A 144,179-nucleotide genomic window follows, 5' to 3' on the forward strand; every position below is an offset into this window, starting at 1 on the left:
TGTGAAAATCGGTTAAGATAAAGTCATATCTCCCATATATATATATATATTTCATTCGATTTGGTATTTAAGTCCCTCACATATGCACTCACAAGAATGATATTTGATAGCAGATATCAGATACAGCTCTGTTTTCTTTTCTGTGTGTCGAAGATATAAATTAATAACACAAAAAATTGATTGTTTGTGATTGAAAAATGTTATAATGGGTGAGTTTGAAAAGTATCAATTTTTACTACGTTTATTTTAGTAGATTCTAACTTATGGACCTGGCGTAATACAGGCGTACAAAACGTTTTATTATAATTTTAGGTAACGCTGTTATTTGTTCCTATTTTCAACAAAAAATTGTTCAATTGTCATGGTTGGAATTGTTCGTACGTCCGACGTATTTGGGTAACTTTCATAGAAATACATATGTTTTACTTGTCGAATTTTAGGTAACGTTGTCCATTTCCTTATGCAAGCCACACACGATACAACCGTTGGTACATCCATGTATTTGTGTAAACAAAATGCAGGTCGACCCCTATTGAAAATCGGTTCAAATTAAGATATAGCTATATCTTCATCCAAATGGATGACCTAATTCAGCCTACAAGCATGTGCTTCAAATTTGGGTGAAAATCGGTTGAGATATAGCTATAGCTCCCATATATATCTTCATCCGATTTTAGGTTTCTTCTGCACCAAATGGCTAATATCAGTCAACATAGTGTGAATTTTCCTTCCTTTCTGGTTTTAAATTATATTTTATAATATTATTTTATTCATGAAAATCACAAATTTGATCGGATTTCGTGTTGTTATGATGTGCGCAACAATGGTCGAAAATGAACAAAAAATTAAATTATATGTGAAACGCCCGCAAACGTCACAATCGGTTGGTAGAAGATACAAAATGTCAATAAAAATTTTGATTTTTTGTACAACCGAGACACAATTTCATATAACCGGCCCACAAACGATACAATCTTGAAAACAACCTCTCCGAGTTATACAACCAGTTGTATCGTGTGTGGCTTGCATTAGAAAAATTGGACATTACTGTTTTTTCTATATTTTTTTTTTTGTCTTTGACAGCAAATATAAATCAAAATTGTAATTTTAATAAAAATTTAAAACGTTTGAATAAATCAAGCAATGGACAGAAGCCTTGTGAGTCATAAAGGACCCTATACTCAGATTGGTTTGGGCGCGGCGGTTGGTTTGCTGGCTGGATTGGTTACCATGAAGTTGGGCAAACTTGCAGCAATTGTTGTTGGAAGTGGCATTATATTATTGGAAATCGCTCAGATAGAAGGACTCATACGCCTCGATTGGTCTACTCTTCCGAAAATGTTTGAAAAGAGCAAAGGTCAACTGACCGACACTTCATCATTAATTCTACAGGCCAGAGACTTTGCAATCACGAATATGACGTTCACAGTTGCTTTTGTAGGTGGAACATTCTTTGGCATTGGATTATCTTAAAGGATAAAATGTTTCGATCAACTAATACCCAAATAGTCCGGATGATACATCACACTTAGATAATAAAGAACTATTAAAACGAATGATGTTCAATATTGGATCCTTGCTAAAAAAGGAGATCAATCATGATGAGGTAATGGCGGTAAATTTGCAAATACATAACTTATAAGAGCATGGAACCTTGAGTGCGCTTCCACATACGGTGGTTGGTGAAAACGACAAGGAAGTATACGAGTTTTGTCATATATTTGAGGGGTGTTTGAACGGAATTCCAACCGATTGTCATTTAATAAACTTTCCCACATCTGTACTGTTGTGTTTTCCCATTTATCTCAAAAAGGCGTACGAAATCACTGGCTCCAATAGGTCGTCCATTTAAAATTGGTTTACATTAAGCTGAGTTACAAATAACAAGAATATTTACGATAGATTTTTATTCAGGTTAACTCTCATAGTTCACCAATCGCAATAATTTTGAATATAGAAAACATGGATCATATTTATTTGGATTTTTTCAATTTCACATTTAACCTGGGGAAAGACTTTGTAAACGCGGTATAGATAGCGGATTAATTTTTGGCAGGTGTTTTGCCACCTTTACAATCAGTAATTACATAAGCACAACAAATTCAGCTCTTGTTTTTCTTAGTCAAATGTCTAGTCAATTATCAGGATTAAACCGGAAAAAGATTTGTAAAAGGGTGCGTTTGTAGTTTATATCTTTTTGTCATATCTGTCTTAAACAGTTCAAGCACGTTTGTGTTTTGTTTCACTGTCAAACATTTTATATTGGTCTATATTTTAAGACAATGCTATGTCCCAGAACCTGCAAGAATGTATTAGTTTCGTATTTTATACCCTGCAACATACATAAGTATGGGAGGCATATAAGAATCGTCATTCTGTTTGTAATTCGTCGAAATAATGATTTTAGATCTAACAAAGCATAAATATTCTTGATCAGCGTAGAATTCTAAGAAGATTTAGTCCTGTCCGTCCGTCTGTTGTAATCACGCTAGAGTCCTTCTGCTTATTTTACCCCCTTGAAGAGAGTTGTCTACATAGGTGCACGATATCGTATAGCCCCCATACAACGGTAGCCCCGATATTCGATATTTTGATGTTTTAGCCAAATTTTTCAATGGAGTTGTCTGAAAATTAACACAAGGAGATCCTTCTGAGTACTTTACCCCTTTGGTAGAGAATTGTTTATATAGGTCCACGAAATCGTATAGCCCCCATACAACGACAAACATTGTCTTTATAGGTCCACAATATCGTACATCCCTCATATAACGGTACATCCCAATATTCGGTATTTTGAGGATTTTAGCCACCTTTTTTAATGCAATTGTCTGAAAATCCACACAAGGAGTTCCTTCTGAGTACATTATCCCCTGTATAGCCTCACGTTATCGTATGACCCCACACAAATGTACCCCTCACCCCCTCAATATTCGGCATTTTGAGGATTTATCCATATTTTCAAGTGGAATTGTCTGAAAATTAACACAAGAAGCCCCTTCTGAGTACTTTACCCCTTTGGTACAGAATTGTTTATATAGGTCCACGAAATCGTATAGCCCCCATACAACGATAAACATAGCAAATGGATAAGTATTGTGACTTAAAAATGTTATTCTACGAACAGAAAAATTTGTAAAATAAGAATACTAATTCAGACAAGTAAAATGCTATAAGTTCGGCCGGGCCGAACTTTGAATACCCTCCACCACTTTAAACGAATTTGGCAATTAAAAAAAAAATAAAATCCGTTAAATATTCTATTCAAACCTTAAAAATACCGAATGTAGCCTTTACATTAGAGTCTATACGACGACGTGCACCTACATCATCAAAATACCGAATATAGGAAGGTACTATAATATGGGTGCACCTACGACGACGTGCACCTACATCATCAAAATACCGAATATAGGGAGGTACTATAATATGGGGCTACACCAAAACGGGGACCTGCACAGACAATTTTCTGTCATAGGCTGTAGTATCCATTACGAACATAAAATACCAAATTTGAAGCAATTCCGGTGAATAATGTCGCTAAAATCATCAAAGTGCCGCTATATGGGGGCTAAAAAGAGGACGTGGACCTGCACAGACAATCTTCTGTCATAGGCTGTAGCATCCATTACAAACTTCAAATGCCAAATTTGGGGAAGTAGAGTGATTTCAACAGACGGGCGGCCATCGCTAAATCGACATAGAATTTTATGGTGATCAAGAACATATATATTTTATGGGGTCTAAAATGTATATTTCGAGGTGTTACAAACGAAATGACAATCTTAATATACCCTTAATTTTAATTGCGATTCAAATTTCATTTGTTTTTCAGTATTTCCATTTCCATGCAAACAACGTTGACTTAAATTCGGAATTTCCATTTGGAATTCCAAATACGTCAATTGGAGCTTAGAATTGTCACATTACTGCGTTACCTAAAATTCGACGAAGCGAACAAAAACATTCATTCCACAATGGTAAAATATTTTGTACATCCGTATTACTCTTGGTAGAATTAAGAAGGTAGGTAAAGTCCATTGTAGAATTAAGAATGAAAAGTCATGCAATCATATGTTTACAATTTTTTTCAAAATTATTCATTACAAATCATAAATGGGAACCTGCTTTCTATGCAGTGAAATTTGACAAGGTAAATTACAGAATATGCAAAGATGGGAATGCTTATTTCATCGGTTCACTCAGTCAAATACCTCCCCCCCAAAGGGTCAACATTTTAAAAAATTATATAAAATATATAAATTTATATAAGAGTTCGATCGTCTTCAAATTTCACACATCCCAATATTTTTATAAACCTAAAGCCAGGCGTTAATTGTCGATATTTTGAAAAAAATATATATTTTACTGCACAGAAAAAGGAAGGATAATCCGATTTTGCTCGAACTTTGCAAATCCTAATATTTACATCAGTGCTAGGTCAAGTGCGAAAATGGACATAATCTGTCCACTCCATCAAGTACCTCCCCCATTAAGGGTCAACATTTAAAATAATTCTAAATCTTCAAAAATGTGATGTAAGAGTTCCATTGCCTTAAAATTACACACATCAGAATATTTTTACTATTAGTGTGAAGATGGAATATATCGGTCCACTCCTTCTTGTACCTCCCCAACAAAGGTTCAAAATTTTGAATATCTATGAAGTTCATAAAACGCCATATTAATATCAGATTCTATTCAGGCTTGGCAAATCTCAATATTTCTATTAGCTCAAGATCTGTTATAAAGATGATAGAGATGGGACTTCTCCTTCTGGTACCTCCCCAACAAAGGGCCGAAGTTTTGAAAATCCAAAACGATTATAAAATGCGAAAAAAGCACCCGGTTCTCTTTATATTTCACACATCCCATTATTTTTACTAACACAATATCTGCTGTCCTTCTGGTACCTCCCCAACATTGGGTCACAATGGGTCACAATTTCCAATATATAAGTCATAAATAAGTCGGCGATTCTATGCAAGCATGCTTTATCTAATTATTTCTCTTAACCAGAAATTTGATATGAATATGTAATTAATCGGAATTTATGACTTCGCATAAATTTGGATATAAATGTTCGATATCCTTGAAATGTTTTTACATACCAATATTTTTATCTGTATTATATGAAGTGGAATATTTCCGTCCATCACGCATACTTTCACATTTTCCAAAAATTTATAGCTGATATAAAGTATTGGAAGTAATATCGTCCAAATACGATTCGTTGTAATATTTATATCAGACAGTAATAGCCAACTGCTTCGGAACCTCCCTGTAAGGGGTCAACAGTTTGAATAATCAAAACTCACGGCTGGGGTATACATCTGCCGGCAAAACCGACAGATACTATTTAACTTGTTTTTTTTTTATTTTAAAATTTTATTGAATGAAAACAAAAAATGTCGGAAAGAGCGAAGCGGTTGCTGGAAGCGATCGACACTTTGATATTTTTTAGTGCCAACCTTGCTTTCCAAAATACTCCAGACACAATAGTTCAACGGATTGGTATCCGTAGATTTTGGTGATCATTGAGCGCTGGAAATGAAGCGAGGAACCTCATTTTTAATACACCCTCCATAATATTTTCGCGATAATATTCGGCATTTATTTTGATGCAACGGTCGATTAATACGAGCGGAGAGCGACCATCGGCTGTTATGGCGGCCCACACTATCACCATGGCCGGCGGAACCGAAGGTGCACATTTTCAGCTGACCTCTTTGGCAAGTTAACACGATCATTTTGTTTGTTTACAAACTGCTGGACTGGAATGCTGGAATGTTTTCTCATCGGAGAAACCCAAACTCGACAGTTCACCACTTTCGGCCAAGCGAAGCAACTCTTTAGCTCTTTTGAGTCTATTTTATTTCTGTTGCGGGGTAAGTTCTTGCTCTTTTTGGAATTTCAATGGCTTTACCACCCCGTGCTCATTTTTTAATATTTGCCGAATGGAATATTGCGATATGTTCAGCTCACGAGCCATTTTTCGGTCACTGCGACGCCGGTTTAGATCATATCGCTTCTTTTTTTTCGATCCTTTTCGGCTGATGTTGTTGTTTTCTTCTGTCCATAGCCACTTGTTGTCTACCAGTCAAATATAAAGAAATCACACTATCACGCTTGAATTTCATCACGAATAACTTTTTTCTGGAAAATTCTCACCAAAATGGTTTTGTACGCTTGTAAACAATATAATGAGCTGTCACTGGAATAATCTTAACAACTGTCGGACGAGTGGCTTAGAAATGACAGCATTCTGAAGTTGTTTGCAGTTTTTTCATCTCACCCTGTACAGATCCCAGAGCCGGTGAATTGACAGAGAAGGTCATTCGGATGCTAGAGGAGCGTAAAAGAAAACGTGGCTAGGCCATTAGAAGTTTTGCTACCTTGGAAAAGGTATGAATAAAGAGTGGGTGACGATTAAAAGGCTCTCGAGGCCTGAAAAAGGATATAGGGCCTCGGTTATGTTTAACAACGTAACGTTGGTTGATCCGAAAAGTTTAGCTGGTTATTTTAACCACCAATTTGATAGAGAAATCGAAGCATACTAGTTCGTATTAAATGACATTCCGCCTAGGTGGAACCATCTTTGGGAAGGTCTTAGCGACTTCTCTAATTTCGTTCGACGAAAATTTGAGCATCTAATTATTCTGCCATTAACTAACTACTGACTACAATTATATTTTTAATATTTCCCCGACGTATTTAGGTTTTCCCCTCCAGATACGATTTAATTACAAGTCTGCGTAGATCGCTATGTTGCTGCCGATTAAAGATTTAAGCTACCCTAAAGCCGTAATTTGCTTTTGTCATATGCTGTAGTACATATTAAGATCTTTGAATACGAATTTTGAAATGATTCCGGTGAATAATGTTGCTGAAATCGTCAAAATACCGACTATCGAGAGGTACCGTTATATGGGGGCTATACGAAGACTTCGACTTGTATACAAAAATTTTTGTCATAGGCTTAAGTACCCATTACGAACTTTAAATACGAAAGTTTAAATAATTCCGGTAAATAATGTCGCTAAAATAATGAAATTACCGAATATCGGAGGGTAGCATTATATGGGGGCTATACGAAAACGTGGGCCATGTCTGCCCTGCCTACTGGTAAACTATGCATGTATGCAAAATTTTAGGCTTCTATCTCAATTCGTTCGAAAGATAGCGTGACTACAACAGACATACGGACATCGCTAGATCGTCTTAGAATTTTACGTTGATCCAGAATATAGATACTTTGTAGGGCCTATTATTAATATTTCGAGGAATTACAGACGGAACGACAAATTAATATACCCTCCATAGAATGGTGGAGGGTATAAAAGCAGCTAAATTCGGCTGGGCCGAACTTTTAATACCCTCCACCACCTGGAAGCAACTTGGAAAATGTCCAAAAATAAAATCCGAAAACTATAATTTAAATGAAACCCGTTGTATGGAGACTATACGAAGACGTGGACCTGCTTACGAAATTTTTTGTCATAGGCTGTAGAACCCATTGCGAACTTCAAATACGAAATTTGAAACAGTTCCAGTAAATAATGTTAAAATATCGAATATCGGGAGGTACCGTTATATGGGCGAAATACGAAAACGTGAACCTGCACACGAAAATTGTTGTTATAGGCTGTAGTACCCATTACCTATCCATTAAATACGAAATTTGAAATAATTCCGGTAAATAATATCGCTAATATCATACAAATTCCGAATATTGGAAGGTACCGTTATATGGGGGCTATACGAAGACTTGGGCCAGCATATTAATTTTTTCCTATAGGCTGTAGTACCCACTTAGATCATCCAATACGAAATTTGAAATGATTCCGGTGAATAATGTTGCTGAAATCATCAAAATTACGAACTTAACCTGCCTACTGATAAACTATGCGGGTATGCCATCTCAATTCGTTCGAAAGCGTGATTACAACTGAAATCGCTAGATCGTCTTAGAATTTTACGCTGATACAGAATATATGTACTTTGTAGGGTCTATTATAAATATTTGGAATGGTGGAGGTTATAAAAATGACAAAATCATACTGAGATGATTTAAGAACAATGTTGCTTTGTAAGTTATCACTAAATTGTTTATTGATTTGATGGAAATATATGAACTGTTGAATCCATTTTTCCAAATTTTTATATAACCAGAGGGTTGTGGGGTATCTAATAATCGACAACACCCATCTTTAATCTTTTCCTAACTAGTTATGCAATATGTGTGGGTTTCAATTTTGGGGAGATTCAATTACATTTTGGGGATTTTGGGGGCAAACTGATTTCATATTTGGCGACACAAAGACAGAAAAATACTGGCAACACTGATTTTCATGAATGATTCCTAAATCTCTGCCAATATTCGTTGTTTAAAATACTTCTCACTTTGGCGTTCTCAGCCAAACCGTGTGCGCCTCTTGCTGAGTACGGACGTGTCGCGAATGCTCTGACGACGTGAGTGTTTCCCCAACGAGACGACCGACCATTCCAAGTCAACCCGACAACGAAGAAAGAAAAAGTGTTTGAAAAATATTCTGTGTTGTAAACTTGTTGCTAATACAAAATTGCTAACTAATCGGTCCGTTTGTTATTAAACACAATTCGATACGTCAATAATCAATCCGAGTGAATAGAAAAATATTGAAAAAAATTCCTAATAGCTTTGCTATGATGGCAAACAAATGAAAGATGCCCACAGAAAAAATGTATAATTAATGCGATAATACAAAAAAGTTGTTTTTTTTTTGATACCATAAAAAGCAGCAGATGAAATAGAGAATGAGAGATGACTTTTTATAGTATCCAACAACGAGTCCAAAGGAGAGCAAAGAGAAACAGGTAAACCCAACAGCAGCAGCAACAACTGTCAACAAGAAAATACTCGACCCATGTTATGGGTGCGTGTATGTGTGTGTGTGTGAGGCCGAATGGCATTCTGCAGTTATTTGTTTATCACGAAGTGGGGGAGGAAGGAGTGGGTGTTGTTTCGAGAAATTTAGTTTCTCGATAAGAACGAAACAAACGAACGATGCTGCCATGTAACAGCAAACAAGAGCGTGTGAGCGAGCGTTAAATAGTTACCACTTACCGCTACTTTCATGTGTAACTTGCCGAACAAGCTCTTTGTAGCTCATCCATCCAGTTGTGATAAGAAGCGGAAATGGTGGTAGCTTTGCAAAGATGCATCCTCGTTTGTTCAAAACAAGTGAACCGAGTACCTACCTTCCTACCCCCACCTGGTTACCTATTGACTTTCTCTTCGTTATCAGTGTTGCTACTGGCAATGGTCACAGGCACTCGCTGAAGAATGTTGCTGTTGTCCAAGAAGCCCCTACATTAGCAACCATATATGTATGTTTGTATGCCGTGTGCTGTGCATGTTCATACATATGTATGTGTGTATGTATGTTTCTGTCTCTCTATGCAATGACAGTGCCTCGAATGTTTTTATAAACAAAAACAAATGAAAACAAATAAATGCAATGTTGTTGTGACCACATTTTTAATGCCATAAAGGAATGGTGGGAGGGGAGTTGGGCAAGTGGGACGTAGTAAATTGCAATGACTTCACAGACGGCCTTCTGTTTATAAGTCAGCGTGGATCCAATAACTTGTACCTACATGGTCGTATGTATGTACATACATGTACATATGTAAGGGATTTGGTGTTGGTAAGACGACAAACATAAATACGAGGAAAGTTTCGCATTTGCTGGCATTCGTTTTACTTCGATAATGTCTTCCCCAAAAAGATTCCTACGCTATGAAAATGATATTCTGGATGATAGTTTCTTAAGTTTTTTGATTTAAAATTAGCAAATATAAGTTCTCCGTTTTTTGAATTTTTGTTAGCTATTTTTTTTTTAACCCTCAGCCCTACGGTCCCATTGTGCTCATCTAAATAACGGTTTAAGACCTTGAGTATCTTTGGACGATATCCGTTTTAGTAGTTAATCTCGCAATACCCCCTCCAACTCCGATTGTTCAAACTTGGTACGATGTAATATTTATATACCCTCCACCTTGAAAAGGAGGGTATATTAAATTTGTCATTCTGTTTGTAACACCTCTAAATATTGTCATATACCAAATAAAGTATATATAGTCATGATCAGCATAAAATTCTAAGTCAATTTAACAGTCCGTCTGCTTGTCTGTCCGTCTGTCTGTTGAAATGACGATAAAGCTCACGTTGTAGCACGACGTAGAGCTTTAAAATTTGGCACTGTTGTTTGCTTTGTTTCCAGGGTGGTTGGTATTGAAAATGAGATATATCGGATCACTCTACCTCTCGATATTCGGTATTTTGATAGTTTTAACCACATATTTCCACCAATTTGTCTAGAAATTGGTATTTGTAGTACGTTATGGGTTTTAGCTCTAGTGGCGGAACATTTTATATATAGATTCACGTTTTCGGATAGCCCCCGTTTAACAGTACCTCCCGATATTCGGTATTTTGAAGATTTTTGCCACATTTTACCACGGGTTTATCTAAAACATGGTATTTTTTGTTTGTAATGGGTTCCCGCTTCGGTGACAGAACATTGGCTATATAGGTCCGCGTTATGGTATAGCCCCCATATAACGGTACATCTCGACATTCGATATTTTGATGGTTTTAGTCACATCTATCCACGGATTTGTTTTAGCTCAGGTGGCAGAATGTTGACTATCTAGGTCTTTTTCTATAGCACACATATAACGGATTCCATTGAATACTCGGCATTTTTACGATTTCACGATTTGTGTGAAATTTGATATTTGTGCTTCAAAATGGGTTCTATAACCAACGCACAACATTGTCCATATTGGTTCTAGTCATCCTAGTCACATTTATCCACGAAATTATGTACAATTTGGTATTTAAGACTCGCAATAGATTACAAACGCTCTAGTATAAAATTGTCTATATAGGCTCCCGTTTTAGTATGACCCCCATATAACTCCTTCCGATCTTACTGGTGTTTGTAGTTTAAAGTGGAACACGTTTGACTCCAGATACTATTGTATAAAAATGTTTCCTTTACCCAATGATGGAGGATATTAGAAGTTCGGCCCAACCGAACTTAATGTCTTTTTACTTAGTAACAATCTTTATTTGAGTTCGGAGATGGGCAATATTGGTTCACTCTTTTTTCATAAAAGAATTATAAATTTTGCACAGAAAAAATACAAATTTCATATTGAGCGATGGTAATATCCGACATCGTTCAGCTGACAATATTGGCCAACTCATTTCTGTACCTCACCCAAAAAAAAAAAAATTAATTAATTTCCTGTATTCTTCCAGTATTATTGGATATTGAATATAGACATTTTTAGCTTGTTTTTTAAAATACTCCAGAATTAATTTTATAATCAAAAAAAAGATAAATAAATAAGTAAAAATCTATATCTATAAAAGAGGAAAATGTTTGTATGTTTGTTTGTAATTTATGGACTCGAAAACCACTGAACAGATTTTCCAGAAAATTTCCATGGATACTGCAACATCGCCTGAAAGTAACATAAGCTATATATATTTTTGAAATTCCACTTGGAAGTGGAGATATAGCATCACAATCGGAGGTACCTCAAAAAAATTTATATTTTATATGCAAATATCTATTGATCGATTACAGATACAGTCTCCAAATTTGGAATGCGAAACGGAATTTGGAACAGAAATAAGTTTGCCAAATTATATTGTAATCGGTTCAGATTTGGATATAGCTCCCATATATATTTTCGATTGATTTCGTTCATTTGATGTCTCAAACACGATGTGAATGTTCGATTCAAATGAAATTTGGAATGTGTGACGGGATTTGATCCGAAAATAAATTTGTTAAATTATGTTGAAATCGGTTCAGATTTGGACATAGCTCCCATATATATTTTCCGCCGATTTCACATATTTGATGCACAAAACACGATACGTATTTCCGATTCCAATGAAATTCGGCATGAGTGACTTAATTTGAGTGACAGATTTGGTTATAGCTCTCATATATATTCTCGGCCGATTTCACATATTTGATGCACCCAAAGCGAGAGAGACGAAATCTGGCACCAGAAAAAATTGTCAAATTATATTGAAATCAGTTGGAGTTTGGGTATAGATAACATATATATTTCGGCCGATTTCATACATGTTATGCACCGAACACAATATATATGACCGATACCAATGAAATTCAGAATGTGTGGAATTTCACATATTTGACGCATCAATTTCAATGAAATATGGATAGTGTGGCGGAATTTGATGTAAAAGTAAATTTTTTAAAATTATATTTAAATCGGATCAGATTGGGATATGATTTTAATAAGAACCATTGACCCACAACGCCTTAGGCTAACACGAAAAAAAAAAAACATGTTGCTACCTCGAATTCACTAATTGCAATAGAAATGCCACTCAACTTCAAAAGATTGCAGTTTACTGCACGCTTGGTTTTTGCTATGAAATAAATAAATCCGAAGGACGAACCCTTCGTGTATGTATGCCATGTTACTGCTTTACTAATGGTTTTGGTTATTTACGCATTAAAGTAGTGCAATATTTTTTTTTTTAATTTTTAAATTTGTTTTTTTTTTTTTAACCAACATATATTCGTAAATAAAATTTTGAATGCATATAAAATCAAAAGGGGTAGCGAAGCGCACCGGGTTCAGCTAGTAATAATAATAAATATACATAATTGTTAGAATGAAATGGTTACACGACTAATATTTCCGGGTCCAAGAAATATTATAGCACATGTTGTAGCATTTAGAATGGTATAATTTGGCATATATTTTGTGAATCTCCATAATGATCTCGAAAAAACTTTGCTAGAAATCTCAAGCCGATTTGTATAACCCCATCAATGGACCATAAGCATTCATGTATACAATATAGTTATATTGTATACATGGGTTACTTTCCCGAAGTCGGCTTAAAAATATCTTCTTCTGGAAAACAACTCCGAGTTTTTGCTTTGCTAGAGTTGTTCAAAAAGTAAATTGTCTTTCCTAATAAGAAGTTTATCTTCCAAAAAAAGTTATGGGTTTTTATATCAATGTGTGAAATTGTGTGAAATCAATGAAATTTTCGTTTTTAATTTGTTTGTTTGTAGTTTACACACATACATATGTATCAGTCCTATTAAACTAATATCGAAATAAAGATTTGAAAAACGGTCTACACCAATTTATATTGTAGATTCCGTTTTCAATGGGCTATTTTAAATAAAAAATGTGGCTGAAACATTTGATACGGCAAAAATGTTCCATATCGAAATTGCGGTCCCATATCTTTTCGTCTCTGGCTGGCTGGTGTGCGCGATATCCCTCAAGAATTTTGGATAAATCTGGTCGTAGAAAAGAAATTTCAAACTACAGAGACATTATTTGAAAAACTGATAACAGATTCATTATCCTTTCAAAAAAATTCGATTAACAAAAATCAATCTTCTTGAATCTACTTCAACTGTAAATGAACCATTCAGATATCGCCTTCAAACGGGTTTGACATATACTGATTTTAGTAAGGAATTTGACACAGTCAATCATAGTTTATTGTTGAAATAGTTGCATTTCATCGGATTTTCTAATTAATTTATAAAATGGATAATGTCTTACCTTTTCAGTAGAGAGCAAATGGATAAATTTGGTCTTTTTGAAATAAAATTGATTTAAAATCTGGGGTTCCGCAAGTGTGTCATCTTTGTAATTTTATTTTTAATTGATTTACCAAGCGTAATAAGTCATTCACTTGTGGATAGACACAAGTCTAAATGACCCAGTATTTTATAATGTTGATTCCATTGATGAATTGGGAATTCATAAAGATCATAGACTCGATTTTAGAGAACACATCCCCCTTACAACGATCAAGACATATAAAACTTTAGAATTCACTAAGCAATGGTGCAAGGAATTTATAGACCCTTTAGTACTTTACCAAACAATTATATATATATATATATATATATATATATATATATATATATATATATATATATATATATATATATATATATATATATATATATATATATATTGTTCGCTCCATTGTATAATATGGTTCCATTGTATGGTACCCATTCTATATTATTCATTTGAATTCAATTTGCTTCACAAAAGTAAGCCATGTCATTCAAGACAAAATAATATCTAATTTTAAATTGAAGATAATTCTAATAAATACCACTTTCAAATAATCTCCAAACTATCAGATCCTACAAAGAAAATATTTTTCTTTAAACTAAGCGTCGGTTTTAAGTCGAATTTAATAAATTCTGTGTATTATCTCTTCGGTCTATCTGAAAATCGTAACATAGAAGAAAATTATATTACATTTGAAAATAATATTAGCTTCATTTCCAGCGCACAATGGCCACCAAAATCTCCGGATACCAATCCGTTGGACTATTGTGTCTGGAGTACAGGGTGAGATAAAACAAATGCAACAAAGTCAAACGCCATAATTTTTATTTTTTTTAAATGTTATTGAATTAAATCACAAAATTGCCGGAAATAGCATCAAATTTTAGAATAAGTTTAGATTTGTTCGAATTGGTCACTTTTGGCACAAATTATTGCCTTCAAACGGCCAATGAAACCGTCACACGCTGCTCGAATGTTGTTCTGCGGTGATCGACACTTTGGTACTTTTGTGCCAACCTTCCTTTCGAAAATACTGCAGACACAATAGTCCAACGGATTGGTATCCGGAGATTTTGGTGGCCATTGTGCGCTGGAAATGAAGCGAGGAACCTCATTTTGTAACCATTCCTGGGTGGCACTTGCTCCAAATTCCGCTAAGAGCTCCAAAAACTCCAAAGACTATATCTGTAATTGATCAATAGATATGTGCATACAAAAACTAAATTTGTGGAGGTACCTGCGATTCTGATGCTATATCCCAAGTGGAATTTAAAAAAATTATATAGCCAATGTTACTTTCAGGCTTTGCTGTAGTATATTTGGAAATTTTCGAAAAAAATCTGTTCAGCAGTTTTTGAGTCTATAACTTACAAACAAGCAATCAAACGTACAAACATTTTCCTCTTTTATAGATATGGAAGAAGAAGATAAAATAAATACATTATATATGTTTTTATACCCTCAAACATTCTGTTGTCTTGGTTTTATAAGTTTGATTGGGCCAAAAAATATTGGTCCAAGATCCGTCATGCCAAGCTGAGTCGTTATATATCCATGTTAATTTGTAATCACTTTACAGGTCGGAACTATGGACCGATCCTCATGAAATTTTGCATAGAGTTAGGTCAGAATAGAGACAAATTAACTTTGGAGATGTTCGCCAAATACATGATAAGGACATTTCTGGTCTACAGTATTTATTTGTAAAGTGAAAAAATAGTTTGTCGTCGATAAATCAGGCAAAATTATCGAGCATACCTCGTTATTAGTTATTTGTACTAATTGGAGTTTGTTACCTCTACGCACGTACATTGTACATAACTCATCCATGTGTGTATAGTGGAGATGTCAAAAACACCACTTGTTAACGGAGAGTGTGTGAGAGAGCGAGAGAGCAAAAGAAGCCGACAACAAATATTTCACTGGAGCATGATTTCTAATGCAAAACTTTGCTCCAAAGTAATGCTCTCTGGGTTATTTGAGAGGTCTCCATATCTTCTCTCTCTCTCTGTTACTAAATCTCCACAGAAAAAAAACCACTTGTTAAGATGAGCAAAATCCAACATCAAAGCATACCAATACAACAAAAATAAAAGTAACAGCAGTCACCAAACGTCAAGTGAATTAAACGCTGTTGTTGTTCTTGGTGGTGGAGTCGGTGATTTTGATAGCAGGGGCAGCAGCAGCAGAAGTAGTAGTAGTAGTAGTAGCAGTAACATTTTTATTTTTAAACAGAATTTCACGTTTGACAAATAGGTATTCCAAGAACGTCATGTTTCTGGTGTCTGTGTGATTTTTCTTTTTGATTTTCTGCAAAAAAAGTGGCCAACAATAACAACACATAAAAAGCAAATGTAAACAATAGGTACTGCTATCATCAGTTTGTAGCTACAAATCCTTTGGATGAACTAAAAAAATATAACTTTTTTTTTAATTTCCTTGCCAATAAAATGTCTATAAGATTGTGTATATACATGTGTATGGTATGTTTACGTCTTAATGGAGAAATAACACCCTAGGAGAGAAAAAAACTAAGCGTATTTTAAGAGCAACCAGACGACCAGCATTCAGACGTTGAGTATGAGAGGCTGCCTTCTTATCTCACGAAAATTAACAAATATGGGGAGAATAAAGTGGGGATGCCATAAACAGCAGTATCAACGACAACAACAACAAAGTCATTGCCGTCACTTGTTTTTAATTTTGTTTTGTTTTATTTTTTTATTAAAAAAAACACCAATAACAACAAAAAAGGAATAACCTCATCCCACAGCTAGTTGTAAAGAACGCAGATTTCTTATCACCATTTCCCCACTGGCTGTTTGTTTTCGCCAGAAACACGGGCTAAGCATGAGAAGCTGGATTTGCAAAGTAAACAAAAGTCGAGTCAGAATGCCCTCCCTGACCACCGTGGTGGTAGTGTTATCGGTTCGAACGCCGTTCTTTCCTGGGCACACATACCCAGCGAACCAAACTGTCCGAGTTGAGTGCGACTTCGAACCGAAGATCAGATGAAATTTCTGATTTCGTTCCGACTTCTGTCTGATTGTTCGTTCGCCGAAGTGTCCGATGAAAGGCTGAAGAGAAATTCGGAAGATAAATTAGAGTTATCCGACCGATTTTGGAACAAATTCAAAAGCGTTTTTCGCCCGAATCCGGAAGAAATTCTGAAATTCAGATGTAAACACTTACCGCAACTGTCAGGAAGTAATGACAAAAGTAAATAGAAGTAATTGTCGCCTATTTTTCAGCAATATCTATTTAATATGTATAAAAATGCAATATATCATACATATGGAATAATGTTCCTCTACAAACCTTTAAGAATATGCCTATACTACCAACATTTTCAGGAAATATTATTAAAATCGAGCACCAATAAAATGTAAGCATTCACTAGCGTCATAAAAGAAAACTACATTTTATGCAACCGTCAACTTTTAACTATCTTTGAGCACTAATCGCAACGCATTTTTCTATACTGTACGTACTATAAATAACCGACGGCACGATAACAATTAAAATTCCTTCAGATAAAAATTCCGACATACGTCGGTAAAACGCATCGGACAAATCTTCAGACATTTGGTTTGCTGGGTACATACATATCTATACAATTATGTAAGTACATATGTATGTACAAAAGTCTGTAAATATTTGCATTTGTTGCTGTTTTTTTAATTGTTCAGAAACAATTGTTTTCCGCTGAATTCGGGATCCATTGAGGGATGCCGGAGCATTGGCAAGTAATGCGCTCGTGTGTAAATTGACATTGCAACATGATATGGAACGCTTGATCTGAAGCGACACCTTTGCCGATTGGCGTCTGTCTGTCAACATCAGTAACTATCGCTGGTGCAGATGTTGCAAAACCAAAAAGAAAAAGGATACAAAAAAATGAACTATTTTTGTTTTTATTCTCCTTTGTATTTGCCTGTGAAGACGCAATCTGTTCGGTGTTACACATGATAGCAGGGATAAAGATTTTTAGAATATCGCCACAGAATGAGAACAAAGAGATCAATTCGCATACAATTTTATCAATGGCAACAATTTAGTCGAAGAGAAAGCCCTGTTGTAATGACTGTTGTAACACTGTACAACAAAATTAATTTTTTCACCAAAATTACCAGAAAAAAAAAAACACCGTAAAGTTTTCCTAATAGAGGTAAAAAGAGAAGACGGGTTTATCGGCGTTTTGAAAGTTTATATTTCAAGGCAATCTTAAAGGGACCCACCTCTTCCACATTTTTAACATTTTCTGGAATAAAAATCCGTGGAATCCTTTAATTTTAGATGTATAGTGTCTTCGGCAATATTATTGATTATAATATATGATTATTTTGGTGGAACATTTTATTTCTCAAAAGGTTGAACGAAGGGGTAATTTTGATCCTTTTATACCCCCCAACTTGGGTCGAAGACCCTGTAAAGTATATAAATTCATGTTCAGCATAAAATTTTAAGTCGATTTAACGATATATGTCTGAGCTGTAAAATCTGGCAAGATAGTTTATATTGTGTCTAATAAAAATAAGAAATATAGGTCCACGTCTTCGTATAGTCCCTATATAACGGTTACTCCCAATATTCGGTATTTTCATGATTTTAGTCAACATTTTCCAAATTTGGTATTGAGAGTTAGTAAAGGGTTCTACTTCCGGTGGCAGAACATTGTCTGTAAATGTTCACTTTTTCATGTGGCGCCCATATAAAAGTGCCTCCCGATATTTTAGCCATTTTAGCCTCATTTTCAACAGAATTGTTCTAAATTTGGTATTAAGAGTTTGTAACAAGTTATATATCTGGTGGCTGAATATAGTCTGCATATTATGACCGTACTTGTTTCAAAAAATATTAAAATCTGCTTTTGACCCAGTCAACATGTTCTGTAAAAGTCTTTGTCACAAGATTATACTATTGGTTTCATCATCTAATCTAACAAAACATCATTTTAGATGGATGCCGTCAAAAGCAAAAATATTCTTCATCAAATTTCACTTAAGGTCACCACCGTTTTTCGTTATTACAAGTTTCCTATAAGCAAGAGATCAGATCATCTTTCTTTTTTCTTTTAACGTAAAATTTTTTGCATTCATGTTGCAATGTTTTCTATTGTCAATCTGGAAATAACAGCAAAATTTATTCAAATAAAACCAATAAGGAATGGTCGGGCGAGGCTGACTATATGACCTACAACACTATGAGCAGTTAGTAGAGCTCCGGTAACAAAGAAGTTTAAATTGGGAATTTATGTGAAGTATATCATACCGAATCGATCACGGTAAAATTTGGTAGAGGTATTTTCGAGCAGTATCTTATGCCTGGTATCCGTTATGGTGTGAAAGTGAGGGACTTAAATTCCCAAATCGGATGAAATCAGATGGGAGCTATAGCTATATATGAATCGATTTTTACCAAATATGAATTACTTGTTTCTAGGATGAATTCAGTTGGAATTGCCAAAATTCAGTTCATTGGACTGATATTAGCCATTTGGTGCACATAAACCTGATATCGGATAGAAATATATGGGAGCCACATCTAAATCTCTTTTGATTTCTATTAAATTTTGATAGAGGTATTTCTGAGCTATATCTGATATCTGGTACCAAATATCATTCCACGAATAATATCTGGTTAAAGATATATATGGGAGCTATATCTAAATTTGAACCGATTCTTACCAATTTCAATAGGGTCCGACGTTGGGCCAAACAAATATTGCTTGGAAAATGTCATCTCAATCGGGTAATAAATGGGACCTACATTTTTTTTCACAAAAATACGGACAGACAGACTGAGATGCATATATCAACACAGAAAGTGATTGTATGAAGATCCTCAAAAGTAAAAAGTGTATATCTCGCTACCTTCTCCATGTTACAAATAAATGCACAAAAACAATACCGATTTATTATACAAAATTAATTACAAACAAAAAATGCAGTGACTACCAGTTACATTTTCAAAAAGATATACATTTATTGCCTGAAACAAGTAAAAAACATTAAGTCCGGCCGGGCCGAATTTTTAATTCCCTCCACCTTAGAGTAAAGGAATTTTTTTTTATATAGAATTATCTGAATTTTAGCGAGATTCACTTTAAATTTCATATACCAGTAAAACCGTTTGGATAATGCAGTTAAACTTCTCAAAAATACCATATGGGGGCCATACCAAAACGGGAACCTCTATAGACAATTTTATACTGCAATGATTGTCATCTATCAAATCTTCTAAGATGCCAAATTTGAAACAATTATGTGGGTAAATGTGACTAGGATTATAGAAATGTCGGTGGTATCGTTATATGTGCATTATAGGAAACCGTGGACCGAAATGTTAAATATTCTGCCACCGGAACTAGAACCCACTATGAATTATAAATACCAATTTTGGACAAATCCGTGGGAAAATGTGACAATAATCATCAAAATACCGAATATCGAGAGGTACAAAAATAAATTTGCCAAATTATATTAAAATCGGTACAGATTTATATATTTTCAGCCGATTTTATATATTTGATGCACCCAACGCGATATGTATATCCGATTCCAATGAAATACGTCACAAAGACGAAATTTGGTACAAAAATAAATTTGTCAAATTATATTGAAATCGGTTGAGGTTTGGGTATAGCTCCCATATATAGAGATATATTCTCGGCCGATTTCACATATATGATGCACCAAACACGGTATGTACCTCCAATTTCAATGAAATATTGAAGGCATAACGGAATTTGGTGTAAAAGTAAATTTTGTCAAATTATATTGAAATCGGTTCAGATTGGAATATTAGATAGATTGGGGTTTTACTAAGAAGCATTGACCCACAACGCCTTTGCAATGGTATTAGGCTAACAGTTAAAGACTACACAACAATTTAATTGAGGATACAATTATTACGGGGAAGTATGTTGCTACATCGAATTCTCTAATTGTAACAGAAATGCCACTCAACTTCTAAAGGTGGCAGTTTCCTTCACGCTTGGCATTTGCTATGAAATTAATAAATCAGAAGGACGAACCCTTAGTGTATGCGGACTAAATTTGGCATGTTCCTACTTTTCCCATGGCCGGCTGTTTCTGGCATGTGCACGCGTTGTAGATCGAGCTATTCGTTTGTTTACGCATTTCTACATTTTTGAATTTGTTTTATTTATTTTTTTTAAACCAACAAATATTTAATATAAAATTTTGAATGCATATAAATCAAAAGGGGTATCGAAGCGCACCGGCTAGTATGATATAAAATGGAGGTTTTGGACGGAACATCGAATTGTTTTTTTTTTTGCGTCGGAATTTCACAAAAGACGGATCTTAACATTTTATATGTATCAGCCTACGCCATAGGGTTATGCTCCAATATAATTTTTTTTTTTTTTTTAATTATTTCAAATATTCGTAAATCCCTAACAAGTTTAATACGATGTCTAATGTTCTCAAAAAATTATCGGAGGCAAATCTGGTCGAATAATTTATCATGCTTTACAATATTCTCACTAATTCGATAAAAGCTTTATAACGAAGAAAATCGGGTTGTTTTTGGCGTTGTCAAATATTGGCCTAAATTTGTCGAACTGGTTTTGTGAACACATCTCAAATGTAAACGATGATGAACATCATCATGAAATCTATTACAGTTGTTCAAAAGACAGAAACAACAGCAACAACAACAAAATTATACCTCAGGGAGAAACTCATTAATTTCAGATTTGATGGATGTATTTATGTTTGTTCCAACGTTTTTTTTTTATGGTCATGTGTATATACTGATGATGTTATAATAACCCAGCCAGCTTCTGCAATTATACGCTTTTCAATATTTAACTTGTTTTGTTGGGGAGGTTAATTGTAAAATTTGAAGAAAAGCAAAGGTGCGAAACATTAAAATGGCCATTATATTATTGTTATTAGACACAAATGCACACACGCACAGGTGGATCTGTTGGTTGGTTCCTAAATGATTATTGGTTGCTTATCGTCAAAATACAAATGATGGCGTTTCCAAGAAACGATGCTCATCGACGTTATTTTTAACATTGCGTTGGGTACTATGGGTTATTCTCTTATATTCCATTTCGGAAAACAAATCAATCATCATTATTACAAATTTAGTTCTATCTACTTTATTTATGTTGCTTACATATCTACATTGCGTTGTATTCACGCACGCTGAAGTGAAAAAGTTAAATTCAATTCTTGCCCTTATTTTTTCTTAAACAACATACTGAGGTTGCGAAGGCACCGTCGGCAAAACATTATTTTATTTCCATTACTTTAAGCAGACAAATTGAGGTATTTAGGACCCTATAAGGTGTAAATCGCTCATTTGCTTATAAATACACATATGTGTGATGCACCAAACACGATACGTATGTCCGATTCCAATGAAAATCGGCACGAGTGACTAAATTTGGTACTAAAAGAAATTTGCCAAATTATATTAAAATCGGCACAGATTTGGATAAAGCTCCCATATATATTTTCGACCGATTTCGTTTATTTGCTGCACCAAACATGATATTTATGTTCGATTCCAATGGAATTGGGAATGTGTGACGGAATTTGATCAGAAAATAAACTATGTCAAATTATATTGAAATCGGTACAGATTTGGATATAAGTTCATATTTGATACGATACGTATGTTCGATTCAAATGAAATTCGACATGAGTAACTTAATTTGGAACTAAAATAAATTTACCAAATTATATTGAAATCGACACAGATTTGGATATAGCTCCCATATATATTTCATTTACTTATAAAGCTTCAAATCTCAAAAAGTCGATGTTGCAGAAAACGAATACAATATTTTGCCAAATTGGCATATAGTCTCTCATTTTAAGGGTATCGAAACTGAAAAGTATGCTCAATGTGAAACATGATTATAAGTAAAATATCACCCAAGACAGAAGTTTTCGAAGAATCAATATAAAATGTTTCTAAGCCACTCGTCCGATAGCTGTTAAGATTGTTCCAGTGACAGCTCATTATATTGTTTACAAGCGTACAAAAGCATTTTGGTGAGAATTTTCCAGAAAAAAAATTATTCGTGATGGAATTCAAGCGTGATTGTGTGATTTCTTTATATTTGGCTGGAAAAGCACAAGTGGCTATCATTAGAGCGCTCCAGCATTTAAATGTGAATAAATCTTTTGTGTCTCGTACCATCACTTGTTACCGTGATACTAGTAGCGTAGCCCGACGTCAAGGAAGTGGCGGAAAGAAAACAGCAACACGAGCGGAAATAGTTCGAAAAATAAAGAAGCGACTTGATCGAAACTCGCGTCGCAGTGGGCGAAAAATGGCTCGTGAGCTGAACATATCGCAATATTCCATTCGGTAAATATTGAAAAATGAGCTCTGGGTAAAGCCATTGAAATTCCAAAAAGTACAAGAACTTACGCCGCAACAGAAAGAAAATAGACTCGAAAAAGCTTCGCTCGCTTCTCCGATGAGAAAACATTCGCTGTCCAGCAGTTTGCAAGCAAACAAAATGATCGTGTTTACTTGCCAAAGAGATCGTGTTTACTCGGTTGGCCATGCTGATGGTGTGGGCCGCCATAATAACCGATGGTCGCTTTCCGCTCGTATTCATCGACCGTGGCATCAGAATAAATGACGAATATTATAGCGAAAATATTCTGGTGGGTGTATTAAAGCCTTGGGTACGCAAACATTTTGGCAGCAGACCTTGGGCAATCCAACAGGACTAGCACCATCGCACTCAGCACCTCGCTTCATTTCCAGCGCATAATGGCCACCAAAATCTCCGGATACCAACCCGTTGAACTATTGTGTCTGGAATAATTTGGAAAGCAAGGTTTGCACTAAAAAATACCAAAGTGTCGATCACCTCAACTCACCGGGTTTCAAGGCCATAATTCGTGCCAATGGTGACCAATTCGAACAAATCTAAACTTATACAAAAATTTCGATCTCACCCTGTAGTAGAGTTCCTATACTTTTTAATGGTCAACCGATAGACAAAACATGTAAATAGAGCTAACTTCGTTCAAAGAAATCCTTCTAAAATAATACTACAATCATAACAAGAAACAAGTAAAAAAGCAGTAAGTTCGGCCGGAAAATGTTCAAAAAAAATAATATCCATTGAAAGTTCTTTTAAAATCATTAAAATATCTAATACAGGAAGGTGCCGATATGGGGGGATATACGATATTGTGGACCTATAAAGACAAATCTATGTCTGCGTGTAAAGTACTCACAAGGAACTCCTTGTGTGGATTTTCGGATAATTCCATTGGAAAAAGTGGCTAAAATCATCAAAATACCAAAATACCGTTATATGGGGGATATACGATATTATGAACCTATATAGACAATTCCGTTTCAGGGGCAAAGTGCTCACAAAGAACTCCGTGTGTGGATTTTCAGGCAATACGATTGGTAAATGTGGCTAAAATCATTAAAATACCGAATATCGCGGGGTATCGTTATATGGGAGCTATACGTTATCGTTAACCTATATAGAGAATTCTCTGTCGGGGGTAAAGTGCTCACAAAGAACCCAACAAAGAACCCCTTGTGTACAAGGAAACCCTTGTGACCATTCCGTTGAAAAATATGGCTAAAAACATCAAAATATCGAATATCGGGGGTACCGTTATATGAGGGCTATACGATATCGTGGACCTATATAGATAATTCTCTGCTGAGGTATAAAGTATCCACAAGGAACTCCTTGTGTGGATTTTCAGACAATTCCGATGAAAAATGTGGGTAAAATCATCAAAATACCGAATATAGGGGGGTTCCGTTATATGGGGGATATACGATATCGTGGACCTGTATAGACAATTCTCTCTCAGGGGGTAAAGTACACAAAGGAAACAACTTGTGTGGATTTTAAGACAATTCCATTGAAAAATGTGGCTAACATCATCAAAATACCGAATATCGGGGGGTACAGTTATATGGGGGATATACGATATCGTGGACCTATATAGACCATTCCTTTTTAGGGGTTAAAATGTTCACAAGGGACTCCTTTTGTGGAATTTCAGACAATTCCATTGAAAAATGTGGCTAAAATCATCAAAATACCGAATACCGTGGGGGGTACCGTTATATGGGGCTATACGATATTGTGGACCTATATAGATAATTCTCTGCCGAGGTATAAAGTACCCACAAGGAACTACTTGTGTGGATTTTCAGACAATTCCATTGAAAAATGTGGCTAAAATCATCAAAATACCGAATATCGGGGGTACAGTTATATGGGGGCTATACGATATCGTGGACCGATATAGCCCATCTTCGAACTTGACCTGCCTGCAGACAAAAGAGAGATCTGTGCGAAATTTTAGCTTACTATCTTAATTCGTTTAGACTGTAGCGTGATTACAACAGACGGACGGACAGGGCTAAATCGTCTTAGAATTTTACGCTGATCAAGAATATATATACTTTGTTGAGTCTAAAATGATTATTTCGATGAGTTACAAACGGAATGACGAACTTAATATACCCTCCATACTTTTTTTGGTGGAGGGTATAAAAAAAGCAGCTAATATACCCTCCATAGAATGATACCGAATTTTGGGAGGCTATGAAGGCTAAGATAAAACTTAAACCTATGTAGACCATTTTCTGCCAGGGGGATAAATACTCATTAGAAACTTCAAAGTAGGAATTCAAGACAATTCTATTAAAAAAAGTTGACAAAAATTATTCAAATAACGTGTACCGGGGATACCGTTACATAAGGTTAGGTTAGAGGATATGTGGTTACAATCGAAATTGTATCGTGAAAATGTAAAGGAAGAACGAGTAAAAGTTAAGAAAGGATGGAGAAAAACGTCGAATAGAGTTGCGTTTTAACTTCGGCGCCAGGGCAAGTAAAGCATTTTTGCGAAGTTGTAGATGACAAAGGGATCCGTGTCTGAATGCACACTGAGATCATGAGCGAATGTTCCTCCATAGCTTGCAGTCTTTCCCATGATAGAGCAGGACAGTTGCATAAAAGATGTTCGATCGTTTCATTCTCTTCCCCATCCTCACACAGCCTACAGTTTTCGACAGTAGAGTTAGCCCATTTAAACGTTCTTGATCAGATGTTACAGCGGCCTGTTAGCATCCCTATTGTTATGCGTAACGTTGATTTATTCATGCGTAATGGAGACTTAGTTCTACACGAAGATATATCTAGCCAGATTTGTTTTGATACCTTGTATCATGATTCGTGGTACCAGCTAACTTTGGCTTTCTCCCTGAAGAATAGTTCAAATGCTCTGTAAAAAAATTACAAAGAGTCTACTTTAACATGTCGGTGACTTCAAGTGGGTCCATCCTAGCCAATTAATCTGCTGTCTCATTTCCGTCCATATTACTATGTGCTGATTTTCTATCGACATCGGAATTGATTGTAGAAGATTCAATAGCTTTAAGAGCCGCTTGAATATCGACCTAAATAGTCAGGGGTTCAGTTATTTCATTCTCCATAGTTTTGATCAATTCTGCCGCTTTCACGAGCGCAAAGATCTCTGATTGAAAAACGCTGTACTTTCCATCCAATCTCCGAGAAATCTCCGACTCCTGCGAGTTCCTCCTTTGATTCTGTATACATCAGAAGACCGATTAGAGGTAGGATGGCTCAGTTCCATTCATCCTTGCTTGTTGTCAGTATCTCAATTATGTCAAACCTCATGGTTGTAGATATGTAATTGCTGTTCTGTTGAATTTTATGAGGGTTGAATTTAATTCAGCTCTAAGAAAGTTTCGCTAGCTGGCATGACCCTGCCGTGTAAAATGCACCATATATTGCTCGCACAGCTTTATCGCATCTCGTGCAACATGGTACTGTATACTCAATTAGGCCGGAGTAAAACATCATTACGTTTAGGGCTGTTTGAGGTTTGTGAGTAGAATTGAAACTCGAGAATTTCGAGCTATTTACCTTGAATTTCAAGACAAGAAAGGATGTTCCAAACCATATGTTTATACATCCAGTGTATGTTAGGGAGAGAGTTCCCAACTCATTTCTATTGAATTTTTAGCAGGATATAATATAATAAAGTCTTTCATCATCCGTTCCGCAACATTTCTGTTTCATCTTAGTTGACAGTGCAAAATTGAGCCAGGTACAATTTTGGACTTTGGCTTCAGAAGAGAGTTTTAAGGGCAATTTATCAGGCATTGGTGGAATGAGTCGATCTGGCTGGCGTTTACATGTGAACACTACCAACTCTGTTGGGTTGACCCCTTAGCCATTACATAGGGGGTTAAATGGACAAGTGGACATATCTGGACAATTTTCTGCCAGAGGTATAAGAATCTATTATGAACTTTTGATATCCAGATTTTTGAAAAAAAAAATGGCCTGAAATTATGAAAATATCACGTACCATTATATGGGGGCCATACAAAAACGTGGAGAAATAACTACCCCTTATGAACTTCAAATACCGAATTTAAAACAATTCAATTTTCGAACTTGGCTTGACTGCAGAAATAATACATAACCATGTCAAATTTTAGCTTCCTATCATGCACGTTACCACGATTAAAACAGAACGACGAGCACAGTTACAAACGCAATGACAAGCTAAATATACCTCCCATAGCATCCCATCTATAGCAAGTAAATATTTAAAACGTATTGACAATGCTTTGATTTTTGGTTTGTTTTTTGTTTTCCATTACTTGTGAGTGAAAGAACTGAACTGCTTTCTCTTACTTGGCAAACATTCTCTTCAGTTTAAGAGAATCAAAGCCCACAACACAGAGACACGGCGGATAAATGTTTTGCTGTTGTAAAAAACACACTTACACCGTTATTGTCACTCGCTGCAATGATGTTTTGATGCAGCGTGTGTTCCACATACCATGGCCAACACTACAGGTGACATTGTCCACATTCCAGTGGGTTTTTCTTTCCACTTCATGTTGTTGGCCTAGACGAAGTTGGTTGCGTTTCGAATGCATTTCTTATGCGACGTCACGACAACATTGAATGAAAACTGGAATCATATCTTGGCAACAAATTGCGCTAGAGGAAATTGTCTTTAATACATATTTGAATCGAATAAAATTGAGACAAAGTTTTGAACGTATTTAAGACAATGGTGATATGTGTGTATGTATATTGCAAGATTTTTTGCTAATAAAGGGTGTCTCAACAAGAACGCAATTTTGAAAATTTAAAATAAAACACACATATTTAAAAAATACTAACATTTTATTATATTCTAAAGTAGACAGAATGAGATTATGTATTGGCAATATACAGGGTGAGATTAAAACACTGCAACCAACTTCAGACTGCTGTCATCTCTAGAGAATATTGCAATCATGGTGCAATGAAGAGAAGGTAGGCCAATTTAAAAAAAAAATTGCAAGTATAGAGGTTTACCTGTTTGGTTTGTAATGTCAGAATTAGTATCAAAACAATAAAAAAAATCAAACAACTTGTTGTATTTATTTTGAATAAATAATTGAAAAACGCGATAACTTAATGAAAGGTCAACACTTTTGAAAATCATGTTCTATACATCTCTAAAGGATTATTTCGCTACAAAAACTCTAGATTTTGTCGATGCATACGATGAAATAAACATTTTGAAAACACCCGAATTTGAATATTTTCTAAACAATTTTTTTTTGTTATTGAAAAGAAAACACATATATAAACAAATAAAGATGACATATTAAGATAAGAAAATAAAAAAAAATATAAAATCATATGGTATCATAGGCCTACCTTTATATCATTGTACCATGATTGCAATAACTTTCCTATGTTGAGTTTTTTACTTAAATTTTTTTATTTTTCAAACAAAAATATAATCAAAATTAGCTCAAAAATTATTTTGCAAAAATAATTATTAAAAATGATTCGTATATGTCTTTTTATGATGGAGAATAAGATACAACAACGGTAGTGTGCGTACTTACCCATCTATGAATATACGAGTCCTATATTTCTATTACCTTCTCTTCAAAAGGTTAAAGATTTCCAAAAAAATTTACACAAAAATCTCATAAAACGCGAGGGGGTACCTAATGTAGTGGTACATGGTAATAATGTTATCATAAACTAATATCTGACAGCTGAGTGGATGTATCCGTTAGGAAACCGACAGTTACTCTCTGACAAGTCAACGACCCTCTACTTGAATTTTACCATAAGGTGATACTCATTGAGGTAGACATGCACTTCTTACAAATTAATTCAACTGGTTGAATATCCAGCGTTCTTATCGGATTGGGGAGGTTTCTCTGCCAACGTATCAGTTTCGGAGATAGATAGCTGCATTAAGGATATAGATTCCGTCTTTTGAGATAACATTAATGCCCAAGAAATAGCACAAAGTACTTACCTACTCTAGGGCCTTAAGTTTTATTAAGCTCTGTCGGCGGTTGCGTAGATATGGTGATCCTGAGCGACAACTAGTTATCATGGCCGATATCTGTAAAACTCGGCCAGATTATTAAAGCCAATACGTTTAGAACAAAAACCTTCTCAAGGGAATTACGGTCAATTCCAAGTCCTATGGCAAGGTCAAACTTGCTCTGAGATCTTGTTCGATCTTGCTCTGAGATCCTATCGCAGACGCCAGTGGTGCTTGGGTTGGTTTTGAAGTTTATTCACTACTAATGTCTTCCATGTGCACAATATCTATCCTTGGGAGGATAGTAGGACGCTTTATTTTTGCGATGATTAGAGGTACCGTGGAAGAAATATCGATTATACGGGACTATCTGTTAGTCTGCCCAAACCTTAACGGCCTTTAGGTGCATGGTTGGTGAAAACTTCGGTAGGAAGTACACAAATGTGTTCTCGTATCTCAACGCTCAACATTTTTGAATATAAATAATATCTACGTAATGTGAAATAATGATATGATTCCCTTCAAATATCCTATTATGTTTTCTGCTACAAAATGCGCATATGTACGTATAAAATCAGTCATATGATGTAGAGGAAGATAGTAAGTACACAAATGTTGCCATCCACTTAGATATATAAATTCCAGTCGTTTGGCTTTGATTATCAAGTCTGTAGAATTGTCGCAAATTTTTCCTGTATTCTCTAGCCGCTGCCCAGTGTCCCTCCCCATCCTATATTATATTCGTGTGACATTCCGGCTTCTCCCCATAAGGGGAGGCCAATAGGCGGCCTCCGTCGCTACTTCCTTAAGGGGCGAATAAGGTTGAAGTCGGCCAGGCAAAATCTACCCCATTTTAGAAGATTTTAGCCGCCTGCGAAGATATGTCAATGGACAATGTCCTGCCCAGGGACAAACGTCTGCATTTCAGAAACATTGGAATCTTGATGATGAGGGATGGTATTTTCAAAGTTTGGACCTTGGTCCGGGCCGAACTTTGAATACCCTCCACCATTTGGAACGAATTAGAAAATTTTCAAAAAAAAATAAAATCCATTAAAAATTCTTTTAAAATCTTTAAAATATCTAATATAGGAAGGTGCCGATATGGGGGATATACGATATTGTGGACCAGAGGGCTGCAATGAGTATGATCGAGTAGGCTTGATCACACACAGTGGAAATACAATCAAACTCAATCAGTCGGTCAGATGCAACATGTTCATTCGAGTTACTCAAGCCAAACGAAAAAGATGTGATCAAACATGTATTGATCGAAGTTTTGTGATCGCAATCAAACAGCTCACATGAGTTATTTGTTTACGAACTTATGTTGAATTGTTCATAACCGGTCGATCATCTATGAGGAGTCTTGTCGGTTTGATTCATCTCAGTTAAGTGAGTGATTTGATTAAAACACAAATGTTCGAAACTGAGCGAAATCATGATTGTAATTTTACAAAGGATTTCATAACTAAAAGCTGTCCCCATAAAAAAAATGGTGCAAATTATATCTAAACAATGTTTTCGTTTTATTTGGTTTTTTGGTGTGTTAGACTTCAGTGACTTATTAAAAAAAAAACAAAATTAAATTTTTTAATAAAGAAACACATCATTGGTATTTAGAAAACTAAAAATGTTTAAATATTTTTTTTATTTTACAATATTGGTCAAGATTTTTCACAAACTTCGACCTCTTCGTTTACCTACACCTGTGTAGTTTCTACTTGCAACAATTTCGTTCGCACTATCACAATATTCTTCCATTTCAAATATTAAAAAAGTCAAAATAAACTGTCCTAACTTGATTAAATGGTTGAATAAACAATGACGCTGAGCGAACTCGATTCAAAGAAGACAATCACGGTTGTGATTGCTCATTTACATTCATGTGTTCGATCAACTCACGTTGCTGAACACATCAAACCGTCTCGAACGCTCATGTTTGATTGTGAGTGAAGTGATTCAAACTGAGCGTTCGATTCGATCCGAAGCGAAAACGGTCATTTCATTCAGATCAAACTAAACGACTGCATCAACAAAAATCAGGAAAGAAACCGAGTATGCTTGAATTTTTGCACACTCGTTGCAGCCCTCTGTTGTGGACCTATAAAGACAAATCTATGTCTGCGTGTAAAGTACTCAAAAGGAACTCCTGGTGTGGATATTCAGATAATTCCATTGGAAAAAGTGGCTATAATCATCAAAATACGGAATATAGGGGAGTACCGTTATATGGGGGATATACGATATTGTAGACCTATATAGACAATTCCGTTTCAGGGGTAAAGTGCTCACAAAGAACTCCGTGTGTGGATTTTCAGACAATACGATTGGTAAATGTGGCTAAAATCATCAAAATACCGAATATCGCGGGGTATCGTTATATGGGAGCTATACGTTATCGTTAACCTATATAGAGAATTCTCTGTCGGGGGGTAAAGTGCTGACAAAGAACCCCTTGTGTACAAAGAACCCTTTGTGACCATTCCGTTGAAAACTATGGCTAAAAACATCAAAATACCGAATATCGGGGGTACCGTTATATGGGCTATACGATATCGTGGACCTATATAGATAATTCTCTGCCGAGGTATAAAGTACCCACAAGGAACTCCTTGTGTGGATTTTCAGACAATTCCGATGAAAAATGTGGGTAAAATCATCAAAATACCGAATATCGGGGGGTACCGTTATATGGGGGATATACGATATCGTGGACCTGTGTAGACAATTCTCTCTCAGGGGGTGAAGTACTCACAAGGAACTACTTGTGTGGATTTTAATACTAATCCATTGAAAAGTGTTCCTAACATCATCAAAATACCGAATATCGGGGGGTACAGTTATATGGGGGATATACGATATCGTGGACATATATAGACAATTATTTTTGAGGGGGTAAAATGCCCACAAGGGACTCCTTTTATGGAATTTCAGACAATTTCATTGAAAAATGTGGATAAAATCATCAAAATACCGAATACCGTGGGGGGTACCGTTATATGGGCGCTATACGATATGGTGGACCTATATATAGATAATTCTCTGCCGAGGTATAAAGTATCCACAAGGAACTCCTTGTGTGGATTTTCAGACAATTCCGATGAAAAATGTGGGTAAAATCATCAAAATACCGAATATCGGGGGGTACCGTAATATGGGGGATATACGACATCGTGGACTTGTATAGACAATTCTCTCTCAAGAGGTAAAGTACTCACAAGGAACTACTTGTGTGGATTTTAAGACAATTCCATTGAAAAATGTGGGTAACATCATCAAAATACCGAATATCGGGGGGTACAGTTATATGGGGGATATACGATATCGTGGACATATATAGACAATTCTTTTTAAGGGGGTAAAATGCCCACAAGGGACTCCTTTTGTGGAATTTCAGACAATTCCATTGAAAAATGTGGATAAAATCATCAAAATACCAAATATCGGGGGTACCGTTATATAGGCGCTATACGATATGGTGGACCTATATAGATAATTCTCTGCCGAGGTATAAAGTACCCACAAGGAACTCCTTGTGTGGATTTTCAGACAATTCCGATGAAAAATGTGGCTAACATCATCAAAATACCGAATATCGGGGGGTACAGTTATATGGGGGATATATATCGTGGACCGATATAGCCCATCTTCGAACTTGACCTGCCTGCAGACAAAAGAGAGATCTGTGCAAAATGTTAGCTTACTATCTTAATTCGTTTAGACTGTAGCGTGATTACAACAGACAGACAGTCGGACGGACAGGGCTAAATCGTCTTAGAATTTTACGCTGATCAAGAATATATATACTTTGTTGGGTCTAAAATTATTATTTCGATGAGTTACAAACGGAATGACGAACTTAATATACCCTCCATACTTTTTTTGGTGGAGGGTATAAAAAGAAAAGACTTGTTATTCTAATGTCTGCATATACCTATGTTCATATGCAGACAATAGGATTATACAAATGGAAAGTTCTTTGGATCAGACCTCTGATAAAGACGATCTATCCTATGGTATCAATGAAAACTATAGCATAAAAGAAACAAGGAAAACGAGATATAAGCTAATTATCTGATTGATACACTTTCAAACAATGGAAAAACTCTTTTTCTCATTCTGACGATTTTATAGCTAATGATTGTTATGTATGACGTTTGCCCAGTTGCATTGAGGAAAGATAAGATCTTTTGCAACAACAATACTCAACACCTTGAGAATTTTAAATTGAAAAATGTGTTAATTTTCTTAACTTTTTGCAGGCATGTGAATTTCATTCATTCGTATAACCACTAAACGTTACAAACGTAATATCTCTCAGTGAAACGCGTACTATTTTGGAATACCAACAGACATACATAGTTACATACACATTCGAATGCATGGAGGCCTTTATGAGAACAACAAATCGATTAGCACCTCGATGATTACCTATGGATGAAGAGTTTTGCTCCACCATCGTCAACTGAAGCGATAATTCCGATACACCTCCAATCGTTATTTGCAGCAACAGCAACACGAAAGTGAAAAATAAAATAAACCGTTGAAAGGAGTCAACGACAATGGTGCTCTTCAGTGGTCATCGTTCTCACAGAATTTGGTGAGTATTGCTATTGATTCTCAAAAAAGAAAATAAACAAGAATCATTGATGAATTGGGGGTTTTGTGTCAAACATTTTTGAGAGATTTTGTTATTCATCTTAATGCAAGTGTACCCATGCACAGTGGTCGAGGTCGTATGGGAACAGCGGCCAAAAATACTTTCAGTGCAGATATCAATATGAATCTTTGGTTATGGTACATTGATGGGATAAAAATAAAAAATTTGACAAAATAGATATGGTCGATGCATGTTTTGGCATGGTCCCCTTACAACGAACCTCCCGAATAAGGGTCATTTGCCCAATTTTTGTCACATTTGTACACTATATTGTTCTGTTATTTGGCATTTTACGTTCTAAAGAGCTAAAAAATAGTCTTACTTTAAATTAATTGGAACGGCCCGCCTTCAGGTAGAGTCCCCTGTAAAGGTACCTTTAAAAATAGAAGTATTTTTTATACAAATTTTATTTCAAATTTGATTATTTTTTGTAAACAAAATGGATAATTTTTTTGTTATCAAAATAAACAATTCAATATAAAATTAAATCAAAGTTACTAATGGATATTTTTTAAATTTCAGTGTTATATAAGTAAATCAAATGCAGATTTTAATAATATAGATTTTTTATTGTTTGGTAACGTTCGCTGCCCCGTTATAAAATGGTCAGAGCTCAGAAGAAGACGGTTAATAAGATCTGTGTTTGTTGAAACACGAGAATTTTTTCGGGTATGATTTAGTCGAAACTTTTTTATGACTTTTTTTCTAGACTCCACGGCATCCTCCTATAATTCTCCAATCGATACAATGACAAATTTATAACGTCGGGTGCATGTATTAAAATTTTATGAGCTGTGGGTGGAAGATAGTGTCATACTCTTTCCAGTGCAAAGACCTTAAATTTTTCGACATTAATAGTATACCCAGAAGACAATGCAGGCAACATTATTGAACATCCTAAATTATATCCTTATCAATCCCAAACAACAAAAACATATACTATGTCACTAGCACCATAGAACTGACAAAATTGGAGCGAAGTCACTTCAGTATATTGGGCATAACATACAAATCTGACAAAATCTGAAAGTTAAATTAGCACTTCTAGCATCTTAGGACCATTACTAATGGGGTGAAAAAAATCACATTGGAGGATTCAGGGGGGGAAACAATTAAAACTTTAACTGAAATCCAATTTTATTTTCAAAATTAATCTTAAAGGCCACTCAGAACACTCACATCGTCTATATTATACACAAATACTAAACACTCAAATTACTGCACTAAAAATAAGTCAATACCTTGCCTCTCAATAATTATGCCAAGAATTGTCATTTTAAAATGTATTTAATTTTGTAATACAGATCTATTTTTACTCCACTTTTTCACTGATCCCACTGAAAAAAGCAACTAACTACATTTTCTCTTTTTTGATGCTATTTTCGAAGTGTTCCGCTAGAATGAAGCCCAGATTATTATGTTTTCTAAAAAGCTTAACCTCTTAAGAGTTCATGTGCACACATTTGACAATAAATATCTGATTTTCAGTTTTTGAATTTTGGCCAATGGCAGCGACCACTGTGCCATGGTAAGGTAGAGCTAAGAGCTGGTAAAGTAGAGCTATCAGCTGTTTACAATTTTTTTCCAAAGTGTGCCCGACTTCTGCTAATTTTGTGTATGTATTTGTTGTTTTGAAAAATGAAAACAAAATATTTTCAAAACCCATGATTGGAAGACACATAGAATTCGGCTCGCTCATTAGCCATGAAGTTGAAAGATTGAACAGTTTGGATCATGTTTTTGAGAGAAAATCCGGGCATTTCATGCATTTTTCGGGCTATACGACTCATTTAAAATTGAGGAATAATATGAAAAAAAAAATGAAAACAAATTGTTGTATATAATTTTGAATGAGTCTGCCAGGAGGCGGGCATAGCCTCAAAGCTGTATTTCTGTAGATTTACGAAGCTATTCTAACTCCTTGTTGTACCATGAGTGTACCTAGCAAGTGCTCGCTGCTCGCTACTTCGGCTTCATCTGTTCACCCTAAGCCAAACTTTTCCAATTTGAGTACATTTAGTGCAGTTCACACATTTAATACACATTTTCAGCTAGTCGGTCAGTTATTTCACTACTCGTAATACGTGAACACCTCGTAATACACATTTTAGACCCCATAAAGTACATATATTCTTGATCAGCATAAAATTCTATGTCAATTTAGCGATGTCCGTCCGTCTATCCTTTTGTCCGTCTGTGGAACTCATTCTAGCTTAAGAACGAAATGAAGGATTTTGATAAAATTTTACTCAAATATGTATTATGTCTGCAGGACTTTTGGTATTGAAAATGGGTCATTTAGGTGCACTGTTCAGTATAGCCCCCATATAATAGTACCGCCCTTTTGCGGTATTTTGGTGATTTAAGCGACATTATTCGCCGGGAATTTTTCAAATTTGGTATTTGAAGTTCGTAATGGATACACAGCCTATGACAGAAAATTGTCTGTGCAGGTCCACGTCTTCATATACCCCCTATATAACGGTACCTCTTGTATTCGGTATTTTGATGATTTTAGCGACATAATTCGCCGGGAATGTTTCAAATTTGGTATTTGAAGTTCGTAATGGATACTGCAGCCTAAGACAGAAAATTGTCTGTGCAGGTCCACGTCTTCGTATAGTCCCAATATAACGGTACCTCGGTATTTTGATGATTTTAGTGACATTATTTACCGGAATTTGAATATTGTAATGGCTTATGACAAAATTTATCTATGCAGGTCCATGTCCTATTATAACCGCAAATGCGTTCCAAATGGTGGAGGGTATTCAAAGTTCGGCCCGGACAAACTCACAGCTTTCTTATTTGTTTTGATAATGCTGTAATTAGTACTTTTTAAAATATTCAAAAATAATTTCCATTTTCTGTTTTTTTTTTTTTTTCAAATCATCATAAATCTTGTTTCAAAGACAAGAAAATATTCTTCGAATTCGATTTATGTGGGTTACTTTTGTCAGCCATAAACATTTGTTGTGTTAATTCATTTATTTGGTTATAAAACGTTTATCGTTTAATTTATGCAAATACGGTCATTGAAATGTGATAATGGCGGAGCTGGTGTTCTATTGGACCATGTCTATCGAAAAAGTATGACAGCCAGAGGTGACGTGTACTCTTGAAAATGTAGAAACCGAAACAAACAATAATTGACTACTAAAAAACACAGACAAATATGAGTGGAGAAATTTACAAGCTTCTTGCTTATAAACATTCTTCAATAGAAATGGAATTTAACATTTGTTTCTAACTTTTTATCAAACACTCTTTGAAAAGAAATAAGACGTAATTGGAAGGCAGTGCAGATATTTTGAAATATAATGTACTTATCGATGACTCCCCTTTGTCAAGTAATGGGTGAATCAGGTCCTTCTTATCCCTTAACACTACAGGGTGAGATAAAAAAGGGCGACCGCCCTTATTTTTACTTTTTTTAAATTTTATTGAATGAAAGAAAAAAATGTCGAAAATAGCATCAAATTTTAGAATAAGTCTAGTTTTGTTCTAATTGGTCACCTTAGGCACGAATTATGGCCTTCAAACGGCCAACGAAACCGTCACACGCTTCCCGAATGTTGCTCTGCGTATTTTGGTCCATTCCCGCCGAAGCGTCTGCTTGAGGTGATTGACACTTTGGTATTTTTTAGTTCTTGCACTTTACCCCAGCTCGTTTTTCAATATTTGCCGAATGGAATATTGCGATATGTTCAGCTCACGAGCCATTTTTTGGCCACTGCGACGCGGGTTTTGATCAAGTCGCTTCTTTACTTTTCGAACAATTTCTGCCGATTTTGCTGTTTTCTTCCGTCCACTTCTTTGACGTCGGGCTACGGTACCAGTATAACTATAGTTCATCTATTTTTTTTTTGCGGCTATAAACGCTGCTTAAAGACCATGACGGGATTTAAATTATTAATATCTCTGTAGAAAGCTTCACAATTACAAAAGTGTGTTTCTAAATTGTATTTTTTCAAACGCATAACGCGGTGTTACAAAATTAGAAAAATATGCTTAATTAATCCACGATCCGTATTTATGTACCTACATCTGCATGTGAGTGCCCCACTAAATGTGCGCATTGATGAAGAACGGAGATTACCAAGAACAGCGGGTAATGGAAAAAAAACATTGTGCGGAAGGTCAATATTGCGTCGCAGCTGTAGTGTCGAGTAATACAAAGATGTCGTACATCGTTGTAGCCGGTTTCTGGTAATTATATTATTTTGAACGTTTTATGGCTCTCAATTGAAATTAACTGGGCGATGACTCATCGATGGCACTCTTATCAAAATATTCTTCCAGTTTTCCTTTTTTATTTTTGCCGAATAACCTCCTCATTAAGTTGTTAAAACTTGTCAAATGAATTTGTTTTCGGGGAAGCACTTCTTCCCCAAAATGCCATTTCTACCAAATTTTATAAAAAATGAAATTTGTTATCAAAATAAACAAAAAGCACAGATTGATTTTGAGTTGGAATCAACTGATAAAGCATCAATCAATTCACACTTTCCGGTTTTATTGTCGATTATATTATCGAAGCATAAATAAACGTTCAGACAAACAGTTCCACATACAGACGAACAAACAATGGAATCCCCCCAGAGTATTTTTATTTTATCTCTCTTTTTTTGGGCATAGGTTAGTCAAAGATTTTAAATTAGCTTGAATTTTATATTTAAAACAGACCAACAACCAGTCTTGGATGAAATGGAATGAAGAAAAGCAACAGCAACAACAATAATTCTGAGAACATTTCCAATTAAAGAGTGTTATGGAATTGAAGGGGACTGGCTGTGTAGGTCTGTGGCATGGACTCAGCTGCCAATCTGGGAGAATGTGGTATTTCCAAAGAAATTCTCCATAACCCAATTTCGTTGGTCTACGAAAGTAGTAAAAAAATCAATATTTTAAATTTTTTATAAGGCGATCAAGTATGAAATTTTGATGCAAAGAAAAAACTGCTAATTTCACCCTGTCAGTGCCGTGAAACACAAAAAATTACAGAGAGCGACAAATTTCAATTTTTTCAATAATTACGGGGAAAATCCAGTTAGAAAGTATCAGTACCATCCGCCAATGTTCGTTTATCAAAATAATTGTTGACTTGCATTATGATAATTTAAATGTTGACCTCGAATGGTACCGAAGAAGTATTTTTAAGAGTAGGTTAGGAATATTTTTCATTTCGTACCAGATATTGACTATTCACTCAATACCAGATATGTAATCATTTGTGGAAAATGTTGAAATGTTCGTGAGGTTCTAGATATAGTGGACCGATATTTGGTGCAAAATGTAATGAAAATCGAATATTTATTTTCAATTTTACGCGAATATGTGTTAAAAAAATTTAACCATTTTGTGAATAAGGAACCAGAATCAGTTCACATCAGATCTCCGGTTGAGATAAATATTTCAATACAGGACGAATCTCTGACTTGTTTCACAAATTATAACAAATATAGTTGTTGAAAATTATGACCCTTTTCTGGGGGAGGTACCAGAAGGAATGGACCGATATATTCCATCTTTACCGCAGATCTTGTGTTGATATAAGTATTGGGATGCTTTTCTCCCGTTTTATGAGTTTCATGGTTTTTCAAAATTTGAACCCGTTGTGGGAAGGTGCTAGATGTAGTGCTCTGTTCTATTCGTTCTTCACACGAGATCTTGAGTTGGTAGAAAAATTGAGATATACGAAATTTGAAGACATTGGAACTCTTATTTCAAATTTTATAAGAGTTATAATTATTCAAAATTTGAACCCTTTGTGTGGGAGACACTAGAAGGAGTGATTCAACATATTCCATCTTCCCACCACTTATATAGAAAGAGATGTTGCAAGTTTGAAAATATTCGTATGCTTCTTTCGCGTTTATGAACTTAATTGTTTTTCAAATGTTGACCCCTTTGTGGGGTAGGTACCAGAAGCAGTGGTTCGATATCTAACATCTTCGATCCAGGTCTTGTGCTAGTACAAATATTGGGATGTGCCGAGTTTGAAAGTGATCGGATGCTCATTCCGCTTTTTAATAGCTTCATGGTTATTCAAAATTTTGACCCGTGTGGGGAAGGAGTGGTGCGATACATTCCATATTCATACATGATCTTGCGTTGATAGAAATATTTGGATGTGTGAAATTTAAAAAGAATCGGATACTTATTTCGCAATTTATAAGAGTTATAATTTTTCAAAATTACTTGAAGAAGTGGACCGATATAGCTCATTTTCGCACCTGAATTAGCACTGATAAAAAATTGCGATTTGGAAAGTTTGCGCTAGAGAGCTAGGGTCTAAAACCTTTGTCTTGATGAGGAACGTTTTGTCCGTATTAAATAATATATACCCTACTCTGAGGATATTAAAAAAATACACAAGTATCGACGTTTTGAAAATATACATCGCAAAGTAATCTAAATAGAGGGGACAAGTTTCTCCTCTCACTTTTGTAAATTTTCGGTCTAAGATTCCTCTGAATCCGTGTATTTTAGGTATATAGTGCCTTCGGCAATATTGAAGATAAAAATACGATTTTCGACCAAAGTATTTATGAATTTACGAACCTTTTATCAATGAACAATTTAACACTTTTTCTCAATTCGCTGCAAGTAAAAAGTGTAGAAAACGCAAGTGCATTTGGTAGTATTCATTTTAAGATCAACCCCCTAAACGGTGTTCTGGGTCCTTATGCCAAATGTTGTTATATAATGATACCCCCAGATTTAATTAATTGTAAGGGTCTTGGCCATATTTTCAAATCGATTTGGCTTCGATATCGGACCCTTTGTTGGCTCGCTTGAGGGTTAAAATCAAAAATATTTCTCTTATTTTTATCTGCAATATTGTCTCTATTTACCTAGATGTCTCTTCTGGTCTTTGATGAGGCAATCAGACAGTAAGCTTACACAATTTTATGTATATTGATTTTTTGAAGGAGGAGTTAATCACCAACAGAGAAATCCGAAATGTCAAATCTTAGCAGATTTAATTGGAATTGGAACAGAAAGCTCCAAAATACCAAATATCTAGAGGTACCCGTATATATGGATACATCAAATATCAATCATACCATTTAGAGAAGTCGACAAGAACTCCTTCAAAAGCAGTTAAAATTAATTTCTGAAGAAATAACAGACATCCGACATTTGGTTTACTGCATTGTGGCGTAGCATTTAAGAAATTTCAAAAATATAGGAAGTAAATAAAGCGGATATTGGTGCGGCCGGGCGAAACATTTTTTACCCTCCACCCTGTGGCAAAGAAAATCAGTACCGGGATTCGATATTCAAGAGAGATATTTTATTTATGAGCGGCCCAAAACTTTTTTTCTTACAACCGCGACAGAAAATTACAAACGCCATGACAGAATGAATATGACTCCCATATTGTACTGGAGGAACAAAAAAAAGCAAATATAACCACGATTTTGATGATCATAATAAATCTTGTCTACTTTTGGTGTTGCTTGCTCCTTGTTAGCTCGTTCGGCTGATGATACACCGTTTGTGACTGGCTGTCAACCAGTTATTTGTTACCTTTGAAGTGGGTTCAAATGAAATCTCTGTTGCTGGCTGGATGACTGTCTGGCTGGCGGTCGGGATGTTTTGTACGGCCGCATGCATGTTCCACAACAAATGGTTTGTTGTCCTTTATAAACGTTTTGTATACCTGTCGATGGGTACATTCCTATCGCATGATAGTTTTAAGTTGTACATAAGAGTGTAACGGTAATATAGCATAATGCGATAGGACAGGGTGAGATAAAAAAAACTGCAATAATTTAAAATTTTTTAATTTTCTTGAATAAAATGTCGGAAATAGCATCAAATTTTAGAATAAGATTAGATTTGTTCGAATTAGTCACCTTTGGCACGAATTAGGGCCTTGAAACGGCCAATGAAAACGTCACACGCTGCGCGAATGTTGCTCTGCGGTATTTTGACCCATTCCCGGCGAAGCGCTTGCTTTCATTTCTTCCCGAAAGATGTATCTTCCGCAATTAGAAATCGATATCAACCGCGATATTTTTTGCTTGCCGGACTAATACGTGAGTTTACCTATTCATTGGATGTAGTGTTAAAGATGACAACCCACGTCAGGTACTTTAGGAGTAATTTTGCAGCAATTTCGCTCTTCTCTTTAGAGAATACATTTTCATTGCAAATTTTGGCATATTTTTTCATTTATTGCCTCCGATGGAAATATTACAAAACAGAATGCATTTAAATATCGAAGATATGCTTGTCATAACAAATTCGGACGTTTTATATAGATTAACGGATATGGAGAGCTAAATAAATTGAATTGGTCTGCAAATTTGCATTTATCATGTACAGATTGCGGTTTTATCGGTGAAACAAAGCCAGACGATTCTAAAAGAAAAGAAAAAATTCTTGAAGTGTGTGAATTGAATATTAACGGGAAACTACATATTAGAAGGAGGAAATTCTGTTATTTAAAGAACGATTCGTTCATCCAGTATCCAACATTTTCCCATAGGATACAGAACTTTACAGATTTGTTCTAGAAAAAATGGTAGTCATATGTGCCGAATATCGGTATATGGGAGTCATGCGAACCGACATTTACGAAATTTTTCTTCCTTCTGAGAAAGAACACAAGTATTGCCCATCTCATGTAGTAGGGATAAAACAATCAAAATACCGTACATATTTACGAAATGATCCGCAAACACACACAGAGTGATGTAGGGTTTCATATAGACGTTTCCTCGCGAATTTTTGTCCCATTTATGCGTCCATGACCGTATGCGGGAACTATGCCAGAATTTGAAAGAGAGAGAGAGAGAGAGAGAGAGAGAGAGGGAGATTCCGGCCGTCAGTCTGTACCCTCCGTCTGTTATTTATACCCTCAACCATATGACTAGAGAGGGTATATATCATTTGATACGGCCATCCTCCCCCACAAAGGTAAAAATTTTGAATATACATAAAGCTCTAAAATCGCGAAATTAACATCCGATTCCATTTAGACTTGGCACATCTCAATATTTCTATCAACACAAGAAATGTTATAAAGTTGGTAGGGATCGGACCATTTCTTCTGGTACCACATGGCACGTTGCGATATTTATATCATATTTATTTAGTTCCGGTACGAAATGGACAATATTGGCCCATTCCTACGGAACCAACTCCATAGAGGGCCAAAGTCAAAATATATTTGAATAATCAAATATTGGCTGAGGGTATACATCTGTCGGCAAAACCGACTGATATTTTTAACTTGCTTTTATCAAACATTGACCGATTTCGGAGAATCTACTCACTCCTCCTGGTACAAAAGTTTATAATGTTCAAAGATCAAGATATATGATCCAAAACAAATTTCCAATTTCGTTTACATTTTGTATATTGGAATCAGCCTGTGTAACCAAGTTTCAGTTTTTTAGGAAAGTATAAATTTAAATTTTAAGTTATTTCACATGTTCCTATAGGTAACAAAAATTGTACGTTTTTAAGAAAACAGGTACTAAGTTAAAGGGGTGGTTTTGTCTAATTTAAAGATAGTTTAATAAGGTAATCAATGAGTACCTTGCAATATTTAAATGACACATTTGCAAACGACATCTCAAGTACACCCCAATATGCGCACAGTTTTATCCACAGATCACAACATTACATATGTACAAAAATGTTTGTTGGTACGAAAATTTATTTTGTTGTCGTCTCTTGATTTGGATGCTTTGCGCTTCTTTCGTTCTTTTTTTCTGCTCTGCCATTTTAGCCAATATCGAGTATTGTTTGGGTTTTTTTCTTTTTGTCCATTCTTGTGCAATTCAAATGAACGAGTTTTTGTCAAGTCGAGTTTTGTTTTTATTCAATATTGTGCCACTTCTGAGAAATCATAATTTTTACATTTTTAACAATAACTGCTAGCCGAACGCCAAACTTGCCTACCAGCCATCCGCACAGCTAGCCTGCCAGCCAGTCGACAACAAAAGACCGATTGTTGGCTGTGGCGGTGTGTGTCAGCCACTTGAACAGCACCATTGCTTCTCCAAGCGCCTTGAAAACATGCATTCGGAAGGAGGAGTAATAAGTCAGCTAACCAGTCAGTGGACACATATCTTGAAATTGCACAACAACATACGCTCGTTTGATGTCCGTTTTGTTTTCTTAACAACTTAGTCTTTTCATAACCGGGAATGTCAGTCAGCCATCCAGTTGTAGTCAATGATTCTTGCCTGGACCATCTAAATAATGTTTTAGAAGACGACATAAAGACAGGATAAATAAATAAATAAATCGTGCCAAACATCTCTTGCTAGAATCCACTTGTCAATTAAGCACCTAAAATTGGTCGTATTTTTCATACCCTACACCATAAGATCCCACGCCCTGATATATTCTTCCGAGGACCCACCAAGTATATACAGGGTAAGAAGAAAAAACTGCAACCAACTTCAGACTGTTGTCATTTCTAAGCCACTCGTCCGACAGCTGTTAAAATTATTCCAGTGTCCAGTATTAATCGACCGTGGCATCAGAATAAATGCCGAATACACGGTTGCCCATATTCGACGGACCCATGTTTTTTTGGGCCCATTCCAATCGAAGAGGCTTGTCCGCAGGCAACATTCTTTGCGTCAATTGAATTTTGTACGGGAACAAATTTGGGATGTTCTTGGGGACCTCTCAACACTGGCTCGTACGGCAGCGATATTCTCGGCCGATCGCCTTGGTCGACTTTTATTTATTTAATCTATTAGTCTATGGATAATTCCTTTTATATGGCATCTTCGGATTAGAAAGAGCCTTACCAGTCGAAAATGTTTCGTATAAACGCTTAATGGTGTTCTTAGAAGGCGCACTTCTCACATTTTTTAATGTTTTAAAAGCACGTTGAGTTTTCACATTTGACTTCTTCTTTTGAATGTAAATTTCAACTATTTCAGAGCGCGTGTATTGGTTCATGGTAAAAATCAGCTTGGACTGACGCTTCAAACGCGGTATGTCATTAAGCGATGTGACACCTCTGTCAAAAGTTATGGCGTTGCCAGATGGGTCCGTCGAATATGTACAAAATATCGAAAAAATATTCTGGAGGGTGTATTAAAGCCTTGGGCAAGCAAACATTTTGGCCGCAGAACCAACGAACCCAGCACGCGCCACCCAAGAATGGTTACAAAATGAGGTTCCTCGCTTCATTTTCAGCGCACAATGGCCACCGAAATCTCCGCATACTAATCCGTTGGACTATTCTGTCTGGAGTATTTTGGAAAGCAAGGTTGGCACTAAAAAATACCAAAGTGTCGATATATTTGATTGAACCCAATAGCATGAGATATATTTCGCAAAATTTTAGATGAAGCTTTAAAATTTGATACAAATCTTTGGATTACATCCAGAATTATTAATAAAGACAATGGGTCGTATAGGTACACCTTTAGGAATAGCTTTCCATGTTTTCCATTTAATTTTGCCAAATTTTGTGTTCTTATTATGGAAAAACGCTATTTACAAAAAGTATATCAATATAGGTTTAGCTTTTGGCAGAGTCGGTATACAATGATATCCCCTAATTCTAGTTATTGCGAGAGTCTTGACCATATTTCGATTGAGGATTTGGTATCTCTTGTAGGAAAGATACAAAGCAATCGGGTCAAACCTATAGCTTAAACGATCGTGTTTCATTTTTTATTTCAACTTCCTATTAATGTTCCTAGGTACGGACGTATTGGACGCTTGATATTACTACATACAAGCGTAGTTGTTCCCTCGGTTTCTATGGTGCGGACTCAAAATCGCCATTCTACATTGTGGAATAAAACATAACATTTATCCGTTTACAACAATCAAAAGTTGATCTTCTTCATAGATGACTTTCTTAGCCAATTTAGGTCATTTTTAAATATCCTTAGTTTTTCATATTTCCCATAGTGCCGAAAATTTATAGAGTTTTGTTTGTCTATTGTGTAAAATCGGAGATGTAAATTCTCTGATTTGGCTTACATTGGAGATAATTTTTGATTTTTGTAGATGTTTTCGCGCTTCTCGTTAAAAATATTTGCTTCGAATTTCATTCATCATTCAAATGTTATCGATTACGAGTGGCAGCATTTTATAAATAATACCATTTAATAAAAACAGAAAAAACTCGTCCCCAGTCTAAAAATAATCCAAGTTAGTTATGTCGTTTTCTTTTAAAACATTCGAAACTATTTTAAACCCGACTATCAAAAAAATATAATGAGGAACTCATAAATAGTTTATGAATGCTCTGACAATGTCATCTTGGCGATATCAGACATAATATAAAGCTACTCAAGAAGTTTATAGCTTGTCGAATGCTCTTCATTTCTCTTGTTGTTTCCTTTTTTTTTTTGTTTCAAACCAATTCGATCCGAGAGTATCCATCATTTTATTCGTCTTTCCTTGTTGTTTGTTTTGTTGTGTTTTTACATTGCCATTCAATGCCGTCGTTGGACAATGGACGGCAACCCGTTCTTGACTTGTGCTGCCAATCGTATGTGGGCATAAATAAATCTACGTATTCCTGCCGTTCATGGTGGAGTGTGTTCGTTCCATCGGACATGTGTACATTAGGATGTCCCAACATGTGCGAAAGCAAAAAGCTAAAGAGTTGCTTCGCTTAGACGAAAGTGGTGAACTATTTGGTTTTCTTCGGTTGGCCACCAGAACTCAAGCGCAGACCACGGTGATGGTGTGGGCCGCCATAACATGCGATGGTCGCTATCCGCTAGTATTAATCGACCGTGGCATGAGAATAAATGACGAGTATTATTTCGAAAATATTTTGGAGGGTGTATTAAAGCCTTGGCCACGCAAACATTTTGGCTCCAGAACTTGGACTTTCAAACGAGACTCAGCACCATCGCACTCAGCACGCGCCACCCAAGAATGGTTACAAAATGAAGTTCCTCGCTTCATTTCCAGCGCATAATGGCCCGATACCAATCTGTTGGACTATTGTGTCTGGAGTATTTTGGAAAGCAAGGTTGGCACTAAAAAATACCAAAGTGTCGATCACTCAAGCAAGGGCTTCGCCGGGAATGGCCTAAAATACGACAGAGCATCATTCGGGCAGCGTGTGACGGTTTCATTGTCCGTTTGAAGGCCATAAATCGTGCCAAAGGTGACCAATTCGAACAAATCTAAACTTATTCTAAAATTTGATACTATTTCCGACATTTTTTTCAATAAATTTTACATTTCAATAAAATTAAAAAAAACTCTCACCCTGTATGGGAGCTATATCCAAATCTAAACCGTTCACTATAAAAGTTAGCAGAGGTTGGGGTGAGCATTTTACGGATGTGAGAATTTAATGCATTTTCTTCCAGGCTGAATTCGTTCGTATGTGCCTAAGACCATTCAATTCGGGCTTATATTAAAAATTTGGTGCTCAATAAACTTGAAATCGGGTAAATATGTATTTATAGTTGAGCTATACCCAATTTTGAGCCGATCTCGATAAAATTTGGTAAAGGCATTCCTGAGCTGTGTTTGATATATTTCCCCGAACATCATTATTACGGAGTTCATATTGCGGATTTAGAGGACAAAAATAACAAATCGGATATATATGAGAGCTATAGCTATATCAACCACTCTTATTTCTACCATCAATTTGGTCGTATATACCAAATTCCATCCTATTTGGACTAATATTACACATTTTGTGCACAATAAGAGGTAAATCCGATCAATAATAAATCAATAAGGGGAAATGGCTTTACCCCGAACTAATTTTTCAATATTTGCTGAATGGAATATTGCGATATGTTCAGCTCACGAGCCATTTTTCGGCCACTGCGACGCGAATTCCGATCAAGTCGCTCCTTTACTTTTCGAACCATTTCTGCTGATGTTGCTGTTTTCTTCCGTCCACTTCCTTGACGTCGGGCTACGCTACCAGCATCACGGTAACGAGCGATTGTACGAGACACAAAAGATTTATTCTCATTTAAATGCTGGAGTGCTCTAACTATAGCCACTTGTGGTTTTCCAACCAAATATAAAGAAATCACGCTTGAATACCAACATGAATAACTTTTTTTTTCTGGATAATTCTCACCAAAATGCTTTTGTACGCTTGTAAACAATATAATGAGCTGTCCTGGAATAATTTTAACAGCTGTCGGACGAGTGGCTTAGAAATGACAGCAGTCTGAAGTTGTTTGCAGTTTTTTTCATCTCACCCTGCATATATAATTTTTAATATAATCCTTCTCGAAGTCAAGTCATGCACTTTATAGCAACTCTATAATAAGAAGCTTTTTTTGGTAATGAGAATTCTTGCTGGGAGAACGACTGTTTTTTGACATTTTCATTGTCACTTGATGACAGATTCGCAAATAATTACCTTGTATGACAAGCTGTTTTAGAATAAAGGAATGGGAATTATATTTTGTATATAATTTATTGATGCTAAAATGTAATTATTTCATAATGATATTTGTTGCTGGAGAAATTGCATTTGATTAAAGAATTGAAATTTTACTTGGAATTTTTACTCCCTATTTTCATTCAAATAATTGCCCGATCTTATAGAGAAGTGAAATATGAAATGAGAAATTGTATTGTACAATACACTTCATATTTTCCTAAAACAATATTCCCCCATTTTATTGAGGCACTCTAATACATTTTCATAAATTGGTATATGGATATGCGCCAGCATTTTTATTCGGTCTCAGATTACTGGGAAAAAATTAAGATATCTGGGAATTGTTATTTTGTTATAATTTCATGTATGGTTATTTTCGAAAAAAAAATACAAAACAAAAAAAAAAACTGAAAAAACTGCCAAAAGAAAAGGAATAACAATAACGATGATATACGGTTGGCTGCCTAGTTATGTGGTTGGCTAAGTTTGGGAATGATTTGACACATCTTTAAAAATAAATGTCCATATGAATGTACGTATGTATGTATGCTTCTTTGGTGTTTGCACTCCAATAGGCTAGTGTGGAAAGGTCTTGGGGTCTATTCTACACCACAAAAAAACGCAGCCACTATTTCACAGAAGGACTCCATGCATGATTCATTTTGAGGGAATGGTATTTTTCCTCTGCAAATAATTAGCGTTCCCAGGAAATATTAAATAGTTGGCAATTATCAAATCATTTTGTAAGCAATGATAGCAGCTAAAGAGATTTAGATGACATATATTTTAGCATCACCAAATCAACTACATATGTGGATTAAAGAGAGGAATCTACTCTATAAGGGTTTTTCTTAAGAAAAGAGAATATTTTTGTCACCCCTATTCTAATAAAAATGTCTACATTTTCATATAAACCTGGAAAATCGTATATAATTATAAATAAGTGCTGGTGTAAATGAGTCGATTTATGTATGTCAGTCCGTCCATCTGTCCATTTATTCTTGTGAACAAAATACAGGTCGCATTTATTATCCGATTGAGATGAAAGTGGAAAATGTTTGTTTGTAATTTATGGACTCGAAAACCGCTGCACAAATTGTCCTGAAAATTTCCAAGTACACTACAACATTGCCTGAAAGTAACATAGGCCATATAAATTTTTGAAATTTTACTTGGAACTGGAGATATAGCATCAGAATCGGAGGTACCTCTTTTAGATTTTTTGCACATATCTATTGATCGATTACAGATACAGTCACCAAATTCGCTTTTCTCATGGTCAGCTGTTCCTGGCATGTTCACGCGTTGGTAGACGGAGTTTTTTTTTGTTTACGCATAAAAGTATTACAATAATTACGTTTTTATACCCTACACCACATAGTGGTAAGGGTATTATGTCTTTGTGCATTTGTTTGTAACATGGAGAAGGAAACGAGATAGACCCATAGTTACTTTTGACAACCTTCATAGAATCACTTTCTGAGTCGATTTATGCATGTCCGTCCGTCTGTCCGTCCGTCCGTCTGTCCATGTATTCTTGTGAACAAAATGCAGGTCGCATTTATTATCCGATTGAGATGAAATTTTCCAAGCAATATTTTTTTGGCCCAAGGACGAACCCTATTGAAATTGGTGAGAATCGGATCAAATTTAGATATAGCTCCCATATATATCTTCATCCGATTTCGGGTTAAATGTGCACCAAATATCCACTATCAGTCCAAATTACCTGAATTTTGGCACACCCAACCGAGTTCGGCTTTGAAGCAAGTATATCAAATTTGGAGAAAATCGGTTCAGATATAGCTATAGCTCCCATATATATCTTTCATCCGATTTGACCTTTAAGTTCCTCACATTCCTACTATGCACTCCACAACCGTGATATTTGGTACCAGGTATTAGATGGAGCACAGAAATAGCTGTTTTAAATTTTATTGAAATCGGTTCAGATTTGGATATAGCTCCCATATATATCTTCATCCGATTTCGGGTTAATTGTGCACCAAATGGCCGATATAAGTCCAAATGGACTGAATTTTAGTACATCGGACCAAATTCAGCCTAGAAGCAAGTATATCAAATTTAGTGAAAATCGGTTCAGATATAGCTATAGCTCCCATATATATCTTCATCCGATTTCGGGTTAATTGTGCACCAAATGGCCAATATCAGCCCAAATGGCCCGAATTTTGGCACATGTGACCGAGATTAGCCTTAAAGCAAATACAACAAATTTGGAGAAAATCGGTTCAGAAACAGCTATAGCTCCCATATATATCTTCATCCGATTTCGGGTTAAATGTGCACCAAATGTCCACTATCAGTCCAAATTACCTGAATTTTGGCACACCCAACCGAGTTCGGCCTAGAAGAAAGTATATCAAATTTGGAGAAAATCGGTCCAGATATAGCTATAGCTCCCATACATATCTTTCATCCGATTTGGTGTTTAAGCCTCTCACATTCGTAATATGCACTCCACAAGAATGATATTTGGTACCAGATATAAGATACAGCCCAGAAATAGCTGTTTGTAATTTTATCGAAATCGGTTCAGATTTGGATATAGCTCCCATATATATCTTCATCCGATTTCGGGTTAATTGTGCACCAAATGGCCGATATAAGTCCAAATGGACTGAATTTTAGTACATCGGACCAAATTAAGCCTAGAAGCAAGTATATCAAATTTAGTGAAAATCGGTTCAGATATAGATATAGCAATATATATGTTTCATCCGATTTAGAGTTTTAGTCTCATACATTCGTAATATTCACTCCACAACCGTGATATTTGGTACCAGGTATTAGATGGAGCACAGGAATAGCTGTTTTAAATTTTATCGAAATCGGTTCAGATTTGGATATAGCTCTCATATATATCTTCATCCGATTTCGGGTTAAATGTGCACTAAATGGTCAATATCAGCCCAAATCACCAGTCTAGAAGCTAATACGTAAAATTTGGAGAAACCCGGTTCAGAGATAGCTACAGTTCGTAAAATGCACGATAGAATTAGATAGATTTTGATTTTGTACCAAATATCTCATAGAGCTCTGAAATGCCCTGTATAAACCTTTTTACGAGAGCTCTACTAAATATGCATAGTGGTGTAGGGTATTATATAGTCGGCCCCGCCCGACTTTTGAGCTTTCCTTACTGGTTTAAATTTGTTTTATTTATTTATTTTAAGCCAACATATATATATTAAGCCAAGATAAAAATGTCTTCGTCAATTTTAGTGAACATCGATTCAGAATTGGATATGGAATTATCTCCCATCCAAAAAGGCTGAAACTTGACATTTCCTGTTCATAGGAGAAACTGTTCCATACTATAGAATAATGAAGGGTGAATAAAGCTCCGCTCCCGTAGTATTTATGTACATTAAATGTAGATGGTTTCTTTATCGTTAAAATGTTTTTGAGATAAGACTACATATATCAATATAGGTAGTTTTCCCCATGGTACAATGAAGACAAGGCAGGCTAAGTTAGAAAAAGTTGCAAGTAAAGAGGGCCACCTGTATGGATTTTAAATGCCAGAATTACTATCAACGAACGCATTGATTTGGAATAAATAAACAAAACAAGTAAGCAAAGGCTATAGTCGTGCGAGGCCGACCATGTGATACCCTACAACACTACAATATATTCGAAGTCCCTTTACATTCAAATCCATTTTGAAAGATTTCGTTTTTGAAATAATGCCTTAGGTTTTTGACCCGGAGAATTTGGCCAATATTCACGCACTCCATAGTGTTTTGAAGTATTCAAAACAATTGCACGCGAAAGTTGTGGTCCATTTTACAGCTAAATATAACCCAATGGTCATACAAAATGCTAGACTTTTTGTCTGTCCTCAACTCTCTTCCGATGCGAAATTCCTTGTCGATTTGTTTTCAATTGTGGCCTATAGAACGACTACAAAATTAGAAAAATTAAAAATTTCGTGAGGATCGGACGATAATTGCGACATACATATAATACCCTCAAAACGTAGTGTTGGGGGGTGTTAAAATTTAGAAAATTTAAAATTCAAAATTGTAAGTCAAATTGAAAAAATCGCATGCGATAAAAAAATATGACAAACATGAATAAAAATTAAACAAAAGATATAACTTTTTTATTGGTATAAGTCAGTTGGCAACCCTGTTGTGATTAGTGTCAAAAAATTGTGGTGCTCCGTGCTTTTGAAAAAAATTAAGTTATATGTTTTATTAAATTAATTAATCTGGTAAAAAAGTGCATTAAAGTGTTCAATAGTGATTTTTTAACTCAAAGTGATAATTGGTGTAGTGTTTTAAAATTTTGTTTTGTCTTTTAAAGTAATATAAATTTTCAAATTGTGTAGTTGTACATTCTCCTTTTATCCTCTTTCTTTTGTTACATTAGCTAATTAGTTGTTGTAACATATCGTCTTGTTTTGTTTGTCATCTCATAGAGTTGCCAACATTTAAAAAAAGAATTTAAAAAGAATAAAATAAATAAATAAATAAAAAATTCCAGCTACAGATCTAATCTTGAAAAATATAGCTGTAACTTGTGTATTAAAAAAGAAATAATTATAATTAAAATAAATAATAATTAAAATAAAAAATGTCGTGCCCTTTTGCATTATGTAATATTGTTGCAGAGGATGAATTGTGTGTTACCTGTTGGTTTTGTCTTAATCAATGGCATGCAAAGTGTGCTAGGATTAATGCAAAAGTTGTAGACACAATTAGAAATAATGTTGGTGTTCGTTGGTGTTGTGTGCAATGTAGGAAACTCTCTGCAGACTTTTATAATTTTGTAAAGGATTTGCAGTCGGAATTGACATCGATGAAAAAAGATTTTTCCTCACTATCATTCCGATTCGAGAATTTCTCTACATTGTATGAGAAATACCAAGAATTAGATGAGTTTGTGTCGTCACCGTCAGTTTCTGGCCAGAAACGCAAAAGGGCTGCAAAAAAGGCACCAACTAAGGGAATGCCTAGTCGCAAAGCAATAGTTTCTGTGGAGAACACTGTTCCACAACCGGTTTCAGTTAATATCACTGAAACAACTGAGACTGAACGTGAACAGTGCCAGTGTTGTCACACACCCAGTTCCGGTAGATAACAACGGTATAGGTAAAGGGTTAAATAATCCTGAAGTTATGAGTACTGATAGTGAGGTTTCTAAGAAAACCTCCCAATCTACTCGTAAATTTTCGCGTCGATTGGTTAATAATTGTGGCCTATAGAGCAACTGCAAAATCAAGAAAATTTTCCGTTTTTGGTCCATTTCAATCCCTAAATATCGTGCGATCATCTCCAAAAACAATAGGGTTCTATTCTGACCTTGACCCCACCTCCATTTTCATTTTCGTGAGGATCGGTTCATAATTGCGACCTGTAGAGTGATTACAAATTAACATGGACAGACGGACATACATAGCTAGATCGACTCAGCTCGGCGAGCTAGGAAGACCCATATATACTTTCCTATGTGGGAAACCAATATTTCGAGGTGTTACATAATTTTTGGTCCAATCAAACTTATAATACTCCCCAACACATAGTGTTGTAGGGTATAAAAACGCGAACACTAAATGAGTGTTCAAGATTTCTTTTCAAAATCATGTTTTATGTATCTCTAAAGATTTTTCGGTCTCAAACTGATTTTTTTCTTCTTAAACAGGGTACATTTCGTCGCAATATTCATTCTGAATTCGCACTACACAATTCTACACAATTTTCGTACAACTGAACATAATACATACACAAATAAATTTTACATAATAAGTCAGGCAAATTAAAACAATTAAAATCGATTGGTAGCAGTGCCCTACCTTGATTTCATTGTACCATGGTTTTACATTAAAGAGGTATATATGGCCATTCCAAAACTGGAACATTTATAGTCAATTTTCTTCTAAAAGGATTGCTATATATTACCAAATTTGAAACAAGAATTTTAGAGAATCCGATAGAATATCTGGAAAACCAAATATTTCCAAAATCCTCTTCTATTTTTGTGAACAACGTAATAACGGCCATATCTTGTTCATTTTCAAATAAATATAAACAAATATACACAACCATATTCGTTAAGATAGATAAAATTAATTATCTTTCAAATCAGACATGAGCAAAGTGTTACCATTTACTAAATAAGTAATGGTAGAAAAAAACGTTAGATGGCGGACCCAGTACTACAAATGAGTTCATCAACTACTGAAAACATCCGCACCTTTCGAATTCTAATCTCTCAATCATTTTCGTTGTGTCACTGATAATATCATTCGGTGAATGGGTTCGTTGCTACACACCTGTCACAATTAATCAAAAGTCCATAAAACATAAATATGTTTATACCCTTTTCACTAACATATGGTATATTCATATTGTTTTTCCGGCGAATTAATCAATTCCGATCCTATAAGGTATATCTGTTCTCGATCAGAATTAAACTCTAAACGATCTAGCGTTGTTACACATTAGTTATTTTGTTTCGCAGGCAGGTCCGAAATGGGTCAATGTAGTTTTATGGGTGCTAGTAACCACAAGCAATTTTAGCCGCACTGTTCCAGGTTCGGGTGCATTGGCACTATGGGTAAATATCACAATACCATTTGTGTGTAAATACCACAAGGAGTGATCCGAAATTGCCCCTCTTTGAACTTGATGTAAGTTTGAGAAAAATATAACGATGTATCAATTTTTATAGTACCAGGTGGTCTCCAAATGGAATTCGTTAAATGCGACATGTTATATAAAACCGTTATTTCGATAAGGTATATTTTTGCCGCATTATAACATTTGACATCGATATTACTCTGATTTTACATTTAAGATCTGAAACCCCTCACACATTTAGTGTCGAAAATTGGAGCTGATATCGGCAAATGATCGAAATCTAAGTGTGCGATCTGTACTAAATGATACTAAAATTAGAATGGTACTTAATAGTACTATATTTGTTACAATTTGGTATTGATTTATTGTAATTTATTGTAATCTGAAATTTGGTATTAAGGGCGCTGTTCATGTGTAGTCAGGACATATGAAGGTGATTTCGGAAATGTGAACTATAATTGCACGAAAAGTACTAAATAGTACTAAATTTGATATTGGTTGAAGAAATACAGCTGAAATCCTAATAAGATGTCTCTGTTGGTATCTATGGCTAAGATATGGATGTGGTTTTGGAAATGTGTACTATAATTGTTCGAAAAGTACTAAATGGTACTAAAATTGGTATTGGGCGAGGGAATAGAGCTGAAATCCTGAAATTTGATATTGAGGTCACTGTTGGTTTCTTGGGTTCACATATAGAGACGTTCAAATAGTTTTGGACAGAAAAATTGGATGTGGGTCCATTGTGCAATGGTTTAACTAATATCCACCTCGGTAAACTTCGATGATAGATTTTGAAGACTTGTTGATATAAAGGGTAAACATTTTCCAGCCATTCTTTACGAAAAAGAGAAAATTTCGAATAATAATTAAATGTTGAAAGTCTGAAAATTTGGTATGATGTATTAGGTTTTAATTAACAAATGTTGTCTAACCGAACAAATAGTGCATTCTGAGTGCTAAAAAGTCCTAACACGAACTGTCGGGACGAACCTTAAATTTTAAGCTGGACTTGCTAGTGTTAAAATAAAGAAGATTAGGTGATGTAAATAGTTGCTGGTACTAAAATTTGTTTAATAAACTTTTCATTTAATAGTTCGATTTTTTATGGGAGATTTTAGTCGTATTTCTCTGGTAAAGTTATGTTGCTTAAAACCTTGTAATGTTGTCTCAAAATAGTAAGACTTGATTCCTTTGTTGTTTATCGTTTATTTATTGCTGTGGTTGCTCTACCAACTTGCAACCCAATTATTGTGGCTTCATGGAGCCAGCAGCTGAATCTGTTATCTCTTAAATATATATACCAATCATCATCGTGGATCGAAGTTGGCTATTAATTACTCTTCCTAACCTTACCATTTTGCATTCTTTCATTCCCCTCAAAACCCTTAATTATTTACCACGGTTTTCTGAGTTACTCAGACATATCAATTGTCTTAGAATTTGAAACTGATTAAGAACAATTTTTTTCGCACCATTGCATTCCACTTAAGCTTGACCCCCGCTCTGTCTGTCCTTTCGTTTGAGTGTTTGATAATACATTTGTTTTTATTACAATATGTAGGTATTTTGTTTCAAAATCTGTAGCGATTTGTTCAAGCATAGAATCTATGGCCGCGAAGACCAAAACGAAACAGAGGTGTCAAAGCATTTCCGCTGAACTCTCTTCGAATAGCAATCTTGCGATTTTGTGTCGTCGCTTCACATTTAAGGCAGCATTTTCAAACAATTCACAAAAATCCCAATTCGCTCGGGCATCGCGATTTCAAACTGCTCTTTTGTCGTCAAATCTCATCCCGCCGATAGACATTTGTTTGGCTCGACGTCTGCATTTGTGTTTTAAATGGAAGTGGGAGCATTTCATGCGAAATGTGCGTTCGCTCAGTCGGAGGACAGGCGTCTGTTTTTCAGGCCATTGATAATTTCTTGTTATTGGTTGAAAATTGATATTCGTTATTAGTCCATTCGAATGTAAGTGTATGGTTCTACGAATGTATGTATGTATGTTTGTGCGTATGGCGTTAGGTACTGCAGGCATTTTGCGAAATGTTGATATTGGAACAATTGTTGTTGCGTTTATTTCCATGTACCCATACACATATGTACATGCGAATGTCCATCATTTCACGGTTGAAATTTGAAATGACGCACTAAAAACTGATATTGATCTGGAAAATTGTCAGATTCTCAAAATAATAGAAAATTATAAAAATATCAAGAAATTTGTATTTTCATTGAAATGTGATAATAAAAATTCCTTATAATTATTGGTTATTCTCGGTATTCTGGGTATGCAGTTTGCTTCAATCCCTAATCTTTTGTAGCTATAATCTCTGTTAAAAACATCTTAGAATTTGGAATAGGATCATGAACCTGACGTCCAAATGCCTTCGTATTTCATTTCTACTAACAATGTTGCTTACACGACTTTCAGACACTTCGATATATTGCGTTTTTTTATACCCTAAAACACTATGTGTTGGGGGTATTATAAGTTTGATTGGGCCAAAAATTATGTAACGCCTCGAAATATTGGTTTCCCACATAGGAATATATATATATATATATAGATCTTCCTATCTCGCCGAGCTGAGTCGATCTGGCTATGTATGTCCGTCTGTCCATGTTAATTTGTAATCATTCTACAGGTCGCAATTATGGCCCGATCTTTACGAAATTTAGAATGGAGGTGAGTCTAGAATAGAATCTCTATTGCTTTGCTCGGTGAAATAGACCATAACATTTGTGTCAAATAAAAGTCAAATTTTCCATTAAAAGGCGAACATTTTTAATCCCGGCGAATTCCCAAATAGACGACCGTAACGTAGATGTAAATATATCGGATATATATAGCGAAATATATACAATGTATATGTACAAAGGAAGGGGATGTAAGCTAGAATACTTATAATTTAAGAATGGCTGGACCAATTTTGACGAATTTTATCAATTCAGAATGCCCTCATGGCACACAAGTATAAAATCTAAAAAAAACGCATAAGAGATAAGGGTGAGATAAAAAGAACTGCAACAAAGTCAAACGCCATAATTTTTACACATTTTTTTAATTTTATTGAATCAAAACAAAAAATGTCGGAAGTAGCATCAAATTTTAGAATAAGTTTTGATTTGTTCAAACGGCCAATGAAACCGTCACACGCTGCCCGAATTTTACTCTGCCGTATTTTGGCCCATTCCCGGCGGAGCGCTTGCTTGAGGTGATCGACACTTTGGTATTTTTTAGTGCCAACCTAGCTTTCCAAAATACTCCAGCCACAATAGTCCAACGGATGGGTATCCGAAGATTTTGGTGGCCATTGTGTACTGGAAATCAAGCGAGGAACCTCATTTTGTAACCATTCCAACAGTTAAAGAGAATGCGAAATGATTTGTTAATGTTTTGCGTAGCTCAATATCTCCATCAATACTAGATCCAGTGTAAAGACGGGGTACCATCGATCTACGCGGCTACCTCACTCCTTCAAAAACTGTCAAAAAGTTAAAAAATTAAAAAATATAAAGCGAAAACTTGAGACAACATTATATAAGTATCAGTCTTAGATCGGGTACGAAACTTGACAATATCGGTCGATACCATTGGAAGTCCCAACGAAGGTTTTGAGCCTCTTCTAAAAATGAGTTTAGTTCCTTATTGATCTCTATTCTGGATTTTGATCTTACTCAGCATTATTTTTTTTTTTTTTGATACATAGTAGGCAACCAAGTTTTCGTGTACATTTATAAAGGATCACTCTAATATACATACCTCAGCATACATATACATGTACTCATGCACATACCTACATCCATACATTTGAGTATCCCAATTTGTACCCACAAACGTTTGCATGGCCAATGATGATGATTTGTGGAACAGTTTCGCGAGATAAGTTCCTTTCAGAAGAAAAACGCACATTTTAACACACCATTTAACGTGTGATGTCTGTCAATAGCTATGTTGTTTGGCGAAAGGATTCGATTACATTTGACTCTTGGGCCACAGTGGCCTTAGAAATAATTAGAATTCCCGTGGAAACATTTGCATTTTAAATGTATTTCCAATTGAATTTTAACCCAAAACTTACATTGGCATTTGAAAATGTATCTGATCGGATAAAAACTTGTTCACACAACATTAATATTGAAACTTACAACAAATCCGTCGCGATCTCAGGTATATGACTGTTCATCCTTTTTTTCTTGCCACCCAACTTAAATCAAAATTCTAATTAGCTCGAATTGCTATGGAAATTATTTAAAGTATCTGATATGAAATTGTAGCTCAGTTTGTGGTTGATTTGATTTCTATGAAATAATTTCGTATTAATCGTAACAAAAAAAAATAAGAAACAAAAACCCCATTTGGAGCGACTGCACAGAATTTATTTATTTCAAAAACCGTTCAAAAATGCAATGTAAAAATAATTCAAGGCACAACAACCAACTGTAACCATATTCATCTAAAAAAAAAATAGAAAAAGAAAACCGCAGACTTTGGTTTGCGGTCAGCCATCGTAAACAATTAAATTTTGATAGCTCTCACAGCGAAATATTTCAGCATAGAACGTTTGTGTTGAAAATTATAACAAAAAATCGTTATTAATTTATAAGCTCCACAGACCCGTCGTAGGTATGTATGAGTATACAGGGTGAGATGAAAAAAACTTCAACCAACTTCAGAGTGCTGTCATTCAGCTCATTATATTGTTTACAAATATACAAAATCATTTTGGTGAGAATTTTCCAGAAAAAAGGTTATTTGTGATGAACTTCAAGCGTTATAGTGTGATTTATTTATATTTGGCTGGAAACCCACAAGTGGCTATCTTTTGTGTCTCGTACCATCGCTCGTTACCGAGATGCTAGTAGCGTAGCCCGACGTCAAAGAAGCGGACGGAAGAAAACAGCAACATTAGCAGAAATGGTTCGAAAAGTAAAGGAGCGACTTGATCGAAACCCGCTTCACAGTGGCCGAAAAATGACTCCTGAGCTGAACACATCGCAATATTCCATTCGGCAAATATTGAAAAATTTTATGATATTTCCGACATTTTTTGCTTTCATTAAATAACATTTTAAAAAATATATAAAAATTATGGCGTTTGACTTTGTTGCCGTTTTTTATCTCACCCTGGCGTAGTTCATTTCTTCCCGAAAGATGCCACTTCCACGATGAGAAAGCGATATCAACCGCGATGATTTCTTTTACTTTGGTGTGACTTCTAAGTGACTTTGCTTGCAGGGCTCCTAAGGGTTAGATACACACACAAAGTTTTACCCACTACATTCATTGAATTCAGTGGATTTACCCTGCAAGCAAAAATATCCCGAAAGTGACTTAGAAATCACATCTAAGCGGTAGAAATTTTTTTTTTTTTTTTTTTTTTCTGAGTTGATTTATGCATGTCCGTCCGTCCATCCGTCCGTCCGTCCGTCTGTCCATGTATTCTTGTGAACAAAATGCAGGTCGCATTAATTATCCGATTGAGATGAAATTTTTCAAACAACATTTGTTTGGCCCAATTGAAATTGAACCCTATTGAAATTTGAGATAATCGGTAAAAAAATAGATATAGCTCCCATATATATCTTCGTCCGATTTGCGTTTTATTGTGCACCAAACGTGTAATATCAGCCGAATAGTATGTAATTTTGCACATACAACCAAATTAGGCCTGAAAGTAAGTATACTAAATTTCGAAATCGGTTCAGATATAGCTATAGCTCCCATATATATTGTTCATCCGATTTTCTATTTTCCTCCTCCGCAGCCGTAACACACATTCTGTAACAACAATATTTGGGGAAATAAAGCTCAGAAATACCTTTGCTAAATTTTATCGAGATCGGTTCAGATTTGGATATAGCTCCCATATATATCTACGTCCGATTTACTCTTTATTGTACACCAAACGTCTAATATTTACCCAAATTGGATAGAATTTGGCACATGCGACCGAATTGAGTCTAGAAGCTAGTATGCCAAATTTGGTGAAGATCAGTTCAAATATAGCTATAGCTCCCATATATATTGTTCATCCGATTTGTTGTATTTGTTACCCACAGCCGTAATATGCACTCCGTAACAACGATATTCAGGGAAATATATCAAATACAGCTCAGAAATATCTTTGCAAATTTTATCGATATCGGTTTAGCTCCCATAAATATCTTTATCTGATTTCAAATTAATTTTGCACCAAATGGGCAATACATGTCCGTCCTTTGAACTTTAAATTACAATTATAATCATAGTGTGTATGATTAAATGGAGCTCTACAAAATTAGCAAAGTGGTGTAGAGTATCATAAAGTCAGCCCCGCCCGACTTTAAGACGTTCTTTACTGGTTTTCCAATTGTTATTGGTACTTTTTCAATATATGTTTGCATAGAACTTATACCAATCAGATGAAATACTCACGCATTACTTTTTTTTCGTTTTCGTCCGGGTTGGGAATTGAACCCGGGTGTACAGAGATCAAAGCGAGCATGCTTACCACCGAACCACAGTGTCACATAATCCTCAGATAGTATAAAGTCTTATTTTTGTTCAATTCTTAAATACTTGTAAACTATCGATGTTTTATCCGATGAAAGTCACGAAATAGTGTCTGCACACGCGACACCTTATTTTGTCTCCCTTGACGCCAATACATAGTAACTCCGTGAGGATAGAAAGTAGACTACAGTAGTTTTGTGATTGTAAATTTACATACTATTGCATTTATCAGGATTCGAAGCGTCGCAGAAGTTCCATCTTAGAAAGGGATTGAGTAACTCACTTCCAAATGCATGCAGGGCAATAGTATAAACGTGCTATTATTTGTATTTTCCCCCAGATTTGTTTGCAAACTCTTCAAGTTTCCTTTTACACTTCATGCATAAACAGATATTTATTGACATTCGGCGTGTGTCGGTGATCACAAGCCAATCAAATACAGAACAAATTGTCAACAACCTCGGCCACTTCTGCTTAATTAATATGTTTATCTCATATTTTTTCTTTTCAGCTTTTGTTGTTGGCTGATGATATTGCTGACGCTCAATGGATATGCGGGATTGGTATCAGCAGCGACGTCTGTAGATCCTCCTGGAAGTAAGTAAATAGATAAAAAAAGAACTCAGTAATCAATTTGTTGTTTTAAAGGGTTATATGTACATACATATCCAACAAAGGTCAATTGCCTCCATTGCGATACGAAGGTGCGCATGGTACGAAGGTACATAATTACACATTAGAAGGTGTAAACAAAAGAGTAAAGCCACCATTGTGTTCTATTGATAAATCTCTCTAATTGCTCTGGCTCCTATTACTTAGCGATTTCAGTGTAATTACGTGCCGCCAGTGTAGGCGCGTTATCAAACTAATGTGGCAGCTAGAAAATAATCGCAAAAACAAAAACCATCGATTGGATATCCCGTCAAGTATTGTGGTTGTTATTTTTGTTAGCAATGTTACAATTGGAAATTTTAATAATTGCACTTTTTGTTATTTTATTTATTAATAAACATTCAAAAATATGTTGAATAACATTGTCAGCGTTTCAGGCTATTGAACCTGAATGTAATGTTTCGTCGTTGTCGAAATGAATTCCAATTTTTTTCGTAATATATTGAAATGGGATGTGTTGTGTATTTTTGTATCCTTAGCCATGTGGCTACAGAGCCAAAATGTGTCTCATGGAATAACGGTATTAAGCCCTAGGTTTCTTTAGACGAAATTCCTTTCAGGAGTCGATTTGTTTTTTGTTTCACTGCCACACTTCTTCTATAAATTAACCATGAATCTTCGTCTTAAAAACGAACAACGCTTGCAAATCGAAATCGACGAAGGTCATTTTTGTCTCATAAGCAGATTTGGTCGATATTGGACTGAAGATCAGCCATAAGCATTATATCCAGGAATCGTGGATTTGAAATAAAAAAATATCAAAGACTCTTCGGCCCAGAATTTGTATATAAATAATGAAACCAAATTCTTGTTGTAATAGTGGAGGGTATTTCGTTTTGTTTGTACTTTTCGTATAACTTGAAATGTCTGTAATTAGGCAATTTTTTAATTCATTTCCTCCTTTTTCTTTGCCAACATAACAATAGTACTCCACAAATCACACATTCTAACATCATACAATTGTAAACCAAACCCAGTAAGGAAAGCTCAAAAGTCGAACGGGGCCGACTATATGATACCCTGCGCCAATATGCATATTTAGTAAAGCTCTCGTAAAAGAAAGGTTTATATTGCAATTTCTGAGCTCTATGAGATATCTGGTACAAAATATCATTATGGAAGAGTGCATATTCTGAAAGTTGGATATTTAAACACCAAATCGGATTAAACATATATATGGCAGCAAATTTGAAATTTTTGCTTCTATGCTAAACTCGGTTGAATTGCGAAAAATCACTCCATTTGGTGCACAATAAACCTGAAATCAGATAATAATATATATGAGAGCTATATCCAAATCTGAACCGATCTTTATAAAATTGAAAACAGCCATTTCTTGGCTGTATCTGATATCTGGTACCAAATATTATTTTTGTATCGTGCATTTTGCGAATTTGAGGGACTTAAACACCAAATTGGATGAAACATATATATGGGAGCTATAGCTATATCTGAACAAATTTGAAGTACATGTACAGTAGGAAATGCCAAAATTCACTCCATTTGAACTGATATTAGCCATTTGGGTCACAATGAATCTAAAATCGGTTGTAGATATGTATGGGAGCTATATCTAAATTTGTACCGATTTTCACCAATTTCAATACGGTTCGTCCTTGAGCCATACAAATGTTATTTGGAAAATTTCATCTCAATCAAATAATAAATGCTACCTGCATTTTGTTTACAAAAATACACGGACAGACGGACATGCATAAATCGACTCAAAATGTGATTCTATGCTGATCACCAAAAGGAACTATGGTTCTATCTCGTTTCCTCCTCCATGTTACAAACAAATGAAAAAGACATAATACCCTTACCTCTATGTGGTATAAAAAATGCCTTTCACCTTTTTGTACCATCACGCTGAGCATTTAATTTAAACATAAGTCGCGGTTGCTAGGCAACGGCTTTGAATTTATACTCTATAGGCTTAATCGCAAGATAAAGCCGCAAATGAAGATCATTAACAATACATTTTTTTCTTGGATTTATTTTTCAAACAAAGAAAATAAATTTGTAAATTTTGTAATTTTTATTTTGAAATAGTACAGTGCGAAAATTATTAATAGTTTGGTTTTTCTGCGAACTCATTAGAAACACGCTGCTGTCAAATTTCAATGAAATCTCACACTCTGACCAATATGAATGGAAATGAGGACAAGGCACTTTCTAAATAAATATCAGAATCTGAATGTATTTCTACGTGCCAATTGAGTAATTCCACAATCGAATGATCGAATCATTTTCAATTAATAAGTTTTTGAGGCGAACAATTCAAATTCAAATGTTTTTGTGATGCAATGTGAAATGTGATGCAATTTAATTTAGTTCTTGCGTATTCAAACTCGGGTCAACTCGGGAGTGAAACTTGTCCGAGAAGGGATTGCTCGAAGAGTGGGTGTTTTATACGTAGCTTACTTAGTGTCGCATGTACAAACACTTTTTCGTGACTTCTATCGGATAAAATAGCAACAGTTTACATTCATGTAAGAATTGAACAAAAACAAGACATTATTCTGTTTGAGGATTATATGTGATGCAGTGGTAAGCATGCATGCTTCGCTCTCCGAACATCTGCGTTCAATTCCGCAGCCAGACATCCCATTCTTGTTAAATGTGAGATTGTTTATGCGACAACAAATTTTGAGGTTGATAGTGGGAAAATAAAAGTAGTTTTATAATATGAAATTATGTGAGGTTTTTTTTGAATATCGAAAACGAATGTTTCGGTACTTTTACAAACCGAATAGTAAAATTTATATATCCCTATAGAAGAGCGTTAAGTTTAAACTACCCTCAATAGTGAGAGGGACAAAGCTAAATACCTCCAATGATGGTGTTCTAACAATTACGTATTAGAAATTCAAAATAGCATCACAATCAACTGTAAAACTTCAATTAAAAGGTTATCATGATAGAACATGGAAATACGATTTTTGGTCGAGGTGCGTTATATTCAGGGTGAGATAAAAAAAACTACAACAAAGTTAAATGCCATAATTTTGATTTTTTAATTTAATTGAATGAATGCAAAAATTTCGGAAATAGAAATGTTCAAATTTTAGAATAAGTTTAGATTTTTTCGAATTGGTGAACTTTGGCACGAGTTTTGGCCTTTGGCACGAGTTATGGCCAATGAAACCGTCTGACGCTGCCCGAATGTTGCTCTGCGTTATTTTAGCGCTTGCTTGAGGTGATCGACACTTTGGTATTTTTTAGTGCCAACCTTGCTTTCCAAAATACTCCAGACACAATAGTCCATCGGATTGGTATCCGGAGATTTTATGACAATTTTGCGCTGGAAATGAAGCGAGGAACACGATCATTTTGTTTGTTAACAAACTGCTGGACAACGAATGTTTTCTCATCGGAGAAAACCAAGTTCGGCAGTTCACAACTTTCGGCCAAGCGAAGCAATTCTTCAGCTTTTTTGAGTCTATTTTCTTTCTGTTGCGGTGTAAGTTCTTGCACTTTTTGGAATTTCAATGGCTTTAACCCGAGCTCATTTTGCAATATTTGCCGAATGGAATATTGCACGGACCATATACCCTGTATATGGGAACTAAATCCAAATCTGAACCGATTTCAATATAATTTGACGAAATGATTTTTGCTTCAAATTTCGTTACACACTCCAAATATGAACACTGTATCTATAATCGATCAATAGATATGTGCTTACAAAAACTAAATTTTTTGGAGGTACCTCCTATATCTCCCTGTCCAAGTGGAATTCCAAAAATTTATATAGCCTATGTTACCTTCAGGCTATGCTGTAATACATTTGGAAATTTTCAAGAAAATCTGTTCAGCGGTATTTGAGTCTATAAATTAAAAACAAACAATCAAACGTACAATTATTTTACTCTTTTATAGATATTGCGCCTAATTTTTATACCCTCAGCCATATGGCTACAGAGGGTATATATCATTTGATACGGCCAGAACGTGCCTCATTGAAAAAACGGTTTAAGACCCTAGGTCTCTTTGGACCAAATACGTTTCAGGACATTTGGAGTCGATCTAGCAATGTCTATCCATCCACATGTCTGTCTGGCTGGCTGTTGCGCACGATATTCGATTGGATCCAAACTTGGTACATCGTAATATTATTGTCACACATAGATCGAGTTTGGAGATGGTGAATAGCTCCACTCCTTTTAGAACCTCCCCCACAAAATGTCAACTTTTTTAAAGAAAATAATTTATTGCACAGAACGAGAAAGGATACTCCGATTTTGCTTTAACTTTGCTAGGTCAGGTGCGAAAATGGACAATATTGGTTCACTCAATCAGGTACCTCCCCCACAAAGGGTCAAAATTGTAAATAATTACAACGCTTATACATTTCTATTTTGAAATTATCAGTAAAGGTTTATATTCATAATACCTTTAAAGCGATAGATGGAGTAATACAATTATATAGAAGTTATAACAAATACCCATTGAGATCTCAAAATACAAAAAAACTTCGGTGACAAATACATCGAATCGGTCGTTACCACTGTTTGATTAAAACAAAAACCATTATAATTATTTTAGTGAGTCCATGAATATATATCGACATATTCCATCCATTGGAAGCCATAAATACTACACTGTAGCTGAAATGTGTCTTAGGAACTTCACCATGACAAAAATCACTCGGATAACAATTTGTAGCACCTGTGTAAAAACAGGGGACTACATTGACCTCTTTATGATGGAGACAACGACATGGGGAAATTTCAATACTAATCATCATAGGAGTACGACCAATGTCCATTTCATTAGTTTTTCTTAAATATAGGTCTTTAAAACTTAAATATCGTATAAGTAAATAAAAATCAAAAATAATCGTTACAAACTAAAACGACAGCTAGTTGATTCGAATTTCGCAATTTGACCCATAAAGCACTAGAAGCAGATTTAAAGTCTTTTGGGGGTCCTAGTTTCCTAAGGTCATTATGAACTAGGTTTATTTCGATTTTGAACTATTCACAAGCATCTTGTTATTGTGGCATTGACCATGATTGATACCCCAGACCATGTCTATTATTTAATTATCATCGATTCATCAGAAGGATTTGTTTATCAGTAGTATAAGCTTTAATCACAAAAATATTTGGCCGTCCTATCGATAGAACACAAATTTTTAAGAGATTTTTAAAATCAATCAGCGTGTTATTTCATCCAATTTACCTGCAAAGGTAACAAAAGAATATTGAGAAAATATAAATAATTGATAAATGTTTTGATTTCTTTTTTCATTTTAGAAGTGGAACCGAAAACGCTGTCCCTGCTAATTGGATCAAATGGGACGATAACATGTCGTCTGTCCGAACCCAAAAGTTCCGAAATATGGTTTTACAAGGAGAATTCTGAACGTGGAATTTATCAACCTTCTGACGAAATACAGGTAATAATTACTGAAAATATTTTTCAACATTTTAGATGGTATATTTGTAAGGGACTATTTATTCCTGAGATCCACTAGATTTTCCATTAGACAAATAAACTTTTTACACTGTCCCAGTATCCCATATTGGGTTATACAGGGTGAGATGAAAAAACTGCAACCAACATCAGACGGCTGTCATTATTTCAGTGACAGCTCATTATATTGTTTACAAGCGTACTAAAGCATTTTGGTGAGAATTTTCCAGAAAAAAGTTATTCGTAATCGAATTAAAGCGTCATGGTGTGATTTCTTTATCTTTTGTGTCTCGTACCATCGCTCATTACAGTGATACTGGTAGCGTAGTTCGACGTCAAGGAAGTGGACGGAAGAAAACAGCAGCATCAGCAAAAATGGTTCGAAAAGTAAAGAATCGACTTGATCGAAACCTGCGTCGCAGTGGCTAATAACCCCTCGAAATTGGTTTTCTCCGATGAGAAAACATTCGTTGTCCAGCAGTTTGTAAACAAACAAAATTATCGTGTTTACTTGACAAAGAGTTCAGCCGAAAATGTGCACCTTCTGTTGGCCACCAGAACTTAATCGCCGGCCATGGTGATGGTGTGGTATTAATCGACCGTGGTATCAGAATAAATGCCGAATATTATCGTGAAAATATTCTGGAGTGTGTATTAAAGCCTTGGGCATGCAAACATTTTGTCCGCAGACCTTGGACATTCCAAAAGCACTGAGCACCATAGCACTCAGCACGTGCCATTGAAGGAAAAATGATCACCAAAATTTCCGGATACAATCCGTTGAAATATTGTGTCTTGAGTATTTTAGAAAGCAAGGTTGGCACTAAAAAATACCAAAATTAAAAAAAAAAAAAAAAAACAATAATAAAAATATAAATTATGGCGTTTGACTTTGTTGTATTTTTTTACCTCACCCTGTATACTGGTTTTCTTTGTAACACCGAGTTCAAACAAGCAATACAATGAAATCCATACATTCTATTTAACCTTTGCATTGATTAAAGCCATGACAAATAACGCGACTTTGCAGCGATATAAAGTGCTAATCATTTTCTTGATTTCTTAATCATTTTCCCGGATTTTATGGATATTCTATATAGACTGGTGACAATCCCTGCCTTGCAATTCTCAGATAATGTATTTAATGGTAATAAGCCTTAAATACAGCCTTACGGGACAGAACAACAAGTTTTTATTTATATTATTTTTCTTATTTGTTAATAAATTATTGGCGACAAATGACAATTTCACATTCTACCACACGTACTATTTGTTCAATCTAGTTTAAATGTCACTCGAACATGCTGTGACACAACTGAAGATATTAGCGATAAATTCATCTTATCCATCAGAAGATTCGTGAGAACTTGCAGTACAAAATAAGAACTTCGCATTTCAGTTTTCTTTCGCTAAATAATGCATTTCAGCTAAATAATGGGAATCTAAAATGGTTACTACTTTTAAACATAGAGTAGTGCTAACACTACTAGTTAGTATGTATTATTCATGCCTGATCAATTTAAATGGTATCTTTTGCTACAACTGTAGAATAAATGTCCGTGAATAGTAGGTTACAGTCGGGCCAATTAAAAGTATGTACCCAGTAATTTGTTATATGTACATACGCGCATATTGTAGTTGAAATTTTTACATTATTCCAAAAAATCATAGAACTGAAATAAATGTATTAATACGATTTCTCTTCTATGTCCCTTTTTAATTACGCTCACTGTATGCACACAAGTGCCCCCGAAGATGTGCCCATATGCAAATACTGCAGCCAGCTAGCCTTCACAGTTCCCATTAACTTGTTGTCACTTCTTTGATATATTAGAATGGACACAGTTAGAACTCTCAGAACCAATGACTGCACCGCCATCCACACACACAAACAAACAGTGGCCTTAAACGCGGTCACTCACAGAGTAGTTCCACGGCTCGGCGAACACGGTGTATCTTCCATTTCTTTGGCATGTCATTTGTCTGCTGAGAGTTGAGTATTTTACGATGGTTTTGGGACAGTGTTGATTTGAGTGTGACTTGCATCGGCGCGCACATTTCCATGGAATAGCAAAACGCTTGCTGGGGTAGAAAGCGGTATACCTACAAGAGCTACAAGAAAGTAACAATCTTTTCCAATTGTTATCATTACGATGCAAAATGCATTGCAATATTGGCTAGAAAGAACTTTCTCGGAATTCTAAGCAGATAATCAGAACTTCTGCCATATCATTTAATTAATATTAGTATTATCAGATCGTTATCTAAGAATTATTTTATGGTGCCGCTATAAAAAAGAATAATTGTTGTTGAATTTATACAAGGCGGCATGGGCTAAAGAATAACAAGAATGCCAGACAGATCTTACCGTTTGTGTCTCTTCTAAAAACTTTAATAACTGAATGAGATATTGGTCTTGCAGGAAAAAATTTGAAGTTTTTCCATGAAAATGTGGTGAACTTTATCGACCAGTATTACACTTTTGTACCTTCTTCTTTTATATCTATAAAAGAGGAAAACGTTTGTATGTTTGTTTGTAATTTATGGACTCGAAAACCTCGAAAAAAAAATTTTATGAAATTCTACTTGGAACTGGAGATACAGGATCAGAATCGGAGGTACCTCCAAGAATTTAGATTTTATATGCACATATCTATTGATCCATTACAGATACAATCTCCAAATTTGGACTGCGAAACGGAATTTGAAACAAAAATAAATTTGCCAAATTATATTGAAATCGGTTCAGATTTGGATATAGCTCCCACATGCATTTTCGATTTCATGTATTTGATTCATTAAACAGGCTGTGTACGCCACATTTCAATGAAATTTGGAATGTGAAACGGAATTTCAAACGAATGTACATTTGGTTCAGATTTCGTTTATTTGATGCACCAAACACGATATGCCTGTTCGATTCCAAAGAAATTTGGAATGTGCGGCGGGATTTTGATCAGAAAATAAATTTGTCAAATTATATTGAAATCGGTTCAGATTTGGATATAGCTCCCATACATATTTCCAGCCGATTTCACATAGTTGATGCACCAAACACGATACGTATGTCCAATTCCAATGACTAAATCTGGTACAAAAATAAATTTTTCAAATTATATTTAAATCGGTTCAGATTTGGATGCAGCTTCTATATATTTTTTCGGCCGATTTTACATAATATTCATGTATGTTATGTGCACCAAACACGATATATATGATCGATGCCAATTAAATTCAGAATGTGGCTACAATAATAAATTTGACAAATTAATTGGAAATCGGTTAAGATTTGGATATATATTCTCGGCCGCATTCACATATTTGACGCACCAATTTCAATGAAATATGGAAGGTGTGACGGAATTTGGTGTAAAAGTAAATTTTGTCAAATTATATTGAAATTGGTTCAGATTGGGATATGATTTTATTAAGAAGCATTGACCCACAACGCTTTTGCAATGGTATTAGGCTAAAAGTAAAAAACTTCACAACAAGCTAATTGAGGATACGATTATTACGGGGATGTATGTTTCTACCTCGAATTCTCTAATTGCAACAGAAATGCCACTCAACTTCAAAAGATGCAGTTTCCTGCACGCTTGCCATTTGCTTTGAAATAAAAAAATCCAAAGGACAAACTCTTCGTGAATGTGGTCTAAATTTGGCATGTTTCTGTTTTTCTATAGAGCTATAGATATATCTGAACCGGTTTTCATCAAATTTAAAGTACTTGTTTCTATACTAAATTCGGTCGGAAGGGCCAAAATTCACACCATTTGGACTGATATTAGCCATTTGGTGCACAATAAACATAAAATCGGATGAAACACATATATGGGAGCTATAGCTATATCTGAACCGATTTTCACCAAATTTGAAGTACATGCTTGTAAGCTGAATTCGGTAGGAAATGCCAAAATTCACTCTATTTGAACTGATATTAGCCATTTGGGCCAGATATATGTGGGAGCTATTTCTAAATGTGGACAGATTTTCACCATTTTCAATAGGGTTCGTCCTTGAGCCATACACATGTTATTTGGAAAATTTCTTCTCAATCGAATAAAAAATGCGATCTGCATTTTGTTTACAAAAAAAAATGGACAGACGGACATGCATAAATCGAATCAAAATGTGATTCTATGCTGATCACCAAAAGGAACTATGGATCTATGTCGTTTCCTTCTCCTTGTTACAAACAAATGCACTTGTTGTGTAGGGTATAATCATATGACATCATAACCCTACCTTCATTTCATTGTACCAAGTTTTGGAATTAAAAATCTTTAAAGAAAAATTATTCGAATTTGTTAAAGCTGTTGAAAAATACATATCGTGATATCATCTGAATGGCATCGTATAAACATATGAAAATTAAATGATTTCTGAGCAAAACCTTAAAAATTCTTTACATATCAATGTTGCCGAGCGTTGATGCATTTACCTATGTTCTTCTACCAAGTCGTCATATCAAAAAGTAGAAAAAGTCAAGTGACCATTCCCTTTGCCGGTATGAGATCATGATATTGGTAGCGATAAGCAAATATTGCAAGGCTGTCAATTTCGTTTAGCAGGTATTTGTGCAGGACAGTATGGCATTATTTCATATAATCGACTAAAATGTGTTTGGACCTAAGGATAATATATTGTAGTGTTGTAGGGTATCACATGGTCGGCCCGCACAACTAAAGCGTTTGGTTACTAGTTTTATCTTGAAAACTAGAATGATCGTTAACTAGAAAAGTGGAAAATCTCAAAACTTGATCTTGAAAACTAGAATGATCGTTAACTAGAAAAGTGGAAAATCTTAAAACTTTATGCAAGATATGAACTACGCTACTGAAGTAGTTTTTAAGTTACAATCATTGTAATTTTGAGAAGGCTTAATACAAAATCGGTTCCGAACATGATCTCATAAATGGGAGTCTGGAACGGACAAAGACCCTGCGGCCGGGTCCCCTCAAAACTTTGATTTTTCAGAGTTATAAGGAAAATGTAGTTTATTGTTTATTATGTTTATCCTTGAGACATATAAATCAAATGTGCTGTATTTTATCTCTATGGGACAAGCTTCGAATTGACTCTATAAAAATCATCAAAAATAACTATGGGCCTATCTCGCAGCTTTCTTCATGTTGCAAACAAATATACCAAAACAATACCCTATGCCACAGTCCGGATATAATTTAAACTCAACTAGCTGTTATTTTCAAACGACGAACAGCAATTGAAACCAAATAAATCTAAAATAAAAACAGCAATGGAAACCAAAAAATCTAAAATAAAAACATGTCAATTTTCAGATAATAGATCAATATACGGCTGCATTAATAATACAGAATGCTACAGAACAAAAAAGTTGGTATCAGTGCATGGTGGACAAGCAGGGCATTGGATTATCCCAACTTCATGTTGGTAAGTTGTCAAATGTCAAGATTTGCCTCTGAATATTATATTTTAATTTGAGTACATATGTATAGCTAATATGCCTTTCTTTTCCTCTACAACAGGAAAATCGCCACAAAATGTTACAGATTTTTCCTGCATAGTCTATGATTACGAATATATGCAATGCAGTTTTACGAGACCAGAGAACATGCTCATGACCGAGTATGAACTGGAGTACAGATTTGCTAATGATGTAAGTAGCCGTTCGTGACAACCATGAATGCCACAGAGTTAAGCAAAAAAACTTTATTTTTCAGAACTCCAAACACAAATGCAAACTTTCCGAAGACCCGGAACAGTTTCAAAAATTGCACTGCAACATCACAAATTACCTACCAATTAGAGACAAATACCTTTTCACTTTGATTGGCAATAATGCTGGCGGCAGAAAGGCCCAAAAATTTGTTATCAATAATCACAAAATAGGTACTCATGCAATTGTGCTTAGCATAGCTCCTTGAATCTTCCTTAATGTTGTGTTTGTTTTTTTTCTTCTAGTAATACCATCACCACTAGAACTGCGTGTACAGAACATCACGAGTAACAGTGCTACGCTTACATGGGAAAAAATCAAATTCAGCTACTATCGCAAGGGTTTATTATATGAAATTAGAATTCCCGAAGCCAACTGGATACGAACTGGCACAATGGTACACCCCGAAGACTCCGTTATCGTTAATAATTTGTATTCGTACTGGACATACCACGTAGAGATTCGTGTGAAATCTAAGATTGTCGATGCACAGAATGACCGGTTCTGGAGTAAAACATCCACGCGAACTTTTAGCACCAAAACAAAACGGCCCGACAAGGCTCCCGATACACCATGCGGAAGTTTTTACATCGACAGCACTGAGACACAGCTGCGCCTCTACTGGGGTCATCTGCCCGAGTTCGAACATTGCGGCCCTGGCTTTCATTATCTAGTCAATGAAATCGATTCAGATGGTCTTGTAATGTAAATGAAGTTTTTTGCAGAGCGGGAACTTTCTCTAAATGTCCTTTTATCCCTTACAGACAAAGTACAGTTGTTAATGACACCACCTTGTCTTTGCCCTGGAAAAATGTAAGCATGCAGCGTTTCAGCATCAGGTCGGCCAACGATATTGGTCCGAGTGTTGAGGACAACGTCATCAATGTCTATCGCAGCGGCAGCCCTCAGTATGAGCTAAACGAGAACAATATTGCCAAAGTTTATCACAACAGCAGCTATACACTATCCTGGTCTCCGCCGGCAAATCTCAACGAATTGGTCAACTACACAGTATTTTGGTGTTTGCCGAAAATTGAATTACCAAATCAATGCAAGGTAAGTGATGTTTAAAGCCCTAATTTCGAAAATCAAAACTAAGTCATGCAATTATACTCGTCTAGGGTCCCATCTCCTACAAGTATTTGGACAAGTACACAACCAACTTTACCACGGAGCCCAAAGATCGCAGTTTAAATTTGGCCATATCTGCCAATTATCCACACTACAATAAAGGCATGCAGTGGGCTCGCTGTTCAGCCGAAGTATCCAGTGAACTTATGAAAGTCGAACTGGAAGTTACAGCTATTAACGATAGTTCCGTGTTGGTGAAATGGAACTCGGGCAGCGTGTGTTCTTCAATCCTGAAAGGTTACAATTTGACATATTGTCAAGTTTCGGATGAGAGAAAATGTATCAGCCCCCAACACACAATTCAACTTTTCCGTGAATACCGCAACTATACCATACAAAGGCTGTCCCCATATACCACAGTCTGCATCACAATGTTCATGTTCTCGCCGAGCAATCAGGGACCTGTCAGCGAATACACATGCGTGCGCACCAAAGCAAGCGGTAAGCCGAGAGCAAAAAATTATACGTTTTTTTTTTTTAATATTGGTCTAAATCTATACATTTATGTTTATTCTTATCAGCTCCATCGCCACCAAAGAACGTTTTAGTAAATCGGACAACAGTGACAAGTAAATCGGCAAAAATTGAATGGAGTCCACCAGATGTTCTCAATGGCATATTGACTGGTTATAAAGTATATTGGTAAGTTTGGTGTCTTTGTTTACACAATCTCATACATTTGATGTAAAACCAAATTCATGAGTCTATAACTACAGTTTTACATATATAATTATTGTTGGTTACATTACACAATTTAAAATTCGGTATAGATTTAATTTAAAAAAATCAATAGGCGAATTTTTAAAATTAAATGAAAACATGTTTCTTGCAAGTGTTCGGTATAATATATTCAAATAGTCGACATATCCAATTTTGAAATAACAAAAATAAAAAAGACTTGATAAAATTGTATACAGGGTGAGATGAAAAACTGCAACAAAGCCAAACGCCATAATTTTTAAAATTTTATTAAATGAAAGCAAACAATTTTGGAAATAGCATCAAATTTTAGAATAAGTTTAGATTTGTTCGAATTAGTCACCTTTCCACAAATTATGGCCGAATGTTGCTCTGCGGTATTTTGGCCCATTCCCGGCGAAGCGCTTGCTTGAGGTGATCGACACTTTGGTATTTTTTAATGCCAACCTTGCTTTCCAAAATAATCCAGACACAATAGTCCAACAGATTGGTATCCGGAGATTTTGATGGCCATTGTGCACTGGAAATGAAGTGAGGAACCTCATTTTGTAACCATTCTTGGGTGGCGCGTGCTGAGTGCGATGGTGCTGAGTCCTGTTGGAATGTCCAAGGTCTGAAGCCAAAATGTTTGCGTGCCTAAGGCTTCAATACACCACGCTTTAATACATTTTCGCGATAATATTCGGCATTTATACTGATGCCACGGTCGATTATGGCGGACCACACCATCGCCATGAGTTCTGGTGGCCAACCGAAGGTACACATTTTAAGCTGACTTCTTTGGCAAGTAAACACGATCATTTTGTTTGCTTACAAACTGCTGGACAACAAATGTTTTTTCATCGGAGAAAACTAAGTTCGGCAGATCACCACTTTCGGCCAAGCGAAGTAACTCTTTAGCTCTTTTGAGTCTATTTTATTTCTGTTGCGGTGTATGTTCTTGCACTTTTTGAAATTTCAATGGCTTTACCCCGAGCTCATTTTTCAATATTTGCCGAATGGGATATTGCGATATATTCAGCTCACGAGCCATAGCTTTTTTTCTGGAAAATTCGGCGTTTGTACGCTTGTAAACAATATAATGACCTGTCACTGGAATAAATTTAACAGCTGTCGGGCGAGTGGCTTAGAAATGACAGTCTGAAGTTGGTTGCAGTTTTTTTCATCTCGGCGTTATTTTTAAACATATTAATAATAGAATATATGAACAGAAAGAAACTAGCACCATTGTATGGCATGGCTATAACTCAAAAAAAAAAAAAAAACTTAAGGGAAAAATAAGATTTTTGCATTCTTGTTATATATTTTATTCTTATATAAATATTTTATACAAATATATTATAACATGATCATCTTCATTAGTATAGATATGGATTACAACATAATTTCTCTTTAATCTAGGCGAAAAAAGACATACAAACCATTTGAAACCGCTACAATCGACATTAATCAAACCTCTTTCGAGCTGACAGGTCTTAGTAGTTTCTCTGACTATGAAGTCTACGTCACAGCACATACAGTCGAAGAGTCGGAACCCAGCAGATCAGTTTTTATACAAACATTAATCGGAAGTATGCATTGAATTGAAACTTTGTTTGAAATGGATTTATTAGTTTATTGTTTTACAGTTCCATCCAGCCCCCGAAATATCAGTATTTCGGACTACGAGCCCGTTATCCATTGGGAACAGCCCGATGTGCCATCTGGTCAACATGTATTCTATGTTGTGGCGTTGATACATCGCTATACTGAAAATGAGTCTGTTTATGAACGTGTTTCGGTCGTAAGGGGACGCAGTTGCCGGTTCCAAGTGCCAGAGTGCACGTCATCTAAAATGTCTTACGCCCTGGAAGTGCGAGCCGTCAATGTCGGCAAACAAAACGAAATTGATAGGGAAATAAAATCAATGAACAAAGACGTAATATTAGCTGGGGCCAAAATTGATCCAAGCTTTTGTAAGCCAGACAGTGAAAAGGAGAATTACAATTATGAGTTGCTGGTCGAGGGAGACACAAGGTCATACTTTGCGTCTCCCTGGATAGATGCTCGGCACTCGTATTACTGCTCGCCCGACACAAAGGCTTCGCTATATGCAGTAGCCTTTGTTATTTTAATTGCTTTTGCAACTTACCTTTGTTATTGGGTACGCAACAAATACTACAAAATGAAAAATATTAAGGTTATTTTACCAGAGGGTCTAGTGGATCAAGAGTCCAATTACAAATTGGCCGGAAGTACCCTTCCCAAAAACTGCGCTCTGGATCCAGGTGCAAAGAAAGAATTTCACTCGGATATTTCGCGTAGTAATGATTGTCTCGTTGCATTCGAGCACAAGGACAACCTCAACTTAATTTCAAATTTCCATAATCGGTCACCAAATCCCTTGTCATCGCTCTCATCGTCGAGCAGTTCAAAGGATCATCACAACGATGACAACATGGGCGAGCATCCATCCCTTGAAACCACAAACGAAGAACTAAGCTCTAATTCAAGTGCTAGTTCGCATTCCAATTTGAACTATCATAGTCATCATCAAATACCAAAACTGTCAGAGATTGATAGCAAAAATACAACATTGGACGTTGCCTCAGTGGAACAACTGCAAGATGAAATGAATAGCGACGAGATCGAATATAATGACGAAGACATTGAGCCCACCTTAAACAATAGTGGTTATGTAACGCACAACACCCAGCTGTTGGCTTCTCTTCTGAATACAGCGGAAAGACCAGTTCCACCATCATTTCACACACCATTTCCAGCCATGACCACCGACGGTTACATTCAGCCGAGTGCTGCAAAACAATTGGTAAGTTTCATAGTATCATTTGTTTAACACACCACAATTCACATTTTTTGGCTCATAAAAAGCACTGTTTAAGAATTGTATCAATTTCCTTTTTTAAATCGCTACAGCAGCGACTTTGTCTTTTTTATGGTAGCGGTTGTAGCGATTTATACGTATCATTGTTTATTTTCATCACTGTTGGACAACAAGGCTGCTTTGAAAAAATATATGTTAGTTTATCAGAATTGTGATTTGACTTCTTCAAATTTCAAATCACAATTATGTATTTTAATAGCAAACTTATTGAAGAGATTGGCTTACTGGCCGACCTTATATAGGCCTTGAAATGAAATAATATATAGGAATAAAATAAATGAGTTTGGAAATAAACTGAGAAACGTAGGTACATGTGTGGTCTAGATTTGTTCTTTAAGGGAAGAATTTTTGATTAAGTCCTAGTTTGTTTTATGCTAAAGCCGTTTTAAAAAAGATTAAAATATTTCCAAATAAATTAGTTGAATTCTTAAATATTTATGATTTTTTCCTCTTTCTAACGATTGATTATTTCCGTTGTTTATTTTTTTTTTTGCAATTTTCCATAGTGTTTTTGGTTTAAGTCAATAGAGATTTGTGGTGTTTTTTATCAACTTATCTGTAGCGATTTTTACGACGGAACAGTTATGATTTTCAATTTGCAAAAAAAAATTGGTTAAAAAACTTATTTTTTTAAAAAATTCTTTTTACAGTTTCAACCTCAAATACATCATCCACCTCCACCAACATCACAAAATGGTTACACATGCATAGAAGCACTTAGCAAGATGACCACTATGCCTGACAATGGAACGGTACAAAATGTGACGTCGCCCACCAACACTGCATTGCCGCATTCGCAGAATTTTCCAACAAACAGTGGGCCAGCACAAACATCACCAGTCATCACAGATCTGGAGGACATAGACCTTCGTAGCAAAGACATACGCTCGCCAAATGCAGCAACTGCAGGAACAGCGGTTCTCCAACAACCAAATAATAACAACAATACCATTTACGGTTATGTAACACAACAACAATTGGCGAACTTTGGCACCAACGTTGCACTGGCGAAGGAATTAAATACTTAATTTCATTGGACACAATGTCCTACTACGGTCCAAGTCATAGGTCATGCTCCTCGCTAGGATAGGAGCAAGTAATGAATGTGCGTTTTTGCATAGGCAACAACTTATCTAACTTCTCGAATTTGAAATTCATTGTGCTAGTTACCTGTCGATTCAAGACAATTTGTTGTTATTATTAAATTGACTGTTTAAACAATTGTTGTTTCATCCTATTATCCTTAGATATAATATTTAAACAAAAATTCATATTGACTTTTTTAGGTGTTATCCCAGAATAAGAAAAGTCCTTCGACGCATGATACAATCAGTTACAAGGAATGCCTAGTAATCACCTGCTGAATACAAGGTGTACTTCTGTTGGAACACATACGTAGTTTTTGTATGTGAATGTATTGTTTCGAATAATATGGGAATTTAATTTTAATGTTTATACCCTACAACACTATGTGTTGGGGGTATTATAAGTTTGATTGGGCCAGAATTTATGTAACACCTCGAAATATTGGTTTCCCATATAGGAAAGTATATATGGATCTTCCTAGCTCGCCGAGCTGAGTCGATCTAGCTATGTATGTCCGTCCGTCCGTCTGTCCGTCTGTCCATGTTAATTTGTAATCACTCTACAGGTCGCAATTATGGTCCGATCTTCACGAAATTTAGAATGGAGGTGGGGTTAGGGTCAGAATAGAAGCCTATTTCTTTTGGAGATGATCGCTAAATGTTTAGGGGTTGAAATGGACCAAATACTGAAAAAATATCGGATTTTGCAATAGCTATACAGGTCGCAATTATAGACCAATCGACGCTAGAATTTAGGGCGGGTAAGAAGCCTACCAATTTCGGTGGTCATCGGATAATATTTAGCGGGTAAAATAGACCATATCTTTTGTGTTGAAAAAATTCAACATTTTTCATTAAACCGGGAATATTTTAAATCCCGGCGAAATCACGAAGCCATGACAAGGTTACTTCTGACCTTTACATTGATGTTAACATCCATCAAATCGGATATATTGCAAAATATGTGCGATATATATGTCTATCAAAGAAGATATGCTTGAAAGATCTCTTATATGTCGAGAACGGCTGAACTGATTTCGACAGTTCTCATTAATTCAGAATGGCCTCTTGGCAGGAAACATAAAACGTCTAAAAAATCGCATAAAAATATCTTTCTAAAGATGAAAATATTGATTTTGTAAAATTTTCTCATATTTTTTCAATTTTGTCATATTTTTGGCATATTTTCATTTTGAATTAAACATTTGGTAATATTTCTACAGCTAACAAAACTAAGTAGTTAGGATATCAGGATATCATATACAGATCGCATTTATGACCAGATCCTTACGAAATTTTGCGTGGGTATAAGATGAAGGTCAGAATTGAAGCCTATTCTTTTTTGGAGATGATCGCAATATATCTAGGGGTTGAAATGGACCAAAAAACTGCAAAATTGTCAGCAGGTAGTAATTATCTCCCGATCCTCACGCAAATTTGAATTGGGGTTACCGGACATTGCAAAAGCCAAGCAGTTTTGGATGGCCATCCAAAAATATTCAATGTGCGAAATAGTTTGCCAACTTTTGTAGACAAAATACGAAAATGTCCATTCCAGTGTCTTTGTAGAATTCACAAATACAGGAAAGAAGCACTTCTGACTATTTCGTTAACGCTGATTTCGTGGAAGAATATAGTCAAATGTCTGTATCTCATATAGATGCGTTTCAGTCAAAAACCAATAATAAATATTAATCTTTTGCCACTTCTGAGAGATTATAGGTCTTTGGGAAATATTGGTTCCAGATCTAAGAAGACCATTTACGTACAACATCTACCAATAAATTGGAAATGAGGAAATTCGTTTAAGTTGCAATTAATCGAAAATTAGAGGACGAAACCTGATGGTTTCTTTTTTATTTGTCACAATATTTTGTGGAATTCTTTCGAGTATCTCGCCTATATAAACTGTATGGTTTATTATAGTGTTGTAGGGTATTCAACGGTCGGCCCCGCTCGACTGTAGCCTTTGCTTACTTGTTTTAAGATCTATTCAGTTTAAAATTCGTTTTTTTTTTTGGAAATACTTGTTTTAGTTTTGAAATATAACAATATTACGAACCCGTTATTGTGAAAATCCCCTGATGTTCCCTTCGTTTTCGTGATTTTGCCCTAAATTAAAAAAGTGTCATATAAACAAAATAAATTGTTACTTTTGTTGTGAGGATTGTTGGGATTAGCATGACTCTGTTTTCAACCTGTCCTATTTTGTATATGCTTGTATCATGCTTCGATCCATTTGTGGCCAACATATACATATATTTTTTGATTAATAAGTAAATATTGTGTACATAACATAGAAATATATCGTATTAAGGATAGGGCACTATATTTTATATGATGTATTTATTTTTCATTGATTCTCACAAATAAATTTTCGGAGCACACATACACCCACACACACACACCTTAAGCAGTCAATATCTAGTTCGATACTCATCACAACTTTGCCATTAATGTTAATTGTTAAAATATTTTACGACACAATATAATTGTGCTCAATATACAAAAATTATACAAAATACATATATCTATATATACAACCATGAAAATATGCACATAGGATTTATTTATAGTTAGATTTACACACACACGTACAATATTTTAAGACAATTCTTTTAAAAACTCGATATACATGGGTTAGCAGTGACATAGACCATTGGCCAAGGTGGACCTGGGGCAAGAGCAAGTGTGCCGTTTAGAGTCTGCCAGGGGACCATAAAGCCAAGCCCTTGATAGGGTAAATATCGCTGCATAACTTCAGCCTCACGAAAATATAGGCAAATTGAATGCCGCTCGTAATAATGATTTCTAAATTCAAAAAGTTCACATCTTCGAAACTATTGGCGTATATCTCGTCGGTGCAGGTGATTTATCATGACATATTTTGTGCATTTTCACCTATTCCGGATGCTTTGACATGGCATTTTCGTTTCTGCGACATATTTGAAATAAATAAGAAAAAGAGGATCTTTAAAGTCACTATATTAGTACTGATGACAGACAAATGCCTCGGTATCAAAGAAATTACAAAAAAAAAAAAATGGCCAAATTAGTTGTTTTTTTACAATTGATTGAAATATAAACCAATTTAATTCAATGCGTTAAACTAACAACGTAAATAAGGAAATGTGAAGGAGTCGAGATGTTTTCGATGAGAAGTTCAGTTGTTTCAATAAATATGAGAAATTATGACATCACATGGAACCACTTTCATTAAATTTAGCAGGGTCTTTTATAAGTGTTGATCAATGTCTTTTTTGTGCCACTCAACTTAAAATAATAAAGATATAAATATTTTTTTTTAGTTACTGTGAAAGCTATTAAACAAAGTATTTATATACATATAGAAGAGCATGGGGAACAGTTGCCAAATATCTTTTGTTTTAAAAAAATATTGTTGCAGTTTTTAGCATTTAAAAAATTGTTCACCCTGCAAATGTGTAAGATGGAACACAATTCAGTTTTTAAAACTACACTACTTTTACTGATGCTCACAAGGGTGGGCACTGTGAAGTCAAATTACAAGGGCTGGTATGCCGTAATATATTGATCAACCAAAATTTTTAAAGTGCGTTAAGGATTGGCTGGAATATTGATTCTGAAAATGTTCTTTTATGTTTCTCTACCTATTTTTATAGGTGTTCGTGCACAGTTTCTAGCGAAAAATTGCAACTGCAAATTCATTAGAAGAGATTCAAGGCTGAGAGATTGTTATTTTATTAAAAAAGCCAATTACAAGCTCAACGAATGAACATTTCGCTGAAGTTTTGAAAAAGAAATCGATTATTATTATTCCAATAAATACGGCAAATACATAATTTAAGATATAAAAATCTACCATTGTAAATTGCAAAAAGACTTAATATACACATGTATTTTATTTGATACAAAACAAACAATATACTCTTGTAAATAATAATATTATCCTCCAATACCGGCTGACTTTCAAAATGTGTCAAACAAAGTCTGTCTCCGACTGTACAACTAAACAACAATATCTCTAAAACCAACATTTATTTGGTGCTAAAACCGTTCATTGTTTTAAGTTCGTCAACATAAAATACAAAGCTACAAGGACTACGCGATTTATTTCTTAATAGGCGTTTTCAGATGGTATACCTTGCATTTTGTGTAATTCAACATAATGGTCCTGACATTTTGAAATCAGCCACTTACCCATAATTATTTTCCGTGTGCATAATATACGACGCTGAAAAACTTATTTATGGAAATACATACACACCTAAATACCTATTTATGTTATTGAAATTAAAGAATTTTATAAATAAAATTTTAAATTTTACAAATAAACAAAATGGAATTTTAACATACTGTATAATGTTTTTTGACTACATTTTGATTCGAAACGCAGATGTTGCCGACAAGTTTTTCTAGTGGTAAGTACAGGTGTTGTTTACTACCTCAGCGACTGCATAAGTATGAATGCTATAAAGACCCGCTTGATAGGCTTTATGATCTAGGCGCTCTCTTAGATCATACATGATCAAATGAAGACGATTATCGGGAGATGGTCTGAGCCAAGAGAAATGACGGGTTCCCAAATCACGTCATTTATCAGACCGGGTGACACAATGGTTAAATCTGGCGAACTGTGACACTATCTTCTTATTCGGGTGGGGGCATCCTCGTTTACCGTGCAAAATGTGAAGCAGTCAATATGCTCTGTCAACGCTGATCCCTTCTGGTCATTACCTAGGACGGAATGCCACAACTCATGGTGGGCATTGAAATCCCCTAGTACTAGGCGGTAATTGCCTTGCCTCGGCAGTTCCACACTTGACTGCTACCCACATACATTCCATGTATGAGTCACTAGAGACCAGCTCAAGCGAACAGGAACGCTAATCCCCCACTTCCACTTCTGGTGCGATCTTTCCTCAATACGTTGTAACCATTTCAACGTTGTAAGCTACAATTTTCATTGAGCTTGGTTTCCTGCACCGCTGCGATCTTAACATTCCTCCGATTCATAAAATCCACTATCTCATCAATTTTACCTCGGAGTCCCTTGCAATTGAATTGCAAGAATGATGCACTGTCCGGAATTTGAACAGCAACATGTGGCGTTAGGTGCTGCGGTGAAGGTTGCTGTTCTGGAGACTGCGGGGGAGTCCTATACTCCGACGACGACTCAGAAGTTGACGACGAGGTCGTGGGCTCACTGGGAACTATGTTGGTACAGCACGATGCAACATCGCTCTAGTCTCGCAACCGGGTTAAACCGGAACAATTCCTAAAATGCACCCATCCTCCGCATCTATTACATCGCACCGAGACTGGTCTGTGGTGGATGATGTTTTGGCAAGGCGTGCAGAACCATGGTCCGGGGTTTTCCTCAATCCTGGCACGGACCAAAAGAATCCGGAGCAAGCATTCCGGGATGTGCTGCTCCCAATAAAGAAAAATAAACAAACACGAACATGTATACAGCTGAATTAGAGCCTGACTAAGGCAACGGTTTTTAAAATCAATGATTAGAAGAAACGTACACAGCCAGTTTTGCCATTGAATTGAAATACTCAACAGTTTGGATCACATGGAAAATCAGGCATTAAATTTGTTCATTTTTCGCGCTTTTAAACCCTATTAAAAATTTTCAAATAATAAACTTGTTGCATATAATTTTGAATAATTCTGAACCTATGTCCACGGTTTAGGTCTGTAACTCCACCATACTCATGTTAGATCCAACAAAGTATATATATTCTTTATCAGCGTAAAATTCTAGGTCAATTTAGCGATGTCCGTCTGTCTGTTGTAATCATGCTATCTTGGAACGATTTGAGCTGAAAGGCTCAACTTTTGCACACATGTGTATTTTGCCAGTAGGCAAGTTGAGTTCATAAATGGGCCCTGTTGGTTCAAGTATTCGTGCATATAACGGTACCAATATTTTGATGATTTTAGCGACATTATTTAATTTAATTTGTGTCCCCTGCACAACAAGACAAAGACTTATAAATTACAGTACATAGTACATATCCGGCTCAATTCTGATGTATATAGGGTTTGAATTGAAATTGTTAAGTTACGTTTAAATTAAGTTAAAAAGTTTACACCACAAAAGGTTACAAAAAGTTAAAAAAAATGAAAAAACAGTATTTTACTATAATATTATGAAGATGGAAATGCGTTGCTGATGCCCAGTAAGTGATGTGGAAGAGCATTCCAAAGACGTATGGTGTCGATATAAAGCTGTCACTCCGGGACCAGACTACGTCGTCTCAGTGGCATTTTAGTCCTTCCTCTGCTGGATCTAGCAAATTTTAATCTTTGAAAGATGTATTTAGGTTTTTGGTTAATGATGATTTTGTGTAGACATTGTCATGACTTCATGTTAAGAATAGAACTCAAACCACAGAGGGGAATTGTGTATTGTGAGACAAGTTGCGACCTTCGCAAGCTAAAGACGTATCGAATGATGCTGTTAAAAGCTACTTCCAATTTTCGTAAACTCATTGCATCACAATGTGCAAAAAGTTCGCAACCATAAAGCAATCTACGAACCAGAATGGCTTTAGCAAGAAGCAAACGTACATTAAGTGGCATAAGTACGCAACTTTCCAAAAGTCTGAATATTACTATTTTACACTGGAAACTATTTGTACCCTTTCGTTGTTGACAAATATGTTAATGTTTTGCAATCTTTTTTATGGATTATAATACATTTAGATTTTTCGGGGTTTAACAACAAGGCGCTTGCCGTGGCTCATTTGAATTGACTGAATAATATCCGTAAAATGACTACTTAGATAAATGAGTATGATTGAGTAGGCTTGATCACACTTAGTGTAGATACAATCATGGTACAATAAGGAGGTAGAGCAGCTTCATAAAACTACAGAAATACAGCCCTGAGGCTATGCCCGCTTCCTATCAGAATTATTCAAAATTATGGACAACAAGTTGTTTTTATTTATTTGATATTTTTTTGTTAATTTCTAAAGCGAGTCAAATAGCATGAAAAGTGAATAAAATGCCTGGATGTTCTTTCAAGAATATGATCCTAAGTGTTCAATCTTTCAATTTCATGGCAAATCCGGTTGATATCATTAATGCGCGCCCCGCAATCTAAGTTTCTTCCAATCATTGATTTTGAAAATATTTTGTATTTATTTTTCAAAACAACAAATACATACACAAAATTGGCAGAAGTCGGGCACACTTAGAATAAAATTGTAATCAGCTGGGAGTTCTACCTAACCCCCCATCCATTGCAGCTGAAGAACGTCGGCTGCCTAGGCAAACCAGGGTAGTTTTGGCCCAACTACGTTCAGGATGGTGCAGCCGTCTCAATTCGTATTGGACACGAATTGATGAGGATGTGCGGAACGCCTGCCCAGCGTGCGATACAGGCCCGCACAACACGCTGCACTTGTTTAATTGTCCAGCCAAACCTACCCAACTCCGTCCAGAGGATTTATGGCTACAGCCCATAAAGGTAGCAGAATTCCTAAACCTGGACATTGAGGAAGAACCGGGATAGTCAGAAAAACAACGGAACATGTAAAACGGCTACAACAACCTAACCTTTTCATTGTACCATGGATACAATCAATCTCAATGGGTCAGTTAGGTGTAACGTGTTTATTCGAGTTGCTCAAGCGAAATGAAAAAGTTGTGAGCAAACTTGAATTGATCGAAGCTCTGTGTTCCCACGAGTGATTTGTTTACGAACTTACATGTAATAAACAGGCAATTTTTGACGTATTTCTAAAAATCAAAATCGTTATTTTTAATAAAGAAACACGTCAACGATATTATTTAAGTGAGAAGAGAAAGTCAACCGAATGGTTTGGCTGTTGATTTAATTCTTAGTATCCGGCTCGAAGGACCAAATGTTTAACCGAAAAGAGAAAGTCAACCGAATGGTTTAGCTGTTGATTCAATTCTCGATTCGGCTCGAAGAATCAAATGTAGGGGGCGCTTTGCTAGGGTGTTATTTAAATTCTGATTTTATTTCAAAAATATTTTTCTTAAGTGCTACAAAAACTTATCTAACTTAACCTAATCACAGCCACACAATTATTCTTATCTATTATTAGATTTAAAAGGAAACACTACATGGCTGCGAGTCCCTACGTTCAAGTGATCTTGGCTACCACTGGCGCACCGATATCTGTGTGAGTCGGTGTACGTTATGACCTTTATTACCCTACACATTATCGTATGCGACAGCGCACAAGAACACTGAATTGTACACATGTGATGGACCACTTGGAAACTGACAATTTTGAAATATTTATTTTTATAACCTCCACCATACTATGGAGGGTATATTAATTTTGTCATTCCGTTTGTAACTCCTCGAAATACTCGTGTCACGTCTTCGTATAGCCCCCATATAACGGTACCCTCTATATTCGGTATTTTGATGATTTAAGCTACATTATAAACAGATTTTTCTTCAAGTTTCGCATTTAAATATTGTGTTAACTTATGACAAAAGTTGCCAATGCAGGTCCACGTCGTCATATAGGCATTCGGTATTTTTAATATTTTAACAGAATTTTTAAAGGATTTTTTTTTTGGAAATGGCCAAATATGTACCAAATGGTGGAGGGTATTAAAATTTCGGCCCGGTCGAACTTACAGCTTTTTTACTTGTTAATGGTTAGATTTTCCCAGCACCTCAGCCGCACTCAAAAGTATGTACAAAATATTTTGTACAGATATTTAATAAACAAAAACTGTTTAAATATATTTTATTTTACAATATTGGCCAAGACTTTCCACACAAAATTTGGACCTTTTCGTTTGCCAGTTTCTACTTGCAACGCCTTCGGTTGCACTATCACAATATTCTGCCCCAATTGGATTGAATAGTTGAGTAAATAATTACGCTAAGCGAACTCGATGGAAAGAAAACATTAACTCTTGTGATTGTTCATTCCAATTCGCGTGTTCGATCTACTCACGATGCTTGAACACATCATACGCTCGCAAGCACTCATGTTTGATTGTGAGTGAAGTGATTCAAACTGATACGATACGGAGACGATAACGACGAAAACAAACGACTGCATCAACAAAAATCATGTAAGAAACCGAGTATCGTTGCAGCCCTCTGATATGCACTCGACTGTGAACCAATTGTGTAGGATGATCATTGGAATACATGAAAAAAGTAAGGGCCTAATAATGGAACTTTGACGGACTACTTTATCCACTACCAGCGGTCGGAATATTTTTGTTCTGGAATATAGTGATTGTAAACGATTGGTGAGATAAGAAAAAAATAATTTTGTTGATAAGGCAGAAAAACCAAATATTTCCGGAGTTTAAAACACAGATTTTGATGATCTACTGTATCGAAATCTTCCGAGTGGTCAAAGAGAACCAGAAAACAAACCTTGTTGTCATCAACCTCATTTCTAATTGACTCCTAGACATATATTAAAGCAGTAATACAGCTGTGGTCTGTACGGAAACAAGACTATGCGTCAGTTAGCAGAGACTCACGATGGAGATAGTCAGTTATTTGTTTATGAAAAATTTTGGAGAGGTAACACAATATTGCAATGGGGCGATATTCGGGATTTGATTTATCAACAGGAACAATCTTGACATGTTTCCATACTGTTGGAAAAGCATTTGTGGTTATAATGTTATTGAAAAAAAGTTAGGTATGGTATTAAACTAGGAAGAAGAATCTTAAAAAATCTGGGATCTATTCCATTGGGCCAACAACGTTGGATTTAATTTTATCAAAACATTTTAGAATTTCCATCACTTTTAAGAGTTTTTTCACCGAAATTGTTTCATATAACGGTACCTCCCGATATTCGGTATATTGAAACATAATTCAACGGAATTGTTGAATTAAGATCCACAGGTCCACGTCTTCGTATAGCCCCCATACGGGTTTTTTTATTTATTTATTATTTTTTGAAAACTTTCAAGTTCTTTCCAAATGGTGGAGGGTATTAAAAGTTCCCCCCGCCCGAACTTAGCTGATTTTTTACTTGTTTTTTTTTTTCTTGTAATTATTACAATAAAGATTGTACCTATACAGGTATTTTTTTTTTTTGAAAAATTTTCAAATTTATCGTACCTTGTATTCGCCACACCATGATCGAAACAACGCATTGAGTTTTCAAAATCATAATATGCTTTTCTTCGCCTTTAAATTGTGTATATTAAGACCAATCTAATAAGGAATTCAATGTTGCTATGAAATAGTTTTCTCAGCAGAATAAAAAAATATTTTTCTTAAGTGCTACAAAAACGTATCTAACTTAACCTAATCGCAGCCACACAATTATTCTTATCTATTATTAGATTTAAAAGGAAACACTACATGGCTGCGAGTCCCTACGTTCAAGTGATCTTGGCTACCACTGGCGCACCGATATCTGTGTGAGTCGGTGTACGTTATGACCTTTATTACCCTACACATTAATAAGGAATTCAATGTTGCTATGAAATAGTTTTCTCAGCAGAATAAAAACAATGTCAACAAAATTGCGTGATAATCTCTACGCCCTACACCACTAGGAGGAGTGGGTTACGCCTAGATGGTCCTCTTCGAAGGGTCCATGAAACCTTCATTGGTAATGGAATTGGGATTTCGGATCTGTTTAGAACAGTGTTTACTGAATTGCGAACCATCTAACAAAAAATTAAAAAATTGCGACTGACAGTGTCTACAGATGAGTGAACATTTTTTTATAATAAAGAGGATAGAGGAGCAACCTAGGGCAGATGAGACATATTTGTTAAACAGGGATCTTTTTAAAACTTATCATATTTAATAAGGTACGAAAATTTGGTAAGCTAATCTTCGGGACATTAGAAATAAACAATAGATTACGGGATGTAACGGGAGTTAGATTACGGGATGTAATCTTTACTCGGACTAATAAGCAAGTGCAGCATGTTTGCTTGTCACATGCGAGTTTATGACCTCCTCCTAAGATTTATGACGACATGGTGCATAGACATGTGTACAATTAGTATATATCTATATATTTATCAACTAAATTAGTGCAGAACAACCACTCATTAAGGATTGGTGTCTATGAAACTAAGGATGCCCAATTACACTCGTTTTGGCTGCTTAAAAATAACAACTTATTTCAATGGGAGGCATACATTTGTCGTCATTAAGGATTCAGCATTAATTTCCATATTAGTAGCATTCAGTAGCAGGAAATTTCGTACATCCAATTTTTGTCGATACTATATTTTTATATTGAACATAGCCGAAAATCTGGCCTCGCATAGACACGAAGTAGAAACGGGGAGAGAGCTTTGATAGCTTTATGAAACAGGCAAAGATACTTCCCAGCAACCGAGAGCCAGCATTTCGTTTATTGATTGCGATTGAACGTATTTTTCAGTGGTATCTTCTGATATCTTCGCTAGCTTTTTTCGACATATTAGTTGGTAGTTGGTCCAGAAATGAGTTAGATATCGAATTCGACTTTGCGAACTCTTTTTGATTTCTTCCCCGAAATTACTGTCAATGTTACTTCTTAAGAGTGATAAATGCACGGCAATTGCAACTATACCACAAAAGTAGGTTTTCATGAACGCTTGAAATTTGTTCTGAACTGTAATGTACTTAAAAAAATTTGATTCGCTTGAACCTTGCAAATACAAGTTAAGTTCGCTTAACATGAAAATGTTCAATATCTCCGGGGTTTCCTTCTAAGGATATTAAAACTTTGTGCCATAGTTCCACTAACCGCCTTTTCCTGGATAACCAACGTATCTCGGTGTAGAGAACGAGAGATGAAGATGTCTTTTAAATTCATAACAAATTAATTTACACGTGACGCAACCTTCAATTCTTATATATGGAACAGAGTCCAACAAGTAATATAAAATTTATAATATCGAATTTATTTTTCTACATATTTATATTTATTCATGATCTTAATTTAAAAAATAAAAATTAAATTTTGTCACGATCATTTTTGCATCTCTCCACATACAAATTTGGTAATTTTAGGACGAATGTACTTTACAATACATACATATTAAATCAAAGACAGATATTATGGAAGTGTGTTTTTACAAAGACTGTAAAATTGGAGACAATACAAAATTATCTTAAAAGGTAAGAATTGCGTTGAATGACGAGGTTATTCATCTTGTTGTAATTACTTAAAATACCGATACATTATTGTTCGGGTTCCACTTAATAGGGTCGAGATCGGTTGTTTCCAGGGCTATTTCCCCGCATGGGACCTCCACCTCCACTATTTCCGCCAAAGTCTCGTCGACCGCCTCGATCACCCCCAGGTCCGCCGCCGCGACCGCCTCCGAAGCGGTTTCCACCACCGTAACCGCCACCTCCTCCGCCACGGTTATCTCTGTTGTAACCACCGCCTCCGCCGCCGCCACCACCGTATCCACCACCTCCACGACCACCACCAGCGTTGTTACCTCCATCGTCATCGCCTTTGGGTGTTTTACATCTATTACATTCGTTACGCCAGGCGAAATTGGTATTGTTACAGCTGCTACATCTCCAATCGCCTTCGCGGGGAGCAACATTGTTGTTGCCACCGCCGCCGCCACCACCGCCAGGGCCACCCATTCTGGGGCGACCACCTCGATCTCCACCAGGACCGCGGTCGCCACCTCCACCGCCACGACCCGAGTCGTAATCGCCAGAGCCGCCACCACGATCAAAGCGACTGCCTCCACGGTCACGATCACCACCGCCGAAGCCGCCACCACCGCCTCCACGGCCTCGACCTCCACCACCGCCACCTCCGCGGCCTCCACCACCTTTATTCCAATTATTTTGACGCTGTGCTAGTGAAACTTTAATAATGCAGCCGTTAAAATCACGACCATCAAACCAAGCAATGGCCGATTGAGCAGCGTTTATGTCATCGTAAGTAACCGTGGCTTCGCCCTTAGACACGCCAGTTTCTTTGTTACGATACAACCAAATCTTTGGTTTCATGGTACGTTTATCTTTCTGCCAATAATAACGAAAAACAGAAATGAATACCTTTTCAAAAATGTGCATATTTCTGTTCAGTTTACCTTAATGATACCGATTGCCCCAAAGTGAGTTTCAATGTCCAACTCAGTTGCTGACGGGTCCATGCCAGACACAAAGATGGTGTCCTCTTGCGTTATCATGTCACCACCGCCGCTGCCGCCACCGGCGCCGCCTCCATATCCGCCGTTACCACCTGCAATGTTCGTAGTCATTAATATTTGTCTAGCATACAATTACACAAATATATTAAGAAATAATATGTCAATCTACACTCAATGTTACACTCAGTTCAACTGAAGAAAACTATGATACACTCAAGCAGATGCATTTATAGTTCGATGTTCATACATAGATATCCAAAATTTAACATTTTTACTCTGTACCAAATGGATAGAAAAGTTTTGCAATTTACTGACTGGAATTTACAGTTGTACCTGTGACACACTTGCTTTCAGTATATATCCTTTATTTACGATGTTTCGAAAATCAAAAGAATATACTACTATACACTCTTGAAAATATGTATAACCATCAATTGATTGAATTTTATCCCATTTACAGACATTCATATTAAAATGCTTTTTACACACATACACACACACGTTATTGTTTTTTTATTTCCTCTATGAATATATTACGCCTGCAATTTATTGACCTTTTAAACCTTTATTGACCAGTTGTAGTACTCATGTGTTACCGATTTTATTACTTGTTCATATTGTACACAGGAATTTAGAAATAGTTTGTAAATTATTTCTCTTTTGACACTTGAGAAATGTCAGTCCCCACCAACCAAATCGGTCATTTAAACAGTCCAGTATATCTTAAATTATATTTTGTACATATATGGATGAAATAAAAAAGCATTTGCTTAAGTGATTTTCGGTAATCGTTATTTGATTATATAAATGGACAAAATCTGTGTAACTCATTTTCAAATTGGTTCAAATGAATTTGCTGTCAGGAGACACTTTCTTATTTCACCTATATACGTATATGATAGAAAAAGATCTTAGTCGTGTTAAGTAGAAATAAAAAAAAAATAAATTGAATTACAAATTGTTATACATTACTCGTTTTTATTGCATAGCAATTTGCTTTAATGCTTGCAATTTGTTTTTACCTTTATTGTAGCTGTCCTTGTTGCCGCCTCCATTTCTAGAATAGGATTGGTAATAGTTACGCATCATTTAACAGTTTCATCATATTTCAATATTGTTGTAGAATCAAAAATATTAATTAATCGTGGATTCACAATCTGTAATTTTCAGTTTGGGTAAGTCAGACCAAAAACGTAGAACATTTTCACGAAGTAAATTACTTGCTGCACACTTCGTAGTATACAACACAATCAATAGGATTTGTACCACTTTTTTAATAACGCTGGTGTGACACAAGATAATATTGAAAATCAGTCTAAAGTTTTTTCCTGGATAATGTTGTTGATTGTAGTTTGTTGAGACGATATATATTTCATTTTATTCCCATTATTTTCATATTAACCAACCTTCGTTACACTCTTTCACTTTTTCATACCAATTCAGTTTTAAGTGGGAGCGAGCGACACATATAATATTTGACATTCCGAATTTTAGAAATCTTCAAAATACTCGTGAAATTTATTAATATTTAAGAAAATACATGTATGCATTTATTTACACCATCATTAAGACACAACTATTGCTTCTCAACTGTAAGAAAAAAACTTGCATCACCAAATTTGCAGAGCCAAGAAAATAACTATATTCATCAAACTTTTTCCCGGAATTCACTATTTAACCTAGTATTTTTTCGTTTTTGGTAGGACTGCTACAATATTAACCCAAGTTGCATCGAAATCATTAGCACATAACCCAAAATATCAACATCATTTCTTAACACATGATAGAATTTTTACAGTTGAACGTCCTTTTTTTAAGTAAAATAAGAAAAAAAAAACAAACATACCAAGGAACATCAAATTGTTTCTTGTTAAATAAATTTGCTTTCCTATAATAGTTTCGTCCATGATCAAATTATATCATCCAGTTTGAGCTATATGTTTTGAACGTGAAAATACAACATATTTGGTTGGTAAATTTAGCATAATCCCTAAATATTTACATATTTGTATAGGTTATTATATGGTTGAATACGCCGACGACATGCTATTTGAAGTTTGTGATGTAAAGTGATGTTACTAACCTTTCAACCAGTTGTTCATCGAACTTTTACATTAATACAAATTTTGATTGATAATGGGTTTGATGTAAATTTCCATCACTATGCAGAGAAGCTTGGGTGGAGTAGTTTCCTCCCAGATGACCATTTAATTGGGCCATGACATCGTGAAAAGGCAGGCAAATTGGGCTTTGATATAAAATTGTTTTTATTTTGAAAACGTAATATTTTTAATTGCCCATTTGCTCAATTTTTATAAGTTAAACCCCTCATGTAAATTTAAGCGACTTAAAACATGGAATACGTAAACGCCTCTCCAATGCATGTTAGCATTGTCTACTCTGAAAAATTATCGCTAATAAAGAACTACTTTGGTTCAAATTAAAGTATATTTTTTTGTTAAACTTCTTTTAGAGATTCAGAAACATATCTTTACCGTTTGCATACAAATGTGAGGAAATATTAATACCTATGTTGGCTTATTTATAAAAATTCCGTAGAGCCATTTTGCGAAAAATATTATATTAGGACCACTAAATCAATTTGGTAATCGTCTGCAGGAATCGTTATATGCTCAAATGTATGAGTATAAGTTAACGAAATTTATTTTTTTTCTAAGGTTTTTTTTTTTTTTTTTTGGAGATGTGTCAATGCACCTGAAAGCAAATTCAGGTAATTACATAAAGGTTAAAGAAAAGCAACTGAAAATGCAAAAAATATAATGGAAAAATACGAAATGTGTGAGCATCAAACATCGAAACGTCAGCTACCTTTTCTATTTCAATAGGAAGGAAGCACAAGCTTCCTTAAAATTTGAAAATGTTCTAGAAATTTAATTGAATTATAAAGGCCCCTAAAAATTGTATTTTTGAATTTAAAATGTTATTTTTGATAATAAACTCATTATTCAAACAATATATTAAAAATTTCTCGAATTGATGTTGCAAATTTAAGATGATCACATTCAATGCTAGTTTTTGTATAGAATATTGAAACATAAGTCTGTCTCGTATTTGATGTTTCTATAAACCGCAGCTTGGACAAGGAGAAAAAACCAGTTGTTTTTAAACATAACGCATGTATCGACGCTTAAAACTACTATGTCGGTGTTCACACAACAAATTCATTTTAAAATCTGCAAAATATGTCCTCTTAATGGCAAATATGACCGTAAATTGTAAAAGAATGATTTGGACAAAATGGCTACACTCGTCGAGTTGAGAAGCAAAATAGTTTTATAAATACACAACGCAGGTAATACATTCAGGGATTTGCAATTTGTAGCCTGCCTTATTTTAGACTTTCGCCCTGGGATACATTTGTTTATCCACTCTTAATACAATAAAATTAGTTGGAATACATACCCATATCCTCCGCCGCCGCCACTGCGATCTTGCCATCCACCACCTGAATTGCCACCACGATTACCGGAATCGTAACCTAAAATTATAACTTTGTGAGTAAAATTTTTTTCAAGTAATTCAAAATCTATATTTACCTCCCGGTTTATTGTATGATGGAGGAGGTTTGCTATATGGTCCACTGCTGCCACCGCTGTCGGAGCCCATTTGATAATTCGGTGGAGGCACAGAAAAATTATTGTATCCACCACCACCTCCTCCGCCACCCTGACCATAGCCTTGATATCAAAAACAATTTAGGATAAGTTTAACAATAAATTTATTATAAAAACTTACGATCCATATTAAACTGTGTGTATAACTAAATCGAACGTGAGTGAAAAATACTATGTTTGGATCCACGAAAGCCAAACTTCACAAACCAAACTCCGAGCACGAATAGAAGAAACGCGATTAAAAACACCCTCCTCGTTAAAAGTTCTATTACATTTTTCAAAATGGCGACATACACATGCGGTTACCAATTATTCGTTGCGCTTCATCTAAATCAAATGCTCTCAAGCAACGCGTCAAATTGTATTGATTGGCCCAATTCACACGAGAATAATTTTTAGTCCAAACAATTTTTTTTAAAACATACCATAGAGGAACAAAAGAGTTTTAGGTTGACTTATTTCGATTTTGGCCCTAGGCTCCTTTGTTCATTTCCTTTGTTCTTCCACCTTAAGTAGAAGAAGATAGAATAATTTTGTACTCCACCACGAAATATTAATGTGTCGTTTTTAGTCACGTTAATCTTCTGGCTAGCTGATGAATAACTGCTGATTCTATATCGGAGTATGAAAACATAAGCCAATGTCTCACACTGAAGAGTGTTGGATAGTGGACCAGAAAATGTTCGACTGTTTCAGTCTCATCATCGTCTGTAGTAATGTTTGTCCACCACAGGGTAGAAATGGCATAAAGGTGGACGAGTGATTTACTTCACCGATTGACCCGGTTTCGTACCTTTGCAAATTCATCCGCTGCTTCATTGTTAAGAATGTTGGGATGACCAGGAATCCAAAATATCTTGATAAGCGAATTCAACTTTTCTAGTGCATTCCAACTATTTAAAGTGGGAATACATAAAGCGTTTATTTGGCTGGCTTAATCAGTCATCGGCAAGCATCTTCGGAAAAGAACAAAGGAGCGTCGGGCCAAAATCGAACTCAGTCAAGAAAGCGTTTTATGTATTCTCACCTTGACCTTCGCGTACGCGCGTCAAAAATTGTAACACGTATACTAACCCCCGGTCTGTCAGACCGATACTTTCAGAGCCTACTTGTTTAAAAAAAAATATTATAACCCCATTTATTATTAGGAACGTATGTTTTGAGTAATATAAACAAAAGTTTAACAGAAAAAAAAATATTTATGACTAATAGTTTACATTCTTGTATGGTACAATAAGGAGGTAGAACAGATTCGTAAAACTACAGAAATACGGCAATGAGGCTATGCCAGCTTCCTGTCATACCCATTCAAAATTATAAAACAATTTGTTTTCATTTTTTATATTTTTCCTCATTTTTAAAACGAGTTAATACCAAAAATATGATTCAAACTATTCAATCTTTCAACATAGACAAAAGAAAATATAGACAACGAAAAGTTAGTTTGGTCTTTTTTTCCAGGTGGCTCTCATCATGTTTTGCATAGTCAACATGCTCATTTATGCTAGGAACACAATTGGAGCGAACGACGAATTTTTTCGCGGCGTATGTTCGTCGTCAAAAATAAAACACATATGTGTATATGGAAGTGCACACAATCACGGCACCGGCGAAAATTTCGTCGGTCGCCGCGAACTCAATTAGCTTTATTTCTGTTTCATACGCCGGCGACCGGCGAACAAAACAGTACAAGGTGGCCATACTTGTACGAATTTTATGTGTTTTAGTAAATAAAGTTACTTTTTACTTTAAAATTTGTTATGGTCACTCTACTATCTGTTACTCGTATAAAAAAAAAACATAATTAATTTGTTTATTTATTTGTGTACTTGCGCCTGAGTGAAGAAGCAGATAAGCTTTTACTATAATATACATTATGTTAATTATTTTGATAATTTTAATAAACTTTACAATTCTCTGATTCATTGTAGTCAACAAATGAGCAAAAAGTAAACAACTTCATCAGCCGTTTTATAATTTCGTCGGTATTGTGTTCCATACGACGAATTTACGCGGCTCATTTTGTCGCCGCGTAGGGCGAAATTCGTCGTTCGCTCCAATTGTGTTCCTAGCATTACGCGTTCAAGCCACTCGACTTCGAAAAAACATTTTATCGTTTTTTAAGAATTTCACTGGAATATTACCATGTTTTTCGTTGTCATTACGTACTTTTCACATTTCTTTTATTCTGAAATAATTTTCAACTGACAAATATCCTACAGTTTTTGTTATTTTTAACGTTTTAGAATTGAGTGACTTCAATATTCCCACTCAAAACCCTGAAACGATATGAACGACATCTGCTGATTCGATTTTTTTCGAAGATAAACGGTGAGAGCATTTCGTTGTCTATATTTTCATTTGTCTATGCTTTCAATTTCATGACCAAAATGGTTAATACGAGAGTTCGAAAAGTCACTCGATTTGGTAAATGTAAACGTACCAAAGCTTTATTTGACTTGTATCAACATGAGTTGTGTTCCAGTACTTTTTTAGTAGTAAAACTAGCAGAAGAGAGAACAGTTCGAAATGTCATTCTCATTTAGGCTTGCTCAAACAATAAGGGAACGGAAAATTAGTAGAAATGCGATAAAATGTCAAAATTCAAAATTCCAAAAGTAAACAGCCTAAATCGGACTGGTGAAACCTTACTGAAAAGAGCGCCAACATTTAAAAAATGAGTATTGAAGACGATAAGTTAAAATTAATAATCTATAATAATAATTAATAATATGATTCCTCATTCAGCCAGTCCTCTTCACTGCTGGAATCATCCAAAAGTGAATACATCAGTTGCTCCATATTTTCTCTTTTTGTTTTTTGCACGACAAATATTAGTTTTTCCTTTAGTTTTCAAGTTGATCATTTTCTTTATTGAAATGTATCAATACATTTTTCAACCTTGTTAGCCCTGCCAATTAAATGTCAAATTCACAATTTGCACATTTCTGCTCGGCCAAATTCATGTAGCTAAAACAAGCAGAAATGTGCACCACTCAGCGCCATTTTTTTCTCGAGAGAGCTGCAAGTTTTGCTAGTTTTTGGAGTACGGGAACGCGTTGTAGCAGAATTAGTGCTAATTAGTACTAATTTGCAGGTTCTGGAACACAACTATGGAAAATCGGTAATTTCAAGGAAAAAACCGATTACTGAACGTAGATTCTGACATTTTTTAAAGTCGATTAATCAAAACTTGACTTACGAATCCCTAATGTCGTGTCTCTCACTTAAATCCCAACAACAAAAATCAAAACATGTTGTCTCTCATTTAATGATTCTCACTTCAATCCCAAATATTCTCGCAGGTACGATGAGATTTCCTGGACATTTTCTTCTTTAAGAAACCATACATGTTCAATATTGGCATTGTAAAATATTTAGAATCGTCACAGGCAGCATTTTGCATTATAATATTTTGCAATTTCAATCAGAAATTTATTAATTATTTAAAACACAAATATGCCCTACAATGTCAGTTTTGAGCGTGTAATTAATATATTGCTTTCTCTTTTTCTCTAATGCCAATTTTTATGATAAATAACTGAGAGAGAGAGTATAAATAACAAAGTCGTGTGATTTTTTCAGAATTTATTTTAACGTGTGTGCTTATTAAACCGAACTTTTTTGTTCTGCGAACAAAATAAATATAAATAAATACATTTTGTGCTGCCTCAAATTTGTGTAATTGCAAAAGAAACAAATTGCTTAAGATAAAACAAAATCATTGTTTCGACATATGAATCATATTTATCCCTAAAGAAAGTAGATTCCTTTGAGGGTTGATGAGTGGGTCACCGTTCTTTTTTATAACCCTAGAAGCTCTGAGAGTCACTCCTAATTTGTAAAAAAGGTCTATATTTATATATTTGTTTCCTGATAAGCGCGTTTTACATGAAATAACAATTCAGTTTGAAACTTTATAAAAATCGACGTATTTCCAAGTGCAACATAAACCTCCGAAATAAAAACAAAAAACAAGGCTATTTATTTTGCCTACCATTCTTTCTGAAACATTACGTGGAAAATCGATAAAAATAGATTTGATAAAAGAATTTGATAATTTGTCGTGCATTATTTTTCGTTGTGTGTGCCGTAATATATAGACGGGAAGAAGGAAACAACAAGTCTGCGCAAAAAACTGTGCGTCTGTTTGTTTATATATGTAAAAAACTGAACTTGGTCTGGTTTGTGACGAAATTCTTTGATAGTAAAAAATAATCAATACACATATTTGCGCCTCCGGCTTAGAGGAAAAGGAAATAAACGTTATAATTTCCTTTTTTATAGCAAAACAAAAAAATTTCGATAAATAGCAGAGCAAAACAAAAACTCATAATAAAAATTAATTTAGTTGGTGCCAAAGAACTTTTATTTGGATATATCGTTTGTTCTATATAGACTATGGGCACAGAAACCAAGTTAAATTGCTATACAGAGAACACTACATCTGCTGGTATCGTACGTGTTCCAACAAAAGTTGCCACAGATAAAACATGCTCAAACAATAAGACATCGACATCCTTTTCAAATGTACCATTTGTTCCAATACACATTGATGAAAATGACGTTATCGAAGGTGCTAAACAAATTATAACATCGATTCGACCATCATGGAACCTGAGTTTTGTTCAGTTTAAGGTAAAGTAAAGCTCATTTTTTACTAGTTTTCCGAACGTTCCCAGGGAACACTTTTCAAAAACCTCTTTCGAACGATCTTCCTTTTAGTTGTTATCTTGAAGGGATTTTAGAAGAAATTTAAAAAAAAAGTTACAAAATCTATTTAATAAATTAGTTTGTTAATTTCCACATCCTTATATATGTTTTTTCAAGAAAGTTATTCCTGATTTAATAGCAATAGGCACTAACCAGTGCCTGGAATTATCCATGGGTTATCTATTCTCTGTTCTGTGCGTGTAAATTTACTTTGTTGCCAGCTCTTGGTTCTTTCTATTACAACGAACCTTTCATCCTAGTTATCACTAAGAATATTTTGTATACAGTTTTCTTACATTAATAATGAAAACATACGCAGACACATCTAAATTAAAAAAAAAAAATATATTGGTATCTATGGCCTTCTTTGACTTCCATTAAATGCAAAAGCATTAGACTATAAATTTCCACTGAAACACAGTGTAACGAAAAGAAATCATGTATAACGAATATAAATCAGATATTATGCAAATTGAGAATACCAGTCAGTTGAGTTTACACTTCTCAGTTGTAGTTTAACTGGAGTAATTTTTATAATTTTTTTAAATTCGTATTATATGACATACCTATATGTGTCAATAATTAAGACTGGCTAATACTAGTTTTTTCGATTAAGAATAAATATAAAAATACTAATACTACGTTGTATTTTACAGTGGTCATTAAAATGCTATCATAACTTATTTCTAAGTAGGAAAGTCAAAAATCAAAATTTCATTCGGAAAAATCGTTTGCTAGACGGATGATAACTGTTTTTGGAATACATTTAAGACTAGGGATATTTGGAATGTGAGCCCCGAATATCATCGAGCCCATATGAGGAAACCTTCGAATTTTCGGCATTTCGCAAGTTTAATGTTACGTGATAATGGAATGCAATTTTCTTAAACATGAAGTTTAAAATATGTACAGGGTGACATGAAAAAAACTGAATCAAACTTCAGACTGCTTTCATTTTTAAACCACTCGTCCGACAGCTGTTAAAATTATTCCAGTGACAGCTCATTATATTGTTTACAAACGTACATAAGCATTTTGGTGAGAATTTTCCAGAACAAAAGTTATTCGTGATGGAATTCATGCGTGATAGTGTGATTTCTTTACGTTTGGCTAGAAAACCACAAGTGGCTATCGTTAGAGCACTCCAGCATTTAAATGTGAATAATACTTTTGTGTCTCGTACCATCGCTCGTTACAGTGATACTGGTAGCGTAGTCCGACGTCAAGAAAGACGGAAAGGAAGAAAACAGCAACATCAGCAGAAATGGTTCGAAAAGTATAGAAGCGACTTGATCGAAACCCGCGTCGCAGTGGCCGAAAAATGCCTTATGAGCTGAACATATCGCAATATTCCATTCGGCAAATATTGAAAAATGAGCTCGGGGTAAAGCCATTGAAATTCCAAAAAGTGCAAGAACTTACACCGAAAAAATTTGGCGTCAGAATAAATGCCGAATATTATCGCAAAAATATTCTGGAGGGTGTATTAAAGCCTTGGGCACGAAAACATTTTGTGTCTGGAGTATTTGGGAAAGCAAGGTTGGCACTAAAAATTACAAAAGTGTCGCTCAGCTCAAGCAAGGGCTTTGCTGGAAATGGGCCAAAATACCACAGAGCAACATCGAGTAGAAAACGTCTAACTTATTTCGGGGTTTTGCATGATCTATCATGTCGCTTAGGTAACTGTTGCTTAAAATTTTAGAAATTTGGGCGCAAAGTAACGAATTAAATTAACACTGTTTTTAGTTCTTGGTCAATATATTACTCGGGCTTATCATAATTTGCTATGGTTTTAGTCAGAACTTTACAAACACAAGGCGGCTATAGGTTGATATTATTGTCTCTTCAAAAATGCCGCGGGTTTCCAACACACAATATTGTGAATATTATCATCCAGAATTAAAATACTCTGCTTGCCATCAAACCTTATGATTACTACATAATCATTTTGTAGTTTTTGTGGTTGTAGAATATTTACATTTACTACAAATATACATAAATGTTTCAGACCCTGAATTTCCGTAACATATTTTCAGTTTATGTGATAACTTTCTGACCACTGACAATAAGATTCCATTATCGTCAGACTAAAGAAATGAACAAAGATCATCAGAAAACTATTTTCCAGAGATAAGACAAATCGTGTCAAAATGTATATACTATCAAATATTTATAATTCTAATGTTAAAAAACAATATTAAGTAGATCTTGTTCTATTTTGTAGCATGCAGACTTAGGTCCCATATATATGTTTCATTATATTGAAGATTTACGCTGAATTACAATAATATATTCTTTAGTCTCTAAATACTTATGTACATATTCATTCATTCATATTCATGTACATTCAGATTCATATTCATTCAGCGCATTATATTACTGGCTTCTAAATTAACTCTATGAAGGTAGAATACATTTGAGATCTTACACTTTTGCGGCTACGACAGCAATATCTACATAATTTCACAAAGAAAATAGGGAAATAGAGAGTTTTAAAATATGTTTGTGAAATTGATTCATTCTTAAAAATGACTTTTAAACAGTTTATGAAACTTTGTTTTTGCTGTCACATTTAATCTAATCTCGTCAATTACGCCATAATAATGTGTTCATTATTGTCGCTTTGCGGCAGTTATTATTCTTTCAGCGATATTGTTTGAGATCATTCATTGATTTGAGAGCTTCTCGAAAAAACCGATTTGTGGCGCACTTGGCGCAAATATTTTTGCGTATTGTGGGTTCGTCAGACATCTCGACAATCCCATTAAAATGTCAACCCGCTAATAAATCTGTATGTTAAACATTTGGACAGTCATTATTTGCTTGTTACAATGCAAATGAATTTGTAGTTCTTGTTGAATAAATTGTTCACACAACGTAGTAAAGTAGAGCCATTGGCCTCGCAATGGGGGCGTTGTTATTATTTGCCTTGCATTTGAATTATCATATATGATATGTACACTTTTAAATAATAATGCCTCAATAAGAACATACGCTTCCTGGATTGATGCATAAATAAAATAGTGCATACGAAGGTCAAAGATGACATCTTTGAAAGTAAAAGTTTTTTAACTCATTTAAAGACATGTAACCACATTACATCACTTTATAGAATAGAAAGTTTGGTATACTCTTAGTTCAGCTCTTGACTAAATATCTTAACTAATTAACTAGTTCAGCTCTTGACTAAATATCTTAACTAATCAAGTATGTATACCCTAAGGTGATAAGAATCTGTCATATCATCTTTTTCCAAGTACAAGGAGCTGATATTTGCATAAGCTGGGCAATGACAGAGGAACAGTCCCAACTTTTCGTTGTCTTCTCGGCATGCCCGTAGATGTTACTAATTTTTTAATATTAGGTACTTTTTAGTTACTCGAATCTACGCCCTATCAGACCTTACGTTTTTGCAAACGGAAAAATATTTCTTTTCCGAGTTCGTCGTAAGTGTGCCTAAGTTCGGTGTGTCCCAGTAGTCGGCACTTTTCATTTTTAAGCTCAAATAAATGAAAGAATTATAACTAAATGTGAACAGAAATTTCTGTTTGCTTCGAATATAATGTCAGCTATCTTTGTGTACAATTTTGCTTGGATGATTTATTCTAATAAAAATTAAATTTTTATCTGTGAAGGTCATCAGCATGAACGGACAGTCCATATTCTTAAGAAAAGTGCAATAAAGACGTTGAATCAGTTTAACTGAACAAAAATATAATGTTCTAATAAATTAATTTTTTATTATTATTAATTATCCTTACAAAAAATCGATATGCCGACGGTTGGAACATGTCATACCGACAATTGACAAGTGGTAAAAAACTCCATTTGTTAATAAATACGAAATACGAATTTGTACCACAGTTGGAATTGTACCATATTTAATCAGGAACTTTCCTGGAGCCTTAGAGCCCACCCGATGTGTTTAGTATTTTTTCATTAACTGACAATTGGTTTTCAAAAGAGTCTCGATTAATAACGCTAATTAATTTTAAAGCTGTATACTCTACATAGTAGTTTACTAACAATTAATAATTAAAGGTGGCGGCGAAACCATCATCTTTCCCTCACTCTTTTATCACTATATAACCCACAAAAGTTAGCATTCATTCGAACACAACTTTGCAAACTTACACATGATTAAAATAAACCCGTTTTACTGCTGTTGTTTTGTAAACATTTAATTCCACACTTTTCGCTCCCCACAAATAACCATATTTGCCCCTCATATTTACTTAACAATATTGTTGGATTTTCGTTGCATGCTATTTGCACTGAAAGCTGTATATAATTTTATTATTGCAAAAACCCGCATATAGCACAAAAAATTAAACTTTTCGTTCGAGATATAGTTGAATAATTGTCTTTGCTAATGCATTAGGGATCTTGTATAAGGTGGCGCAAAAATAAACCTCCTATCAGAAAATGTTATAAATTTTAGTATTCGCCGTAAATGTCTTAATTACAGCCAAAAAAACATCGGAATGTCTGTTAAGTACTTATGCGTGTACAAGGTGACGCAAAAGTAAACATCCGATGTTTTAGTTTTTTGACTGTAATTAAGACATTAGGGGCCGGTTGTAAAATGTATAGCAATTTCTGATAGGAGGATTACTTTTGCGCCATCTTTTATAAAAAGGAATTCTAAGATTGGCGTTGGGCCCAAAAGACTTTAGATAGGAAGCTAAGATTTGATCCTTAAAGGGAAAATAAAAGATTTATTCGAAGCAAGTTAAAGTTCAAAGATATACTTTATCCGTCTACGATATTGTATAGCCCGGTTATTTCGATTATTCGGGACACTTTTTTTCGTTGTATTTATTTGAAATTTGGTACTTAAAATTGATAGTGAATAATTATCCCTGTGGAAGGAAATTATATTTAGCCCCACACTTTCGTAAAACCTCTTATTTGATATGTTAGCTTTAGTTAGATTTAGTCAAAAAGTATTCAGATCTACAGAAATTTTGGAGCATTTTTTATCTAGTTCGAAAAAAATTAAAATAGCTTCGAATACCTAACATCGTCTACATAGATAAGTCCGAACGAAATCTTAAAAGATTTTTAACATCATATATTTTCGGGGACAGTCTAATATTTATTTTGTTCTTTTCGTTATTAGTTATCAGTGTAATTAAAACAAAAAAAAAATATTTATTTCGTTGAATGGAGCTTAACAAAATATGTTGCTATTATCTACTAAACAATTTAAGCGCATTTTTCAATTTAAATGTATGTTTTGTCGAAGGTTATCAATAGCGCCGCCGGATTTTAGACGTCAAACATAATAAGTACTGGAACATTTTAAGTCCGTAACCAGGAACAAGTAACAATTATTCACTTTGATTATCCTTTGAGATGAAAGTTTACGAACAATATTGCTGATTGTTAACTCTTTTTATTCGGAACGTAATTTCTCTTTATCTTATCTCGACAATTTGTGATTCATTTTGTGTGAACGAACTTGAGGCCACTCTACTTTTTGAGATATCAAACAATCTCAACACATGTGATAGATTTATTTACATATGACAGCCGTAAATTTGCTTATATATTGAGAAACGTTCGATAGTGGACTTTGACATTTCGTCCATAAATGTGGTTGAAGAATACAAGCTACAGTTAATCATGCTTAGTAACGACACTTCTTTTCTCTTTCAGAAATTCACCGATGGGATCACAAATAAACTTGTTGGCTGTTTTTATAATCCACCAGAAGATCATAATGTTGCTTCCCTCGCCAATGGAGTTAATGGTGTACACATATGTTCCGAAGAGATAACTGCACAGAATATTGACAGTCCTGTCGATGAAAGCAACGACTCCGGAAATCTCAGCGATGCCGACACTGATGCGGAGTCACAAAACTATTCAAACACAAATACAAGCAACCAAAAACAGAAAGACGTGATACTTGTCCGCATTTATGGCAATAAAACAGACCTGCTTATAGATCGCAAAGCTGAAACCAGGAATATTATCTTGTTGCATTCGTATGGATTTGCACCCACACTATATGCCACATTTAAGAATGGATTGGTATATGATTTTGTACCTGGCGTTACTCTCAATACAGAGAGTGTTTTACTTCCCGAGATATGGTCGTTAGTGGCTCAACGCATGGCAAATATGCACAGGGTTGTCAAGCCCGATTGGAATCGGAATGAAAAACCCGTGCCAATGCTGTGGAAAAAGACACAAAGTTTCTTTGACCTAGTACCTGAACGTTTCAGTGATGCCGAAAAACAAAAAAGGTAAATTTTGCATAGATTGTTTCGAAGATTTTCTATTTTTTGCAAAGTGCCAAAAACAAATTCATTATTTTGTAGAATTCGTTGATGAGCGGTCGTCCACAGAGGACGAACGGATCGGATTGAGTACGAACGGGCGCATCCAGTAAGGGTGCTGGGTGGTTGTCGTGTTTAGCAACGAGATTTTACGATACTCCGTTGTTATATTCGTCGTTCGTCCTACGTTCGTATTCATTTTGTCTTAAGAAATATCACAATTCAGTTGTCCTACAACACAATGAAAAGCAAAGTAACAAATAGGCGATCATGCATGTTCATGTCTGTTGTATGCCGCCGCGTCATCCACTAAAACCCCTATTAATGCATCTGTCTTCATCTCTTTTTTAATGTTTCATTTGGACATAAGCAGACTTGAGGGCGTATTTTTACCTATTAAACGCATGCGCGATGAATTTGCCGAATTGTATAAGCATTTGGAACGTTTGGACTCGCCGCTAGTATTTGCACATAACGATTTATTGCTGGGCAATGTTGTTTATACCGAATCTCGTAAAACCGTCACATTCATTGACTACGAATATGCTGACTACAATTTCCAGGCTTTTGACATTGGCAATCACTTTGCCGAGTTTGCTGGTGTTGATACAGTGGATTACACGCGTTATCCCAGTCGAGACTTCCAATTGAAATGGCTCAGAGTTTACTTGCAAGCGTATTTGCAAAAGAGCGATGTGACTGATGCTGAAGTGGAACGTCTGTATGTACAGGTAAATCAATTTGCATTGGCAGCACACTTCTTCTGGACAATATGGTGTCTCATACAAGCCGAACATTCCACACTCGATTTTGATTACGTTGAGTAAGTATGTCTGTATTTCAGGCCACGCTTTGTCCATTTAACCTTATATTTATTTGCAGTTATGCTTTCCTACGCTACAATGAGTACTTGGCCCGGAAGGATGAGTTCATGTCCCTGGATGAACGCTTACCAAAGTGCAAAATATAGATGACGAATGGCGGTTCGAAACTTTGTTAGGTTTCCCGCGTTAACTTGTTGGAACTTTTCAACAACATACCCCGCCTAGCTACACAGAAAGGCGGCATTTTTACAAATACTACCTACCCCTTCCTTATTGTAAACCAAAACTTACACAAAATACAACAAACATCAGCATTCCGCCAGCATTACTAATTTTTCTATTGAACGTTCGTTGTGTGTACTTTTTAATATTTTACGTTCTGATTTAGTGTGATGGAGATTCTTCAGCCTAGTGTAACACAAAAATGTTTAAACCGGGAAAACAAAATTCTGTACTTCTAATTTATTGTTAATGTGAATATTATTTTGCCTCGGGCTGTGTATGATTATTTTTTAATCAAATCGTATTGACATCATTAACTGTACACCAAATGAAATGATTAATTGTACAGAGTCAATCAATCTTGTGATTTAGTTTGTTGTATTTAGTTATATATGTTTTTTTATTTTTAATAAGATAGGTACCATTGTTTTCAACTATGTCGTATCATCCATGTTGGTGATGAATGTTTCGCTCAGAACAGACAACAATCGGTTTTTGATTTTTGAATTTATTGTTTTTATTTCCTTCTGCGTCTGCCTAGTAACTTACTGTTTACCCAAATGTGATGAGCTATTTCTTTTTTATACAATTGATTAAATACCTCTCTTGTCCATTGTACCTTTGAGTTGTGTTTGTAGAGTAAGTCAGTCGCCAGAGAATTATAGAATTTATGGTACTATTATTCTCCTAATGTATGTACGTATGTCTACTTCTAAGATTTCCTTCAGCAATTTTGTGCAGCAACAAATAATAATAACAATAATAATTAGGCAAACAAACAAACGATGTTATAATTGTAAAGTTTTTTATCGTTCTCAAATTTATCATATACATTTACAATACGACACATATATTTGTTTTGTTTACTCTATATTTATACATATATTAAATAAATAAAATGAAAAGGTATCATGATTCGATTTATTTTCTTATTAATTAGCATTACACAGATATGTTTTAAGTTGTAGGCGTTCAGCTTAAAAATGTTGATAATTCCATTTTTGTTGTTTTTGTTTATTTCTCTATAATCCAAGCACCTCTTTAAGGCACACATGACGGTGCAATATATAAATTGGCACTCATGTACGATAACTTTTCCAGTAAAAATTACTCAGTATCTCCTACTTTGAAAAATTCAATAAAATCGGTGATGCTCAGAATAGTTCGTACATTTTAATTGGTAAGAAAATTGTTTCTTTTAAAAATTTCGTTAGAAATTTTCATTGAAGCCTGATCAAACATTTTTAACCAAGTTGAAACTGAATACCAAAATCTTTCGTAAAGATCACAGTAGAATTAAGGCTTCACAAGTTATTTCATGTCATGCGACATAGATAAAATAACAACCACGAAGATAATTTCTACCATAACCGATTTTTTACTTTAAGATATTGAAAAAATTGCAAAACTAAAAGATTCTTTCAGGTTCCGGAACATAGCAATTGCATTTGAATGTGTTCATAGAGGCTCAGCTCATACAACGTCAACGTTTTTGCTGGGTGGTTTCCGATCTAATAAAGCAACATTGCTAATTAATTTGGTGATGACGTGATTAGTTTTTTTGCTGCTCCCCTAGTGGTGCATGTGAAATATCCATTTTTACTGAGTAACACGAGATTTTTCTCAAAAATGCTGTTCAGAAGATTCGAAGTAAAATTTTAAAGACAAGAATTCGATATTTTTATGTTGTGGGGGTTATTTTTTACTATAATGTGTGCAAATAACCTAATGCCTTTTTGTAATATATCACAAAAGTAGCGTGATTCTCTAACTCTTTTTTTGATCATCGAAAAAAATCGATAAAATAAAAATGCTTATATTTTCGTACAAAACAAACTCGTCGTTATTTGTCAACTTAGTCTAGTCCTTTTGCCGATATTTGTTACGGATAAGAGAATTCCACTCATGGATTTATTGCTTAACCCATATTTACAATACAAAAACAGATCTTCTCATGGCGGATTTATGTTTACATATTACGGAAAGCAGCACGGGATTTGTATATTGGTACTGCTGTGCACTCTAAGATCGCCATTTTTTTCACATGGTAATACATCGGAAGATGCATTATTTTCCATGCTATGATCAACAATCAATTGTTCCCAAATCAGGTTTTTTTCTTTCGATGGCATGTACATCCTCCCAAGGGGTATCTAAACACACATGATCTATTAAGCCCAGTGCATGGTGGAAAAATACAGGTAGATGCATCAAAGCTTGGGAACAATGATATGTCAAAATTTTTGAAATGTTTTTTTTTTTTTTTTCAAAAAAATTTATGTTTTCTTATACGACGCCAATCGGAGATTGTTATGATATTCGTTTTTCAACAATTTTTACGAATTTGAATAACTTTTCATTCAAAATTTTCAATTTCAAATTTAGTTTGACAGTTCATTGTCCCAGCAGCTGTGTCGATGCGACTACCTGTATTCTTCTACCATGGCCCAGTGCATAAATCTTATGGCCTGTTCCAGAACTGCAAGGATGTAAAAGTTTTTACTACGATAACCGATTTTTCTTAATGATATAAAAAAAATTGCAAAAATGGTAGATTCATGCAGGTTCTGGAACAGAGCATTTGCTAAAACAATATTTTGAAAGACTATTGTTTATGTGTTTCATGGTAGAAGAATATAGGTAGATGCATCAACGCTTGGGAACATGGATATGTCAAAATTGTTAAAATGTTTTGTCAAAAATAAGTAGAGTTTAAACGTTTTATAATACAACACAAATCGGAGCTTGTTATGATATGCATTTTTCAACAATTTTTACAAATATCAACAGTTTTTCATTCAACATTTTTAATTTCAAAGTCGGTTTGACAGTTCATTGTCCCAGCAGCTGCGTCGATGCGTCTACCTGTATTTTTCTACCATGCTCTGTTTGTTCGTTTACTTTTCTTACTAGTAAAAATTGCAAAAGTAGTAGAGTGTAAACATGGCTCTTTAAATTGTGCTGATATTTTGTGTAAAGGATCACGTTAAGTAACAGAGCTTTACAGGGTCGTATAAAATACATATTATTTCATAGCATCGAAGTTCGATCGATGACAGGATTTCTAACATTAAATAGTAATTCCCCCCAGGTTTAAATGTTAATTTTTTTACGAACTGGAATTCATACTTGCAAGATGTGAGATCAGACTCAAGATAACGCCGTCGTGGAAAAATGCAGATCTAGCGTACAGAAAATAAAAGTTGATGTCTTATTGTATGTTTATCCATAATTTGGATTAAACTTATTTTATTAATATATTTGGCGAATTTTTAAATATTTAAACATTTAAACAACATTTATTTTTCCTATAGAAATTAAATTTTTATGTGAAAATTTCTTTATGAAAAATTTAAAGATTTTTTTTTAAATGACTTGTGAACGTAAATTATTCCTAGCATAGGACATTCTTTTTTTAATTTGCAGCGATATAAGTTAGTTAAGGTGTTTTTGTTATTATTATATATCTCAAACATTATTTTATGCAGTGTATAAATTACTTCTTTAATTCTAATCACTTTCAGAATCCGAGTTTTGATCTGAATTAAGGACTTCTCTTCGATGGCTTAGAGATGTACTACGAGATAAACTTGATACTATCGGATCAGAAGAAAATAGCAACCCGTTGAATAGATCCCTGATTTCTTATTCACAACTCATTTTTCTGGTTTACAGTTTCATGTAGTCCCGCTTAGTGCTTATTTCTGAATTGCGTGGCTTCCATAGACAACATACATACTATTGGCAAAGCTGCAAATTTAATTATTTCAGCCCAATGCCCTTAAAATTTTTGTATGCTTGAAGGCATGTATAACCAAACATATAATTCCACAAAAAAATAATTATTTCCACAGTAAATATTTAAATGAACGTTAATAGCCATGGTAGAATAATACAGGCGAGTGTTGTGGTACAACAATCGCAACAACCACATACAAATTTGTTTTTGTACGTAATACAAGTGTCAGAGTCATGGTAGAAGAATATAGGTAGACGCATCGACACAGCTGCTGGGACAATGAACTGTCAAACTAATTTTGGAATTGAAAATATTGAATAAAAATTTATTTAAATTTGTAAAAATTGTCGAAAAACGTGTATTATAATAACCTCCGAATGACGTCATATAAGAAAACATTTAAAAATCTACTTATATTTGAAAAGACATTTAAAATTTTTTGACATATCAATGTTCCCAAATGTTGACGCATCTACCTGTATTTTTCTACCATGTGCCAGAGTTATGTGTCCAAAAAATGTAAACAAAGTAATTAATTTTCAATAAATTATTTTAATTTCAAAAATGTTCATTTTTGGAATTTGGAATATTAAATTTAGAGTACAGCAGAAGAATAGTTATTAAAATATTTAATTTTAGCTAGAAAATCGTGGAAAAGGCAACATCCCTTTCAAGTTGAAACCAAACAGCATACATAAAGTATTCTACATTATTATATATATTATCTAACGTAGTGGCGCTGTTCCTTAACCGCAAAAAACAGTTTCCGAACCATCGCACGGAGATTTATTCAGGGAAGCATTTTATCGCATTAAAATTTTGCTCAGACATTCATATTACCTCTCATATGTTTGGCATTAATAATGGGACGTAACGGTCCACGTTTCGGTAAGGCCCCCCACATAGCGTTATTTCCTGATTTTTGGTATTTTGAAGGTTTCGGCCACAATTTCAAACTCAGTCATGAGTATCTTGACATTTTGAGTTTGTGAAGATAAATCCACTATTAGTATTGACCATATAAAACGGCACTTCCAAATGTTAGGTATTTTGAGAATTTCTCCCTTCATAATATATAATAGTACTTCCTATTAATAGGTATTTTGAGGGTTTTAGACAGAGTTGTTTACAGGCTTATTATTTTGTTTTTGTTTACCAATGGATGGATGGAAAAATTGCTTATATAAATCCAAAATTTGAGTAAAGCCAGAAAAAAATATGTATACAAAATTGGCTGGCAATTAAGCCTTCCTATCTGAAATAGACTAAAACCTTATTAATATATTTAGAAGAAAAAATGTATGTGACTGACATTTAAAAAATCATCCTCCCTTAAATCTATCTCATTGTCTCAAATTGGATAATCAGTCAAAATTGAGGGTGAGGCAAGTAACCTCGCCACTGATTTTTTAAAGAGACTGGAATATTTTTATATATGTTTAGAATTCCAGTTAATAACAGGATAGAAACGCAAGAGAAACTTATTTAATAAAGAGCAACAAAGATAAAAACAAATAAAACAGAGCACTAGATCAAAGTACATTCACCGCAGAATTTTAAGACCTTCTCGATATTATTTTTTTGAAATTTGTCATTCATAGGAAACTGGTGAGTTTGTAAGTATAATGGGTAAAAAAATTCGCATTCCGAAGACATGTTAGTCATTGAAAATATACATTGCGAGCCGCACATTAACGATATTAACCAGTTTTGCAATTGAATTGAAAGATTAAACAATCACATTTCAGGGTTGAATTTCTGTTGATTTATGAAGCTGAAGCTCATTATTGCACCATGAGTTTAGGTATGACATGACAAAATTATATGTGTTAATATTATTCTAACATATGTATATACTTTTCCATAATTTTTCATTTCAATATCTAACTTTCAAAACTAAAATGAAAAATTTGGCACTTCGATATGTACGTTTTTAATAATATATACACATTTCTTTTGTTCAAAGACTTTGGATGGAAATACATAAAGCACATATTTGGCTGGCTTCGTCGGAGTTTTAGGCAGACTTAGTTCGATTGTGGCCCTAGGCTCCTTTGTTTATTTCCGAAGGAGTCAGCCAGATAAGCGCTTTATGTAAAGTGCATATTCATAGATATTTAGATTGTTTTGACTTGTTATTATTTTTTAGCTCTACTTCTATAATCTGCTTGATTTTGATTTTTTTTGGGTTGCACAGTGTAGTTGTAACTGCTTTCGTTTCAGTCGACTAGCCAGCATATATCATTATTTTCAGAACTGCAAGAATGTAAAACTTTTCAAGATAACCGATATTTCCTTTATGATATCGGAAAATATTTCAAAACCAGTATATTATTGCAGGTTCTGGAACAGAGTAATGGAGTGCTAAGTGGGACCTTCTGTTTTTGACTTTTGTTTTTGGGACAGAAATAACAAGAGGTTGCTGTCTTTGCTAATAGTCTCAATATGACAATTCAGCGTCAAGGGTAAATTATGGTTTGTGCTGAGCATTGATTGAGTGGAACATATTAATATTTGTGGCGACTGCCCTCTAGATGGCCTTTGGGTAGGAAAAAGAAAAGGCATTCAAATATTACAACAAACAAGTTATAAGTTATATTTTATTGAGTCTTTTTTATCATTAAGATGGCAATTAAAAACAATATAAAGGAATCATTAAGACTATAATGTATTATCCTAATGTTGAGAAAAGTTATACAGCATCATGCTTCATTTAATGAAAAGACAAATAAATAAAAACTTAAAACTAAAACTTAAATCTAAAAGAAACATATGAAAAGAAACAAAAAAACAATAACAACAATAATAATACAAATAATAAAAAGGTACGCAGTAGCTACCCAGATGAGTCCCGGCGAGCGCCTTTTCATAAAAGCAGGTAATGCCTACCTGATCCTCATTTGAATACCCCAAAGGAGAGAGATACTGTGTGTTTGACAACCCAAAGTTTCTCTGATTGTTAACTGCCTCTATCATATGAGCATTTTCATGAAATTCCAATCTTAAATTAAACTTATCCAAAATATCAAAAGCGTAGGTGGAAAAACGCTTTAACTTTGAGTTGGAATAAATATAGTTATTTGAATATCTTTTGTTTATACTGCTAAAATTTTTCCCTATACACAACCTTAAAATTTTTCTCTCCAGCATCTCAAGTTCCTTCATTATCGTCGGTGATATATTGAACCGAATTGGAAATGCATAACTAATTATTGTTCTTATGCAAGTTTTGTACAAAAGAATTTTGGTGTTGGATGGTAAAAATTGTCTTTGAGCTTTATTTCGAACTTTTCTCGCGTGAGCATTAAATTTAAAAAGTTTATTAAACTAAATATGTCACGGAGTCTTTGAATGGAATTTCTGTACCATTCAAAACAAGTTTTAATGTCTTACTTTCGGGAACAACAAACCGTTTGCATTTCCCAGAAGCATTCCTTATGCAAATGACTTCACATTTTGAAGGGTTTATCTTGATACCCCATTTATCAAAATATTGATTTACTACGCGGAGATGTTGCGAGATATCTGCCAAGGCAACAACAAGCGATTCGTGGTGCGAATATAGCAAGGAATCGTCAGCATACAAAATACTTTTGGAGTGTTCACGATCGTAGGGGAAATCACTCATAAAAATATTGTACAGATGGGGAGCTAAAACCGAACCCTGAGGGACACCACAGTCCACATCTGAAAGCTCTGACAACTTGTGTTTAAACTGCACGCAAAACTGTCTTCTTGTGCAAAAACTTTAAATCAGATTTATGATCTGAGGTTTAAATCCAATGTTTATCATTTTCGTCAATATTCCATAATGAGAAGCATGGTCAAAAGGTTTTTTTACGTCAAGAAAAACAGCGACAGTACATTTTTTATCCCTTAAATTTAGAACAATATCATTATGAAATTTTGTCATTGCATCAACTGTTGAATGGCCCCTCTGAAAACCGAATTGTGAATTTGGAATATATGGCAACGATATTCCGATATCCATTTTTTTCCGAACAAGTTATTATATATTAGCTAACAATGTGTAGAATAAAAAAAGTGCAAAAACCAGAAATCTTATGAAACAAATTGAATAATATGAATTTTCAGAGTGTAAAGTAATATGTGACATTGTGGTGTCTTAAGTGCATAACTCGAGGAATTACAAACGGAATGACTAAATCAATATGCCCTACATAGTATGGAGGAGGGTACAAAGGTTTGACATTAAATTGATATGCATATATTACCTCTATCAGGATTTTAACACTTAAATATTATAGAAAATAAATACATTTTTCATCTTTCGCAGAGTATTTCGAGAAATCCTCACCGGGACTCTTTTTCTACCATAGTTAGACACACCTTCCGAAGAGTTATGTGTCAACATTATCTGCAATTACTAGCGTAATGCTAGGAACACAATTGGAGCGAACGACGAATTTTTTCGCGGCGTATGTTCGTCGTCAAAAATAAAAACCATATGTGTATATGGAAGTGCACACAATCACGGCGCCGGCGAAAATTTCGTCGGTCGCCGCGAACTCAATTAGCTTTATTTCTATTTCATACGCCGGCGAACGGCGACAAAACAGTACAAGGTGGCCATACTTGTACGAATTTTATGTGTTTTAGTAAATAAAGTTACTTTTTACTTAAAAATTTGTTATGGTCACTCTACTATCTGTTATTCGTATAAAAAAAACATAAATAATTTGTTTATTTATTTGTGCACTTGCGCCTGAGTGAAGATGGATATCAGTGAATTTATAATAGAAAAGATGGACATAACTGAAATTATAAAGAATTATGAGTTCTTGTATAATTTTCATTGTAGTCAACAAATGAGCAAAAAGTAAACAACTTCATCAGCTGTTTTATAATTTCGTCGGTATTGTGTTCCATACGACGAATTTTCGCGGCTCATTTTGTCGCCGCGTAGGGCGAAATTCGTCGTTCGCTCCAATTGTGTTCCTAGCATAAGTGTACCAGTCGCCGGCACTTTTAGGATTTTCGCGTTTTTAATCTCTCACCATTCTGAGTGGAACTTTTCAATTATTACAAAGTTAATTTATTCAGATTCGAAATTTTGTATAGTTTTTGCAATAATAAATAAAGGTTTTTTTTTTTTTTTTTGTACTTCAGTAGTTGTCAAGTATGTTGGTGGAACACACAGTGTTCATTCACCATTACTGGTTATTGGTTACTTGCAACCATATAAAGTACTCTCTTTATTGTTGTGAATTTCTATTTACATATGATTACATTAGTGTGTTTTTAAAAGAGTTGTAGAAAAACAGAATTAATTAAAAAAAAAGAAAAACAATTTTCGAAAAAATAAGTTGAAATTACAATTCAATTTTACATTTCTGGATAAAATTTAAGAGATCATTGAAGTGGTCTATATTCATGGACATAAGAACATCAGGTAAGTTGTTGAAATGTTTGAAGACATTGTAGTTATTTCTTTCTCTTCTAAATTTTTTGCAATTGAACAATATATGCTCCTCATCTTCGATGACGTCACAGGTTTCGCAAAGATTGGAGTCGCAAATTCCCACTCTGTGGAAGTATTTTTTGGTATAAGTATGGCCGGTAAACAGTCTATTGATTATTTTTATGCTTTCAGGTTTCATCTGCAAATGTTTGTGCCATGGTTGCTTGGGAGGATTTGGGAAAAACCGGTAAAAGTATGCACCTTTTTCAAGTGATGTCTCCTTGAAGTAATCCACAAATTCGTTCCAGAGAAGTGCGTCAATTTTTTGCGATGCATCAGTAACCGAAAATTCGAAAGGTATGATACATCCAGCTTCCGTTGCCTGCTTGGCATAGTAGTCAGCCGTTTCATTAATTGAAATTCCAACATGGGATGGAACCCAAACGAAAGTGACCTTATTTATGGAGGAACAGGCGATCTTTTGGACAATGTTGGCTGTGGTATGATTATTGGAGGAATTGCAATTCAAAAGTAAACAAGCATTCTTGCTGTCGGTGAATATAGCCGCTGTGCTGATTCCATCCTCGATGATTATGTCGATAGCTTTTTCTATAGCATATAGTTCTCCCGATAAGGAGGAAAGTTTTTCTTCAATTTTGAATAAAAAGTTCTGCTTGGCGGAAATATTACAAACAGCGCATCCTGTGTTATTATTGGATACCGAGGCATCCGTCGCCTAAATGGACACTCCTTCAGACATGAAATCATTTAGAGTGTTGCGGAAAAGTGCTTGTAAAACTTCAGAAGCAACATCTTTTTTTGAAGAATCAAAAATGTCTAGTTTAAATGAAATTTTGAAAGGTTTAACGTTTTGTCCAATTCTGGTTTTGTCAAAAATATTTTGAAATTTGGTATAAACATAGCCAATGCTGGTGTTCCTGGACGGATTGGTTATGAAGTAGTTATATAGAGAGGAATTATAAATTTTTAATCTAATTAACTCCTTGGCCGCAAGATGTTGAGCTCTAAGATCTGTTGGAAGAACACCAGCAAGAGCGCATACGACATGATTGGGTGTTGATGGGACAAGCCCCAAATTTCTTCTTAGCATTTGATTTTGAAAACTAGACAGTTTTTTGTTTATGTATGCTGGCCTATGAGCCATTGATGAAATAGCATATTCTGTTTTGGAAAATACTAAGGACTTACATAAATTTACAGCTTTATCCGGAAGAATTCCTTGCTTTGGGCCAGTTACCATTTTTAATGCATTTAAGGTGTTTTTGCAGGATAGAATAACTTCATCATAATGTTCTTTGAGGGAAAGACTATTTTTAATATGTCTGCCCAAGAATTTAATTGACGTTACGACGTTGACTTGAATTCCATTGATCAAAATACAGGGTTTCTTACGGCCTCCTTTGGCAACATATATCACAGCTGTTTTTTCGGTATTTACGCCAAGATTTAATTTGGAGAGTAATGTTACTAAATTGTTGGTTTTGTGTTGTAGTATCCGGTTTGCAATTTCAAAGTTTGAGTTATGTACTAGGAGTATAAAATCATCGGCATATTGAAAAAGATCTGTGTTGTTGTCTGATATACCATGCAGACCAAGTGTGTATAGATTAAAAAGAGTTGGACTTAAGCAACTTCCTTGCGGAATACCATTGTATATGTTGAGGCGGGAATTTCCTATTATAAGTGTTCTTTTGCATAAGAAATTTATGATCCAAGTCGGAATTTGCTCGGGTATGTTTAATTCATGTAATATGGTTCGCAGGCAGCAAATGTCAACACATTCATACGCCTTGCACACATCCATTGATAGCACTAATACTTTATCATTCCTTTCCTTGCAAATGTTAATTGTGTGGAGAATGTCGTTGATGCAAGTTGAGGTAGACACATGCTTTCTATAGGCATAAGATCTGCTTGGCAGTAAGTTATTTTCTTCTACAAAGTGATTTAAACGCTGTTTTACCATCAGGTTTATAATTTTTGCTAAGACTGATATTAAAGCAATGGGTCTAAAGTTCGTTGGCACATCTAGGTCTTTTCCTTTTTTTGGTATTGGTACAATTTTGATTTCTCTCCACGTATCAAGGAAACTGCAGTTTTTCCATAATTTGTTATAAGCAATTAGGAGGTTTTCCTTTGCTTCTGTTGAAAAATTGCTAATCATTTCATAGGTAACTCCATCCAGTCCAGCTGCAGATGGTTTCTTTTTTTGGTGTAAAACGTGAAATAATTCTTCTGTGGAAAAATCATGGGTTTCATTGATGTATACAACATTGAAAATGGTTTGGTTGTTGTTTGGAACCTGGTCCTTTAGATGTTGGAGATATGTTTCATTATTGTCTGAACACCACTTAGCGCAAGATTGAGTCTCAAAATATGCCTTACAGCCCTTGATGTATCGAAAAAGAGATTTTGAGTTGGATATTGTATTTAAATCATTTAGTTTTGAAGCTTTCGCTAGAGCTTTGGCCCTTTTTATAGCATTTCGGAAATTGTTCCTTGTTACTATGGCATTCAAAGCATTTTCTGCATTCTTGTATCTTTCAAACTTTTTCTCAGCAGCATCTTTAAGACGTAGTAATTTCATAAGGTCATCGTTCCACCACGAGTTTAACTTTGTTTTAGGTCCGATAACAAAGATCGATTTTTTCACCTGATTATTTAGATCGGATTGAATGCTATCCATATCAGTATCAATACGAAGATTGGAGATATTTTTTAGCAAATGTTTTTTTGCAAGAAAGGTTTTTTCTTTTTGTTGTATATTGTCAATATCCAATATAATGGGTTTATGGTGGCTACCGCCAATGGTTATATTTTGCACTTTCCAGGTAATTTGTGAAAATGAGTTGGTAAAAGTGAGATCCAAGACAGAGCCATTAGATATATTTTGCAAATTTTTATTAAAAGTTGCAGAACCATCATTTATGCATCGAAAGACGGAACTATCGAACAAATTTTTTACGGTCAATCCTCGTACAGTGTCAAAAACGTCTCCATATTCTTTGCACCTTGCATTGAAATCTCCAGCAATTATGACATTGGACCTTCCTTCTAATAAAGTAAACAATTTGATCATTTCTGTTTTCAAGTCATTCGATTTGACTGAATGTGCAAAATACAATGATACTATGGTGTAATTTGGATATAAATTTGTTGTTTCACAGATTAAAATGTCTAAGTTCGTATTGAAGCTGATTTTTTTTATATGAATATTCTCCTTATGTAAAATGGCTACGCCACCATAGTTATCACTTCTCTTCTTGGTGATAAGCTTGTAATTTTGTATAAATGTGTTGTTGGTATTTTCATCAACATTAAATATTTCACTAAGTATGCAAATGTCCACAGACCATTTGTGAATGTATATTTCTAGATAGCTTTTATTTTTAGTTAGGCTCTGAATATTGTGCTGTAAAATTCTCATTGTTAGGAGAAACTACTGAATTTTCTTCTGTTGTTGCTTTTATGGCATTTGCAAAACTATTAAGCATATCTAAGCCTTCACTGCAATTTACTTTTGACAAAATAATAGTCATTTGATGTGTAAATGACGACAATATTTTTTCGTAGTCAGAAACTTTTGAGAAATTCTTAAAATCAAAAGTTGGTTTGGTGGGAATTAAATGTTCGACATCTGCTGTATCGTGGGAACGTTTTGGGACTTCAGTTGCAATTTTGCTATATTTAGTTCTGGTTATTTTTCGATTGAACTCTTCATCTAGAGTCCTGTGCGTTGGTTTGGATACCTTTGAGATGGTTGGGAACTCATTCTCGTATTGTGGATCATCTAAAATGGCGTAATAGTTTGGGGAGTTTTTTTGCACGACCTCCTTTCTAGAGAGATTTGAAATAGCCATAGCCTCATACAGATTTTTTTCTTCCGAATATTTAGGACATTTTTTCGCATCCATGGCATTGTGTTTAATATCATTGCATAAGATACAACGAGGAAAGGAACAGAATGTATTACATTTGATAGTTGAGAGACAAAAGTCGCATTTTGACTCTCCGCATTGATTTGGGCAGATTATTTTATTTCCACAGAGAAGACATCGTTTATGGGATCTACATCTGACAGCAATATGTCCTAATCGACCACAATTTTTGCAAAGGCGTATTGGCGGAATATAAAGCTCAGCTTCAACTAATGAGTTGAACATTCTGATTTCTTTCACAACGAAGTCGGCGACAAGACCAATTTTAATAGTTTGTGAGGGGACAAACTGTCCTTTATCGTTTTTGTAATTAAAGCGAAAGATTGAGACAGCTTTAAAATCATTATCACTGTTGTTTATTTGTTCGATAATCATTTTACCACTGAACACGGTAGGCATTGATTTCACCACATAAATTTTTTGCAAAAATCTATCTGGTATGAAAGCATTAAGACCAATATTTTTTAACCTTGGATCCAAAACAAAGTTATTCGCAGACTCGCTGTTGTTAAAAGTCAAACGGAAGGTTTTGTATGATACGTTTTTGGATACAAAATGATATTTGATATTTGCATTGGCAAGTTTTGCGTACAAATGAAGCTCTGAGTTTTTTCTCCTTAAGCTAATTGGCTCATCAGTAGTGACCAGTACAAAATAAGGACCAGGATGAAGTTTTTGATAAAGAATCTTTGTATTTTCATAAATGTTAAAATTATGGAAATTTGATTCATTGGTGTTAGCAGATTGAGGTATATTGGGTTGAGGTATGTTGGGGTGCGTAGGAGAGGTGCTATTGGTGTTGGAAAAATTGTTATTTGAGCTGATGGTGATGGAGTTGGTGGTATTGGCAAAGGTTGTGTTGGCAGTGGAATTATCATTAGTGTTAGTAGTTGTTTTGCATATTTTTTCATTTGACATATTTTTGTTCTGAGTGTTTTGTACATCCATAAAAGTTGTTGGTGCTGCTGAAGTTTCTGCGACAATATTTTGCTGGGTGTTTTGTATGGCTGTTGTAGTTGTTGGTATAACTGTTGGAAAAGACACCATTTTGTCCTCTGCTGCATCTAGAATTTGAACATTCTTAAATTTTTTCCTATCCGGGTTATTTACTGGTAGAAATTTCCTCCGCGTTACAGAACGAGGAGGTGGGTCCTCGTCCTCCATCCTGTGAGTTTTGAGAAACCTTTTTTTGGCACAAAGTGTTTATTTCCCAATAAATTAAAAAGGAAACAAAATACACAAAGTTCTTTGTTTATGTGTTATGTGCGTGTGTTGAATATCAAAACAAAAAAAGAACAAAAGAGAGAAGAAGATAAAAAGTTGCGGCCCGCGCGTGTAGTCTAACGTCAACAAGAGTTGAAAAGCGACTGAAATAAAGGTTTTGTATCTTTTTATTAAATTTCATAAAGTTGTAGATTTATTAAAACAATGCTTTTTTGCCAGTAGTCGGTACCACTTGCCAATTGTCGGTATGGCATGTTCCAACAGTCGGCATACCAATTTTTTTGTAAGAATAATTAATAATAATAATAATAAATTAATTCATTAAAATATAATATTTTTGTTTAGTTAAACTGATTCGACGTCTTTATTGTACTTTTCTTAAGAATAGGGATTGTTGAGGACCTTCACAGACAAAAATTTAATTTTTATTAGAATAAATCATCTTTTCTTAGCGAAATTGTACACAAAGATAGCTGACAATATATTTGAAGTAAACAAAATACATTTAGTTATAATAGTTTCATTTATTTGGGCTTAAAAATAAAGGTGCCGACTACTGGGACATGCCGAACTTTGGCACACTTACCCTACCTGATTTAAAAATATTTTGATGAATAGTCAATTTGATATTAATGTAAGACTATACACATGGTAGAATGAAGAAGGTAAAGTCATGCAATCATATGTTTACAATTTTTTTTTTCAAAATTGTCCATTTGACAACATCTCATTGTCAAAATGATTTTGACAAACATAAATTCAAATTCAAAATAAAAACTTAAATTTTGAATTTGAAAATATGAACAAAACGTTTTCTTTGCAAAAAATCAATTCAAATCCGAAGAAGACCATAAATTATGGCGGTCAAGCATGTGACTATTATAATTTTTGTGACAGGCATAGTAAAATTTTCCAAACGGAGGTGCATCCCATCTTTACATCAGATTTTAAATATGCAGGCCTACTTTTTGTGATGGAGGTACCAGAAGAAGTGACCATACCAGATCTCGTGTTGGCAGAAATATTGGGATGTATGAAATTTGAAGACAACACTCTCTCCACATTTTAGGGAGGGAGGAATCAGAAGGACCGATGTATCCCATTTCCACACTAGATTCTTTATTGATGGCAATTTAAGGGTGTGCCGTTCAATTTGCCTTTTATGGGCGCCATTGTTATTCAAAATTTTGACCCGTGGGGAAGGTACCATCAGGAGTGGTCCGTTCTATCTGTTCTTCATACCCGATCTTTTGTTAGAAGAAATATTGTGTTCTACGAAATTTAAATCCAATTGGAGGCACTGGAAGAACTGGGTCGATATTGTCCCTTTTCACATCTGACCGAGAATTGGTGCAAATATTATAATTTATTTTGAATCAGTTAATCAATATATCTATCTATGCACGCAATATGTGCTTTGGTTTTTAAAATTTGATACTCTCTTTAAGTAGCCGGCCTTTGAATGGGACTTGAAAGGGAATGCTTTTTTGAAATGACTTTTCCTTCTTTGATTCTACCATGACTATACATTTCCTGTTATTTTATCATAACTTTTAAAGCGATTCCGATGTTTTGAAATTTGGGTTAATGGGTTTAATAGATCCAGTGGGTTAACCTTGTGTGACATAAATGCCTCTCAGAAGAAGTTTATTTGTTTTTGTGTTTTTTTAAATTATATTTAAATGATTATTTTTTTGTATTTTATTTTTCCGACTTCAAGAATGCAAGACTTTTTACTAATATAACCCATTTTTCCTTTAAGATATCGATAAGATTGTTAAATTGATAGATTCTTGCAGACTTTAAAACATAGGATACATTGGGTCATTTGCATGCCCTCCGCCATTCTATGGAAGGTATATTAGCTTTGTCATTCCGTTTGTAGCTCCCCGAAATATTCATAATAGACCCTAAAAAGCATATATATTCTAGATCAGCGTAAAATTCTAAGACGATCTAGCGATGTCCGTATGCTGTTGTAATCACTCTATCTTTCGAACGAATTGATATAGAAGGCTGAAATTTTGCATACATGCATAGTTTACCAGTAGGCAAGTTAAATTCGTAAATGGGCCATCTCGGTCCACGTCTTCGTATAGACCCCATATAACGGTAACTCCAGATATTCAGTATTTTCATGACTAGCGACATTATTTACCGGAATCGTTTCAAATTTCAAATGCCGTATTTGAAATACGTAATGGGTACTACTACCAATGACAAACATTTTTGTATGCAGGTCCACGTCTTCGTATAGCGGTACCTCCCGATATTCCGTGTTTTGATGATTTCAGCAACATTATTCACCGGAATCGTTTCAAATTTCGTATTGGAAGATCTTAGTAGGTACTACAACGTCCTCGTATAGCACTCATATAACCGTTTTCATAAAGGTGGCAGTTTTCGGATTTTTTTTGTAAAAAATTCAAGTTCCTTCCAAAGTTCCTTATGCCATGTTTACGTTAGAACTTTTTGTAGGGTTAACCTACTTTGAGAGGATTTATTTTAAGTAAAAGTAATGGATATGACAATTTAAATCCAAATCCAGTGGGTTAAACCTCATATATATAAACGTACTGTTAGTTATGATTAGTTACAAGAATGCTGATTTGAAATGAGGTTACCTCATCCATCATGGCCACATCGGTGAAAAGTATATATGGAGATACATCTAAAACTGAACTGATCTTAACCAAACTGTGTGTTTTTATTCTTTGGGAGCACCTACTATTTGTATAAAGTTTTATTAATTTTGGACAGATTTTATCATACAAAGACACGGCATCACCGAGCGCCGCTTTTCACTTAACCAGGGTAAAGCTCATTGGCCAGAATTTAGAGAGTTCACTAAACCTCGCTTCAGAGAACATACCTTCGATGTTCGGGTAGCACATAACATTTTCCGAGATATCATCAATATTGGAACCGATATGGATATGCTGTGAGTAATGGTTAAATCGTTCACGAACCCTCGAAAAGGATGATCGGGTCTTTGTCATGTTCCACGACGTAACGGCGACTGATCCACCGAGCGCACCGGGAGTGCTATGTCCAGGCAAAGAATACTACGTCGTATTAGATATCTTCCGAGGAGGTACCACAGTGTACGATGGGTGAAGTCTGAGCAGAGTATCAGTATTTTAATCAATGTTGAAACTATAGTACAACAAAAAAGTAAGGTAGAGCTACAAGCTGTTTTCAATTTTTTTCGCCAATTTTGTGTATGTATCAATTGTTTTGAAAAATAAAAACAAAATACTTTGAAAATCAATGGTTGATACAAAGGCAAATCGAGGAAAATTAAATAAGGATAGATATTTAATAAATTAAAACAAACAAGAAAATAATTTGAAATTATTTTAATTCAGTTGAAACAGAAATGCATATTAAAAAAATTGTTCTTCCGTAGAAAAGCTTTCCGCTTCCTGTCAGACTCATTCAAAATTATTTACAACAAGTTGTTTTCATTTTTATCATATTTTTCCGCATGAAAAGTGAGCTAAATAGCGCGAAAAATGAATAAAATGCCTAGATTTTCACTCGAAAATATGATCCAAACTGTTCAACCTTCAATTTCATCGCTAAACTGGTTAATAGCTTTAATGGGCGAGCCGCAATTTACGTGTCTTCCAATCGATGGTTTTGAAAATATTTTGTTTTCATTTTTCAAAACAATAAATACATACACAAAATTGGCAGAAGTCGGGGCACACTTAGAAAAAAATTGTAATCAGCTGGTAGCTTTACCTTACCTTTTTATTGTACCATGCTTCCAATCGATTTTATTTATTTTTTTTTTTTCAAAATGCTTATTAAAAAGTATAAATAATGTCAGAATTGCAATCCATTCAGGTAGACCTCTTTACGTGCAAAATTTTCCAACTAAGCCCTAGCTCTAGCCGGCACTTGTCGCGTGGGCAATGTCTTTGATGACATTTCAATTCAATTCAAATTTATTGAGTCTTTGTTTTTTTTTTTTTTTTTGACACGAAAATTTTCAATGTTAATTTGTGTTTATTAAAACTAAGTGTGTATCTCGTGCTTGCTCTCGACACTACAATGTTTGAGAGCCTTTGATGACTCCTTATACGCGATATGTCGGCCCGTGGTCAGCTATGTGGTCCCAGTGTGATCTGCGAATAAAAGTGCTACGCAGTGAAAGAATGTCCAGACCTGCAAGAGTGGTGCCTTGAGAACCGCAACAACATCGGCTGCCTGCGAAACATCTTCCCAACTTGTAATACAGGACCGCAAAACACTCATTTTAGGACTGAATTAGCTGAAACCGGAAAGTGCTTGTATTGTTAAATCCGGTCCGGAATCTACATAATAACGGAAAGCATCACAGCATTAGTATTGCGGTACACTGCAAAGTCGCAAATGTTTCCGCAAAGGCGTTCTTTATAGTTTGCATTTGAACAATAAGAAAACAATTAAAAGAATTTCATGTCAATTTGGATTATATTACATTATTTTCCTTTTAGTAGGTCTCCAATGTGTATAAACACTTATTTTTCAACATTAATTATCCATGGTAGAATCAGAGATGGGAACCTGTTTTTTATTCAGTAAAATTTTGCTAAATAAATTACAGAAAATACAGAGATGGATAGTCTTTTTTGAAATGACTTTACCTCCTTAATTGTATCATGTAATTTTCTCAATATTAGCATTGATGCGTCAAAAATATAAAAAAATGTTTGTAAAAATTTATTTTTAATTGTTTTCTTAATCTATGTTGTTCAGAAGATGTGTTAATAATTATTATCATTTTTTCGTTTCGTTTCGTATGAGAAAACATATAAAATTTTTAAAATAGTCGACATTTCAATGTTATCAAGAGTTGGTGCATCTACCTGTATTCTTCTACCATGCCACTATGTTTTATTCCATGGTAGAAAAATACAGGTAACAGCAAATGTTGTTGTACAAAACAACAACAACCTCATACAAATTTGTTTTTGTACGTAATACAAGTGTCAGAGTTATATGTCCCAAAATGTAAACAAAATTATTAATTTTCAATAAATTATTTTAATTTCAAAAATGCACATGTTGGAATTTGGGTTATTAAATTTAAAATGCAGAAGAATTGTTCCTCAATTATTCAGTTTGAATGCTTTCATATCATTCCACTGAATGTATAGTTGTAAGCTGTATGTCCTAATCTCTCAACACTTCTAGCAATTGCTAGAAAATCGTGGAAAAGGCAACATCTTTTTCAAATTGAAACCAAACTGCATACACACATAAAGTATTCTACATTCTGCAGTTTTAGGAAACATGAAATATACGACTATGTTGCTTAATGTGGTGTCACTCCTTTTTAACCGCGAAAAACGTTGTCGCTTCATCGTAATAGACGTTTTGTTAAGTACGACGGTGATTACTCTATTATTATAAGCCAAAAGTTCACATTGCCCTGCAGTGAAATTATATTTTTAAAAATGGTATACCTATTGTATATCAAGAAGTGGAATTAAATCGCAAAATGTCATATCGAGTTTGACACTTGCTGTTACCTGTAATTATTATACCATGTTTTTTTCGAACAATTTGATGTGACCATGGCACAGTGGTCGCTGCCATTGGCCAAAATTAAAAAAATGAAAATTAGATATTTATTGTCAAATGTGTACAAATTAACTCTTAAAGGGTTAAGCTTTTTAGAAGCATAATAATCTTGGCTTCATTTTAATGGCCCACTTCAAAAATAGCATCAAAAAAGAGAAAATGTAGTTAGTTGCTTTTTTTTTTCAGTGGGATCAGAGAAAAAGTGAAGTAAAAACAGAACTGTATTACAAAATTAAATACATTTTAAAATGACAAATCTTGGCATTATTATTGAAAAGCAAGGTATTGACTTATTTTTAGTTTAGTAATTTGTGTGATTAGTATATGTGTATGATATAGAAGATGTGAGTGTTCTGAGTTGCCTTTAAGATTAATTTTGAAAATAAAATTACATTTCAGTTAAAGTTTTAATTATTTTCCCCCCTGAATCCTCCAATGTGATTTTTTTCACGCCATTAGTAATGGCCCTAAGATTCTAAAAGTGCTAATTTAACTTTCAGATTTTGTCAGATGTGTACGTTATGCCCAATATACTGAAGTGACTTCGCTGCAATTTTGTCAGTTAGATGGTGATAGTGACATAGAATATACATCCATGGCACTATCTTTCACCTACAGTTCATAAAATTTTAATACATACATTATATCGATTAGATAATTTTAGGAGGAGGCCGTGGAGTCTAGAAACAAAGATATAAAAAGTTTCGACTAAATCATACCCGAAAAAATCTCGTGTTTCAACAAACACAGACCTTATTAACCGTCTTCTTCTGAGCTCTGACCCTTTTATAACGGGACAGCGAACGTTACCAAACAATAACCAGTAAAGAAAGTCTTAAAGTCGGGCGGGGCCGACTTCATGATACCCTACACCATTTTGCATATTTAGTAGAGCATCACATAACAAATAAAGGTTTTTATGGGGAATTTGTGAGAATTAAATCATACCAACTATGATTATAGTAATAATTAAATGTCCAAAGGAACTAATATATGGAAGGAATATCCTCCTCTGAATGGATTTCTACTAAATTTGTCGAGGCATTTGAGCCTTTTCAATTCGGGTTTGTATTATCCATTTGGTGCACAATCAACTTGAAATTAGATATATATATATATATATATATATATATATATATATATATATATATATATATATATATATATATATATATATATATATTTGATTTGGGCTAATATTACACGTTTGGTGCACAATAAAAGGCAAATCGGACGAAGATATATATTTGAGCCATATCCAAATATTAACAGATCTCGATAAAATTTAGAAAGGGTATTTCTGAGTTATATTTGATATATTTCCCCAAATATTGTTGTTACAGAGTGCATATTACGGCTGCGGAGGACAAAAATAACAAATCGGATGAACAATATATATTTCGATCAAATTTGGCATACTTATTTTCAGGTCCAAAAATCATACTATTGGGCTGATATTACAAGTTTAGTGCGCAATATAAGGCAAATTGGATGAATATATATGGGAGCTATACCTAAATTTTGACCGATTATCTCCATTTTCAATAGGGCCTTAAGTCAAACAAATTATTTGTGCAAAATGTAACTTTGATTTAATTTTACATTAAATTGTTATTTTATTTTGTTTACAAAAAATAATCACATTTGGACTTGATTTGTATAAAAAATGCTTCTATTTTTGGAGGTACCTTTACAGGGGACTCTACCTGAAGGCGGGCTGTTCCAAATAATTTTCAGTAAGATTATTTTTTAACTCCATAGAACGTAAAATGTCAAATAATATTACAATCTAGTGTAAAAATGTGACAAGAATTGGTCAAATAACTCTTATTCGGGAGGTACGTCGTAAGGGGACAATGCCAAAACATGCATCGACTATATCCATTTTGTCACATTTTTTATTTTTAACCCATCAAGGTACCATAACCAAAGATTCATATTGATATCTGCACTGAAAGTATTTTTGGCCGCTGTTCCCATACGACCTCGACCACTGTGCATGGTAGAAGAACACACGTGAACTGTCAACCGATTTTGGAATTGATAATGTTGAATGATCAACATTATCAAGTTTTTCCAGTGATAGGTATTTTTACCCCGGGAAACTATCTTTTTCTTGGAGACGGACCCGGGACCCCAGATTTTTGACCACAAAGTCCGGGTTCAAGACCCCGACTAGACCCGGATCCACTTATAGGTAAGAAAAGGAAAGCTTATGAAAATAGCTATCCAACAAGTGGTCACATGTTGGAGTAAGTGGCCACGGTTCGGAAGTTATAGTCAAATTATCAATTTTTTGGACCCAGATTTTTTATAAAACCCTCAGAAAGTCAAACGACACCTATATTGTATATATCGGTTAAGTGGATCCGGGTCTAGTCGGTATCTTGAACCCGGAGTTTGGGGTCAAAAATCTGGTGTTCTTAATCCGTCCCCCAAGAAATAAATAGTTTCCCGGAATCAGGGTAAAAATACCTACCTCCGGAAAAAATTTCGAAAACATCGAAGAGTTCTTACTAAACTAAAGTTGCTCCTTTTATTTTTAAATAATAACAAAGTGCAGGGCATTTATTGCCCGATCCACATCAAATTTTGCACAAGTCATATGTTTGACCCAAAGACGAACCCTATTGAAATTGGAGATACTCGGTCAAAATTTAGATATAGCTGCCATATATATCTTCGTCCGATTTGCCTTTTAATGTGCACCAAACGTGTATCTCCATCCCAAATAGCATGGAATTTGGCACATACGGAATTTGGCACATACACATACATATAGCTTCCATATATATTGTTCATTCGATTTGATATGATTGTCCTCCGCAGTTTGGGGAAATATATCAAATACAGCACATAAATGTCTTTTCCAAATTTGGATATAGCTCTCATGTATATCTCCGTCCAATTTGCCTTTTATTGTGCGCCAAACGTGTAATATTAACCCAAATGGGATGGAATTTGGCATTTACGACTAAATTCTGCTTAGAAACAAGTATGTCAAACTTGGGGAAATTTGTTCAGATGTAGCTATAGCTCCCATATATATTAATCATCCAATTTGTTATATATATTTTCTACTAAATATACAAAGTGGTATAAGGCATCATAAAGTCTGCCCGCACGACTTTTAGTCTTTCTTAACTAGTTTTGTTTCGATTTTGTGAAAGTCCTCCTCTTTCGACTCATTTTGGGTCCTTTTCAAGTAATATGTACTTAGTAAACTCTTTTTACTCATTATCAAAACCATGGCAAGATAAATTACAGAAAATGGTTCTTTCAAATAACTTTAAAATCTTTATTTTACTATGAACAAAACATTATAAAAAGCATGGTACAATGAAGAGAAGGTAGGTCAACTTTGAAAAAATTGCAAGTATAGAAGTCTACCTGTTTGGCTTGTAATGTCAGAATTACTATCAAACCAATAAAAAAGCAAACAACTTGTTGCATTGTTTTTGAATAAATAATTTAAAACCGCGAAAACTGAATGAATGGTCAAAATTTCTTTTCAATATCATGTTCTATATATCCCTTATGGTTTAATTCGCGACAAAAACTGTAGATTTTGTCTATGCATTCGTTGCAATAAGCATTTTGAAAACACCCGAATTTGAATATTTTCGGAACAATTTTTTATTATTGAAAAGAAGACACATACATAAGCAAATGAAGTTGACATATTAAGCCAGAAAAATAAAAAAATTTAAATCATATGGTAGTTCTGCCCTACCTTGAATTCATTGTACCATGATAAAAAGGTAATAATATAGTAATTAAAATACGGTTCCAAGAATATTTCGTACAAATTAATATTATTAAATTAATGTTATTGTTTGTAATTTACAAAATGTCATAAAAATAAATTGAACAGTGGTGGCATGTTTGTTAGGGATACCGTAATATTTTGTTGTTGCAAATTAGTATTGCAAAAAACTTTACTGTTGCAAAAAACAAAAGTTGAACTCATAATAGAAGAATATAGATGTTATGCTTCTTTGCTTACGAAAATTGATATGTAAAAAGAATTTAAAATTTTCTGAAAAAATAAAGGGATTGTCAAATGTTTTCTTTCACGATGCCGTTCAGAGGTTGGTATGATATGTGATTTTCAAATTGAATAGTTTTTCATTCAAAATTTTAGGTGAGAATACATAAAACGCATTTTTGACTGGCTTAAGTCATAGGTTGGCTATGTAAATGAACAAAGGAGTTTTAGGCTGTCTTAGTTCAATTTTGGCCCATAATTTATACTTCTTCACTCTACTCTCCTTTGTTATTTCTTTTCATAGAACCAATTAAAAAGCATTTTATGTATTTTCACCATTTCACAATAAATCTAATAAATCTTTGGGTGAAAAATAATAATTTCTTCTATTCATATTAGTGAGAATTTCATATATTTTCGTATAAATTCCCCTTAAGACCAACAAACAAAAAATTTTTGAAAAAGGAATTAGTATGCAACAACGTGATTGAAGGTGCAATGAGAACATGGCATAACTGCAAAATTATTAACAGTCGACTATGAATAGTCGAGTACTCGGTTTTTACCCAAGTCCATAGTCGAGTTTGATAGCATTTGGAAAAACGATAGTAGCAGCTAGTTCCGCGCTCTTTAGTGAAGATGTTCAATTTTCTCATGTCTCATTCGTAAACAACAGAGTACCCCGAGTCTTTGCTTTCTGTTTATTTTTTATCAAGTATTGCTTTTTGGCCTTTATATTCGCTTCGTTGGGACGTTTTTCATTTTTGTTTCCCACGCTCGCACTTTTCGAAACTAGTCTACTGTCTACTGCCATACTGCCATCGATTGGTTCGATTGGTTGTCATTTCTAGTTTGTCGTCGGAGTGTCAAAAAGGTCGGTGGTCGTTCTGAATCTGAAAATTGAAAGTTTGTAAATTATCGGTAAAATATTGTGATTCATTGGGTAAAGGTGTTAAAGTGTTCAAAAACGACCTGTAGGCTACATAAAATCTGAGTGTACGTACCTTCTTTTATGATAACGTTAAATAAACATCTATTATCTATACTTTATATTTTTAGTTAGCCCGATTTCTGATTTCAAAATATACGTCCTTGTAACAATTTCCTAATATTATTTTTTTCTGTTTACATATGTAACATGTGTGCACATAAAATCATATGTGTATGTATGTATATATGTATATGTTCTTTCTGCTTTCGTTGCTTTGCACAGTATTTGCGGGACTAGATATATCTTTGTGCATAAAGTTGTGCAAGCAGTTTCAATTTTTTTTTGTTAATTTTCAAATTAAAAAATCAGATTTAAAGATCTATAGGAAATATTTATCAGATGTTGTTTTAAAAGTTATAAATTGATTGTTCCATTGGTTTTATAATACATTCATTAATTTGTAAAATATTTTACTTTTCCAGATTTTACATGGGTATTTTCTTTGTTTAAGGAACAAAGAACGACTCTTCATTACTGTTGCCATTACTCACGTTTCAAATAAAGAAGTTGAAATTTCCGCTTTTGGTAAATCAACATTTGGTAATAATTGCATTTAGTGAGGAAGTAATTACTTGTTGACTGGAAGACGCGAATTAAAACAAACGACGCAAAACAAAAGATGCCAGCTGATTCAATTTCAAGGTAATGACAAAGAGTGAAAGGGGTTTTTGTAAACTCATGTACAAGTTAACTTCACCACCTCTTCGCAAGCTCCCTGTATCGCATATGCATGTACATATTTTTTGTTTGAAGAGGAGTATATTTTCAAATCAATAAAGCATGTAGGTATTATATGCATATGTGTGTGCATTTTCATTGTTTGAAAGACGCAAAGCCGCGACGGTTGTGTTAATAAAGAAAAAGTTGAACGCAGTTATACTACGTAATTTGAATATCACTCTATTTGTTTTTTTCAGAATGGATTCTAATGGCTCTAATGACAATGAAAAAAATATTCCACCACAAAACATTTTGGGTACATCGCCAGGAACATCAAGTTTACGCTCCCGCACGGACAGCGAATGCTCTGACAAGTAAGTACTTATTTTATTTCACGTTGTCCACCAATATTTTGCATTTTTTTCGTGGTGTAGACTAGCCAGATTCGTATTGCCCAGCATGGATGGCAGCCCACCAAAGGTGATGACGCTTGATGAAGTAACTAATGTAGTTAAAAACATACAAAATATGGAACTTGCCCATGAAATTGCATTAAATCCTGAGTTTAAATTGCAACCCTATGAACCACCTGAAAACAGGTTTGCTAAATTATCAATCATCAGTTACAATGAATCTATATGAGTTATTCCCATGTTTTATAGCCTTGAAAAACGTATAAAGGATTGCATGCACAAAGCGTTCTGGGACTTACTAAGGGAGCAGCTGAACTCTGACCCTCCTTCCTATGATTACGCTATACAATTGTTAAGTGAAATTAAGGAATGTTTTCCCCAGATTCTAACCCAAAATAATAAACTCATTCTGGATCAAATCAACGATATCTTAGACGAGTCGGTTATTCGCCAACAAGCTGAAAAAGGAGTTCTCGACTTTCAATCTTATGCAAATTTTATTATTAAAATTATGGGAAAATCGTGTGCACCAGCTAGAGATGACGACATTAAGAAACTCACACAAATCGAAGATGTTGTTGACATGTTCAAAGGTATTTTGGATACAATGGCTCTTATGAAATTGGACATGGCGAATTTCTTATTAGATTTTTCTCGTAACGCCATCATGGCAAACTCAGTCGAGTATGAGAAACAGAAATTTAATGAATATTTGGAATATTATAAATGTATGTATACAATTTATATTTTTTGGGAAATTTCTATAATCAATGAAAAATTAAATTTGGCTCATTTTAGTTGGTTTTCCCGCAACAGAAAATTGGCTTCAACGTAATCTCACCCAAACATCAAATGGCACGCTAATTACTGCAGATCAGGCTATGTCGAATGCTTATATGGAACTCATGGATTGGAAGGAAGATGTTGATTTCCCTGAAATTCTTTCCACAGACAAGGAGCGTATTCTCAAATTGGGCCAAAGAGCTAAGCGTTTGTGTGTCGGAGCATCTCTAATAGCCATTTGTTCCGCAGTACCTGTTATATCGCAACGTTCTGAAAATCGAATTGAGTTAGCAAAACAAATTGAAATACTGCTACACAGTATAACGAACGAAAAGTAAGGAACTATGCAAGAATATTTTTTATGGAAATAATGCTATTCTCATTGCAGAGAGATATCAGAGGCTATAGATAATATTTGGGAACAAATAAAAACTGTAATCAATAAGTATTTGAAAAAGGAAAGTCAATCAACAATGGACACAGATGCACTGGACATGCTCCAAACGCAAATAAAGCAAATTGCTAATAGGGATGCTCCAGTTAGGCAACTTATGTGTAAGTAAATAAACCGACTCTTTAGAGCATTCGCATACCTAAAATGTTAATTTTTTAGGGAAACGATTGCAGACATATTTTCGACTAGCACTCCGTTCAAAAGGGGGGCTACCGCCTCCACCACCAGGATACGTTGATTTCAAAGATGAATTAGAATTCTACACCACTGCCCTTAAACGTGTGATAGCCTATAATCATTCTGTATTTGGAGAATATTTTTTGCAGATACTCACCCAACGTCAAACTGAACCAAATAACGAGACCGTTTGTGCAAGTGAAGGTGCCTCCTCCGAAGCTGAAATGTTACCCTCGCAGCAATGAATTTCTATATCGGTGTAGTAATTAATTAAGGAATTCACCCAGCAAACCAGACCCGCAGTTAAGGAAAGCCCATATACAAAACTGTGTTGTATTAGCATTGGCTAACATGAATGGAAATTTATGTAAGAGTATTACCGTATAAGTGATTGGAATATGAAGCACATGTGTAATTCTCAGAAAACTATTGTAAAGAACTTTCTAGACAAAATGTATCCAACTAAAGCACCTTTGTCGTCATTGCAGTACTGTTCAATTTTCAGTGAAAAACTTTTCTTGATGGTGCGAGTTTATGAACTTTCTAACTTTACCAAGGTGCGAAACTTATTAAGCATCATTATTATTACATAAATAAAAATTACCGATGAATATATGATTACTAAACCTTAAAACTAAGCTTAACATCATAACATATGGTGCTTACAAACAATAAACAAATTGAACAAATTATACTGGAAAAAGCTTCTTGATTGTATACAAGGACAAAAGGTGGAAGTCTATGTCATTCACAATTTAACGAGTTCAAAAAAATCATGAAACATTCCTTCTCTTCCTTAACATTCATACTAAAGGGCTGCAAATGTGACAATTTTCTCTATTTATGCCATGGAGAGAAAATGCTCGTCATGTTGTGCCCTGTTTGATCAAACGCATAACAGTACGTGACATCCAACCAATGGTTGGATGTCTCGTCATGTCGGTCACACTCAAACCCATCGTCATAACATGTAATGACCAATAAAAGGGAATGTTGAATAGTGTGTCATACAAAAATGTTCTATCAAAAAAACAACAACAATTATGAAACAATTGCCAATGAAAAAGCCAAACACGTGATGAAGGCAAAGCGCAATCGCTACCTGCTTTTCCGATATGTGAAAAATAAATTTTTTGTAATAAAGAATTTCTTGGCGAATGCTTAAATATTAAAGGCACTTCCACACAAAACTTTCACATTTTGTGGTTATTGACGAAACAATCTAAAATGTTAATTCTTGTTACAAAACAAAAATGCCTTGAAAAATTTTATTTTGATTATAATTTCATAAATGTTTGCCTACATTATTGAGGTGTAAATAAGAATGAGTGCTACTGTAGTTCACGTAACAACACTATATACTTCCATTGTTCAATTCTGTGCATATTCTGTTATTGAATGAGAGTCAAATCTCTGCCCACAAACTTTAATTTTAAAAGAACACTATATGTAGATAGAAAATAGGCAAACAATATTAACCTCTTTTTTATGACCAAAATTTTATGATAATCACCAATAAATTGGGATTGTTCAGTATATATTTCATTTTTTTCTATTCATTTGTTGATGTCTATGCACATTTTGTTATTGAACTCAATTTTCTATTTACGCGGTGTTTGTTACTTCAAAATTACAGCACACACAAAAACACATTCACACTAAAGGGCTGCAAGTGTGACATATTTCTCTATTTATGCCACGTCATGTTGTGCCCTGTTTGATCAAACGCACAACAGTACGTGACAGCCAACCAAATGCTCGATGTCTCGTCATGTCGGTCAGACTCAAACCCATCGTCATAACATGTAATGACTAATAAAAGGGAATGTTGAATAGTGTGTCATACAAAAATGTTCTACCGCAAAAATTACAACAATAATGAAACAATTGCCAACGAAAAAGACACACACGTAATGAAGGCAAAGCGCAATCGCTACCTGTTTTTCCGATATGTGAAAAAAATACATTTTTTATAATAAAGTATTTCTTGGCAATAATAATAACATATTTCAGGTACTTATAATTGGTCTACACAAAATTTTTACATTTCGGTTATAGACGAAACAACCCAAAATGTCAATCCTTATTAAAAAAAAACTGATAAATTTTCTTAATATCTCATAAATAATATTTTTTAATTGTTGATTTCGTACTCACTTTTATGTATGCCGTGTTTGTTACTTCAAAAAAATTACAGCACACACAAAAACACACCCTCACCGTCGAAAGTAAGACACACACACTCTCTCAATATGTAAGCACACGTACACAAATGACACTCAATTTGACGATGACACGGTTCGATGTCATCGTTGACACCCTGCATTTATGGAGAACACCATGCAAATATTCGAGTCAGCCATGCCACGATCGAACCTTAGACAATGGCACACATGAATCAAAATGGGGGATGTTGTTGGTTGTCATTATTGCCTATCAAATACATAGCGCATGATTGAGTAGACAAAGTCAGTGTGTCGGAAAAAGCATAATTCATACAATTCGTCTTGTGCAGACCTTTAATTCATACCCATGATAGATCATTTCAAGGTAATGCAGGTTGATTAAATTAACTTCAAATTTACTATTAACAAATGCAATAAATTGTTCTGTTTATTTGACGCTTTTCTTGCAATATTCACCTTTATTCTACTCCTCGAAGCCGTCGTCACTTTTAGGATAGCATCACTTGTTGTCGACGGCGAACTAATATGGAGGATATAGCATTTTCAGATTAAATGAAACCTTTTGCAATTCAAATGAAACTTTTTGCTGCGGAAATGAAACCTTTTGCAGTGGAAATGAAACCTTTTGCAGTGGAAATGAAACCTTTTGCAGCGGAAATGAAACCTTTTGCAACCGAAATGAAACCATTTGCTACCGAAATGAAACTTTTTGCAAATCAAATGAAACTTTTAAATTTATAGAAGGAAAAATAACAAAACATTTTTATTTTTAGTAGTTTTCAAATTAAATCAATTAATTATAACTAATATATTGACAAAGAGGATTTTTTATTGATTATAAATATCTATATTTATTTTATTATTTCTTAAATTTTTAATAATTGTAATAACAAATGGTTCTTTATTAATTTGATATAAAATGCTTCCATATTATTAAATTCCAAATGCTTAACGCTAGAAAGAGAAATTTAAACAAATTTTGGCCTTTATAGGTATGGCCAGGACTGAAATGTGAAATTAAGCTTTACCACAATTTTTTATAGTTATAGTATCTTATTAATCTTATCTAATAAAGGATTCCCGCTTCGCAGCTTTGTTGATTATGGAGATAGAGCAGTCGTGATTTCAATAGACAGATAAGTGGAAATCATTAAATCAACTATGATCATGATTGTATATACTTTATGGGGTCTACGACGAATATTTAGAGGTGTTACAAACCGAATGACAAATTTAATATATTCTCCTTTCCATGGAGGAGATTATAAAAAGTACCTAATTCGGGTCCTTTGAAAAAAAAAATACCTTGAAAAACTTTTTTCAATCTTTCTGAATCTACACTTGTGTTTTATGGAAGCTTTAAGAAAAAAATTTATAAAAACATAGATATTAATAATCAATAAAAATTCCTCTTTAACTATATATTAGCTATAATTAGTTGATTTAATTTTAAACCTACTAAAAATAAAAATGTTTTGTTATTTTTCCTTCTATAAATTTAAAAGTTTCATTTGATTTGCAAAAAGTTTCTTTTCGGTTGCAAATGGTTTCATTTCGGTTGCAAAAGGTTTCATTTCAGCTGCAAAAGGTTTCATTTCCACTGCAAAAGGTTTCATTTCCACTGCAAAAGGTTTCAATTCCACTGCAAAAGGTTTCATTCCCGCTGCAAAAAGTTTCATTTGAATTGCAAAAGGTTTCATTTAATCTGAAAATGCTATATATTAAATTAGCATTTTAGTCCTCACAAAGTGCATGTTCTTGGTTAGCATAGGATTCTATGTCGGTTTAGTCATGTCGGCCCGTTGGTGAAAATCATTATAGTTTCTGAACGATATGAAGTGGTTTAAATTTTGTTGAGATGCATTTTAGGTTCGTAGAATTTGGTTTTGAAAATCGGTCATATAGGTCCACATTTTGATATATCCCCGTCAGATTTATGATGTTTTAGTCGCCTTTTTGAACACTGTAAATTGGCAGTTTGCGTTCCCTATATGTGGGAAACATCTTTGCAAAGAACCATGGTTAGGTTAAAGGACGCACAGTTGCCTTTCGGTAACCGCTCCACTCGGAGACCTGCTGGTCAATTGTGTTCATCCTAATGAAGAAATTGGAAGAAAGAAGGATAGTGAAAAAAGTGAATGTATTACTGATGGGATATGTAGTTATACGGGTGACCCACGGCTAGAAATCTTGCCGTGTCGTCTTTAGCCACTTAAGTCTTCTGGCTAATTGAAGAATTACTGTATGGTCTGTGTTAGAGAACGAAGACAAATCATGTGACACTTTTTCCCCTACAAACCTGTGTCTCACGTTAATGAGTGCTGGACAGTGGCAAAGCAAAAATTCGATCGTCTCATTTTCGGATTGACAGATTCTACAGTAGTCAATATCATCGCTTTTTCATTTCGAGGTCATTGCCTCACCTTGTAGTAACCTGTGAATATCCCACCACAAGTTTTGAGTCGGGCTTCGACAAGGACAGTATCGGCTTTTGCTCTTCTCCGAGAGTGTGGGCCAGAGGATTTTGGAGATGTTGCATCTCCTTTCGTCCAGCGATTTATGTTGAATTCTCTCAGAGTAGTGTCTATGAATTACCTGTAGGAAGTGGCACAGGGTTGGTATGGCCGAGTTCTCAATTTAAATGGTAGTTGATTCGGACCCTAGCCTAGCCAATTCGTCTGCAGTCTCGTTAATTGGAATATTGTAATGACCAGGAACCCAACAGAGCTTGATGGACAACCCATGCAGTCCAAAACAACCTTAGACTTAATGGTAGATGAGTTTAGGGCCTTCAGCGCCGCTTGAATATCGATGCATATAGTCACCGAACTGCTAACCTCGTTGTTCCCTGTGACCAACAGGGGTATGGCTTTCTTGACCGCGAAGATTTCCATATGGAATACGCTACTGTCGTTTCTAAGCTTGTAGGATTCGCGAACGTTAAGAGTGTCACAGAAGACACCAGGGCCTCATTTCTTGTTCTATCAAAATGTGAAATGAAAACTTTTATAAAGGAAAGAAATGTCAAATGAAAAAATTTATAAAGGAAATTGTTTTCATTTCATATTTTCATAGAACAAGAATCCAGCCCCAGCTCTCGTTCCCGTTCCGCATTCCATCTTTGAACCATCGGTATAGACAGCTATGCTGCAGAAAGGTGGATTGTTACGAGACCAGGTGTTCCTATGGAGTTCTTGCAGAAGTAGAGTGCAATCAAACCTCTCTTTGCTCGCTCCTCGGTGTTCCTCTTCCAGCTTAGTTGGCGATCGAGAATAGTGCCGAGGTATTTAGCTTCAGAGGAAAGGTTTAGCGTGACCCCATCTGGCATCGGTGGTATAAATGAATGGCATTTAAGTTTCTTCGTAAAGAGGACGAGCTCTGCCTTTGATGGGTTCACACCTAGTCCATTGCGGCGTGCCCACCTTAATAAGGTAACTAGATCTCCCTGCATCAGATCAGAGATTGTTTGTAGGAATTCCTTAGCAATCAATAGGACAACATCATCAGCATAAGCGACTACCTTTGTCCCGTTTTGCCCCAGATCTATGAGCATGTTGTTGATAACCAAAAGCCAGAGCAATGGTAATAGAACGCCCCTAGTGACGATTTCCTGACAGATATTTCCCCAATGGTTGAGTTGATAATTCTGCTACTAAGCATTGTATTAATCCAATTTATGAGGAGTTGGGGTACTCAATGAACCCTATAACATCGTGTTGCGCCTCTTCAACAGATTTACCTGACACAGATTTACGTGCTGATGACTGTCATGGGAAGTAGAGATCTGATTTCTATGTCTATCAGCCTGAGAGACTGATTGGTCTCTAGACCTTAGGAAGGGAGTGACTTGGTTCCCCAGCTTTTATTGTATGATGGTAGAAGAATGGTAAAAACAAGTGTTTTTGTACTACAAACCTAACATACAAATTTGTTTTTGTACGGATCAAATTTTTTCTCTCAAAGATTTTCATTTTTGGAATTTGGATTATCAAATTTAAAATGATGAAAATAAAAATGATAGTTCTTAAAATATCTCATTTTAAACTATCATCTTCCCCTGAATGTACAGTTGCTAGCTGTATATTCAAAGCTATCAACACATCAAACAATCGCTAGAACAGCGTGGAAAAAACAACATCCCTCTCAAATTGAAACCAAACTGCATATACAAATAAAGTATTCTACATTTTACAATTTTAGGAAACTTTTGGAAACATGAAACATACGACTTTATTACTTAATGTCATGTCGATGTTCCTTAACCTCGTAAAAAGTTTCTGCATTATCACCATTGGGGGTTTGTTAATATAACAGGGATTTCTCTATTTCTAGGTAAAAATACATTCACACTGTCATGCAGTGAAATTTTGTATCAAAAAAGTGAAAAGAAATGGAATTGAGTCACAAAACGTCATGTAGAATTTGACACTAATATTGCTGCTACCTGTAATAATTATACCGTGGGTTGTTTGATTATTCTCACTTTAGAGAAAAACTGAAACATTGGCAACCCAGCAATGCAAAAACAAAGGGTGTGGCAACTCTAAATGATTGACATTTTAAACCGCACACAAACGAAGTTGTCAGCACTGATAATGTTTATAAATTTGAAATTTTAATTTGAAGAATTGTGGTGTCAATTTATTATTTACTTGATTGAACTTTAAATGCTGCCTGTTTTAAATATTTAAAAGTGTGTAGAAGGCAAAATGTCTAACGCCAGTGATAATTGTGCTGTAAAAATAGCTGTGAGGGAAAGGCCTGTTCGGCAATCCTTAATAAACAGCAAGGAGTCCAGCGTCATTGGATACCACCCAAATCCAAACGTACGTAAAAAGTATATGAAAAAAGAGTGGTATAATAATAGATTCCTTTGTAGATTTTAATCGTTGAAGAGAGGCCCTTTACTTTCGACTATGTTTTGAGTCCTGAAGTAACCCAGGCGCAAGTGTTTGAAGATTTAATAAAGCCCCTGGTGAAAAAATTGAAGCTGGGCTTCAACTGTACTGCGTTGGCATATGGGCAAACAGGTACAGGGAAATCGTATACGATGGGATTAGATTCGACGGTAAGTACAAAATAAAATATTAAATAAATGCTGGAATATTTCTAATGGAGTCTCACTATGACATTTCAGAATATTGAGGGCGAACATATCGGTGTTGTACCTCGCGTTTTAAAGGAAATATTTTCTGCCGAGACTCAAGATAAAGATAACACTGAGAACGAACCCGTGTTCAAAAGAGAAATATCAGCCTCGTTTATTGAGATTTACAATGAAAAGGTCTATGATTTATTGGCGGAAAATTCTAGCGAGCCAATTATTGCAAAAGGTAAGAAGTGAAATAAAATTATTTTTCTTATTTGTCAATCAATATTAAGGATTTTGGTTTAGCTGACACGCTGTGTTTGCAGCCATTTACGTGCTCGCTACCTTGGTTCTATACTTGCTACCATATTGCTTTTAGGCACATAGAAAAACATTTCATTCATGCAAAATGAGGAACAACTTTTACAAAATTTTCATAAGAAATAGTCTTAAAGAAAATATCTCTTTATTTTTTAATGCTCTGTGTTTATTATTAACCGTGAATATAAATTAAAATTCCAAAACAAATATTTCTACCGCATTCATATTAAGTAATTACTAAAATACATTCTTAAGACATATATTTATAATAAGAAATAATATATTTTACAATTAATGTAGGTTTCAGGTACACTGGCGGGTCCCGCAAACCTTTAACCGACATAAATGAGTGTCACGCCATACTCACACAAGGTAGTAAAAATCGTCATGTTAGACCTACAAAAATGAATTCTCAAAGTTCCCGTTCTCATGCCATTTTTACTATACATCTACGTTGCATTTTGAGGAACACGAATGGCGAAGAGTCCATTATATCGTCTTGTATGAATCTTGTTGATCTAGCTGGATCTGAAGGCGTGAGACGAACCGGTCACCAGGGTGTAGCCATGTCAGAGGGTGTCAACATAAACCAGGGCTTACTATCCATAGGAAAAGTTTTACAAGCAATGACAATGGGAAGTAAGGTTATACCATACCGTGATAGTGTTCTAAGTTCCGTATTACAAGGTAAGATGATAATAAGCTTGGATATATAGTTGCTAGGACATACAATTGCATATAGGATCACTTTTATTTATTTTATTAAAACAAAAAAAAAATGTATCGTTTTCAATATGTGTGCAAAATTGTGCTTTCGAATTTTATCTATTAGCGCTCCTAAAAAATAATATAATAATTGTATTTATCGTAGATTCACTAAATTTGAACTCGTACTTAACATTGTTGGCGTGTATAAGTCCACACAGGGAGGATTTGAGCGAAACTCTCTCCACCCTAAGGTTCGCTCAAAATGCCAAGCAATTGAAAAATACTCCTCAAATCAATAGCATAATTGCAGATATAAAGGTAAGTATAGAGAATAAGCAAGTATATATGTATGTTGTATTGAGTTTGAATGAAATTAAATGAGACCCCAATCGATGGTGTCGCAAACAACGCCCTTCATTCTTGCATGGAATATATCCGATTTAGCTCCTATAAATCCGGCTTCCATAGCATCAGTTGAATGTCCCAGAGTAACTTTTTCACTAAGTATTTCCAAATCGGGCACATCTTCCCCTTTCGTCGTTAAAATAGGCAACACAATCATTGCTAGAAGTAATCCTATAGCTCCTTTGGCTTTAAATTCTTTCTGAAAAGCCTTCTTCGAAAATATATTTTCAGGTTTCGAACCCAACCTGCAACAATGTTTTTCTTAGTATATGTGATAAGAACCAACCTATTGTCTTACTACATGCCTTTTTAAATGTTCACATGCCGATTCATGGTAAATGTCTAGCATTTCGTAAAAATACTGCGCTCGAAATTCTTTGGTAGTGGACGACATTAAGAAATACATAAGGTCAATAATGGGTGAAGCATATCTCATGATTTGCCAGTCAAGCAAACGAGCATCCGCAATCCCCGCATTCTGTAAAATAATATATTTTTAATTTCGTTTGAAAACTATTTCAATGGCGTACCTCCGTTTTATACATTATATTGTTTATC

The 144,179-nt window shown here is 34.8% G+C and overlaps 6 protein-coding genes across 12 annotated transcripts in view; 4 read left to right on the forward strand and 2 right to left on the reverse strand.

Moving 5' to 3' along the window:
* Positions 1-8,421: 8,421 nt before the first annotated feature.
* On the forward strand, positions 8,422-82,391 carry LOC131802584 (cytokine receptor-like). 2 transcript variants are annotated; one of them, XM_059122914.1, is made up of 14 exons: positions 8,422-8,853; positions 33,287-33,624; positions 61,677-61,762; positions 67,099-67,241; positions 72,562-72,673; positions 72,769-72,899; positions 72,964-73,132; positions 73,205-73,664; positions 73,724-74,015; positions 74,081-74,531; positions 74,612-74,732; positions 76,191-76,360; positions 76,418-77,598; positions 78,324-82,391. In XM_059122914.1, the coding sequence occupies exons 2-14, from the start codon at positions 33,587-33,589 to the stop codon at positions 78,699-78,701; spliced, it is 3,732 nt and encodes a 1,243-aa protein (XP_058978897.1). In that variant the 5' UTR covers positions 8,422-8,853; positions 33,287-33,586; the 3' UTR covers positions 78,702-82,391. The 2 variants fall into 2 exon arrangements, with proteins under 2 accessions (XP_058978897.1, XP_058978898.1); XM_059122915.1 differs by having other exon boundaries at positions 33,346-33,624.
* Positions 82,392-90,627: 8,236 nt separating this feature from the next.
* Positions 90,628-95,762, reverse strand: LOC131802616 (RNA-binding protein cabeza-like). 2 transcript variants are annotated; one of them, XM_059122970.1, is made up of 6 exons: positions 95,604-95,762; positions 95,405-95,545; positions 95,271-95,346; positions 92,870-92,904; positions 91,788-91,939; positions 90,628-91,719 (listed from the first exon to the last, which is right to left on the reverse strand). In XM_059122970.1, the coding sequence occupies exons 1-6, from the start codon at positions 95,608-95,610 to the stop codon at positions 90,928-90,930; spliced, it is 1,203 nt and encodes a 400-aa protein (XP_058978953.1). In that variant the 5' UTR covers positions 95,611-95,762; the 3' UTR covers positions 90,628-90,927. The 2 variants fall into 2 exon arrangements, with proteins under 2 accessions (XP_058978953.1, XP_058978954.1); XM_059122971.1 differs by lacking the exon at positions 92,870-92,904.
* Positions 95,763-99,111: 3,349 nt separating this feature from the next.
* On the forward strand, positions 99,112-107,631 carry LOC131802605 (ethanolamine kinase-like). Its single transcript, XM_059122954.1, has 5 exons — positions 99,112-99,332; positions 99,770-100,120; positions 105,857-106,449; positions 106,856-107,305; positions 107,365-107,631. Exons 2-5 carry the CDS (start codon positions 99,884-99,886, stop codon positions 107,450-107,452), a joined length of 1,368 nt encoding a protein of 455 aa, XP_058978937.1. The 5' UTR covers positions 99,112-99,332; positions 99,770-99,883; the 3' UTR covers positions 107,453-107,631.
* Positions 107,632-132,272: 24,641 nt separating this feature from the next.
* LOC101898288 (T-complex protein 11-like protein 1) lies at positions 132,273-135,604 on the forward strand. Of its 3 annotated transcripts, XM_005191501.4 has the most exons (8): positions 132,273-132,430; positions 132,848-133,067; positions 133,343-133,459; positions 133,520-133,684; positions 133,748-134,226; positions 134,297-134,615; positions 134,670-134,836; positions 134,895-135,604. In XM_005191501.4, exons 2-8 carry the CDS (start codon positions 133,045-133,047, stop codon positions 135,155-135,157), a joined length of 1,533 nt encoding a protein of 510 aa, XP_005191558.1. In that variant the 5' UTR covers positions 132,273-132,430; positions 132,848-133,044; the 3' UTR covers positions 135,158-135,604. The 3 variants fall into 3 exon arrangements, with proteins under 3 accessions (XP_005191558.1, XP_019895179.1, XP_058978968.1); XM_020039620.2 differs by lacking the exons at positions 132,273-132,430; positions 132,848-133,067 and adding an exon at positions 133,086-133,207; XM_059122985.1 differs by lacking the exons at positions 132,273-132,430; positions 132,848-133,067 and adding an exon at positions 133,270-133,288.
* Positions 135,605-141,653: 6,049 nt separating this feature from the next.
* LOC101900234 (kinesin-like protein Nod) overlaps positions 141,654-144,179 on the forward strand; it is a 5,522-nt gene continuing 2,996 nt past the window's right edge. Inside the window, exons 1-5 of the mRNA XM_011297577.3 lie at positions 141,654-141,924; positions 141,978-142,166; positions 142,236-142,431; positions 142,809-143,195; positions 143,380-143,534. Coding sequence (XP_011295879.1) covers positions 141,808-141,924; positions 141,978-142,166; positions 142,236-142,431; positions 142,809-143,195; positions 143,380-143,534 — 1,044 coding nt within the window. The 5' untranslated portion in view covers positions 141,654-141,807. The remainder of the gene's footprint in view (positions 141,925-141,977; positions 142,167-142,235; positions 142,432-142,808; positions 143,196-143,379; positions 143,535-144,179) is intronic.
* LOC101898110 (uncharacterized) overlaps positions 143,008-144,179 on the reverse strand; it is a 7,211-nt gene continuing 6,039 nt past the window's right edge. For 2 of the 3 annotated variants that reach the window (XM_020039615.2, XM_005191500.4), the window contains exons 3-6: positions 144,152-144,179; positions 143,927-144,099; positions 143,403-143,866; positions 143,220-143,345 (exon numbers count right to left, since the gene is read on the reverse strand). The exon at positions 144,152-144,179 is cut by the window's right edge and continues 500 nt beyond it. In XM_020039615.2, coding sequence (XP_019895174.1) covers positions 143,590-143,866; positions 143,927-144,099; positions 144,152-144,179 — 478 coding nt within the window. In that variant the 3' untranslated portion in view covers positions 143,220-143,345; positions 143,403-143,589. Of the gene's footprint in view, positions 143,108-143,164; positions 143,346-143,402; positions 143,867-143,926; positions 144,100-144,151 lie in introns of those variants that run through there. The other variant, XM_020039613.2, reaches the window with a different exon arrangement.

Source organism: Musca domestica, unplaced genomic scaffold (genome assembly GCF_030504385.1).
Source record: "Musca domestica strain aabys unplaced genomic scaffold, Musca_domestica.polishedcontigs.V.1.1 22, whole genome shotgun sequence".
Taxonomy (NCBI): Eukaryota; Metazoa; Arthropoda; class Insecta; order Diptera; family Muscidae; genus Musca; species Musca domestica.

What these genes read in the sequence shown, in the direction of transcription:
- LOC131802584 (XM_059122914.1), top strand. Translation starts at nt 33,587, where the DNA reads ATGGTGCTCTTCAGTGGTCATCGTTCTCACAGAATTTG. An exon ending in TATCAATAATCACAAAATAG is followed by an intron (nt 73,133 to 73,204) that starts GTACTCATGCAA and finishes TTTTTCTTCTAG; the next exon opens with TAATACCATCACCACTAGAA. An exon ending in CGTGCGCACCAAAGCAAGCG is followed by an intron (nt 74,532 to 74,611) that starts GTAAGCCGAGAG and finishes TATTCTTATCAG; the next exon opens with CTCCATCGCCACCAAAGAAC.
- LOC131802616 (XM_059122970.1), bottom strand. An exon ending in ATCATACAATAAACCGGGAG is followed by an intron (nt 95,347 to 95,404) that starts GTAAATATAGAT and finishes TTATAATTTTAG; the next exon opens with GTTACGATTCCGGTAATCGT. An exon ending in GGCGGCGGCGGAGGATATGG is followed by an intron (nt 92,905 to 95,270) that starts GTATGTATTCCA and finishes ATCCTATTCTAG; the next exon opens with AAATGGAGGCGGCAACAAGG.
- LOC131802605 (XM_059122954.1), top strand. Translation starts at nt 99,884, where the DNA reads ATGGGCACAGAAACCAAGTTAAATTGCTATACAGAGAACACTACATCT. An exon ending in TGAGTTTTGTTCAGTTTAAG is followed by an intron (nt 100,121 to 105,856) that starts GTAAAGTAAAGC and finishes TTTCTCTTTCAG; the next exon opens with AAATTCACCGATGGGATCAC. An exon ending in CTCGATTTTGATTACGTTGA is followed by an intron (nt 107,306 to 107,364) that starts GTAAGTATGTCT and finishes ATTTATTTGCAG; the next exon opens with TTATGCTTTCCTACGCTACA.
- LOC101898288 (XM_005191501.4), top strand. Translation starts at nt 133,045, where the DNA reads ATGCCAGCTGATTCAATTTCAAG. An exon ending in CCAGCTGATTCAATTTCAAG is followed by an intron (nt 133,068 to 133,342) that starts GTAATGACAAAG and finishes TGTTTTTTTCAG; the next exon opens with AATGGATTCTAATGGCTCTA. An exon ending in TCCAGTTAGGCAACTTATGT is followed by an intron (nt 134,837 to 134,894) that starts GTAAGTAAATAA and finishes TTAATTTTTTAG; the next exon opens with GGAAACGATTGCAGACATAT.